At 41.6% G+C, this 118133-nt stretch overlaps 4 protein-coding genes across 8 annotated transcripts; 1 reads left to right on the top strand and 3 right to left on the bottom strand.

Annotated features, from left to right (window-relative positions):
* Positions 1-4650: 4650 nt before the first annotated feature.
* Positions 4651-13484, bottom strand: ACYP1 (acylphosphatase 1). Of its 5 annotated transcripts, XM_055435561.2 has the most exons (5): positions 13150-13484; positions 8225-8322; positions 7620-7672; positions 7367-7502; positions 4939-5076 (listed from the first exon to the last, which is right to left on the bottom strand). In XM_055435561.2, exons 1-4 carry the CDS (start codon positions 13313-13315, stop codon positions 7391-7393), a joined length of 429 nt encoding a protein of 142 aa, XP_055291536.1. In that variant the 5' UTR covers positions 13316-13484; the 3' UTR covers positions 4939-5076; positions 7367-7390. The 5 variants fall into 5 exon arrangements, with proteins under 5 accessions (XP_088695558.1, XP_055291534.1, XP_088695557.1 ...); XM_088839432.1 differs by lacking the exons at positions 7367-7502; positions 7620-7672 and adding an exon at positions 11163-11244 and having other exon boundaries at positions 4651-5076; positions 13150-13287; XM_055435559.2 differs by lacking the exons at positions 7367-7502; positions 7620-7672 and having other exon boundaries at positions 4651-5076; positions 13150-13459.
* A 70-nt stretch (positions 13485-13554) lies between these two features.
* Positions 13555-26746, top strand: ZC2HC1C (zinc finger C2HC-type containing 1C). Its single transcript, XM_055435558.2, has 3 exons — positions 13555-13694; positions 14759-16106; positions 23491-26746. Exons 2-3 carry the CDS (start codon positions 14778-14780, stop codon positions 23752-23754), a joined length of 1593 nt encoding a protein of 530 aa, XP_055291533.2. The 5' UTR covers positions 13555-13694; positions 14759-14777; the 3' UTR covers positions 23755-26746.
* A 103-nt stretch (positions 26747-26849) lies between these two features.
* On the bottom strand, positions 26850-66403 carry NEK9 (NIMA related kinase 9). Its single transcript, XM_055435557.2, has 22 exons — positions 66046-66403; positions 63471-63648; positions 61505-61560; positions 60889-60959; positions 59240-59345; positions 57454-57585; positions 55944-56054; positions 54777-54841; positions 51464-51514; positions 50810-51002; positions 48891-49035; positions 48050-48250; positions 47818-47864; positions 46492-46647; positions 44444-44552; positions 43432-43593; positions 39718-39888; positions 37700-37759; positions 34999-35204; positions 33597-33758; positions 30921-31130; positions 26850-29470 (listed from the first exon to the last, which is right to left on the bottom strand). The coding sequence occupies exons 1-22, from the start codon at positions 66262-66264 to the stop codon at positions 29348-29350; spliced, it is 2934 nt and encodes a 977-aa protein (XP_055291532.1). The 5' UTR covers positions 66265-66403; the 3' UTR covers positions 26850-29347.
* A 9242-nt stretch (positions 66404-75645) lies between these two features.
* On the bottom strand, positions 75646-112417 carry TMED10 (transmembrane p24 trafficking protein 10). The gene is made up of 5 exons (XM_055435825.2): positions 112134-112417; positions 92152-92263; positions 87648-87721; positions 80082-80208; positions 75646-79652 (listed from the first exon to the last, which is right to left on the bottom strand). The coding sequence occupies exons 1-5, from the start codon at positions 112356-112358 to the stop codon at positions 79531-79533; spliced, it is 660 nt and encodes a 219-aa protein (XP_055291800.2). The 5' UTR covers positions 112359-112417; the 3' UTR covers positions 75646-79530.
* Between the last annotated feature and the right edge of the window lie 5716 nt (positions 112418-118133).

Below are 118133 nucleotides of genomic sequence, written 5' to 3'. Positions count from 1 at the left end.
CGTTTAATTCAACAGAGGCTTCCTAGGAGCTGCAGTAATAAACAATTCGTCTGCCAATGCAGGAGATGAGGGTTTGATCCCTGGGTAAGGAAGAGCCCCTGGAGGAGGGCATGGCAACCTACTCCAGTATCCTTGCCTAGAAAATCCCATAGACAGAGGAGCGTGAGGGGCTGCAGTCCACGGAGTTGCAAAGAGGCACGACTAAGCACGATATTTTATTTGCTTATCCTCTGTCTACTCACTAGAATGTGGATGTTTGTCTATTTTTATTTACTGCTGTATCCCTATGGCAAGAACAGTGCCTGGCTTATGTTCAGTTCAGTCGCTCAGTTGTAACCGACTCTTTGCGACCTCACAGCACGCCAGGCCTCCCTGTCCATCACCAAAGCCCGGAGTTCACTCAAACTCATGTCCATCGAGTCGGTGATGCCATCCAGCCATCTCATTCTCTGTCGTCCCCTTCTCCTCCCGCCCCCAATCCTTCCCAGCGTCAGACTCTTTTCCAGTGAGTCAACTTGTCGCATGAGGTGGCCAAAGTATTGGAGTTTCAGCTTTAGCATCAGTCCCTCCAATGAACACCCAGGATGGACCTCCTTTAGAATGGACTGGTTGGATCTCCTTGCAGTCCAAGGGACTCTCAAGAGTCTTCTCCAGCACCACAGTTCAAAAGCATCAATTATTCGGCGCTCAGCTTTCTTCACAGTCCAACTCTCACATCCATACATGACCACTGGAAAAACCCATAGCCTTGACTAGACAGACCTTGGTTTGCAAAGTAATGTCTCTGCTTTTTAATATGCTATCTAGGTTGGTCATAACTTTCCTTCCAAGGAGTAAGCATCTTTTAATTTCATGGCTGCAATCAGCATCCACAGTGATTTTAGAGCCCCCCAAAATAAAGTCTGACACTGTTTCCACTGTTTCCCCATCTATTTCCCATGAAGTGATGGGACCAGATGCCATGATCTTAGTTTTCTGAATGTTGAGCTTCAAGCCAACCTTTTCACTCTCCTCTTTCACTTTCATCAAGAGGCTTTTGAGTTCCTCTTCACTTTCTGCCATAAGGGTGGCGTCATCTGCATATCTGAGGTTATGGAGATTTCTCCCGGCAATCTTGATTCCAGCCTGTGCTTCTTCCAGCCCAGCGTTCCTCATGATGTACTCTGCATATAAGTTAAATAAGCAGGGTGACAATATACAACCGTGACGTGCTCCTTTTCCTATTTGGAACCAGTTTGTTGTCCCACATCCAGTTCTAACTGTTGCTTCCCAACCTGCATACAGGTTTCTCAGGAGGCAGGTCAGGTGGTCTGGTATTCCCATCTCTTTCAGAATGTTCCACAGTTTATTGTGATCCACACAGTCAAAGGCCTTGGCATAGTCAATGAAGCAGAAATAGATGTTTTCCTGGAACTCTCTTACTTTTTCAATGATCCAACGGATGTTGGCAATTTGATCTTTGGTTCCTCTGCCTTTTCTAAATCCAGCTTGAACATCTGGAAGGTCACTGTTCACGTATTACTGAAGCCTGGCTTGGAGAATTTTGAGCATGACTTTACTAGAGTGTGAGATGAGTGCAATTGTACTGTAGTTTGAGCATTCTTTGGCATTGCCTTCTTGTGATCAGAATGAAGACTGACCTTTTCCAGTCCTGTGGCCACTGCTGAGTTTTCCAAATTCGCTGGCATATTGAGTGCAGCACTTTCACAGCATCATCTTTCAGGATTTGAAATAGCTCAACTGGAATTCCATCACCTCCACTAGCTGTGTTCGTAGTGATGCTTCCTAAGGCCCATTTGACTTCATATTCCAGGATGTCTGGCTGTAGGTGAGTGATCACACCATCATGATTATCTGGGTCGTGAAGATCCTTTTTGTATAGTTCTTCTGTGTATTCTTGCCACCTCTTCTTAATATCTTCTGCTTCTACTAGGTCCATACCATTTCTGTCCTTTATTGAGCCCATCTTTGCATGAAAATTTCCCTTGGTATCTCCAGTTTTCTTGACGAGATCTCTAGTCTTTCACATTCTTTTGTTTTTTCTATTTCTTTGCATTGATCACTGAGGAAGGCTTTCTTACCTCTCCTTGCTATTCTTTGGAACTCTGCATTCAAATGAATATATCTTTCCTTTTCTCCTTTGCTTTTCGCTTCTCTTCTTTTCACAGCTATTTTTAAGGCCTCCTCAGACAGCCATTTTGCTTTTTTGCATTTCTTTTTCTTGTTGATGGTCTTGATCCCTGTCTCCTGTACAATATCACGAACCTCCGTCCATAGTTCTTTAGGCACTCTATCAGATCTAGTCCCTTGAATCTATTTGTCCCTGCCACTGTATAATTGTAAGGGATTTGATTTAGGTCATACCTGAATGGGCTAGTAGTTTTCCCCACTTTCTTCAATTTAAGTCTGAATTTGGCAGTAAGGAGTTCATGATCTGAGCCATAGTCAGCTCTTGGTCTTGTTTTGGCTGACTGTATAGAGCTTCTCCATCTTTGGCTGCAAAGAATATAATCAGTCTGATTTTGGTGTTGACCATCTGGTGATGTCCATGTGTAGAGTCTTCTTTTATGTTGTTGGAAGAGGGTGTTTGCTATGACCAGTGCGTTCTCTTGGCAAAACTCTATTAGCCTTTGCCCTGCTTCATTTCGTGCTCCAAGGCCAAATTTGCCTGTTACTCCAGGTATTTCTTGACTTCCTATTTTTGCATTCCAGTCCCCTATAATGAAAAGGACATCTTTTTTGGGTATTAGTTCTAAAAGGTTTTGTAGGTCTTCATAGACCCATTCAACTGCAGCTTCTTCAGCGTTACTGGTCGTTTACACAGCATTACTGTGAGATTAGGTGTTTTGGAAATTGCCGACCAACCTTCAGTTATTTCTTTGTCTTATTTTCATTGAGTATTTTTATTTAAAAATATTTTTATTTTTTGCTGTGCTGGCTTTCTCTAGTTGTGGTGAGTTGGGGCTACTCTCTAGTTTGAGGTGCACGGGCTTCTCATTGTGGTGGCTTCTCTTGGTGTGGAGCACAGGCTCTAGAGGGCTCAGTAGTTGGGCTGTGGGAGGTGAGATCTTCCTGGAGCAGGGATCAAACCTGTGTCCCCTGCACTAGCAAGTGGCCTCCCAACCTCTCACTCACCAGGGTAGTCCAAAATGTTGTATTTTTAAAGATTGGAATTTATGACCAATGTGTCAAACCCAGTAAGCATTTGATATACACTTTTTTAATGGCTGACAAAACCAAATCAGGAGATAGATAATCTAAGTCTGATGAGGGAAAATGCTTAGTGCTTGAATTAGTTTGTTAAGGCTGCCATAACAAAATACCAGACTGGGCAGCTTCAACAACAGAAACGTATCTTGTCCCAGGTCTGGAGGCTAGAAACTTGAAGGTCAAAGTATTGAAATGATGAATGATGATAAGGCCTCTCTCCTTGACTGGTAAATTGCTATCTTCTTCTTCTGTCTTCACAAGTTCTTTCCTCTGTGCACATACACCTGTGTCAAAATTTCCTCATATAAGGACACTAGGGTGTATTGGCGGAGCAGGCAATGGCAACCCACACCAGTACTCTTGCCTGGAAAATCCCATGGACAGAGGAGCCTGGTAGGCTGCAGTCCACGGAGTCGCAAAGACTCGGACACGACTGAGGACTTGACTTTCACTTTTCACTTTCATGCATTGGAGAAGGAAATGGCAACCCATTGCAGTGTTCTTGCCTGGAGAATCCCAGGGATGGGGGAGCCTGATGGGCTGCCGTCTATGGGGTTGCACAGAGTCGGACATGACTGAAGTGACTTAGCAGCAGCAGCAGCGTGTATTGGATTAGGGCCCACCCTAATGACCCCACTTAACCTTAATTACCTCTATGAAGGCCCTCTCTCCAAATGTAGTCGCATACTGAGGTATTGAGAGGACTTCAACATGTGATTTGGAAGGGGTGGGGGGTGGGTAAATTTAACACATAGCATCAGTTTATGTGAATTCCTTACCTGGAGGACAGAAATGACAGCAGAAACTCCAGAAAACGTAAAACAATTAGTCCAAGATATCATTTATGTATGTGCTGTGCTCAGTCGTGTCTCTTTGTGACCCCATGGACTGTAATAGCCCGCCAGGCTCCTCTGTCCATGAGATTCTCCAGGCAAGAATACTGGAGTGGGTTGCCTTTTCCCCCTCCAGGGGATCTTCCTGACCCAGGGATTGAACCTGGGGTTTCCTGCATTGGTAGGCGGGTTCTTTACTATCGAGCCAACAGGGAAACCCAGATATCATATGAATAGCTAACAAATTGAACTTTAGGATTTTTGTTCTTTTTTAAAAAATATTTATTTTTATTTATTTATTTGGCTGCACAAGGTCTTAGTTGTGGCATGTGGGATCTAGTTCCCCAACCAGGTATCAAACCCAGGGCCCCAGCATTGAGAGCTCACTGTCTTAGCCACTGGACCACCAGGGGAGTCCCAGGATTTTTGTTCTTATTAGGTACAATTTCCTGAAGAAAATTTCATGGAAACTATTAAAAAGAAATGATTAAAAGTAACTGCTTTTTCTTTCAGACTTAAGTTACCTCAAAATTCTCTTCCCAAAGATGTTCACAGAGTAAATGCCTCTTATTTTGCCCAACATGAAGTTCATCAAAAAGAAAATAAGTTATCTTACACAGAAGGTTCTGTTTTTATTGATTAGAATTGGGTATAGTTATAATTATTTCATCACACATACAATACACAGTAACCATCAAGTAACTGATGCTAAAATAACTTACTGACAAATTCTAATATCGAACACAGAATAGTTTTATCTCTATTAACAATAAAAAACAAAACTGCTAAGTATCTTGGAAAATTTAAATGCTGACCATTATTTCACAATTTGGAAATCTGCGTAGTCCAGCTTTACGATGACCTTCTCATTGTGGAAGCTTGCTCTGTCGATGTGTGATTTGGGACTTCCTTTTTTCTCAAGCCATTCCTGCATATGACGAACTTTGGAGGTGGGCCCTTGCAATTGTCCTTGCACTGTGCCCTGGTCAGTGTTCTGCACCCAGCCTACCAATCCAAGCTTTTTACCCTCAGCCTAAGGGAAAGAAAAAGACAAGAAAGAGAAATCCAGTGAGACTGAACAAAACAAAGCGAGACTACAATCTCTTGCCAGAACCTTGGCCTACAATCAAGCCACTGAAACTAATTTGATATTGTCCAGAACAGTCAAAACAACTACAGCAAGGAGAATCTCATTGCTGATCTTAACATGAAGTGTTGACCACTTGACTCCATTTCCTTCTTCCACCCTATAAAACCCAGGCACCAGAATTTTTCACTCTGTAGTCAATCTGATTAAGTACTAAAGATTTAAGACCAAATCAGATGTTTTCAAAATGATTCTCTAAGGCTGACTACTAGACTATATCTTGTTCATTTTCTTTCTCCTAATCAAGAATCTAATAGATATATTAAATAGAAAAAAGCATAGTTATCTGATCCTTCTGTTTCTCTTTAGCCAAGACCATACCAAAACAAACCCAGATGATCAAGTGTCCATTATATCTTTAAAGATCATTAGAAAGTATTTCGCAATTTCCTGGGCAAACCATTCCATTGTTCTCACTGCAGAGAAACTGTCTAATCCAAGGTCTTTACCTTGCATTCAAAGCCGACTTCCTCTCATCCTCTGAGAGAAGGAAAATGTTGCTTGTGATCAGCCTCTGAATACCTACATTTCATAAGACCACATTAACTATTGTTTTCACTTGACTTTCTTCTGTCTAAATAATCACAAGGACTTTAATGTTGAATAAGCTTAGGAAAAACATCTAATCATTGTAACTGCTCTTTTCTTAGGCTTTTTATTGTTCTTTCCTATAAAGCATTAACTGTGAAATAACTGAAAATTGGGGGAAAGTAGCAATGTTTCAGAGGCAATTTTATTTTTGTAAAATTTCCAACTAGGGATTTATAAAAGTTATTGCTTGTTACATTCTATCTAAATAGAAGGAGTTGGATTACAAAAGAAAATGGGAGTTAACATGACTGCATGTCCAAATGCTGGACTAGTGATCTAGTAAATATGGGAAACTGCTGGAGTTGGCCAAAGAAAATGTTATGCAGAGCAAAAGTATGTTTGATGAGGAACTGAAGTATTCATCAAATCAGTTATGTTCAAAGCAAAGACATGTTTGCATAATGAACAAAAGAGACTTCGGTCAAATAACAGTTTGAAGGATATGGAGGAAATTAAGGAATGAAGAAAAATAAGAGATATCTACAGCATGATTAAGGGTTGTAGACTGAAGCATTAAAAACGAATACAGAGAATGGATTTGAATAAGACTAATTTCCTACATGCCCCAGAGCTACTAAGACACACGACCCCCCCCAACCCCAACTAGGGAGTCCTTGCTCAACTACAAAAGATCTGCAGGACTCAATGAAGATCCTGTGAGCCACAACTAAAAGACCCACCACAGCCAAATAAAGATTTAAAAATTGTTTTTCTGTATTCTTTTATTCTCTCTACACTGAGGGGTGGGAGGTGCTATAAAGATGGGCTCTCCTGCCATCTGCTCCTTTTCCCTCAACAACTTTAATTAATCTTCATTAATTTTTAATCCATTCATTAAGCCACAGGAACTTACCCTACATGAAAGTGAAAGTTGCTCAGTTGTGTCTGACTCTTTGTGACCCCATGGACTATACAGTCCATGGAATTCTCCAGGCCAGAATATTGGAGTGGGTAGCCTTTCCCTTCTCCAGGGGATCTTCCCAACCCAGGGATCGAACCCAGGTCTCCCGCATTGCAGGCGGATTCTTTACTAACTGAGACACAAGGGAAGCCCTAAAATACTGGACTGGGTAGCCTATCCCTTCTCCAGGGGGTCTTCCCGACCCAGGAATCGAAACGGGGTCTCCTGCATTGCAGGTGGATTCTTTACCAACCGAGCTATCAGGGAAGCCTACCCTACATAACTGGAGGCAAAGCTATCTGGAACACAGCTCTTGCTATGACTTTCAGTAATTCTTTTCTTCCAACAGGCACTTCATATATGAGCAGGGAACAGGAGGAACTGATTTGCAGATCATTGGAAAAAGAGGTAGTGACACTTAACATTCACATTTCAAAGATTCAGGTTTGAACTGTTAAGTGGCTTTGGCAAGTTCTGCAGTCTTAACTCATTATCTTTGGGGTTGGAGATACACTGGGAAGGCAATAGCCTGATACTCTCCTATGGAAGACAGAAAGCAAATTAAGATTTCATCTCTGTCATTAGGGAAGATTAGTGAAGTTAAGGCAGAGGCTGTCAATAGTCTGTTCATCCCCTCAATTACTAATATGTCATAGTAATACCAGAAGTGTTACTATTACTTACCCTGGAATGAATAAAGTATTTTCATTAGGAAAGCTTCACCTGGAAAAGGTATTGTTGCTTAGTCGCCAAGTCGTTTCCAATTCTTTGTGACACCTTGGACTGTAGCCCTCCAGGCTCCTCTGTCCATGGGATTTCCCTGACAAGAATATTGGAGTGGGTTGCCATTTCCTTCTCCAAGGGATCCCCAAGGGATCTTTCTGACCTAGGGATAGATAGAACTCAAGTCTCCTGCATTGGCAGGCAGATTCTTTACCACTGAGCCACCTGGGAAGTCCTCCCCTGGAAAAGGTACTTGTTCTTTAAAACCTAAAATGAGCAGAATTAAGGAATTAAGTAGGGGAATGGGAGAGGGATGAAGAGAAAAAAGGTCTGAAGAAAATGCAACAGCTACAGAGAAAGCAGTTACATAAATTACATAGTCATTTAAATGTCATCTCTTTGATCAGTGTCAACTTTCCTATAAGAATTGTGATTTGTTTTGATGATGCTCCAGTAGGGATTCCCAGGTGGTAAAAGAATCCACCTGCCAATGCAAAAGACCTGGGTGGAGAAGATTCCCTGGAGGAGGAAATGGCAACCCACTCTAGTATTCCCACTGGGAAAATCCCATGGACAGAAGAGCCTGGCAGGCTATATAGTCCGTGGAGCTGCAGAGTCGTACACGACTGAGCATGCACGCACACAGAGAGAAAAGCTTCCATTTGCGTTGTAGTTTACCCATTGCAAAGCATTTTCATATCTATTCTTCCACAAACCACCTCGTTGCCATTCAGCTACCAAAGAGCCAGCTTCTCCAAAGCATATTTTTCAGCAACATGTCTCTTGTTCCCATGCTGATAACGTAGGTAGGCCACATACCTGAGTGTACTTGCGGAAAAACACTCCTTGCACCTTTCCAAAAATTTCATAATCCACTGATATCAGGGTATCCCCTTCTGCCATGCTCATGCTCAAATCTGTCAGAGACCAGGATAGCAGAAAAGTAAAGGACTCATTATCCTACTCCAGGGCCCCCAATCCTTAGGCAGAAAGGGTCATCACATCCATACCACTACATCCTTAACCACTGCGACCTCTCCCTGACCTTAAGGTGCCGTACTTCGGATACGTGTAAACGCGGGTGTCTGAAGTAACAGGAAGACACCTGCAAGGGAGCTTCGGGTCGCGATTGCCCACAGAGGCCTCTTTTGGGGCAATTACCTGTTTATCCAATTACCTCCCTACACCCACCCGCGGTCCCGCTCCCTCTCCATCCTTCCCTCTTCCCACAGACCTGCCTTCCACGCTGCCGCCAGTACCTCCTCCTATTAAATTTTAGAGCTAATCGAACTCACGGGCACGCCCCGGATCCCTGTCCCAGGCTCACCCTCCTTGTTGTCCTCTAAAGCGTTAGGGACTACCCGGCAGACCACCAGGCCAACAGTCACCCCTCAGCCGCGTAACCGCCGCGCCCGGAAGCTTAGAAGGCGGCTCCCCCTTCGCCTCCTCTCCTGTCCATCACCTCCACCAGCCAATCAGGCACAGCGCGCGCAGCCCAGAGCCCGCCTAGAGGGTGGGACTTCGGGAGACGCGTGTCTAGGAGCGTCCGAGCCTCGGGTTGGGGAGGATCTGTCCAGGGTCTCGGCCACGACTCTACAGACCGAGTCCTCATCCTACCTTGGTCACTAAGCGCACCTCTTTTTTTTGTTTTTTTAAAGTTTCTCCTGGGGAGAAGGACGAAGACCAAGAAACACTTGAAATAAATCCAATCATTCTGTAAATAGTTACTGAGAGCCTCTGTGTGCCAGGCACAGTTCTGGGTGCTTGACACACATTAACGAAAAGAAAGGATCCCTGGATTGGAGGAGCTTACATTCTGGAGACAGAGACGGACGACAAACACTAAACATCATAAACAAAAAAATTAAATAGAAGACATAAAAATTTTCTGCCCTTTTCCTCAGTTCTCCTCCAATTCTGGGTCATGCCTAAGTTTGGAATTGGTAGCAGCAGCGACAAGAGTATAGGAGGTCGCACGCAAGGTTATTTCTCCCACTGTGATTCTGGAAGCTGCCCACCAGAGTCTACCTTACTAAGAAAACTAAACAATGCTTATCTAAAGCAACCAATCACAAGCACAAACAAAACAACCTAGAGCTCCAGAATCACAACGGAATCAGTCAACCTAAGTCAAGTGACCAAGCTGCATGAATTTCTTCAGGGAGAAGGGAATTGTCAAGGGCAGTTGTGGGTGATGATTGTTAAAAGTAGGGTCATCTCGTGTGTATCAGTCACTCAGTCGTGTCTGACTCTTTGTGACCCCATGGACTGTAGCCCACCAGGATCCTCTGTTCATGGAATTCTCCAGGGAAGAATACTGGAGTAGGTTGTCATTTCCTTCTCCAGGGGATCTTCTCCACCCAGGATTGAACCCAGGTCTCCTGCATTGGAGGCAGACTTTTTACTGTCTGAGCCACAAGGGAAACCCAAACGTCACCTTGCAGGCATTTATATCCAGATATCCTATGATTAAGAATGCATATGGGGCTTCCTTGGTGGCGCAGTGGATAAGAATCTGCCTGCTAGCGCAGGGGACTTGGGTTTGATCCCTGGTCCAGGAAGATCTCACGTGCCACAGAGCAACCAACTCCATATGCCACAACTACTGAGCCTGGGCTCTAGAGCCTGAGAGCCACAACTACTGAGCCTACATGCTGTAACTGCTGAAGGTCAAGTGCCTAGAGCCTGTGCTCTGCAACAAGGGAGGCCACCTCAATGAGAAGCCCTTGCACTGCAACAGACAGTAGCCCTCACTTGCCATAACTAGAGAAAGCCTGAGCACAACAGTGAAGACCTAGCACAGTCAAAAATAAACAAACAAAATTATATATATATATATATATATGTAAAGAATGTGAATGAAAGTAAACTGTGGTGCTTACTGTTGCCCTTTGGAGTGCGGTGTACCTTACATCCCTCCATAAGACTCCATATGTATGCCAGGTTGACAGACTTGGCAAGGTGAGATGGATTTGCAGGCCATGGAGATTCATTATTCCATTAGTTCCCCACTACAAAGTGAGGGTCCAGATCCTGGAGAGTCATATGACCTCAGTGCTGGTGTGGGGGTGGCAGTGGACTTGGAAACTGGATTGAATTGCCATGCTAGGCAATATTTGAAAATAATGCTGAACAGAGTGGTTGATGTTATTTCTTTAAAATTTATTTTTAAAAAACCTAGCTTCTCTGTAGCATTAAACTATTCAGTACCTACCTGTATACACACTGTAGGATATACAAAGATGGATGGTATGTAATCTTTGTCCTTAAGGAGCTTTTTTATTTCGCTTAAGGGACAAATATGCATGCAAATGATGACAATGCAATGCACAACATGAAAATTCAGTTCCATGAACAGCCATTGAGAGCTCATCACGAGCCAGCCCCATGACAAAAAATATTATGAGAACACAAAGGAGCAGACAGATTCCTTCTGGCTGGCAAGACTGGGAAAGCGTTCTTGGAGGAAACAGCATATTACCCAAGGTTACACAACCACAAAGAGTAGGTGATGGAGCTGGAATTTAGTTCCAAGCAGTCTGAGTACACAGCCTACTCTGTACTGAATGCTATGTTCTACTACCTTCCAGCACATGGAGTTGGAGTAAGGCCACTGAGGTAAGAGAGTATGCGTAATCAGATGGGGCTGGACCCTGAGTGTGTATTACCGAGTATATACTACTGGGTATATAACAATCCTGGCTGTACATTAGGACTTTGGGGGCAAGTTTACAAAAGACTGATACCCAAGCCTTACCTCCAGAAAAACTGCTTTCCAGGTAGCCCTAAAACACAGCTAGGGTTGACTCTGGGGAGGCAAGACATGTTTCACCTTTATCCTGTAGGTAAAGAAGAAGCCATTGGGTAGCAGAATGACAGGGTCAGATGTATTTAAGATTTAGGATAGGGACTTTCCTGGGAGGTCCACTGGTTAACCTTTCAGTGCACATTCGATCACCAGTCAGGAAACTAAAACCCACACATCATAACTAGAGAAGCTCCTACACACCACAATGAAGACTCAGAACAGCCAAAAGAAGCAGACGTATAGCAGTTAGGAGAGTGGTGCCGTCCCAGTGAGAAGGAAAGAAGAAACTCACCTAGGATAGGAGAAATGAAAAGGAAGGGACATATATAAGAGACACTGCAGAATAAATTCAACAGAGCCTGCTGACCAGTGAGAGCGAAGGGGTGACACATAGCAGGGAGTGGAAGAAGACTGATGTTTCAGCATGAGAGGGAACACTGGAGAAGTGGCTTGGGAAATAGGTAATCACAAATTTGTTTTCTGTCATATTGACTTTGAGCTATCTGAGGAACATTCATGTCCATGTGCTACGTGGGCATTTGGAAACTTGAGTCTGTAACTAAGGGACAGAACTAAGCTAGATGCCATTGAAACACAGGTGAGAACTGAAATTCCAGCATTTGGTTGAAATCATTAAGGAAGAGAATGTCTGAAACTGCATTTATACGAGAAATAAGCGGGCTTTGGAGAACAACTACATTTGGGAGGCAGGTGAGGAAAAGATATAAATGCAAGAATATGAAAGAAGATGGAACAAGGACATGAAAAAAAGACACCAAGAAGGCACAGAGAAGCAAGTGAGAAGAGAGTTCCAACGGAGAGAAAAAATCAATAATGTCAAATGAGTAGGCTGAAGAAATAGCAGCTTTTGTCTTTAGGGTCATTGGAAGGTCACTGGTAGCCTGGCCAGTTCAAAGCAGAGACAGAGAAACCAGACCACAATGGACCGGACAATGAGGGAGAGTCACAGAAGTGGGGGCAACAAATGTAAAGCTTTTTATTAAGAAGTCTTGTGGACAAGAGGAGAAAGGACTGGGACCCTAAGGTGAGAGGTGAGGTCAAGGGAAAGGAAGCTTTCCCTAAAGCTAAGCATATTTTAAAACCAAAGAAGAGTGTGTGGATGGATACAACTTGAAGTTAGCAAGATGGATGGGTATGGTGAGTCAATTCCTGGAAGGTACTGAAAGGAACTAAGTCAAGAGAACTCAAGGAAAGACAAAGATTTTTCTTCCTCAGAAACAAGATGGAAAGAAGTCAAGATGGAAGGAGGCACCCTGGGAAATTCTGCCAGGCTAGAGGCGAGCTTTGGGAGCTGATGACAGGCAAGCCCCATGCTGAGATAATTGGGACCTTGAAAAGAGTGAGAAACCTCTGGAAATGCATACACAGAGAAGACAGTTGAGAGAAAACTAGAAGAGAAAACAGGGCATCAAAAGACTGCTTTGGAGCACCACCAAGGCATTGCTTTATGACATGTAAAAGCTGCAATATGACATGTTGAAGTAGTAACACCAACCACCGCTGTCTATATTATTTGCCATGTGCATGAATCTTTTTAAGTAGTTACAAGGGAAAAAGAGTAAGCTGCCTGTTTCAAACAGCTTGCACAAATGAACTGAAGTATGAAGACAAATAAACTCTCTTCTGATGTTAACAAGTTATGGAATATCTTTAGGGTTGAAACCAGGTTATACTGAGTATTTTGGATCTGGTGGTTAACTTCATTATCATTACACTTGTCTGAGTCATTCTCGGGCCCTAAGAAGACAGGGCCTGAGTTACCACATAAGAGAAAAACATTATATCAAAATAATGAGTTTGGCTACAAAAACTTGCCCGGAAAGAGTGCGTAGCAAAACCTAGCGGAGTTGCTAAAAGCTGACGCAAGCTCCAAACTATGTGCGAGAAAAAGCATGGAGAGAGTCGACAGCCGTACCTGGGGCCCGTACCAAGCAGCCGAGCGTGCCAAGAAAGGCGATCAGCATGCCCACTCCCGCTAAGAGGAGGGCCGACACCGGAATCTTGCTGCAGAATGACCTGAAGGCGCATCTAGGCGCTCCGTCTTTTGCCAGAGAAGGGCACACCCCAGGATCGGAGAGCATCGCTCTGAGAAAAATACAAGCTCTTTGATGGAGCCCCAGAAGAGCCTCTCCCACCCCCTACCCACGTTCCCCAAGGGCAGGGCTGGACGGAGCTGAAGAGTTGGCGGGACACCCAGTCTAGTGACCCTGCTGGACCGCGCCCGCGGCCCCGGCGGCCCCGGGTGCGCGGATTGCGCTTGCGTACGCCACCCTCCTCCGGGGGGGAAGTCGCGGCGGGGCGGGGCTGGGCGCGGGCACGTGACCCCGTCTCCAGGCAACGGGAATAACAGCCGCCCTCTGAGAGCGCCTGCGCGGCCGGCGGCTGCTGGAGGGCGTGTGGTCAGGAAGCCTGAGTCCTGCGGCTTCCCCTGAGCGGGAGCCGCCTCCAAAAGAGCTTCAGGTACGCGGAAGGGCGGGAAGGCATGGGGTCCGCGCATCGATCTCCCAAAGGCCCAACGGATTGAAGAGCCGGGGGCTTGTCCCCGAAGCGGTCACAAGTCGGGGACGATCCTGGTGACCCTCCAGGACAGAACGCAACTTCCGCGTTCCGATCTAAACCCGCGGTGGCCGGATCGTGTGGTCCTTGGGTGAGGGTTTGGCAGCCAGGCACCTGCTGCATGCTCTGAACCGGCTCTGTGCTCTTTAGGATCAAGCACGGTTCTAGCAGGAGGGAAGCCCTGAGAGTTTTTGTGCCGGTCACTTACCAGTGGGCTGCAGTTTTCTCGTCTATAAAATGATGGGGCTGGACTCAGAGTCCTACGGCCCCTAAATTCCAGTCCTGTAACTCTGGGCGAACCCCCAGCGAGGAGAAGCTGCTTGTCCTGTGTCACAGGCCTAAAAACTGACTTTCAATCCAATAGCTCTTTCCATGTGTTGTGGAGTGTATTATTGTGTATGCGGGAGCATCACTTTGTATGGCAGAGGCTGGTAGTGATATAAAGGAAAGGTAGAAGGCAATGGCAAGCCACTCCAGTACTATTGCCTAGAAAATCCCATGGATGGAGGAGCCTGGTTGGCTGTAGTCTGTGGGGTCGCTAAGGGTCGGACATGACTGAGCGAATTCACTTTCACTTTTCACTTTCACACATTGGAGAAGGAAATGGCAACCCACTCCAGTGTTCTTGCCTGGAGAATCCCAGGGACGGGGGAGCCTGGTGGGCTGCCGTCTATGGGGTCACACAGAGTTGGACACGACTGAAGTGACTTAGCAGCAGCAGCAGCAGGTGGCAGGAACGCCTATATCACACTCCTTTTTCTATCCTCAGGACCTAATAAGCACCCACAGAACACAGTAAGCATTCACCAAATGCTTATTGAATGAAAACTCTGGTGGACCCAGCACCAGTGTCCCTAAAAAGTCTAAGGGAAAATGTGGGTAGGCAGATGTAGAAACGGGTATACTTTAGCAGTGGATGTGAACCTCAGACATACTTCTCACATATGTCTGGTTTAAATCTCCCCTAGGCTTCAGTCCAGGCCCTGAATGGCTGGTCTCCAGTTGGTGTTGCCTCTGCCTATGGGCGTTATGCTCCCACATAATAAAAGGGATACTCCCGAGCTCCATTCAGCTAAGCAAGACCCCTATAGAAAAGGTGACTCTTGCCAGCGGTCCTCTACAGGGCACCCGAGGAACAATTTCCAGCAGAAGCTTTTGAGTAACCAAGAACTGATGCTGGATAATCTCTACACTCATCCCAAGTGGAACATCTGCACTAAAGCCCAGAGCTGTTCGTATCCCCACTGTGCTGGAATGAGCCAACACGATTCAAGGAGCAATCCCCAGGGCCAAGCCAAGGGTTTGTTTTACACATCAGACCCTCAGTCCCGGTATCCCAAAACAAATGACCAGGAATTCATCCCCTTGACAAAGAAGCGAGTGGGGGTGGACCGAGCATATCCTCTGAAACCTGTGTTTCATCGGAAGTCCCATTGTACAGGTGAGGCTGGCACTGATGGGGACCAGAACGCCTCTCCAAGAACCCCTGAGCCAAGAGAGTATTTGTACAGTAGCTTTGGTTCGAGGAACTGGGTGAATTCATCGATGGTTGGTTCAGTTGCTGCCACTCAGGAGCAAAGGGTCATGGCAAATGCCAACAGGACGGAGTGGATACAAATCCAAAGATTAGAAGCTGCAGGGGAGAGCTTAGGGGAGGAAATCCGCAGAAAAGAGACTCTTCTGAGGGAAAAGCTGAAGAAGACGGAGGAGGAACTCAGAAGGATCCAGAAGGGAAAGGAACAGGCTGAGGAAAATGAAGAAAGAGAGCTACAGAGAATGGTGCTCTCTCGGAGGAGAGTTAAAGATAATAGCATCGCCACGTACAAACCTATCTTCTCTCCAGCATTTGGGTCTGAAGAGGTCTTCAACAGACACACAGGAGAAGACGAAACGTGGGGACAATCTCAAGAGAATTCTAGTCCATTCCAGTTCTCTAATTATAGAATTCAGAAGCTCAAAAGGGAAAGACTGGTGGCAAGCAATAACAAAATCCGAGACCGAGTCTCAGGGCCACTGAAGGAGAAGTTTTCTCAAGCTACAGAAGCACCGCTCAGCACTTTGCAGAGATACAGCAGCAATTCTAGCTCACCCAGGGCACCAGACTCTTCAGGCTCCAGCTTTTCCACTGAAGAGCCAGAACTGGGCGAGTGCGGTCACTGCGGCCGAAAGTTTCTCTTGCTCAGGCTGGAAAGACACTCCAGCATCTGCTGCAGGATGCAGGGTTCCAAGAGGAAAGTGTTTGACTCCTCCAGGGCCCGGGCCAAGGGCACAGAACTAGAGCAGTACTTGAACTGGAAGGGTCCAGCTTCAGTCAAGGTAACAAGGGCCTTATGGATTTGCCTTTGAGTGGGAATCATTTTTAAGAGCCTGTTATGTCCTCATCCATTTTCTTTAGAAAGATTTCATGTGTCTTATAGGGAAAAAGAATTCACATTTGATTTATTGATTACTACTGTGTGCCAGTCACAGTGATGGGAGGTTTTCATATGTTCCTCACTACAGCCCTGTGAAGATTTCATTATTTTATCAGTTCAATAATCAAGTCTCAGGTTAACTTGCTTTAAGATCACAAACAGCTTTAAATGGCAGCATATAAATCTGGGTCAGAATGACTCCAAAATGTAGACTTAAAAAAATATGTCGTTTTGATTATATAAGTAATAAACACTTATTGTAGAAAATTTAAGAGAATGAAAAATAAAAAAAAAATTATGAAGCATTTCACTACCCTGACAAAATTCCTCATTCTTTATACTATATTCTGCCATCACCCCAAATTAGGACTTGTTACCACTCCTGGAACTCTTATCTACTTTTTCAAGTTTGGCTAATTCTGATATACCTTCTTAGTAAATACATGAAACACACGATTAAGTTTGGAATTTTTTTCCTCCCCGTTTAGAGTGTAAACAACTTAAAGGTGGAGGACTTTATTTTTTAAATAATTTTTATTGGAGTATAGTTGATTTACAATGTTGTGTTAGTTTCAGGTGTATAGCTAAGTGAATCAGTCATATATAGGTATAGATATCTCTATACATATATAACTCTTTTTTAGATTCTTTCCCCATATAGGTCATTGCAGAGTACTGAGTTCCCAGTGCTATACAGCAGGTCCTTATTAGTTATCTATTTTATATACAGCAGTGTGTATATCTCAATCTCCCAATTTATACCCGCCCCAACTCCTCCTTGGCAACCACAAGTCTGTTCCCTACATCCGTGACTCTTATTTCTGTTCTGCAAACAAGCTCATTTGTACCATTAAAAACATATAAGTGGTATCATATGATATTTGGCTTTCTTGTCATTCAGTGTGACAGTCTCTAGGTCCATCCATATTGCCACAGATGGCATTATTTCATTCTTCTTTTATGGCTGAGCAATATTCCATTGTGTATATGTGCCGCAGCTTTATCTGCTCCTCTGTTGGACATTTAGGTTGCTTCCATGTCTTCACTATTCTAAGTAGTACCACTGTGAACATTGCGGTGTGTGTATCTTTTTGAATTATGGTTTTCTTCAGATATATGCCTAAGAGTGATTTTTTTTTCTGGGATAGAGGACTTTATTTTTGGTGAACATTCCTAGCTGCAGAAAAACCAGTTTGTAAAAAGTGACTTCAAGACACTTCCATACGTTTGGGAGAACTTCATAAGCACATTTGGACAGTCAGATCGGGAGAGGATTGTCTGGTTATACCTTGTCAAGGTTTTACCACCGGGATTGTAAATAAGTGTTTCTCAAAATATGGCATGCTGACAAACACTTTTTATTTTAGTAATTTTAATGTGTATTAGGAAAGTAAACCATAACAAACCCTTGATTTCTAGGAATACTGACTTTAAAGAAAAATAGTAAGGAGGATAAAGTGAAAGTGGTATGCAAATGACCAAAATGTGGGAAAGCCTAGACCACATGATCTCAAAACCCTGTCTCTAAACTATGAAAGCAGTATTCCTCCCCACTGCTGCGCTAGCATTTCTTGTCCATTAGCACTTTGTAGTTAATGTGTGTATTTGTGGGGCCTTTAAAAACTCACATTTCTGTGATGGCTATTAAGAGATGTTTTTTGCAGTTAGAGTTATTTCTTTTAGTATGGGAATGATTACAAGAAAGTTGTTTCTCTGTTTATCGATGATCTTCCTGAAATCCTGTTGCCAATGAGAAGTTAACATTTTGCTCTTGCAGATAATGATATGATCACAGGTTCCTGTTCTTTCCTGTTTTCTTTCTGGTCAACCCAATAATCCACTGGGGAATTCTCTGTCCCACTACAGTGATTCATTTCTGGCCAGAGCCAAAAAGAATCTTGTATTTCTTAAATTCCCAAATACCATAGCAATGAAGCAAAACAATTGGATTTCTGAGTTCAGATGCCCTGGCTTTGTGGAAACTTGTTTGAGGAAACATGTTGTGTTGAGGATACGAAGGCAGAAAGTATCTGGATTGAGATGCACTCCCCTCCTCGGACTGTCCTGAGTCTTATTCCAAAGCTTTGTGCCTTTGCAAGCTGAGTGGTTTGTGTCTGTCATTCCTTCTGTGTACTCACAAGAATGGATGATTTTTCTTCTCTCCATTAATGTTCACATAATTTCCGATAGACTCATACTTCTGGTCTCTCTACTGTACATCGTGCATTTGAGCGTAAGAGACTACATCTTCGTGCTTTGTGATTCATAAGTGTTAATTGAATGAACTTCAATACAATGAAGAATTAAAGTGTTAAGTATCATATGGTTGAGGAACTTTCCCCTAATTCAATTCTAAAGGCTGCTGGATACCATCTCTAAGACCGATTCTCTTACCTGTCTTTTAGTAAGACTCTCCTGATGGATCCTTCCTTTCCCTTTGATAGCATCTCTTCCCATATTCATCACCAAGTAGCTACTTACCTTTGTTCCCCTTCTTTTTAATTTTATTTTCATCTAATGGTTGGATACCTTTAAAAAATCATGTTACTAAGTGACCTGTAGTGCAGATCAGCAGTCTTGCCTCATCCCTCTCTTGCTTTCAGCTCTCCCCCACAGGCGGTTCTGATAGATGACTCTTCTGGTATGTGTATTTCTAAATATACTTATTTTCTTGATTTATCAGTTTGGCACATGATCTGTTCACCTCCACTTATGGACACTGTGGGTTCATATCCCCTCTCCTCCCACTTCTGTCTTTACATTGTAGTGAAATCACAGTTTTGGGTTAAACCAGCAGTCAGCTATTTATATAATAATAATCACATAAACTTTTGTTCACTGCTCAGGGAATAGGATCTGCCCCTGCCCACATGTACCCAGGGTTAATAATTGACTCATTTTAATTTGCTTGGTTTCCTACATACCTGTCTCAAATGTTTTTCCCCCCTAAATGATCCTCCTAGCATCAGACACCTGTTAATGTTTTTGTAACTGCTGAAACACTTCTCATAGTCTATCCATTTGACTTTTTTATTCTGAAACCTCCCTCCCATTTTTTTCTTCCTGCTCCAGGCGAGACTGGTTCTTCTCCAGGCCTGGTGCAGACCTGTTGTCTTGGATCTTCTCTTTGCTTCTCTTCTGTTCCTAGCATCTTGTGTCTTCCTTTTTCTTGCTTGACTCCTTGCTTTGGAGAAGCTTATTAAAAAAGGTGAATGGAGGCATATTTTTTTGTCATGGGATGAATGAAAATAACTATCTAATAGTCTTATTTTTGACTGATGAATTGGCCAGGTAGAGAATTCTAGGTGGAAAATTATTTTGTTAGAACTTTTATGATAGTTTCCCACTAGCTTTTAGCATCTAGTGTTACTGTTGAGAAATCTGATGCCATTTTGTTTCTTTCTCCATTATATGAAATCTATATATTTTTTATTTTTATTAAAGTTTATAGGATTCTCTCTTTAATCTGAAATTCTACAGTGATTGTGTTGGGTAGTGCATAGGCCATTTCAATCTCAAGGGTTCAGTTCAGTTGCTCAGTCGTGTCCGACTCTTTGTGACCCCATGAATCACAGCACGCCAGGCCTCCCTGTCCATCACCAACTCCCGGAGTTCACTCAAACTCATGTCCATCGAGTTGGTGATGCCATCCAGCCATCTCATTCTCTGTTGTCCCCTTCTCCTCCTGTCCCCAATCCCTCCCAGCATCAGAGTCTTTTCCCGTGAGTCAACTTGTCGCATGAGGTGGCCAAAGTATTGGAGTTTCAGCTTTAGCATCAGTCCTTCCAGTGAACACCCAGGAATGATCTCCTTTAGAATGGACTGGTTGGATCTTCTTGCAGTCCAAGGGACTCTCAAGAGTCTTCTCCAGCTCCATAGTTCAAAAGCATCAATTCTTCAGCGCTCAGCTTTCTTCACAGTCCAACTCTCACATCCATACATGACCACTGGAAAAACCATAGCCTTGACTAGACGGACCTTTGTTGGCAAAGTAATGTCTCTGCTTTTTAATATACTGTCTAGGTTGGTCATCACTTTCCTTCCAAGGAGTAATTTAATGGCTGCAATCAGCATCCACAGTGATTTCGGGGCCCAAAAAAATAAAGTCTGACACTGTTTCCACTGTTTTTCCATCTATTTCCCATGAAGTGATGGGATCAGATGCCATGATCTTTGTTTTCTGAATGTTGAGCTTCAAGCCAACCTTTTCACTCTCCTCTTTCACTTTCATCAAGAGGCTTTTGAGTTCCTCTTCACTTTCTGCCATAAGGGTGGTGTCATCTGCATATCTGAGGTTGTTGATATTTCTCCCGGCAATCTTGATTCCAGCTTGTGCTTCTTCCAGCCCAGCGTTCCTCATGATGTACTCTGCATATAAGTTAAATAAGCAGGGTGACAATATACAACCTTGATGTACTCCTTTTCCTATTTGGAACCAGTCTGTTGTTCAATCTCAAGGGTAGGGACCTTTACTTCTAGGAATGTTTAGTGTCTTATTTAATAATTTCCACCTTGTCCTGTTTTTTGGAACGCCTATTGGTTGGTGTTGGATTTTCTAGATTGGCTTTTTAATTTTCTGATGTTTTCTACTTTCCATCTTAATTGTTTTTTCCCATTCTAATTTTTCTGACATTATTTACAACAGTTCTGTTTTTTAGTTATCACAGTATTAATTTATAATAGTTACTTCTGGTTTTCTCATTACTTTTTCATAATATATATATTCTCATTTCATAGACAAAATCTCTAATACTCGTTTGCTGATATTATGATTTTAAATAAAATGTTTTTAATTGGAGGATCACTGCTTTACGGTGTTGTGGTGGTTCCTGCCATGCGTCAACATGAATTGGTCACAGCCTACCTCTTGAACCTTCCTCACACCTCCCACCTCATCCCACCCCCGCCAGGTTGTCACGGAGCACCTGGCTGAGCTCCCTGCATCCTACAGCAGATTCCCACTGGCTCTGTTTTACATATGGTAACGTGTATGTTTCAGTGCTACTCTCTCATTTGTCCCACCCTCTCCTTCCCCCGCTGTGTCCACAGGTCTGTTCATTATGTCTGTGTCTCTACTGCTGTACTACAAATAGGTTCATCAGTACCATGTTTCTAGATTCCATATATATGCGTTAATATGCAATATTTGTTTTTCTGAGTTACTTCATTCTGTATAACAGGCTCTGGTTCATCCACCTCACTATAACTGACTCAAAATTTGTTCCTTTTTATGGAAGAGAAATATTCCATTGCATATATGTACCACAATTTCTTTATCCATTCATCTGTTGATGGACATCTAGGTTGCTTCCTGCCTAGATGTCTGGCCATTGTAAATAGTGCTGCAATGAACACTAGGACACATGTGTCTTTTAGAATTGTGGTTTTCTCAGGATATATGCCCAGTAGTGGGATTGCTGGGTCATATGGTAATTTTATTCCTAGTTTTTAAAGAAATCTCCATACTGTTCTCCATAGTGGCTGTATCAATTTACATTCCCACCAACAGTACAAGAGGATTCCCTTTTCTGCACACCTCCTCTAGCATTTATTGTTTGTAGACTTTTTTTTGATGATGGCCATTCTGGCTTTCCAGGCAGCTCAGTGGTAAAGAATATGCCTGTCAATGCAGGAGACGTGCGTTCAATCTGTGGGTTGGAAAGATCCCCTGGAGGAAATGGCAATCCACTTCAGTATTCTTTCCTGGAAAATCCCATGGACAGAGGAGCCTGGTAGGCTACAGTTAATGGGGTTGCAGAGTTGGATATGACTGAACAGAGAAGAGATAGAGTGTTCTGACCAGTGTGAAGTGATATATTATAGTTTTGATTTGCATTTCTCTAATAATAAGCAATGTTGAGCAAATTTTTCATGTGTTTATTAGCCATCTGTTATGTCTTCTTTGGAGAAATGTCTGTTTAGGTCTTCTACCCATTTTTTGATTGAGTTGTTTATTTTTCTAATATTAAGCTGCCTCAGCTGCTTGTATATTTTAGAGATTAATCCTTTGTCAGTTGCTTCATTTATAACTATTTTTTTTCCATCCTGAGGGATTATCTTTTCATCTTGTTTATAGTTTCCTTTGCTGTGCAAAAGCTTTTAAGTTTAATTAGATCTCCTTTGTTTATTTCCATTACTCCAGGTGGGTCATAGAGGATCTTGCTGTGATTTATGTCAGTGTATTCTGCTTATTTTTTCTCTGAGTTTTATAGTTTCTGGTCTTACATTTAGACCTTTAATCCATTTTATCTTTGTGTATGGTGGAAGTATTCTAATTTCATTTTTTTACATGTAGCTGTCTTGTTTTCCCAGCACCACTTACCGACAAGACTGTCTTTTCTCATTGTATATTCTTGCGTCCTTTGTCAAAAATAAGGTGCCCATAGGTGCATGGGTTTATCTCTGGGCTTTCTATCTTGTACCATTGGTCTAAATTTGTTTTTCTGAGTACCATACTGTCTTGATGACTGTAGCTTTGTAGTGTAGTCTGAAGTCAGGAAAGTTTAAAGTCAGAGCTTTACTCAAATGTCTAGTGATCCTTGTCTGTCCATTCATATTTAAGCTTAAGTAGGGCAGGAGTTAGTGATGGACAGGGAGGCCTGGCGTGCTGTGATTCATGGGGTCGCAAAGAGTCGGACACGACTGAGCGACTGAACTGAACTGAACTGAGGGCTTTCATATTAGGATTATCAAACAGTGAGCCTTTTAAGTGGGGTTGCTCAGAGTCAGCATTTCAACTTCTCTCTCAACTGCTTGATGCATCCAGAGAACTCTTGTCTCCTATGAGGGTGCCAGTGTGCCTGGTACTCTGGAGGATGGTGGGGGACACCATACATCATGTACAACTTGCCCTTAATCCCGTTTCAGCTCCTAGACTAACGTTGTTCTCCATTATGCCTGGATATCCTGAGTCTGAAACCTGTCTGGGTTCAGTTTCTCCAGAGAGGGTGTTGGAAGTACTGGGCACTTGGATGTGCAAGGTGGACAGGAGCCCTGGAGCCAGCCTATTCTCAGCCCTGTACCTCCCCCTTTCCACTACCTGTATTTCCAAGCAGTAAGCCTCTCAGGGAAAACCGGCTTGCCTCTCAGTGATAGCTGCCTTTGCAGGCCCTTGGGTTTAAGTGTCTCCACTCTGGCAAGTCAGTTATCATTGTTGCTCCTTTTCTGTTCTCTTTGACCTTGTGTATTAACACCCTTTTAACTTCCTTACTATCATTCTAACGGAGACTCAGGAAGGGGATGACCTAGATACCAAGTTAAATGATCAGTCTTTCTTCAACTTATAGGCTGAATCTCCTCGGAAGAGCAACTGGAGACAGAAGCATGAATCCTTCATCCGTACCCTCCGTCAGGCTCGAGAGTTCCAGCAGGTGATTGCCAAAGGTGGAAACCCCTCAGACCTGCCTCCCATCCTGCCTGTAGAAAATCCAGATTATATTCAATGCCCTCACTGTAGCCGCCACTTTGCTCCCAAGGTGGCAGAGCGGCACATCCCCAAGTGTAAGACCATCAAGAACCGTCCTCCACCTCCAAGAAAGCACTACAGTTGAGCAGACAACAGTGGAAACCTCCTCGATGGTCCAGAAGGTTTCTGCTTCTCTTGAACAGTAAGAAGGAGTAACTTGATGCAGAGCAGAAAGAACTAAAACTTTTACATATCCCAGATCTGCCTGCAGAGCTGAGATCAGTGAAGAGAGACCCACTGCTAAGCAGCAAGATGCAAAAGGAAGCCTTAGCTTCCCACTAGATCACCACCTCCGTCTGATGTGCCTGATGTAATTGCTCTGAGAACTGATGGGTGGAGAAACTTAAGAGCAGTGAGCAAGCTACATTAAAGCTCTCTTCTCACAAGCCTGATTGTGGTTTGTGCTAGATAAGTGCCTGCATTTGTTGTGCCTTCTTGCCACTGCCTCTGCATGTATGTCTGTGGTTCCGGTTAACTCTTCTCGTTCTTGTAAGTTGGCTCACTGGTGTCACAGGATCATGCATGGTATCTCTTATAAAAAATACACTTCTGCTGTAAGGCAAATGACCTCCCTGGTACACTATCCTGGCAGAAAGTCAATACAAGTATGTAAGGTTGGGGCCCCAGTATGTCCTAAACCCTCCCCATGTTGTACTGTGTAATAAAGGGAACCTCATCTTTATGTACTTTACAGGGTCGGGATGGGAGAAAGCACACTGTGTCTCTGTAGTTGTTCTTTTCTAATGGATTTCATATGTCAAAAAAAAAAAAAAAGGAAGGATGGAAGGAACTTTAATTTCAGCTGTTGCTAGCACTCTTTCAAATCAGTTTGGTTTGATGACTTTTAAAATGACGCAGCAAAATGTACCCTCAAAGCAAGCTGGGACATTTCAGTGTCACATGTCCATACTGATTATATCACAGCAAACTTCTCTTCTAGAAAGTAAACTTTGAAGGAAAAGATGCCAGATCTAAAATTTTCTCAGCAGAATCGTGCCTACTGCAAGTAACCTTCATAATTAGGCACTGAAAAAATAGGTTTGGGGAATTTAAAATTAAATCATAAAATGAGTGAGTCCTAGACTTGTCAATGGAGAGGGAAATGGCAACCCACTCCAGTATTCTTGCCTGGAAAATTCCATGGACGGAGAAGCCTGGTAGACTATAGTCCATGGGGTCACAAAGAGTTGGACATGACTGAGTGACTTCACTTTCAGACTTGTCAAACAGGAGAAGTGATAAGGCAGTGTCTGATGGGGGAAATATCACTTCAGGTAGAATGAAGTGAGCACAACAGATCTGAAATACTAATAAGATTATTGTCCTGAGAGCATTACTCAAACCGTTAGTTTAAAATACTGGAGAAAAGTCAACAAAGCTGACCCGGGCAAAGGGGAATGTGCAGACCACAAAGCCATATTTACTAACTACAGATGGCCACTCACTCTTGTTCCATTTCCTCTGCAGCTTCCGCCGAGTGGTTGGGCCAACAGATCAGATATGCCCGTCTTTAAGGCTTTAGCTGTGAAGCTGCTGGACACTAGGCTGAAAACAAAATCATATATATATTAAAAAAGAGCATATACTGCTTTATGCTTTTCCTGTTACAGATAAAAAGAGGTATAACATAATGGCGCCTCTGGTTGGTCATTTAAAGAAACCTCACAGAGAAACACCAGATATTTAACCCAATATATACAGTTCCCTGGCAAGTTTTACGAGGTACCCACTTTTAAGTTTCACACTTGACGGTAAAAGCAATAGATGATGAGAATGAGTGGTGGCCAAGGTCACAAAGTGGCAGCCTGTGGACTGCTTTGCTTCACAGGTGTGTTTTATCTGACATTTAAAAATGGTGGTATGGAGCATCTTTTGAAAAACTGGAGGTTCTGGAAACCCTGGGCCTGCAGCTCTACTCAGCACCGAGTGGGGTTCGGAACCAGCTGCTCCTTCCAGACAGGGAGGAGCACACAGAGCACCACCACCCGCCTGGCGTGCTTATTTGCCTTGTCTGTCTGGTCAGAAACCCTGGATGATGTTATAAGGTCACAGGCCAGGGGCCTCCAGGGAGAACAAATGTGTGTGTGGGGAGCGCTTGCTTATGCTGCTAGAGAAATAAACAATAGTCAATGCCCCAGTGTTCCCTTCGATCTCAACATGTTTAGGCCTTGATTACAACAGGAATATCCATTAGCCTTTTAAATTTAGCTTGATTGGATCTTTGGGAAGAAGAATCCTTTTTCTAAGTCTCTTCCTGGATAGCAGAGGATGACAGAGGATAAATAAATGCTGCTTGTTAATGTCTCTGTGTTATACTACTGTATCCAAGAAACTTTAGTAAGTAGACACTATAAATTTTTAAAGTTCAAAAGGTTAAGCAATGGGAAAAAAATCTCAACAGTTAAAACTCACTTCGTTGAAAAGTATATGCAGACATGCTGAGACAGTATTAACAGCAGTCTGTTGAATGCAACACAGCACCTTTGGCCAACATTTGCTGTAGGTCATCAATCTGTCACTTTTCACAGCTACACAGGAGGTAGCAGAGAAATGATACAGTGTTTTCCTCCTTAATGTTCATGATTCTGTGAGATTTAATGATCATCATGAACCACTAAATTATCTCCATGGTTTAATCACTGCAGCGATAAGTGATTTTTTGCTTTGTGGCTGGAAGGAACATGTTTTGCCGTCCTGAGTACAGCCACTCTGCCCTGACACTATCATGAATAATACTACTTTGGAGGCCCAGGGATGCTCATTTGAAATAATTTATTTACAATATATCCTTGTACCAGAGTTGTTCTATTATGAATGTTTCCAAATATATGGCAAAATCAAATGAAATGTGAGTTTAGGTCTGTTCTTGCTTTTAACTTTAGTGAAATGTTCAGCCAAGAGAAGATATAACTTGGCTGTGCTATGTCAGGGAGACCAAATACAGTTCAGCCTTTTTGAGGGAAAACAGTTTTATAAACATAAACTGGCAGTATCACTTGAAAAAGCCCACTGTGACTGAGGAGCTAAGTACAAGACATCACCCTTCCTCTTTTAATGGCTCGTTTTTTTCCTTCTGCACTTTAAGCACTATACTTTAGAAGTTTTGGGGTAGGGGGAAGAAAGTTGTAGCAGCAAAAATGATTCTATTAGCAAGAAAAACAAATTAGAAAGAAGCAAAGATTATTTCTTTGCAAATGCCCCTTGCATTTATTTATTTATATAAAGACTCACTGAATCAAAGATTCACAAAGGCCTGGAGTCTGTGTGTTTGATCCCCAGTGACTAAGGTCCATGTGCAGGCTCACTGAGGCATAGCACTGATTGAGAATTGAAATGTTTATTTAAAACAGAAATGCCAAACCACTCCACCCTCAACCTTTCAAACATCTGGCTAACAATAAGCTAATTAATTCTTCAGCAACAATGTCAGAGCAAAGGAGTAACTCAGGTTATACTATACTGCAAAAGCAATACTACTGGAAAACTTAAAACACTACATAAAGAAGAAAAATAGGACACAATTTAAAATTACCTACAGAAAACCAGTTAAAGGCATTTCGGCTGCCTCACCTTTCACTTCTTATCTGATGTGTGGCTGCCACCTATGAACTGGTTTCTGTTTGCATAGCTTTCTGGTGGGAAAAATCATATGGCTGTCCCAGGCACAATTTGGGAAAGTGCAAATTGTCTCTAAGGCACAGAACTTAGATTCTCAGCCAGACTGACAGCAAACCAAGACTTCCCAAGGGAACATGCTAGAGCAAACAACCCCAGCGTTCCACTGCTGGAGAGTGACTCCCCCTCTGGGGCCAGGGCTCCCACCCTCCCGTCAGTGCTCCTTCACCCCATGGTCTCAGCAACGTGCCCATGTCCCTCGGTTCCATGGCACAAGCAATACTCATGATTAACACCCAAACTGACCCTGCCTCTCAGGCCTGCTGAGATGGTGAGCATAAGGGATACAGGAACATGAAAGGCCAGTCAGTCCTTTAAAAAAAAAAAAAATCAAAGTTGCATTTACATGATGAACCAAAACCCATTGTTAGGGTTTGTTGCAAACCCCCCAAGCCCCAGAACTTGTAACTTTAATCCAGGGTTGGCCCCTTCCCTTATTTTAAGAAAAGGCTTTGGTGATTACATTAGTACCATTGTACTAGGCTTCCCAGAATTGAGAAAACAATGGGAATATCAAACCAAAGAAGATCCCATTGAGTAGAGTTGCCCATCCCCAGCTGTGGGGTTTTCCTGGAGCAGCAGCCTTCACACCACCAATTTTAGGGAAATGGCAAAATTTCCATTGCACAGGCCCTTCCAAAATATTAAATAGATATCAAACATTTACTTGCTGGTTGGAGAAAACGAAACATCATTTTAGCTCTTTCTAAGGAGGTAGGATGCGACAGTCATCAAGGCAGCCCATGTAAAGGCGAGCTGGAAACACAGAGCTAACCTCCTTAAGTAAAACCATCAAACGTTTCTAGGACATTTGCTCTCTTTGGAAGAGCTGGTTTGCTCCTGTCTACAAGGACATGAAGACAAGGGGATTAGAAGGGAGCTCTCAGACAAATTACTCTCAAAATTGGCAGGCTCCTCCTGTTCTGTCAGGCTTCAGGGACTACCAGGTTTTGCTGCTGGCTCTGGGCCACTCAAGTAGGAAAGATGATACAGATTCACTGATATGGCTTCATAAAACACCAAAAGGGGAAAAATACTGACTAGACATACAGAAAGGGAGTGGCTGGGGCTGCTGATGTCAAGATTAGAACCCTAAGAGCCACGAAGGCAGAGGCACAAGTAGCCTTCTCAGGGGAGAAGACTCAAGTCACTCTAGGTCCTCTCGAAGATGCCAAGCAGAGGCAGCTAAGGAGGACCTCCCCTCGTGGTTTCCTCTGAAGTCCATTCCCTCTGCCCCATGGACTCAATTCTCTACAAGACGCCTCATCCCTCAAAAGGCTTTTCCAAAGCTAGGAAATCCCAACATGACACTCCTGCTGTGTGACGAGGAGGGACCTGCCCTTCTTTCTCTACTCCTCACTGAAAAAGTTCCACTCAACTCTCAGAGGAAAAGCAACCTAAACCCATTGTTCCTCCTAAAGCATTTAGCTGCACAGGTGATTCAACTGTCTGAAAACAAGCTGGAAATTGACTCCACCAGACATACTTTCCTGGACTAAGGCTCCTGAGAGGGCTTAGAACACTTCACCACTCTCCAGATGACCCTGGATGGGCCACACCTGGTTGCAGCCCTCTCCAGCTTTACACTTTAACCTCCTCCACCCAGAGGTGCAATGCCTGGCATTGAATTCCCAAGGCAGCTTCCAATTAACGGTGAAAAGTGATAAGTGGGATATAAGCTGCTAGCAGCAAAATGAACGTGAGCATCGTGTCTCCTCTTCAAAGGTGGGATCACCAGATGAGGTACAGAGCTGCTGTTGCTATGGCAGTCACTGAGCACAAAGCCAGGGCCATGGGGCCCTCCGTTCTCCAACACAAAACCACTCCTAGATCCTAACAGGAAGTGCTACTCTCCAAGTGTACATGGAAAGTGCTTCAGAACCTCCGCCTCGCGCTCCTTGTCTGCAAGTGAACGAAGCCAGGAAAGCGCTCTCTGCGTTCAGTAAGTGTGCTGTGAAGGTCTTTGGATCCCAGTTTCCTGGAGGTTAGACAGGCTCAGGAGACTAGAGGCTGGGTCTACAGGAGTCTGTTCCCAGGAGACACCAGGAATCTGAATCTAAGTCAGGCTTTGGATCCATTTCCATCTCTTCCTTTGCTGTCTGAGTTCCTTTGGAATGCATCCCCACCTGTCCAGATAAAACACAGTTCCAGGTTAACTGCCACCTGGTTACGGCAGTTCAGGACTACATTTTCAATACCAACCCCTAAGAATGTGTAGCCACAGTTTTGTGAGCCCATACTATTACCTGAGTAATAGGACTTTATGTAAAGTCCACTCCCATACACTTGTTGCAGGTAGGGTGACCAAGTGTTGCAATTTGCCTAGGGCTGCAGGATTTTCTGGGATGCACAATTTTCGGTTTTTAAAACTGCAACAGCCCTAGGTAAAACGGTCCTCCTGCCTGCTACCGCTGTCAATCACTCCATGCTTACCTCAAGTGTGTATATTACTTTCCAAAATACCTGCACAGACCTTATTTCATTTAATCCTCAAAACAACCATACAGGATAGGTGGTATTTTCTTCTTTCAGGTGAAAACAAGGGCTCAGAGAAACAAACTAATTTGTGCAAACATGTAAAGCTGGTAAAGGAAAAAGCCAACGGTTCACAGTATTTCCCTATCCTAGTTCACTCCATACAGAGCAATACTATGACCCTTTAAAAATGATGTAAGCGGCAACACCAGTGAAGTATTTTTTACCAAAATGCTTAGCTTGAATCTAATCAAGCCTTAAGTCTAGCTTACAGTTTACAGAAATGACAAGGTGACAAAAGAACAAGTGAAGCAACATCTCAAGAAAATAAGACAAAGCCAGAATGTAGCACATTCTGTTAAATGACTGACCCTGTTTCTTCAACAAACCAATGCCATGAAAAATGTTTTTAAAAAGGGGGTAGGAGTGGTAATGCAGGTAATTGTTCTACATAAAAGAAACAAGAAACATAATGTAAAAGGAGGGTCTTTTTTTTTTTTTGGTGGGAAACCTGGGAAATTTTGAGTGTCAACTGAGTACTAGATGAGAATTAAGAATACAAGTGTTATTTTTGTTAGGTGTGAGAACAGTACTATGGTTCTCCAGGAGAATGAATGTCTGTTTTTGGATGTATGTAATAAAGTATTTAGGGCAGCTATGTCATGACTTTCATAATTTATTCTGAAAATGGTTTAGCTAAAGAAAAAGATATACACACATGCACACAATCCTATTTCAAATACACACAGATAAATACCAATACATACTTAAACATATACATATTTGAAACAATCACAGCAACATATTAACGACTGTTGAATCTAGATGGTGGATATACAGGAGTCCACTGAGCTGCAATGTTTAAGATTTTTCATAATAAGTAAAAGAAAAAGGTAACAAAAAAATAATGGAAGTTAGGTGATGAGATGATTCAATCCAGGTGCCTAAAGATAGAACAAGCTTCTGGGGTTAATTATAAAAGTTACACCATCAAAAAATAAGTACTTGCAAAGAAGTAAGTCTATTTCAGTGACTGGTGTTTTGTTTCTGTGATTCTTCAAAACAAAATTAGAAACTGAATTATTCTTTTAATGCTCTCACCTGCTGCCCTCCTTCTAATTTCTTGTTCAGCTTCTGTAGTTGGGTAAAAATCTGAAGGTTTTCTTGTTGTAGCTTCTGTTGTTCAGCCAGACACTTCAACACCAGACCTTGCAATCTCTCAACCTCCACCTGCAGAGTACTGCATGCACAGGTAGGAGCCAAGGGTGTTCCCTTCCCAGCGCATGTTCCTGCAGGATTCAGCCGAGGTGGCTAGAGAGACAAGAGAAAAGGGGTCATAGGAGGTTCTGCCTGGATGCTGCTGCTGCTGCTAAGTCACTTCAGTCGTGTCTGACTCTGTGTGACCCCACAGACGGAAGCCCACCAGGCTCTCCCATCCCTGGGATTCTCCAGGCAAGAACACTGGAGGGGGTTGCCATTTCCTTCTCCAGCTCCCTAATCCAATAATGTCCCTTCTATGTGCTACCAGATTTTACTTTAAAGTAACAAGAAAAAACACACATACACATGAAGTCAATGTAAGAGAAACAGAAAACGTCTGGGATTACTGTAGAAGCTGGCTCTAACATCACAGAGCAAGGGATTTCTCAGTGCCTCAGTTGCATTACGGTAAGGTAAAAGAAAAATCATCTATTTTGGAGGATTCTGTGAAATAATTTAAAGTCATTGATATCTTCTCAATTTAAAGTTGTGGAAGAATACACAATTTGGTTTGGAACAAGTATGAGCACAGTGAGGACACCGTGATTCAAAGGGTCAATATTCATGAAGTACAGTGGATCACACTTTAGAAGAGATTTAAGAGGTGTTCAATAAACTGCATCGCCAAAACAATTCAAGACTGCTGACAGAGGAATAAATACGTTTACCTTGAAATTTCAAAGGCTTTATTTCCTCTTCTGGGAAGCTTTTCAATTATGCTAGCCTGGATTTTTCTCCCTTCTTCTACTGTACTTTATAAAAAGGGTCAGTAAATGATAGCCATCAGCCAAATCCAGCCTACCGCCTATTTTTGTAAAATAAAGTTTTATTGGAACATAAACATGCTCATTCATTAGGCATTACTTTTGGCTGCTTTTGTGCTACAATGTCAGTGTTGAGTGGTTACAGGAGACTGTATGGTCTGCAGAGCCTAAAATAATTACTATGCAGTCCTTTAGAAAAAGTTTGATGATCTCCAGTTTACAGTTTTATTGAGATATTTACCACAATTTGATTTCTACCAAAGTTGAGAATAAATGCGTTGTTCTCCCAATAGACTACAAGTATTATTTCTTACATATACTTAAAACTTCAACCTACCCTCACAGTGTCATGAAAAACTGGACTTGAATTTTGGAATTTCAATTTTGGTACTTCTAAGGCAGAGAGAAAAACATCTACTTTATTGACTATGCCAAAGCCTTTTACTGTGTGGATCACAACAAACTGTGGAAAATTCTTAAAAAGATGGGAATACCAGACCACCTGACCTGCCTCCTGAGAAATCTGTATGCAGGTCAAGAAGCAACAGTTAGAACTGGACATGGAATAACAGACTGGTTCCAAATCGGGAAAGGAGCATTTCAAGGCTATATATTGTCACTCTGCTTATTTAACTTATATGCAGAGTACATCATGAGAAATCCTGGGCTGGAGGAAGCACAAGCTGGAATCAAGACTGCTGGGAGAAATATCAATAACCTCAGATATGCATATGATACAACCGTTACGGCAGAAAGCAAAGAAGAACTAAAGAGCCTCTTGATGAAATTGAAAGAGGAGAGTGAAAAAGTTGGCTTAAAACTCAACATTCAGAAAACTAAGATCATGGCATCTGGTCCCATCACTTCATGACAAATAGATGGGGAAACAATGGAAAAAGTGACAGACTTTATTTTCTTAGGCTCCTAAATCACTGTAGATGGTGACTGCAGCCATGAAATTAAAAGACCCTTACTCCTTGGAAGGAAAGTTATGACCAACCTAGACAGATATTAAAAAGCAGAGACATTACTTTGCCAACAAAGGTCCGTCTAGTCAAGGCTATGGTTTTTCCAGTAGTCATGTACGGATGTGAGAGTTGGACTATAAAGAAAGCAGAGCACCGAACAATCGATGTTTTTGAACTGTGGTGTTGGAGAAGACTCTTAAGAGTCCCTTGGACTGCAAGGAGATCCAACCAGGCTATCCTAAAGGAGATCAGTCCTGAATTTTCACTGGAAGGACTGATTTTGAAGCTGAAATATTTGGCCAATACTTTGGCTACCTGATGAGAAAAACTGACTCATTTGAAAAGACCCTGATACTGGGAAAGATTGAAGGCAGGAGAAGAAGGGGACAACAGAGGATGAGATGGTTGGATGGCATCACCGACTCTATGGACATGAGTTTAAGCAAGTTCCGGGAGTTGGTGATGGATAGGGAAGCCTGGCATGCTGCAGTCTGTGGGGTTGCAAAGAGTTGGACACAACTGAGCGACTGAACTGAACTGAACTGAAGGCAGAGAGAAAAGAAAGGTGTGGGCCTGTCAGAAATATGAAAGGGTAAATACCTTCCGCAGAAGTCAGTTTAGCCTTGCATAGCGGCATTAAGCACTATTGAACAGGAGGTGTGAGTTGATGCTGGGCAGCTGGGAAACAATGAAGCTAGAAGGGGAGACAGGGAGGCCAGGAGAATGGGGCGGAGCTTACAGCCACTGTTTACCTAGTCTTGATTTAAAGGCAAAAGCTCACTTACCCAGGCTCCTGCTGGGGGCTTGTGTTCCAAAGGCACTTCGGAAGCCATCTTGAGTCCCTGTAGCTCATCATACGGCAGAGTATCTTTCTCAGATTCTGAAAAAGCTGCACTTAGGGGAGATGGGCTGTCAGGCATAGGGATGAATTCTGCATTTTCCAGCTCCTGTGTATGAGAGAAAGAACCTCATCAGTTCCGTCTGAACCATTCACTTTCGTCCCAATTCCTTCCCTGCTATAGCTTTCACTCTGACGTGTCATCGGCACCCTCTAGTGGAGCAAGACAGTTGTGGTTACAACACAGCTTGCCCTGTCAGTCAACGTCCCTCTGAGGAGCTGACAGTGAAGGGAATTCAAACTCATATTCAAGAACACTTTTTGATACCCAGTGTGATGCCTCAACATACTCAGTCAACAAAGGCTATTCAGTAAGTTGGGAAGCTCTAAGGTGATGGCCATGAGGCTAACTGCCAGGCTGCTAAAGGCTGCAGCTTTAGACAGAACTGTGTGCCGCTTCTTTCATTCACATTCCTAACTGGCTATCAAGTTTAATATTATTACAGAGGGAGCCTTACATCTACGGGTTCCCTCTTTTTTGTTGGGTGGGGGGGGATTTAAAACTTCTCTTAACTATAATTTTAAGAAGATTTTCTTTTTTAATGTGAATCATTTGTAAAGTCTTTTTATTGAATTTGTTACAACATTGTTTCTGTTTCATGTTTTGGTTTTTCTGGCCACTAGGCATGTGGGCGGAGAAGGCAATGGCAAGCCACTCCAGTGTTCTTGCCTGGAGAATCCCAGGGACGGTGGAGCCTGGTTGGCTGCCGTCTATGGGGTCGCACAGAGTCGGACACGACTGAAGCGACTCAGCAGCAGCAGCAGCAGGCAGGTGGGATCTTAACTCCCCAATCAGGGATCGAACTTGCATCCCCTGCTTGGAAGGCAAAGTCTCAACCACTGGACTGCCAGGGAAGTCCCTAACTATAAATATTGACTGTAGAAAATGTGCAAATATAGATAGGCAAAGGGACATGATAAAAATCACCAGTAATTCCATCACGCACAGCTAACCACTGTTAAGGCATTTTTCTACTGTAAGGCATTCCAACTACCTTGATATTCTACTTCTACGAACCACAGTACAAAATCTATAAGTTTAATCTTTGCACACATGCATTACAAACACTTCTTTCAAGGAAGGTTATGTTAATTTCCATTCACTTAAGCAATATAGATACAAGACCACCTTATCTTTTCTTGTCAGGAAGAAAAAGGATTAGAGATTTGATGATTTCGGCTCAGGTAGAAATCAGAAACCTAGATGCCTGCTGCAAAGCACTTGAGCAGGACATGGGAAACAGAGATCCTACCAGTCCCTACAGAGTTCCTGTCACCAAAGGAACTACCTTTCGAAGCCAGCCAGGACAGGAGCTGCTGGCCCCACTGCTGGCCCGCACGGCCTCGGTGGGGCTGACGAGCCCCTCCACACCTCGGTCTGCTTCCATTGTTCCTCGGAAGCCTCCACTTGGATCAGGAGTTTCAGATTCCTGCTGACTGTCCTCTTCATCTCTTCCGCCACCGCTGCCACCTCCTGGGCTTGAGCTCTGAACCACTGACAGATACACAGCACAGAAATAGAGGGCTTTGCTATGCAGCAATATTTACCAGCTGACAGCCCCACCAACCCCTGGAGAGTTTCTGAGAGTTGTGTGAAGTGGAACAGCAACAGTGTAAGTCAGATACCTGGGACTAAATTTCTAGTTTTCTACACAAGGTATTGTGCATCAGGATCTTTATGACAGTATTCTCTTCTACTTTCCAAAATTGCTTGTACTTATGTTTAGCAGATTATCAATGTTCTACAGGATTACTGAATACTGACCCCAACCACTGCATCCACACCTTAAATATTCAGACTCTAACATCCTCCATAGAGATTCATCTTATATACTGAATACAAAAGATTTTTCACATTTGAGCCAAACACCTCTTAAAGTTGTCAGATAAACTCACATTAATTCCCTTTCTGGGAAAACAAATGAATAGAGAAGTCCTCAACCACTAAATTCATCAAATTCTTTAATGACTATCTGTAAGAACTGAAAAAATATGAGGGCTTCCGAGGTGGCTCAGTAGTAAAGAATGCGTCAGGAAGATCCCCTAGAGAAGGAAATGGCAGCCCACTCTAGTATTCTTGCCTGGGAAATCCCAAGGATAGAGGATCCTGGCGGGTTATAGTCCCTGAGATTGCAAAAGAGTTGGACACAACTTAGCAACTAAGCACAGTAACAACAAAAACAAAAAATGTTGATGGCTGGTTCTTTAATGTCACGCAGCAGATTCCAAGTTACCTTTAATGAATATGAGCTGATGCATAGTCAGGAAATGAAACAATTTTCAAATGGGCCAAAGAAAAATATAACTAAGAAATCTGCCAAAAAACAACAAAAAGAATTGCATGGTATCTTCTAAAGTTAAATGTAAAGGACCGCCAGCTAACTTGGTTTGAGGACTGCACTGTGCCACGCTGCGCTCATATTGAAGCAGCACAACGGTAGATGCCAAAATAATCTCTGAAGCTTGCTTTTGTGTCTTAAATGGCTTTAAAAAAAGTATATTACAAAAAAAATAAAGTTATATTACCACGGACATATACATAAGACTACTTATAACATGTGTAAGTTCTGATGCCTAACAAAATAACATGAATCTACTATGTGAAAGTACAATTACTTTCCAATATGGTAGCTATTAGCCATATTTTGCTATTTAAATTTAAACAGGATTAAAAATTCAGTTCTTCAGTCACAAGAGCCACTTTTTAAGCGTTTGGCAGCCACATGTGATTGGCGGCTATTACACTGGACAGCATAGATACAGAACATTCTGACTTGCAGAAAGAGTTACAGATCAGGACTGAACAAGGATATTGCTCTGTTTACCTTGTGAATTCCTTCCTTCTCTGGCATCCTACGTAGATATAACCACTCTGATTAATTTTGTATTTTTCATTTCTTCTTGGGAAAAAAATAACTTTATCACACACTTATGTATCCTTATACAATATATTATTTATTCTGGTTGCTTTTGAACTTTATGGATGTTGTTCATTTGAACACATATAATATTCCACTGGATGGTTGTAACACATTCAATCAACAAATACTTACTGACTAATTATAATACCATTTGCAGGGTACTCTTCTAGGCAATGTGGATAAAATTATTGAAGAGAAAAGACAAAAATCCCTGCTCTTACAGAGTTTACATCTTCCAGATAACGGACATGTGCTTTTAATCTTATGTTTTTCCTTTAAACACTGTTCCAGTAAAATAAAGCTCTAATAGAACAGCTGTGTTTAGCAAAAAGATACTTTATCATTTGTAACAGATATTAATATGTACAAACAGATGCTGAGCAATGAGTTACTAAAGAAAACTAATAATAGGTAGGATGCGTGTTTGTGTCAACTAGAGTTTAACAAGTCTGGATCACATTTTCAGCTGTCTTTCTGGAGGATTAATCTGCTTTCATTCTGGGTCTTTAACTGTTTTGATTCCACAAAATATCCAGTTTTGAGACATCAAGGACTATAGGTACTCTAGCAAATGGAAAACCAAAAGGAACACAGATTCAGTTCCCTAGCAAGGCCCTCAACAAGGGAACCATGAAGAAAGCAGCCAAAGGAAAAGTATTAGAGATCCTCGGGCTGATTTTCCTGACCACACTGAAAGTTAAGCCAACTTTTAATTCTGAAGGCCTGTTTTGAAGGACTGTTTCTATAGATTAGAACACATGGGTGGACAGAACACATGGCCCCTAGCATTCTAAGGAAAGGAACAGTACATAAGTCACATTACAGTGTTGGGCTAGCCACGTAATTACTCCCACATGTGTGGTGGCAAAGATGTACTCTCCCCCTGACCACAAAGTAAAAGTCATCATCTGTTGTGAAATCTACCAAAATATGCTCTTTCCTCTTGATCACTGTGCTCCTCATTTCCCAAAGATATTTCCTATTTCCTTTTTTGGGGGAGACTGCATGGAATTCAACCCAAAGACTCGCATCTGAGAAAACCACTGGTACCTGAAATACTGCTACTTACCAGTTCCGATGGATAAGCCACTGCTATTGGAACGGATGGTCTTAGAATTCAATACTTTCTCTGAGGAAAGATATTCAGTAGGTAAGCATTGTTTACAGCCAGAGGCAGGAAAAGTGACAAGACTTGGATAGGAACTTAATCTAGGAGATAACTGCTATCTCTCACACCAGACAACTGATTACTATTTTAGATATAAATATTAGAAGCCAAGCACCACTAGCAGCTCTAACTATAATCACTATGTGAAGTAGCAATTCTCCACCTTAACATTCTTTGGAATTAGCTGGGAAGCTTTAGAAAGTAGCAATGCCGAGGTCCCAGCCCAGAGGTTCCAATCTAATTGGTCAGGACAATGGGACTTCTAAAAACTCAAGGGATTCTAATGTGCAGCCAATGTTGAGAACCACTGACCTAAAACAATGAACTTGTAGACCTTTACACAGGCCTTAATAATTTAGTTCATAACAAAGGAATCTTTATGCAGAAAACAGTTATGATTTAGTTTCTTTTTAAAGGTGTATTGAGGGTCACACAGAGTCGGACACGACTGAAGTGACGCCAGCAGCAGCAGCAGCAGCAATGTCCTTAAACCATGGCAACAGTCTGCTTCTAAATTAGAAAATTAAAAACAATAGCTGGAAATCAGAGTCAGGGCTATGGGAAATCCAAGATGGCTGCTTGGCTTTTCCCAGCTCCCTGACAAACCTCATTTTTTATTGGATGGGTTAAAGCCTCCCTGGCTACAGGGCCTCCATAATGAAAAATCACGGAATATTAAGTTTTGTAAATTGTTAAATTAAGTTTCTAGTTTTGTTAATGTCTAGTGTTTACTAAGACTCACTGCTGAGACAGTTCCTTGTTACGTGATACTGCTAAAAGATTTAATTAAGTTATTAAAAAGGACACTCTAGGTTAGTTTCTAAGGCTTATCTCAGTAACCAATCTTCAGATAAAGGTCGGATGCTCCATAATGTACAACCAGGAGATTAACACCAGACTATAATCATTTAACGAATGAAGTCAGGTGACTTGGGGTATACCAGGCTTTATCTAATGAAAGTTCTTGACTTATAATTCTTATTTTACTAATAACTGCAAGCTATGGCTATATTATTTTCTATGTCACTTGTTTCACTGAGCCTGTGATATAATGCTGAACTGACAGTTCCATATGAGATCAATAATTCTAATAATGTGACTCTGGGTATGGGAAAAAGCAACAAGAGGAAATATTTTCCTGGACCAGGAGGCTAGTAAGACAGTGGTCCAGAGACTTTTGCTACTTGCAAGGCCTGGTCCAATTTTAGCACACTGAGTGGCCCATCACTTCCCTACACCTGGGAATGAGCCCTCCCAGCACCGTGGGACACAATGGCCATGAAATGGTGTCACATGGTCAGATATGTGGCTATGAAGGGACCCTGCTGACTGGAAGTTGGTACTTGCCAGCTGCCTCTACAAAGATTACATCATGACCACTGCAAGCTGCTGACCTTCAACACCCCCTGAAAGAAGTTCAGGGTGAAAATCAGGAATGAGGCACTCTGCTCTGAAAAAAAAAAACTGGCAGAACAGGCCTTCAGATAGTTAGATCTTTTCAGAAAAAGGTTTTATTAGTTCCAATTCTTGCATCTTCTCATACCTAGAAAAATACTGAACGTCATTAATGGTGAAATCTGCTTTGGCTATTAAAAAAGTCAAAATGTAAAAAAAAATAAATAAATAAAGGTGTATTGAATGTTTCTCACAAAAGCATGATTACAGATAAACTAATTAGTGGATAACCAGAAGTAACAAATTCTATGTTAAGGGGGCAGAGCCCAAAGTTTTCATGAGATAGCAAGTGACAAAGCTCAGGAAATAACAATATTCTGTTCCTACCACCTGATCACTGTTAGATTACGGAAGTGGCTTCTTTTCTTTAGGACACTTTTGTTTGCAAGAGTGTGACCCTCAGTAACTTAGGTGTGGGTCTATCCTCTGTCAAAGCTATTCTAACCAACACATGGAACCCTTACCAACAATGAGAATGGTGTGCCAGCCTCGGCAAGACAGGTCTGGGACGTGATGCAAAGATCCAAAGATGGGCCGAGGCCATGAAGTACAGATATCTGAGCCATGGGGTCTCTCTGTGGGAGTCATTGCCAAGCGACCGTTACCACCATTGCCCCAGGCAAAAATGTGATTATCTGTAAGAAATAAAAAGATAGCAGAAAATTGAACAGAACACTGGCTTCCAAACTCTTTTGGATTCCCCACCTTTATGTTCCAGAGCTAAAAAGATTTTTCGCCCATGTTTATTCCCTTGTATAAAGCCTAAATAATTTCTGATGCCACCCAGGTAGAAATGACCATCGCTTCTATACACTGCCATCCATTCATTCACTCATTCAACATTTCTGGTCATCCATGCAAGTATTTACTGGGCATCTAGTTCATGACAGGCACTGCTTGAGGTGCTGGGAAGACAGCAGTGAACAAAACAAAGTCTCTGCCCTTGTAGAACTGACCTTCTAGTGGGGTGAGACTGATTAATTACTTTAGGTGGTATTAAGTGCTTTGAAGGAAGATCAACAATAAGGAAAAATGGAAATAAACTATAACGGTGGAGTATCATTTCTTTAGATAGTGTAGTCAGAGAAGTGCTTGCTGATACCTGAGCAGACCTACTGAAGTGAGAGGGAACCAGGTCTATCCAGAGGAAGAGCTTTCCAGGAGAGAAAATAGCTAAGTACAAGGCTCCATGTAGGTAAGGTGAGTATCACAAACATAGAGCAAGAAGTCCTCTGCAGCTGGAGCAAAGTAAAGGAGTGGACGGTGGCTCCAGAAGAGATCAGGAGGTGACTGAAGTCTGGGTCATGTGGGACACTGCAATGACTTTATTTTTTATTGTCTGAGATAGGAGACCAGTAAAGATACTTAGCAGTAGGTATTTAAAAGTATCCCCCAGGCTACCATGAGGAGAACGGACTGCAGGGGCCCAAGGGTGGAAGTAGAGAGATCAGCTGTAGTCATGAACTGATGTAGTAGTGAAGTGGTTGGATATATTCAAAGATAATCTACAGAATTTGCTAATGGATGGAATATAAGATGTGGGACAGAGGTGCTATTTTCCGAAACAGGAAGGCTGCAGGAAGAACTGATTTGAACAAAAAATCAGAAATTTGTTTTGGAATACGGTAAGTTTGTTTGAGATGCTCATTACCTCTTATCCAAATCAGGACACTTTTTAATGAAAAGGGGATGCTATTAACGATTACGCTCAGACAATAAGCATGAATCAGGACCAATCTGGGAGGACTGGGCTATAAAGCCACCTTATCTTTAGACATTCTAAGTCAAGAGGCTGTTGAATTAGTGAGTCTGGGAGTCAGGGATGGTAATATAAAGCTATCAGTGTACAAGGGAAGATTTAAGGTAATGACCTCACTCAGAAAATGAAGGGAGAGAAGGATTGAGCCCTGGACACTTTAAGCTTTAGAGCCGGACACTGCAATCACAGCAGTGAAACTACCTGACTGCACTCATCTGTTTATATGTACATCTCCCCTACCCTGCTAGACTATGAATTCCCTGAGGAGAGCAGCTAAGACTTTTTTTTTAAAGTATAGTTGATTCATAATATTTTATTAGTTTCAGATGTACAACATAGTGACTAAATAAGTTTTACAGATTATATTCCACTTAAATTTACTATAAAATAATAGCTATGTTCCCATGCTATGCAATATATCCTTGGTGCTTATATTTTATACACAGCAGTTTGCATTTCTCCCATCCAAGTACTAACCAGGCCTGACCCTGCTTAGCTTCCGAGCTCAGACGAGACCGGGTGCGTTCAGGGTGGCATGGCCGTAGACTGCAGTTTGCCTTTCTTAACCCCCTGCCCCTCACTGCACTTCCCCACTTCTTTGTCCCCACGGGTAACCACTAGTTTGTCCTCACTCTCTCTGTGAGTTTGCTTGTGTTATGTTACACTCATCCATTTGTTTCATTTTTGAATTCCACATGTAAGTGCTAAAATAGAGTGTCTTCCTCTGACTTTTTTCACTAAACATAATACCTTCGAGGTTCATATACATTGTTATAAATGGCAGTATTTCATTCTTTTTAATGGCTGAGTAACATCCCATTCATTGTATATGTATATCTTATCTTCTTTATCCAGTCATCTTTTGGAGGACACTTATGTTGCTTCCATGTCTTGGCTATTGTAAATAGTGTTGCTATGAACACTGGGGTGCACGTATACTTTTGAATTATTCTTTTCCTTTTATTTGGAGATAAGCCCAGGCATGGAATTGCTGGATCACAGTTCTATTTTTACTGAAACTCACTTCCATATTCCCAGAGTCTAAAAGAGGATCTGCAGCATAGTAGGCACACAGCTGATGTCTGCCATGTGACTGAGATGATCAAGTACAGTTCGGAGAAGTAGAGGAACATACATCAACAGGTAATATGCCCAGTCACAGAATCTAATTCTAAACTCATCATTCTGAAGTTTAACTTGAGAAGTACACAGATTGACTGAAGAAACATTCCCTCTCCAAGGCCCTGTCAGAAAGTGCTACTGAATTTGCTACAGTATTTTTAATTCTCAATGACACCCTGATTCTATTTCTAACATTTCCAGTTATCTAGCATGAACTAACCAGTCTGTCCCCTAAAACCCCTTGTTTTGAGACAAACAACTCTGAAGGCTGGTTCACTTCCTTAAGTAGGGTAACAGATCACTTATCTGACACTATTGCTGTATCTCTCCTGTATAAATACCAGGCACAGACTTAAAGAAAACAAAGACATCTCTGAGCATGATCAATAACAACAAAAAAAGAGTCAAAAGATAAGAAAATGAAACGTGTTTTGCTGTTCGCCATTTACCAGAAAGAAGTGGCTACAAAAATCAAGGTGATACAGGAAGAGAGAAAAAAAGAAAGCAGAAGAAAGAGGAAATGGAGTAAAGGGTAGCAGAAGTAACAGCAAGAAGATGCTGAGGAGAAGAAATAGCTGAAAGGAAAGAGAAGAAAATCCCATTAGACCAATTCAGAAAGCTGAGAGACACACGGTATACAGCCTTTCAAGTTTTAGCAATCCCTAAGGACATCACTGCAGTGCAGTGACCCCAACCTAGCAGCCAGGTCAAATCATGATGTTCTCTCTAGCCAGGTGGCACCAGTGGTGAAGAATCTGCCTGCCAATGCAGGAGACACAAGAGACAGGTTCGACTCCTGGGTCAGGAAGATCCCTGGAGTCAGGAAATGGCAACCCACTCCAGTAATCTTGCCTGGAGAATCCCATGGACAGAGAAGCCTGGTAGGCTACAGTCTGGTGGGTCACAAAGAGTTGGACAAGACTGAGCACACAGGCACACACACACATTCATCTCTCTAGCTACTCAGCCAACATTTACTGGAACCAACATGGCGCTGGGCAAGGTATAAGTATTTGATAATTCTTAAAACATTGTGCCAAAAAAGTTAAAAAAGTAGGAATTTAAGAGTACTACCTTGCTATTTCCTAGAAATCTAACCTTTTTACAACAAACACTATGTTGGACACATGAAAAGTTAATGAGATTCCACAAGCATAAAAACATGACCACCAATTTAACACAAACAAAAAAGTAAACATATGACCCAGCTATACATAACCAGTTCACCTCTTTCACACCTGAAAATTAAAATATACCCATCTGTCCAGCAAGCTTGAAATAGTGTGAACAGACTCACCATCAGTAGCAGCAATGGTAAACTCATCACCACAGGAGACTCTGATCACTTGCTTTCCACCTAAGGGTCCCCCCAGCAGGTTGATTCCTAGACGCTTCTTATAATTTCCAACACCCAGTTGTCCACACTTGTTGCAGCCAAAAGTCAGCAGCCGGCCTCGCTCTGAGACAGAAGCAAAAATAAACAACCAGGTACAAATGGGTCATGAAACAAAGAAAAGGCAGATAATGCAGAGTCCCACAGACTAGCTTCTGGTTGCTAAGAGTATACAAGTATAAACTGCCACACAATCTCGGACCTAGGGCAGTTAGGGGAACTATGACAAATTAGAGAGAGGGAATGACTCAATGTTATATATTCTTTTTTAAAAAAATAATCGTATTTATTTTTGGCTGGCTGGATCTTCATTGCTGCAATGGTTTTTTCTCTAGCTGTAGTGAGTAGGGGCTACTCTCTAGTTGCAGTGTGCGGGCTTCTCATGGCCATGGCTTCTCCTGTGCAGCACAGGCTCTAGGGCGTGTAGGCTTCAACACCTACAGCACAGTAGTTGCAGATCCCAGGCTCTAGAGCACAGGCTCAGTAGCTGTGGTGCACGGGCTTAGCTGCTCCGTGGTATGTGGGATCTTCCTAAACCAGGTATGGAACCTGGGTCTCCTGCATTGGCAGGCAGATTCTTTACCACTGAGCCACTAGGGAAGCCCTATATACTCTACTTTAAAGGTGGAAAATGGGTACTATTTAACTTAGAAAACTCACAGATGGTCCTAATTAGAGACAGGAGTTGCCAGAAATTATAGGTATGGCATTTTCCTTAAGAAATGTATTGATTATACATTTGTAATGATTACCAACAAAACATTTACTTGAACGCCCAAGTTGTTAATAAGATAATATTTGATGATGGGGGAAATAAGGAGAATATATTAACATTTAGTTACGAAGAGCTACTACTTGATAGAATAAAAGAAGCTGAAATTCTAAGGCTTGTGCACACAGCTGTAAATCAACTCACCATCAATAGCAGCAGTGTGAGTCTTGCCTGGGGCGACTGTACGGATCTTATAAAAGGACAACTGTTTGGCCAAGGTAAAGGAGGTGGTGTAGGGAACTTCGTGGTACGCCTGGAACAAGATAAGCAAAGACTCATTAGGTAAAAAATGGAGGGAAAATAGGCTGAAAATAGTGTCAGGGTGACCAAAAGGACTTTCAAGCAAATCATGTTAAGAACGTACCAGGTAACTTTTCATCTCCAACAGAATAAAAAAATAAATAAGTTCAATATGTAATCAGAGAATTTAGCATGAGACTGGAATTTCTGACAACAAAAGTTTTAAATTCCTAAAATAAGGTATGCAAAACATGACCTCTCCATCCCAGAAGGCATCCATATAAGGACAGAATCATTGACATTTGTCTTGGTTACACACTGTGCATAGCTAACAGAAGCAGGGCAAGGAATTAAAGAATCTGGAAGACTCTCTCTAGCCTATTAAGCTATTCAGTTTACTGTGACCTAATTTTACCTACAAAGTTCTCAACCTGTTAAAACCCACATCCCCTTAGATTAGCATAAAAATAAATCTCATCATGTAAGTTTAAAATTTCACAATACAATGCAATAACAAAACCCAAATCAAGTAATGTTAATTCTAATATGTCTTTTCAAACTACATAGACCTCCCAAGACCTGCTCCAAATTTGTACTCTCCCATTTCACAATCACTACTTTAAAACAGAGATTGTTTAAAATTAATCCATTGTTTTCCACTGAGTCAGCAAACTTGTCTCTTAATACGATTCTTTAGAAAAGGACAAAAACTCATACCACCACAAAGAGGGTACTAGGGCTTAATATCAGAGGTGTATTTTATGACATGCTTGAAGGAGGTAATAGTAACTAACATTCAATAAGCCTGTATAGGATCAGTGATTTGAGAGTAATCTTAAAAACTCTCCTGGGAGGTGATACATGGAAAAATGTTTCTTTTCATAATGTTAATTTTCTTATGTTTATATTTCAGGGACAAGGTAGAATCTGAATTCCATCACTTGATTGTTTATAATCAACTAATTTATTGAGGTATAATGTACTGTACAATACTGTACAGCTTGATATATTTTTCTATAGGTATATAAACATAAAAACTACCCAGATCAAGATACAGACCACTGCCACCATCTGAGGTTCTCTCCTACCTTTTCTGTTAATGCCTATACCCCTCCTCCCAGAAGTAACCACTATTTTGACTTCTGCCATAGTAAGTTAATTTTGCCTTTAAACTTCAAACAATGGGCATCAGTGGGCTTTCCAGGTGGCACTAGTGGTAAAGAACCTGCCTGCCAATGCAGGAGATGTCAGAGATGTGGGTTTGATCCCTGAGTCAGGAAGATACCCTGGGGGAAGGCATGGCAATCCATTCCAGTATTCTTGCCTGAAGAACCTCATGGACAGAGAAACCTACAGTCCATGGGGTCGCAAAGAGTCGGACACGATTAAAGAGATTTAGCACACACAAACTTCAAATAACGGGCATCAAATAGTATGCACTCTTTTGTGGCTGGCTACCTCACTGGAAAAGACTCTGATGCTGGGAAAGGTTGGGGGCGGGAGGAGAAGGGGACGACGGAGAATGAGATGGCTGGATGGCATCACCGACTCTGTGGACATGAGTTTGAGTGTACTCCGGGAGTTGGTGATGGACAGGGAGGCCTGGCGTGCTGTGATTCATGGGGTCGCGGAGAGTCGGACACGACTGAGCGACTGAACTGAACTGAACTGAACTGAACCTTTGTTGGACATAGCACCTGTGGAGATCCTCACTTTATTCTTAAGTGGTCCGTTCCGTTCAGTCGCTCAGTCGTGTCCGACTCTTTGCGACCCCGTGGACTGTAGCCTACCAGGCTTCTCCGTCCAGGGGATTCTCCAGGCAAGAATACTGGAGTGGGTTACCATTTCCTTCTCCATCTTAAGTGGTCACAAACCAATAATGGCATTTCCAAAGACATTTCAACCTAAAGAGGTTCTGATGGTTTATTCAGGACACCAAATGGGGTACTCACTTCATGGTTGATGATTCCAGACATGCACTGATTCAGACCCAGCTTGTTGAACTCATTGAGTCCACAGGCTAACACTTTGCCTGACTGGGTCAGCAGAAAAGTCCCATCACAGCCACATTGAACCGCGACTATAATTAAGGCCTTAGGAACATCCACCTGCAAGAAAAAAACAAATTAGAAAAAAAAAAATTTCCCCAACATAACTTGTATTAGGAAAAAAATCCTCAAATTCTTTCAAAACTGTGATGCCCTGTATTTAGCAGAATGACTACAGGGAAGTAAGGTTGCTTTATTCTCTTCAGATTTGCCCAGCAGCTTAGAGGCTACTGTTTTCAATAAGGAGCTTAAGTTTTATAATAAAGAGGCAACTGCAGGTTGGCTAAACAGATAGCTCCTGTCAAAGTTTTAGCAACAGGTACTTAGTTACTACTTAGGAACACTTCTCAGAAAACACTGAGGAAGGAGAAGCTTCAATCTATTACTGATTTAGTCCTCTGAGATACAACATCCCATGATGGTTACAGAAGAACTCAGCCCTGTGGAGTCCCAGTCATACAATAAGTGAGGTGACCAAGGATTGAGGCAGCAGCCAAGATGTCTGAAGGCTCATATCCCTCTGTGAAACCTGAAAACTCAAACCTTCTAACAATACTAGAACCTTTTCAGGTGAAGAGGAACAGCTGCGAATTCTACTCAGAATGGTCCCACAGATATATCAGTTAATATTAAAAATGTAAATAAACATCTTTAATGGTGAATGGTATAGCCGATTACAGTCAGCCTTCCAGTGGGTGAGCCTGTGTCCTAGGGTGGGAATGTGACCGTGCTCTCCCTCAGCTGTTTTCCGCTCCCACGCCAGCTCTGGCAGTGCCTGCTTCCACAGTGCTGAGGAATTAGGTATTATGCTTCACACAATATGACCCCTAAATACAAACAACTACTTCATCTGGTGTCCAGTTGTGGAAGGAGGAAGGGAAATGGCTGTACCAGGTGAAAGGATAGCATATTGCTTTCAAGCATCTTTCCACGCAGGGTGTGTTTAGCTTGATGTGACTTTTACACTGTACATGCTAATTTCAGTGCTCACTGATGAGCAAGCTGTGACTCCAGAGTGTCCACAGTGGCTACATTATTTCTCAACTTTTCATGATTCAGTCAGATGACAAGACCACAGAGTGCTAACTTAGGAATCCTGGATTGTCAGTCTCCCAAATCGGTAATATTTCAGAAATAAACACCGTGATATGAGGTGGCAGGGAAGGGGACTTATTACTGGAGTCTGTGTGACCTAGACGGGCTCCGAGGAGAAGCTGCCTCTGATCTTACCTTTTGTGGTGTATAGTAATCCTCCTCCGAATCCAAACCCAGTCGTCCTGAGACACGCATGAGAGAGAACATCATTAATGTGAGGGCTCCCGTCCCAATGAAAATGTTCTGTAAGACTCTCTTTTATAAGTTAACACTTAAATAGAGGCTGCATAACATGTTTAGAGGTGCACAAGCTTGAAGTCAGGCTGTGCCCCTGGGAATAAGTGGAGAGAGTCAAAGCAATACCTACCATATTCACCACAGCCCCAAGAGTAGACTTCTTTGTTTCGTGTCAAAACCACCACATGATTATCTCCACAGGAGACCTGCTCCACTGGATTGCTCAGGAAGAAGTCCAGCTGCATGGGTTCTAAGACTTCAGCACCAGCAACCTTGTCTACCCCCATGCAGCCATAATAATCAGATCCAAAGGCATAGAGCTGACCTTCATCTGTGAGAGGAAGGAAAGCAGAACCCACCAAATGAATTACTTGTTTTGTCTAATGAGAAAGCTGGACAGGACTGGAACGAAGACGACCTCAGACAATGAGCTCATATCAGATGACTGCAGCAGAGAAATCTGACAGACTGTCTATGAAGCCTAGAGTTCTTTGTATTTAGAGGGTCATCATACTGTTATGTAACAGTTTTTAAAAAAATGGTGGGATGATCGTGTTAAAAAGGCTTAAAATTTTAAGGCTATTTTACATCTCTGTTTTACAGAGAAAAAAGGAAGCACCAAGCAATCATAAAGTGAGTACTGGTAAGACCAAAACTAAATTTTAGCTCCTGATTCCTGATTCAGTGTTATCTACACCTGACTAGGTGGTGAGGTTATTCCTCTCCAGCCCCCCAAATGGGACAGACAATATATTTCTCCTAGTCCCGCCTCTTCTGTTACCCACCTGCTTTCTCCTTGCTCATCACTCCCGTAATGCTATATCAAGTTGGGCATGTTGCTATTAAAGTGTATATTTGCTCACTGTCTTTGGTTCTTTGGAATCTTGTGTAAAATCCCAGCTAAAACTGCATAGAATTAAATACAACACTCCACCTGAAATGCACCTGGGTGCTTTCTGCTGCTGGCTTACCTGTTACACAGACAGTGAAATCATCACCACATGACACCTGACGGATAGCTTTGCCTTGCAACTTTTCTACATGCTTTGGCTGTCGGTAGGAGGCTTTGTCGCCATGGCCCAGCTGGCCATGGAGTTTAGTACCCCCTTGCATGTTCTGTGAAATAAACAGGTCTTGGTAAGTTTTAAACTTTTCATGCAAAAACAAATCTTTAACATCACTGCTTATCAAGAAAAACAGTAGGAAAAAAATCAGCTGATAATTAAGAAACGAAAACAAAACAAAAAGTTAAGGGCATTAAATCTTTTAATGACAGATGGTAAAAATCCCCTGCCAACAGATAAAGATTTTTTAAATATCTTATCAGGACTTAAAAGGACACATTCCTAATTCTGTCTTTTTTCTCCAAGTCTAAGGTAAACTAATTATGGATGATGATGAAAACAATGTCTTCATATAGTTTAGATTGATTTTTTTCTATAGAAGGACACTCTTGGAAATCCTTACAAAAGTTTTTACAAATTTTGGTCACAGGGGGGTTTCCCTTGTTGCTCAACTGGTAAAGAATCTGCCTGCAATGTGGGAGACCTGGGTTCGATCCCTGGGTTGGGAAGATCCTCTGGAGAAGGGAAAAACTACCCACTCCAGTATTCTGGCCTAGAGAATTTCATGGACTATATAGTCCACGGGGTCGCAAAGAGTGGGACACAACAGCGTCTTTCACTCCCTGAAACATGCAAGTCATAAGGAATCTGGCTACATCAAAGAGGCTGCTAGAAGGCACTGACAACAGTCGTGAATGACTTCCCAGCAGTTTTAGAGAGGTGAGTCTTAAAAAACGTTTATAGAACTGTAAGACCTTCTATAAATGTTTTTTAAGGCACTAATTTCACTCTACCTCTAGAAGTACCCCCAGAAGCTAGTCTTCAAGTGAGAGGATTTTTGGAAATAACAGCAAGTTAAAACTCTGTAACAGAGGTCAAATCACTCATTCCTTCTCTCAACCAATAGTTGAGTGTCTTCTCTGTCACACGCTGGGGATAAAGCCTGCCCTCTTGGAGAACTTATCTGAAACTACTGGAAAAAATGAGCGCCCTCCAGAAGGAGGAAAAGTGGGAAGAACTGAGGTTCTAAGACAGGTTGGGTAATGAAAAAGCAGCATCAAGTGAGCCTAAGAAGACACAGTTGAAGAGACAGGAGGAAAGCCAAGAGAACATGCTCCCGTGGAAGCCAAGGGAGGACAAGGCTTCCTGCAAGAAAGAAAAGTGACCAATATGTTAATAGTAGAGGTCAAGCAAGGACTCAAGGGCACCTATCTGTTATGTTTTCATAATTTAGAGGTCATTTTGTCAAGAGTAGTTTCAATTGACTGGCAGGTGAATGAGGAATGAGTGGGAGATAAGGAAAGAGACAGCAAAAATATGCAGTATGTTCAAGGTGAGAGAGAAGGTAGAATCTAGAGGGGAACAAAGGAAAATTCTACTCAAGATACACCATCTCCAATCACTGATGCAGGTCTTAGAATTTTCCTGACATGGTACACTACTTCCTTGTTTACAAAGCTACTTCACAGATATAAGTTGCTCTGAAATGCATGGTAATAGAACAGAGTAAACAAATGACTTTCTGAAGTCACCCATCTGTCAATGAGAATCCAGTCTCCTGAGTCTGAGCCTTTTAATTCTTTCTCTCCTTCTCTCACTCTCTCATTCATCCATTCAAAAAACACTTAAAAGTGATATAACATGTACCAAGCACTTGGGATACATCAGTGAACTAAACAGAAAAAAATCCCTCCTCTCAAAAGAGCTTATATTCCATCATCTCATGCTGCCACTTCTGCAGCACATACTCAACCAATGAAATTCTTATACATCCTGGGCCCAGTGAGATGCACATCATTGTTCTAAAGTATGTAGCTTTCACTTACCACCCAAGTGTATAGCTCCTTCTCCACTGTGACCACAGCAAAGTGGGTATTCCCTGCACACACCTGCCGGGCACTACAGCCACTCTTGATGACATCCAGTTTCTGGGGAGTGGATTTCCCACCACCCCAGACATAGACTTCACTTGTTCGGGATGTTACCACAGCAATGGGTGCTTCAGTCACAGTGCTTGACCTGCCAACAACCCCCAGAACAAAGGCACATTTAACATAAAAATTATATCAAACAAAAACGCTTTCAGTCTGTTCCCTGAGTAGAACTGCCAATTATGGTATGAGAAAGTATGTTCTTTCTCGACAACTTACTCCAACCCTCTATCATGGCAGGCTTTGCAATTCTTGCCTCAGGGCTTCATCACAGCCCAGCCAGATCAGATACTAGTTTGATCCATAACACCTACACTTTTGAACTTTTCAACATTCATCATGATAATGATGTCCACTTTGGCAAGAGGGTGAAATTACAGCTTTCTTTTCCTCTGAAATGACTATTTGATATTTAAATGGATGCTGGGATTCTGAAAGGATGCCAAAGGCTTCTTACTGGGATCAAACAATGTCCAGACCCAAGAAAGAAAGACTCCCTGGTGGTAATTTAAGATATATTACTTTTTTAAAGAGTCTCCTGAGCATTACCTTGGTCTCTTTGTAGGTGCATTAAGCAGTGTGACTTTTTCCTCCATCTCTCTACCAAAAGAAAAGCAAAGATACATGAGAGAAATAATAGGTTCTATATTGCACCAGTGTCTCTTTAAAACCTTTCACAGACTTAATCTTCTAAAATCATATGCCTCATCAGTTCAGTTCAGTCGCTCAGTCATGTCCGACTCTCCACGACCCCATGAATCACAACACGCCAGGCCTCCCTGTCCATCACCAACTCCCGGAGTTCACTCAAACTCATGTCCACAGAGTCGGTGATGCCATCCAGCCATCTCATTCTCCGTCGTCCCCTTCTCCTCCCGCCCCCAACCTTTCCCAGCATCAGAGTCTTTTCTAGTGAGTTAACTCGTCGCATGAGGTGGCCAAAGTATTGCAGTTTCAGCTTTAGCATCAGTTCTTCCAATGAACACCCAGGATTGATCTCCTTTAGAATGGACTGGTTGGATCTCCTTGCAGTTCAAGGGACTCTCAAGAGTCTTCTCCAACACCACAGTTCAAAAGCATCAATTCTTCGGCGATCAGCTTTCTTTACAGTCCAACTCTCACATCCATACATGACCACGGGAAAAACCATAGCCTTGACTAGATGGACCTTTGTTGGCAAAGTAATGTCTCTGCTTTTTAATATACTATCAAGGTTGGTCATAACTTTCTTTCCAAGGAGTAACCGTCTTTTAATTTCATATGCCTCATAAGATGCTATAATACTTTTAGCAAAGTACTTTGATACAATTCAAACAGTTACAAAGGCCTAGCATTTGACAATTCGTTAACCACAATGAGGCCAGCAGTCTGGGGTCATTTGTTTTCTATCTCTGAGGAATGTTCTAGGCTGCACCAGAGAGCCTCGAGAACTTCTTTCTGATGTACATTTTAGGAACCTGCTAACATCTCCATCTAGTCTGCCCAGTGACTCCCTAAACCCAACATCTCTAAAGCTCAGCTCATTATCTTTCTCCCCATACAGCTTTTCTTTCTGACTCTCCTGATTCTGTAACTGGCACCTTCAATCCTCCCAGTGAATTAGGCTTAAAACTTCAGCGATTTTGGATTCAGCTGTCTTCTTTTCTTCAATATTCAAATTCTACAGATTCTACTTGTACAGTGCCCTTTATCCTCACCTGTCCTTCCCAGTCTCACCACCTTAGCTCTGGGCAACTTTACTTCCCAACTAGGCTGTTCAGTTCAGTGCAGTCGTGTCCAACTCTTTGCAACCCCATGGACTACAGCACGCTAGGCTTCCCTGTCCATCAGCAACTCCCAGAGCTTGCTTAAACTCATGTCCATCGAGTCAGTGAGGCCATCCAAACCATCCTACCCTCTGTTATTTCTTTCTCCTCCTGCCTTCAATCTTTCAACCTTTCAATCCTTCAACCCCAGCATCAGGGTATTTTCCAATGAGTCAGTTCCTCACATCAGGTGGCCAAAGTATTGGAGCTTCAGCATCAGTCCTTTTAATGAATATTCAGGACTGATTTCCTTTAAGATTGACGGGTTTGATCTCCTTGCAATCCAAGGGACTCTCAAGAATCTTCTCTAACACCACAGTTCAAAAGCGGCAATTCTTCAGTGCTCAGATTTCTTTATGGTCCAATTCTCACAGCCATACAACTAGGATATGGTTCAACTCTTACATCCCTACAACTGTCCAACTAGGCTCCTAATTGTAGCACCTAATTGGTCTCACCAGTTTCAGTCCACTTTATTCAGTCCTGCACTGACTTAGCACTGATATTAGTACTGCTAAATAACTCTTCCTAAGGTTACACCTCTCATCACATGAACCGCCCTCTCAAATATCCAACACTTCCATACAATTCCCTGAAGACAGCACAAATTCCTTCATCTGGCATTCAAGATTCTCTACCTACTTTTCCAGGGTTCCTTCCATCAATTCCCATGTTTCAGCTCAGGGTTCCCATTCTGCCTAAACCAATTATACCTGAAGACCTGGGGCGGTGCTTAAGCACCAGAAATTTTTGAAAGTTCTAGTGGTGTTGCTACTGAGAACGCCAGGACTAAAACCTCTGGTGTAGCCAAATAGGACTTAGTGCTTCCTGAATATTTTCACAATTCTCTGTATCTGTGCTTTATCTGGAAAGCTCTGTCTTATGTTTTTCCATCAAAGAACAAAGTTCTAGGGAAGTACTATCTGTAAATCTCCAATTATCTCAATAAAAATGGCAATTAAAAATTATCAATGGAAATATTCAAATAAGAGGTTTAAACAGTGATTATACTGTTAGAAAATAAGCTAGATAAAGAATTTAAATATGCCTACCCAGCCCTAAAGGGTGACTGCCTGAATATGAATAGAACATAAATGAAAGGTTACAGTGCTGCATCTGGAATGTTATATGTAATTTCAGACACTAAACACAACAGAATAAAGGTACTGACCAAAGAACAGAGATTATGGAATTAACTATACACTTAATGCATCCAAGGGCAAGGCTGGAAAAAGAACATAGTACAGGTTTGAATGTTGGGAAGATTCACAAAGAACTGGCAGAAGAAGGAAGGGTAGTAAGGCAAAAATAGTGTAAGAGGATGAAACAGAGACTAGGACATTCAAGAAGCATAAAGAACATCTTTTCCTTTCAGCTAGGGTTTGAAGCCTCCTACAAAAAGTGAGGGATAAAGGGCCTTCCTTCTACCTGTAGAGACCTCTAATACTGAATAAATCTCAGAAAATAACCTGTCAGGAATCAATCAAACTTGACTATGGGAAATGAGCAAAAGGTATCTGAAGAGGACCCCTTCAATTACAACCTACCATCTAAACAAGTGCACTGAAAAGCTATGGCCCAGTCCAATCCTACACTCCTATCCAACAACTGTTGAACACCTTGTGCCAAGCCCGGGGCTGAGCCCTTTATATGCACTGCCTCCTTCAATCCTCAGCCTACCTCACTTCATAGAGAAGAAAACTAAGGGTCAGAGATGTTACATAACTTGACAAGACAGTGACGGAACTCAGATACAAACGTAAGGGTGACTGAGTCCAGAGCCCTCCTCTCTTAACCACTACACTCTCATGCCCAAACTCCAGAGCAGAACTCACAGAAGATGGGGGGTCTAGGGCCTCATCAGGATCGATTCAGAACAAACTAGCAGGGGCGAGGGACGTCGAAGTCGAGCGATGAAAATGGAGATGCTGGAATAAAATAGCACCAGAGTGGCCAGGTCAGGAAACATCACCCTCTCTCTGCGGTACTCTGGTCAGGCCTATATAGTCAGTTGACCATCTACAGAAAGACAATGAAGCGACTTCTTTGTTCTTTACCTTCTGCGTTTCCTGAGAAGGGGTCTATCCAGAAGTTCATCTGCAGTGGGTCTCTGCTCAGGATCCTAAAAAGTACCAATGGGTTAGTTTTAACTTAAAGGAAATGGGCAAAATGGGATCTAAAGAGGCATTTTACTTTTTCTTAGAAGGCTGTAGGTTTGCTATTTAGAGACCACTATATATCATCCTTTTTATTTCAAAAACCTATTATGTCACATTCTGTGCTTCATGATCATTACCATCAGCACTTACATGTGAGGATGAGAATGCACCTTTCTCACTGGTTTTAACTGTTAGGGTAGTGATTCTCAAATTTCAATATATATAAAACATAAGAATCTCCTGGAGTACCTGATACAAATAAAGACTTCTCAAATTTCACTGGTTTTAACTGTTACAGTGGTGGCTCTCAGATTTCAATATATATAAAACATATGAATCTCCTGGAGTACCTGTTACAAATAAAGACTTCTGGGCTTTATTTACAGAAATTCTGATCCAGAAGGTCTGGGGTAGGGCCCAGGAATCTTTATTTTCTTCTTATAAAACTTGCCCACCCCCGGGCAACTCTCATGCCTGTGGTTCCTGGACTACCTCTGACTAATACTGACCTAGAAATACACTGCAGGGCAACTGTGACATTTAGAACTATATACATTCTGTACATCGGGAATTCTAAATTACCTCTTATTTTATACAGTTTATAAAAATTAATCTTGATTATAAAAAATGGAGCACAATTTCACAAACTAATAAAGGGAGAATTTGTTGGCTGAAGCACACAACTCGCATGAATTGCCAATGCCTATTCATCTGAATGGACTTCCTTGGTGGCTCAGATGGTAAAGAATCTGCCTGCAATGCAAGAGACCCGGCTTTGCTCCCTGGGTTGGGAAGATCCTCTGGAGAAGGGAATGGCTACCCGCTCCAATATTCTGACCTGGGAAGTCCATGGACAGAGGAGCCTGGTAGGCTACAGTCCATGTGGTCGCAAAGAGGCAGACACGACTGACACTTTAACTTTTCATTCACCTGAATACAGCCACAAATACATCCTACCCTGGGGACATGGACGTGGTTTTGTGCAAGTTCCTCTGTGCCATACTCCAGACACTAAGGTTGGAAGGGAAGACAGTGAACTGAAATCAATATGCAAATCACACTTACCTGGTCAAGGCACGCATGGACCATTTGGATCAGTTCCAAAGAGTACTGGCTAGAATCAACTTCCATGGCCCGGATGCCTTGTACAATCTTCACACACAAGTTGAGTGGATTCTATGAGAAAATCATTATTGTATTGTCCTTGGTTATATAAAGATGGCATTACAATCTACCAGCAGGGGCTTTGAGATGTCTGTGATTATCATATAAAGAAAAGGCAATAGCTGTAAATTAGGTCTGACTTCTTTTTACAACTATTAGTATACTTCACTAAGAAGTGGCTGGAGATGCACTACTATTATCAGAGAGAATGAAACCAACTGGCCAACACGGAGGTATGACTACGTGACCAACAGAGTAACACGCAGAGTATATTATAATCTGACCCCTCAAATGACTCCCAAGAAAAAGGAAAGCAAAGTTAGCTATGCTTCTTGGCTTTAAGTATCTCCTTTGCCAACTAATTTGCCTCCTGATTTATATATCCTAATAATGGTCAGGTGATACTCTGCTGCAAAAGACAAGGCAATGAATAATAAGTTGATAATGATAAGAAATTATTATAACAATGCCACCACCACCTTTACTGAGAGATCACTATGTAACATAAGTTGCACGTATGTTTTTTAACTCTTGTAAACACCACACAAGGTTATCATCACCAATTCAGAGATGTAAAGTAACCTGCCCAAGACTACACAAACAGTAAAAAAAAATGGAGCCATAATTCCAACCAAAGTCTGTTTGACTCCAAAACTCATTTTCCTTCCACTATATTATTTAAGAAAATAAACTTCAGGACTTAGAAAAATAAACAGGTCTCATAAAAGGCCAAAGAACTTACAAGTGGATGTGAATCCACTTGTGGTTCATGAACGAGCATCAGAATCATCTGGGAGTCTGTCAGAAATGTAGAATACCAGGACTAGATCTAGACACACTAAAATAGAGTCTGCATTTTAACAAGATGCCCAGGTGATTTCCTATGTACATTAAAGCTTGAGAAGCACTACTTAACACTAGGCTTTACTTGAAGAAGAAAAGAGACTTAAAGGTATTTGTTGTTTATAAAACAGTAAGTTTTTAGTAAAACTAAGAGTCAGTGTGTAATCTTTCGCAAAAAAGACCAAACACTTTAATGGGTATTAAATAATTTGCCTTAGCTTTTATAAAACAATGTAGTTGAAGTATAAGAAATGAAATGGCTTATCCAAACTGCTGCATCACACAGTTGATCCTAGAGTCAGTTTTAAAATTATAGTCAGTGGATTCAAGGACTATGCTCAAACTACTTGACTATGATTATTTTTCAATGGGGAATTCAAGTTGGAAATAAATCTTATCTGTGGTACTTTACAATACACTACTAAGCCAGTGCCTGAACATTGGTTATTATTTTGCCTACAGTTGATTTCTGTTCAAGAAGTCAGAAGCTCAGGGATAAATGAAGTTGATTCTCTCAACCAAGTTGTACCATTTGCAAGGACAATGTAGGGATAATACATCAACTTACTGTAGCATCGAATGTTCTCTTCAGTGTAAGTAATTCAAAAATGACACAGCCTACTGCCCAGATATCAGACTTGAAATTGTATTTTACTCCTTGGCAGAGCTCTGGAGACATATAATATGGCGTTCCCACAAGCTGAACAACAAAGAAAACAATCAAAAATTAACTTCTTTTCTGAGGTAACTATATTAATATTTTGACAACTAAATTAAATTTCCCAGGAGTTAGTGATAACTACAGAACATTCATCACCATATCCCAAAACATTCCCATCAAACAGCATATCCCAGCATCATTCTGAGCTGATGCCACTCTGGGGAGAAATCTTATTCATATCAAATGTCCTGGGCCAGTTATAAAGAGACAATCTCTGTGGTGAAGACCTGTGGTATCTTGGGAGGCAGAATAGCTCTGTGATTCCTAGATCACAGAAGATTTAGGCATTCAAGGACTGCTGAAAACTTCACAGACTTGGAAAAAGCACACTTGGTAAAAGTTCACCAATGGAAAAAAAAAATGGTAGCAGGAGATGGTAATTGAATAAAGGGGTTTAAAAGTTCTAACTGAAACACACAGTAGTGAAACTGTGAACAACTCAATTTAACATCTGTAATACTAACATAGTGAATTTCTTCCAAATTCAAAAATATTTTTTGAGTTCAAGAATGTGTTGGAAGGAAATAAATGTCCTGAATGGAGGTCATGTCTCTCCCAAGATGAGAGACAATGAGTACCCAAGAAATTCTAATAACACTGATAGCCATCTTTAATAAGGAAAGGAAAGCAATTTTTCAGACAGCTTACATGGCATTTATTTTATTGGATTATTCTTGATGAGAAAAATCCATGCAAGGGTATGACTACTTCCTCAGAAACTCAATACAGCAACATCATACAAGCAGACTGAGTCCCTGAAGCAGACTCCCAACCCTGGCTATCAGTATCCTTGGATGTTTCTAGATTGCTTGCAGAGATATCTCAATATTATAAAAAAAAAGCATCAGGACAAAATTGATTTTAGTAACTTAAAACATTTTCAAGTTCTTTTAAAGACAGAGCACAGTGAAACCAGAAGAGTAATAATTGGGTTTTATAAGTCCTAAAAGGATCAGATCACTATTGTCAGAGATCAATTTATGTCTACTCTTTACCAATGCTGTTTCATAGGATCAGGTGAGAAGGGAGCCCTATGGGGCAGACTGTGTATCATATTCAGGATGAGACTGTTTTCTGGGCATCAGCCTTTATTTGTAATATAGAGTTTCTGAACCAGAAAAAATTCAAAGGAAGCACAACAAGAGACGTCTAACATTCAAAGCTCAAAACATTACATGAGAGATAAAGTGAGATCTACTAAAGATCCTAAGCTGGAAAAAATGGTAAAGCATTTTATTGCTTTTAGAAAAATCTTTAGTTAGGGTTGGAAAAGGCAATGATGTCTGAGCTGTTATGTGGACAATGGCTCTTAAAAAAACACCCGAGCAGGTAATACCTGTTAGTGGGTCTAGAAAAAAGACTCCTTTTATAAGTATGACTTATAAAAGACTTGCTTTATAAGTATGAAGAACTTGCAAAAACATTGAGAAAAAGCATGCAAGATTTAGGGGGTATAGTTATATCTCAAGGTGCAAGGAAGGAAAAGAAAAAAAAAAGTCAAGGGGGAATTCCCTGGTGGTCAGTGGTTTTTAGGACTTCACTTAAGGTCCTTCATGCTGTGTGGCACCACCAAATTAAAAAAAAAGTAAAAAATAAAGAAAGTCCAACTAAGTTAATGATAACACATACTTACCGTCTCAGCCATGGAATACTCAGAATTCAGTTTCTTTGCGAGGCCATAATCTCCAAGTTTTATCAGGTTTGCCTTGGTCAGAAAAATATTTAATGTCTTTATATCCCTGGAAAACAAATGCTATATATTAAACCCACATACTAAACTGTTTTATCTCATCTACCTTCCCGCCCAAAATTAGTACAATATAAGAGTCCCTTGGACTGCAGGGAGATCCAACCAGTCCATTCTAAAGGAGATCAATCCTGGGTGTTCATTGGAAGGACTAATGCTAAAGCTGAAACTCCAATACTTTGGCCACCTCATGTGACGAGTTGACTCACTGGAAAAGACTCTGATGCTGGGAGGGATTTGGGGCAGGAGGAGAAGGGGACGACAGAGAAGGAGATGGCTGGATGGAATCACCAACTCGATGGACATGAGTTTGAGTGAACTCCGGGAGTTGGTGATGGACAGGGAGGCCTGGCGTGCTGTGATTCATGGGGTCGCAAAGAGTCGGACACGACTGAGCAACTGAACTGAACTGAAAGAGTGTGTTATCACTGTTCAGGCTGTTACGGGATCCAAAAGAATGTTTATTACTTTCTCATACATTTTAACACTGAGAAGGGAACTTGGGGGAGTAGAGGCAGAGAATTACTTCAACCTCCAGGGATTCACACAGCATAGGCATATCCCCCCAAACACTGAAGCCATTAGGAAAAATTGAAAGGTCAGATTAAAAAAAAAAAAGTGCCCGAGGTAATTCCTATAAGGTGCACTGCCTCTTCAATTACCACTGGGGCCTTGAATTAAGTGATATCCAGGCAATTTTAACACTTAGTTGTGTCAAAGTTTCAAATCTGTTAAGGCAAGAGAAGCACATCCCAGCAGCAAAATGATTAGGCCATACAGATCACCTAAATAAAATTACCAGCTATCTTTCTTAAGATGAACTGACCATTTATAACACAAATAAACTGTGCCTGGTTCACACTGTGCCTTCCTTTATTGAAAGATGTGAAAAAATAAGAACAATATTTTTGATAATTTTCAAAAATGAAACAATATACAACTGCAGCCACTCAACAACTATCAAGAACTATATGTTAAATGGACAAACTAATAAAAAAGAAAACTAGTGTATTAATATTAATCTCCAGCAGTAGTCCATGACTCATTTAAGGGTATAATGAAGTGGAAATGTTCTTATAAAGGTTCTCTCCTATAGCTAGAAGTGAATAGAAAGCTGTTTCCCCCTGGTAAAACAGCATAATTAATTGTAAAACAATAAATAAGTTTTTTACTTAAATTAAAAACAAATGCCAATTTTATTGCTCAGAGAAAACATTTACTGTAAATTCCAACCAGTCTAACACGACTTTTATAGTGGCCTTCTAGGCTGTACTGATGAATTAATGAACTCACCTCTAAAATAGAGATGACTGAGCAGTACTAAGCTACTGAGGAGACTCTTCCTAGATCACAAACAGTTTAACTTCAGGAAGTGAAGATAACGCCCCTCATTACTCACTCCTTCCTTCCTAAATCATTATCAACGGAAAAGCCTTGACTGTTTAATCAAGAAAATAATAGTGCTGATGGGAGGTACCCAAGGTGGGGGTTGGATTGGTAGAAAAGAATCCATCCCATATTCTTTCACTCATTACCTATGAAGGATCCCAGCTTTATGGATACAGCTCACAGCTGAAACAATCTGAAATAGGTACCATACCACCATCTGCAGAGAAAAAAAAAATTATACTTGGACTGGAAACAAACAAAAAAATACCATTTAAATAAACACACGCAAACACGCACTCAACAAAGAAAACTGCAACTAGAGGTTATGATTCAACATGACTTGACATTTCTTGCTTGTAGGTTGAGTAGGCAAAGAAAAGTGGTGGGGTAAAAAAAACAAAACAGCAGATTATCATAAAATAGTTCGAACGTTGTTATAAAATATAGTATGGTGAAGCATACTTGTGGAAAGAAATCCAGGAAGAATGCAAAGGTAGAGAAAACTGGGCATACCAGTATGCAGTAATAGAACCGGGAAAGAAAGCCCATAGAGAATCATGATGTGGAGGTAAACCGTTTAGGAAGCAGCTATAGACAGCTTCCTTGTTAGAGGTTTCCTTTCTCATGAATATCAATCAGAGCCTGGAAGGAGTATGAACAAAAGGAAAAAAAACACTCTTCATTGTTGGAAGAGTAAATAGAGAACTAGAATGCAAGAATCACAATACAATTCTAGCTTCCTTTCACAGAAATATAAATTACCTCTTCCTCAAACAACTTGTCCTTCTGACGAAGGATTTTATCATACAGGTTCCCTCCTGCAATTAAATAAGAAACAGGTTTGAATTGCTTAACAGAGATCAAAGCTACTAGGATTTTAACAGGTGGCACATCAAGTAAAATATTCTGCATGAGTGTGTGCATGCTCAGTCATGTCTGACTCTGAGACCCCACGGACTGTATCCCGCCAGGCTCCTCTGTTCATGGGCTTCTCCAGGCAAGAATACTGGAGAAGGTTGGATTTCCCCCTCCAAGGGATCTTCCTGACCCAGGGATCAAACCCACATCTCCCGCATTGGCAGGCAGATTCTTTACCACCAAGCCACCTCGTTCTGCTTCCTTTTAAAAGATATCCCCTCTTCCTTCCAGCTCTTCACATGGGTACAAAACTTCCCATCTGTCAAGGACTATATCTGAAATATTCTCCAAAGATTTCCTTCCCTAATAGAAGAGACTCAGTATGAAAATGGGAAGTACAACATTTTTAGAAAAGATAAAAAGACCAAAAGAGAAAAAGACCATTTCTCTAGTACCCTAATTTATGAAAGTACCTTGAAAGTCTTCAAAATCAGATGACTTTCTTTCCCAAAACTCCTATTAAAGGAATCTGCAATATTTTGGTAACAACTTCCTCAGTCTATTAGAAGATTTGGGTTATACCTGTGAGGCGATGTTTTATAAAAATAGGTATATTATCACCATCAACTTCTTTTTCTTTCCACTTCACACTGAAAAGGTTTCCCAAAATTTACAGTAGACTCTAGATTGCTTCCAATTATTATTATTATTCCCTTTACTAACTCATTCCTTCAGAGTAGGTCTGAATTTGCTTCTCCTCTTTATTATAAATGATGATGGTTCATTTTATTTCCTATCTGCAGCTATAACTTACACTGTAGTCCTAGTTAAGTTTCACAACTTCTTCACAATTTAGTAACTCAAAAGTTTCAATAAATGTACCATCCGTTCTAGTTCCTCCTAACCACAAAGGAAGTTAAGAGGCCTCTGCAACTTCAAAAATCTCTAATATAATTTCATACATTTAGGGTTGAAAACAATCATGATACACAAGAATCTAGCAAATAAATGACAAATCTAGGAGCTTTCTCTTAGAGATTTAAATGAAGAATATGTTTGGATCATTTTAGCATTCAGATCAAGAATGGGCTTTGGGCGTTCTCTTAGGTAACAATGATAATAGTTATTACAAAATCTATCAAAAATTTGATACATTTATCAAGAAGTACTGTAAAATAGTACACTTTCCTGTAAAATAAAAATGTTAAAGTTGCTGGGGCTTTATATATTCACTTACTACAATAACCCTAGGAGGTAACTACTGATTATTAGCAAACTTACTTAAGATGAGGAGACCGAGGCACAGAGAAGCAGTCTGTGCAAGACTGTAGAGATTAAAAAGTAGTGAAGCTTAGGATATGGGTTCAGGGTCTATTTTTTAACAAATAGGCTATACTGCTTTTTTTTTTTTAAACAAGAAAAAGGGTTCAAAGAAATCATTTTCAGTCAGCTATGGTCTTTAGACCACTTTTCAGTAGGACAGCTTTAGCTAAAATCATTATAAATAAATATCACCTATAAGATTTCACTATCATGTGTCAAACCATGCTATGCTTTTAATGCCTGACTAATGTCATTTCATAAGGGAAAAAACCTTGAAAAATGAGTGTAAAATTCAACTGAACAAATAATTTGAAGATGGAATTATCATCATAAAGCAAAATTTGAATATGCAGGGGGAAAATCCCTCCCCTCATCTTGTACATCACTTCAAAACTCTTCAGGGCCCGAACTGTTTCTCTTAAACGCTAGGAGTCCATTTAAAGTTCTTATGCTTTGTCAATATGGATCTTATTTTTCTCTCTCCCTCAAGGTGAGTATAAGCAAAGGAATGTCTTGCTGGAGGAAGTCCCACGGAATTCTACCTTACCATTACAGTATTCCAGCTCAATCAGCAGGGTGGTATTGTCCATGAAGTGATTGTAGTAGGCAATAATGTTGTCATGCTGCAGCAGAGCCAGAATAACAATCTCATTCAAGGCATCACGACGTTCCTTCTCAGAGAGTCGGGTCAAATCAACTTCCTTCCACACGACCAATGAGTCATCCTATAACACAGCAACAGAGGTATCGTGCTTTCCTCGAGCCTGGCAGAGAATGAATCCACACCCGGATCTCTGAGCCTAGAAAGAAAACTTCCTAGATGGGCAGAAACTGACTCCTTTTTCTCCTTTAAATAAAACATGAAAATTCTGCATACAATTGAGCATCAAAATTTACTGCAGGTCTAGGAAAAGCATTAAAATGTTACGTTGTTTATACACTTAATTTACATAATGTCAATTCCAGGTAAAAAATATGGGATGGAGGTAGATCTCAGGGTTTCTATTGAGGGACATTATGAAAGACTGCTAGTCATGATGAAGACTGTAGTATGGTTAGACTATTGGAAAAACAGAGAACTGGAGAGTGGTTATCTATGGCTGACATTTCCTGTAAAATAGACATGTTAAAATTGCCTCTAACTTTGTATAGATTTCTCTAGTGATTTTCATTTCTTTTCAGATAAGAATAAGTCATGTCTAACCAGTCCATTCTAAAGGAGATCAATCCTGGGTGTTCATTGGAAGGACTGACGCTGAAGCTGAAACTCCAATACTTTGGCCACCTCACGCGATGAGTTGACTCACTGGAAAAGAGTCTGATTGGGGGTAGGAGGAGACGGGGACGACAGAGAATGAGATGGCTGGATGGCATCACCGACTCTGTGGACATGAGTTTGAGTGAACTCCGGGAGTTGGTGATGGACAGGGAGGCCTGGCGTGCTGTGGTTCATGGGGTCACAGAGAGTCAGACACGACTGAGCGACTGAACTGAACTGAACTGAAGGGCTCTGAGTTCACTTCCCTTACTCTGTCACGTTCTGTGACTCTTTCTCCTGCAATTTTATGTTATCACATGTTTTCCCTCTATTCATGAAGACTGACCTGCAGCTCCGAATATTCACTCCATTTTATAACACCTCTAATTTACTGATGTTGTTTCCCAGCTCAGAAGCATCCCCACCTAAATAACCCTCCCTGTCCTTTAGAATGGCTGTGCTGGGCCTTTGAAACTTCAGCAAAAGATCAATGAACCTTCTACTGTGCATTTCCTTAATTCCCTTCCACTGAAACATTTGTCCATTCTTTTACACTTATATACACATACAACTTAAATGCTATTTGTTACTAACAAGACTAACATGTCTTCCCACTGAAATATATGCTTCTTGAGGGAAAAATCTGCTTCTAATTAAACCCTTGTAAACTCACAAAAGTAATAAACATTTGATGTTATGGATGCTGCTATGCAATTTTGGGGAAAGTGTAATCAAACTTAACTTAAAACAACTTTGGTAATCAAGTTCAATGCAATAATCGTGGAAAGGCATGGACAAGCAGATGTGACCCTCCATTCCAGCCCAGGATTGCTTCTAATTTAAGTGAGCGAGTCACTTAAATATACTACCTTAGTTTCTTCAACTATAAAAATGGAATACCAAAGCTCATCTCCTCATTCTCATGAGAATACTAAGAGTAACTCATCATACATTAATCTTGCAACCACTTCTCTCCTCATCCATCTTTCAGCCTTAAAAGTACTTGGAACACACACCAGACCTGCAGACAGTTCACTGATAGAATCTCATCTTCAGCAACCCCACACTGATGCTTAACTATTCTGAAACTAGAGTTTTAAGACTTTAGTGATCAAAGTTTATGATCAATTTTGGAAGTAGACTCCTCACTCTAGGGTTTTAATCAGTATACATTCTGAACTGGGGATCAGCTATCCAAGAATCTCTTCAAAGGATTTGTATGTGTGCAATAATGGATAGGAGGGACAGTACCTTTACATTAAATTCTCAAAGAAGTCCTTTATCCCTCCTGAATTTAAGAACGAATGGTTTAAAATATACCAAAAAAAAGTATTTCCCAGGCATATACACTGCTGGATCATCACTGATGAAGAAGCCTATACGCTACAATCTTACCAATGACCTTCAAGAAAAATCCCCGAGTGTTCATATCTGAGCTTAAAGATTTGGCAAAGCCGGTGGAGCTGCAGCGAATGTGGGAATTTTGAAGCTGTCCCTACGTCTCCACCTCGGCCTTGGAGTCATGTACGGCATCAACGGAAGGAAGTTTTGACAATACTCCCCATTCATATACTACTTTAACTCACAGTCTCCAAAGTATCCTCCTTCGATGCTTAAAATAATCTTAAAAAATATTACTTTTAAGGTACGTTGCTAGTCCTAACTCCAATTTACAGACGGGAAAACTAAGGCTCAGAAAAGGTTCAATGCCTTGCTCAGTCCCCATGGTAAACAAAAACGACCGGTTAGAAAAATCAGTGCTGTTACGAACTCCTAGTACAGGAGCGGTGAGGACCCCAAGACAGACACCCCTGCGGGACCCGATCGCTGAGAGGACGAGGCGGGGGAGAGGCAGGGCCGCTACCTCGGTGCGGCGGTACAGCGTGGCCTCCCCGAAGGCGCCGCGGCCCAGCACACGGATGGGGATGTAGTGCAGCTCCTCCTGCTCCGCCGCTCCGCCGCCGGCTCGCGGCACCGGACCGGCGCTGGGCCCCGGGCCCGAGTCCCCGCCACCCCCGGACTCGCTCCCAAAGTCCGAATTGAGGGAGTCGCAGTGTCGCTCGTACTCGCCCAGAACCGACATAGCGGCGGCGGCGGCGGGGACAGGACCGGCCTGAGTGTCCCCGATGGCGCTGGCGGCGCTGCGCCTCTCCCGCTTCAGACGCCGGCCCGCGGCCCCGTCCGCCCCGCCACCCCGCGAGGCTCCATGGCGGCTCCTTCCCCCCTTGACCCGGAAGCAGTTCTGGGTGCTTCCGGCCCGACGGGGTTTCCTCCTCTGCCGGGCGTTCCATTAAACCCTGGGGCGAGATTTCTATGCCTCCAGGCGGGCCGGGAAAACGAGGCCTCCGGCAGGGGTTGGCGGCGCCCGGTGGAGACCGAATGGGAGTAGATGGCTCCCGCAGGGGCAAGGGAGCCCTCCTCGGGTCTATAGACCCCGCCCCTGACTCCTAGCCCGGTGCCCAGACAGTTTTGAGGTCCAGAGATCGTCCAGTCTCATCTTGGCGCCAGGCCTATCTCAAGGGCAGTGACTGGGGGAAGCAGCCCTTCCTAGCGTGGCACAGCGCCCTTTGTTTTAGAGAATTGTTACAGCAAAGACATCTTTGTGTGCGTGCTAAGTTGCAGTGGTGTCCAATTCTTTGTGACCCCATGGACAGTAGCCCACCTGGCTCCTCTGTCCATGGGATTCTCCAGGCGAGAATACTGGAGTGGGTATCTTCCCAAACCCAGGGACTGAACTGTGTCTCTTAGGTCTCCCATTTACCTCACCTCCCTTCCCTCTCCCAGCGGAAAATTCTTGCCTCCTGTCATCTCAGTTAGTGGGCCCAGTTATTTCTTCCAGAACTACCCTGGGTCCCTCTGTCTTCCATACATCTTAGAAAATATTTTAAGTCAATTGTCCTGACACTCACTCTTGTCTTTCCAGATTTCACATTCTTCTTGCAAGTGTATTTCCAAATCTTTGACCACCTGATGATCTCATGCAACATTCTTCATGCCGTAAGTGCCAGATACTGTAATCGGAGGTGGGGAATCTGCAGAGCCCTCAAGTCACTAAGAGAATTGCAATACAGTGGAAAAGCGTGTTCCATCAGTTATGTGCCTTGAGCAATTTTGCATCGCTAACGTAACTTTTTTAGTCGTAAAGTTATGGGAATTATTGACCTACAGAGATAACAGCTAACATTCATTATATTTATTATGTTCCTGGCACTATGCTAAAGATTTTCTTTCCAGGTGTCATTCCATTTAATCCTCATAGTATTCCCATTCTGCAAAAGGAACTGAGATAGAGGGTTAAGTAACCTACTGTATGTTACATAGCTACTGAGGGGAGCTGAGAGTCAAAGCCAGCAACAAGGCCCAGGATCTCTTTCAGAGAGTAGGATATTTGAGGGCTAAGAGAAGATCATGTGGATGGAGATCATGGTACTTGTGGGATAGAAGCAGAAGACAAGGCCTCAAATATTTATTTATATAGAATTTGACATTTCCTGTGGGCAATGGAAAATATTGGACATTTTTAAGCAGAGGAGTACATGATCTGTGTGTCTGTATGTCCTGATTTGCTGGGGGGAGTCCCAATTAATACTTTTCCCCACAGCATAATTAATGAGTCTTCTTTGTTCATGTGCATAGCACAGATAATAAATAATAACGTCACCTTGCATAAGACCAAAGCTATACTTTACAAAGAACTGATGACAACATGGAAGATAAAGACACGAGGTCTAGAGATAGGCACTCAGGTGCTATCAGTGTGAATGGAGAGGGGTGCCAGATTTAAGAACATTTCAGTTCAGATTTAAGAACATTTCAGTTCAGTTCAGTCCAGTCGCTCAGTCGTGTCCGACTCTTTGCGACCCCATGAATCACAGCATGCCAGGCCTCCCTGTCCATCACCAACTCCCGGAGTTCACTCAAACTCATGTCCATCGAGTCGGTGATGCCATCCAGCCATCTCATTCTCTGTCGTCCCCTTCTCCTCCTGCCCCCAGTCCCTCCCAGCATCAGAGTCTTTTCCAGTCAGTCAACTCGTCGCATGAGGTGGCCAAAGTATTGGAGCTTCAGCTTTAGCATCAGTCCTTCCAATGAACACCCAGGATTGATCTCCTTTAGAATGGACTGGTTGGATCATTTAGAACTTTGTAATCAGTTGGGATATGGTTGGTGAAGCAAATCTGAGTCCAGGAGACTTGCATCTAGGTTTTTAAGTAGGTGGATAGTGACAGCAAAACATAGGAGGAAGAGAATGGGTAGAATGGGGTGGGGGGTATGAGAGCTAATGAGCTCACGTTCCTCTGACCTCTCTAGAGTTCATCAGTGTTCCTTTTAAAGTATGATCTCCTACACTCTGCGTAACATTCCACATTGTGTCTGAATAGGAGGGACTTTTGTCTTTCTTGATCTGGATCCATTTTTTCTATTAGTGTACCAGACTTAATGATGGTCTGCTTATACTGTGCTTGTATTTAAGCAAACCTCTTTTTCACATCTAACCTGATCCAATGTAACACAGTTCTCCCTCCATATCACATCACTTCTTATTTTGTTCAAAGTGTTTATCTTTAAAATTGATCTTATTGTTTACTTTGACTACCTCCGTTCATTAGAACATAAGCTCCACGAGAGCCTGGATTTTGCCCTCTTGTTCACAACTATGTATCATCAGTGCCTAGAAAAGTACTTGATATAACAAGCCTAAAATTTTTTTGTTGAAAGAATATCAGGTCATTGTTATCGCATATGTACATCTCTTAAACCAAAATGCCTGACTAACACCCTGTTAGATTTTTTATTGGTTTCATTCCAGGGTTCTAGACTGTACAAATAGTTTTCAATTTTCAATTCATTCATCCAACACACACTAAGTACCAACTTGTGCCAGGTGCTGGGTTACAACAGAGGACACAATAAACATGGTTCTTCTCCTGGAGCTTACAGTCCATATAAACAGATGAATAACCAGGCAATTACAACGGGGTCTAAGTGCTATTATAAAGTACAATCTTCTAGAAAGGTGTTTAGGAGGGGCATCTTTCCAAGACAAACTAGCTGGGTTAGTGAAAGCTTCCTTAACATCCACAACGTTAAGTCAGTGGTGTGGCTAAAGCAAGCATGGAGATCATGCTGGACAGAAGCCATCCCATCTACTTCCTCCTATGAATTAGAAAGCACTTTGAGGACAGGTATTGCTTCTTTTTTATCTGGGTCTACTCCAGAATTTAGTTCAGCACATTAAACAGATGATCAATAAACTTTTGAGTTGCATGGAAAAAACAATTGCTTATAGCTAGAAGTGCTGACTTGCATTCAGAGAAGCTGAATAGGTTTCAGCCAAAGCTTAAAAATTCACTTTTCTTTGTGTGGAAACTAAAAGTTTGCAATGTGTAAATAGTTTTCTATAACTTAGTTAGCCTGATATTGTGAATTATTCTGGTTATAATACATAGATAAAAGCTTAACAGATGTCCTTTTCCATCTTAGACAATACAAAACAGAAACTCAAGCTCAGCACTTCATTACATCAGATATAAATGAAACTAAGTACCTGACTTTTGAATACTCATAAGCCCAGAAATACTCAACATTTTAAAGGTATAACTGATTTTAAAACACTTTTGGTAAAAAATGGTATTTCCTTTTTCTTTTCCATTCTCACTGGCGTGAAATGGTACCTCATTGTGGTTTTAATTTGCATTTCTCTGAGTGATGTTGAACATCTTTTCATGTGTTTGATAGCCATCTGTATGTCTTCTTTGGAGAAATGTCTGTTTAGTTTTTTGGCCCATTTTTTTTATTGGGTCGTTTATTTTTCTGGAATTGAGCTGCAGGAGTTGCTTGTATATTTTTGAGATTAATCCTTTATCAGTTGCTTCATTTGCTATTATTTTCTCCCATTCTGAAGGCTGTCTTTTCACCTTTCTTATAGTTTCCTTTGCTGTGCAGAAGCTTTTAATTAGGTCCCATTTGTTTATTTTTGCTCTTATTTCCAATATTCTGGGAGGTGGGTCATGGAGGATCCTGCTGTGATTTATGTTGGAGAGTGTTTTGCCTATGTTCTCCTCTAGGAGTTTTATAGTTTCTGGTCTTACATTTAGATCTTTAATCCATTTTGAGTTAATTCTTGTGTATGGTGTTAGGGAGTGTTCTAGTTTCATTCTTTAACAAGTGGTTGACCAGTTTTCCCAGCACCATTTGTTAAAGAGATAGTCTTTTCTCCATTGAATATTCTTGCCTCCCTTGTCAAAGATAAGGTGTTCATAGGTGCATGGATTTATCTCTGGGCTTTCTATTTTGTTTCATTGATCTATATTTCTGTCTTTATGCCAGTACCATACTGTCTTGATGACTGTGGCTTTGTAGTAGAGCCTGAAGTCCTGCAGGTTGATTCCCCCAGTTCCATTCTTCTTTCTCAAGATTGCTCTGGCTATGCGAGGTTTTTTGTATTTCCATACAAATTGTGAAATTATTTGTTCTAGCTCTGCGAAAAACACCATTGGTAGCTTGATAGGGATTGCATTGAACTTATAAATTACTTTGGGTAATATATTCATTTTCACAATATTTATTCTTCCAATCCATGAACATGGTATATTTCTCCATCTATTAGTGTCCTCTCTGATTTCTTTCACCAATGTTTTATAGTTTTCTATATATAGGTCTTTTGTTTCTTTAAGTAGATATATTCCTAAGTATTTTATTCTTTTCGTGCAACAGTGAATGGAATTGTTTCCTTAATTTCTCTATTTTCTCATTATTAGTGTATAGGAATGCAAGGGATTTCTTTTTTTTTTTCCAATTTTATTTATTTTTTTCAAGTTGAACAGACTAAATTTCTTTAAACAAACTTACTTATACTCCAGAGTCCTTTAAAAACTTAATAGCATTTATACATTGAAGGTATTTGATTTTCTTGTAACTAGCACTTCAAATGCAACAAGCATTTGAAGCAACAAGCATTTGACCCAACAAGTAAAACTTTCTACAGTTCATAACTTTTATAAATAAAATAAATTAAATGTACAGTGAATAAGTTCTCTGAAATATTTCAATATTTCTGCAGGTTTAGTAACATCATAAAATACATTTCAACTAAAATTCACAAATCTAAAAACCTGTTAGGCATTTTAAGTTGGAAATGAAGACCAATGTTACATCGTAATATGCCAATTACAAATAGTACTTCAAATAGCAAATACTACAGTTTGTCCCAAACTTTAAAAACTATTCATGAACTCAACACTGAACTATTGATGGCTATGAGAATTGTTTCCTAGCCTTTTTGAAAATTTCAACCCATTTACGTTTAAGGTAATTATTGATAAGTACGATCCCATAGCCATTTTCTTTATTGCTTTGGGTTCAAGTTTATACACTCTTTCTGTGTTTCCTGTCTATAGAAGATCCTTTAGCATTTGTTGGAGAGCTGGTTTGGTGATGCTGAATTCCCTCAGCTTTTGCTTGTCTGTAAAGCTTTTGATTTCTCCTTCATATTTGAATGAGATCCTTGCTGGGTATAGTAATCTGGGCTGTAGGGTATTTTCTTTCATCACTTTAAGTATGTCTTGCCACTCCCTTCTGGCCTGAAGAGTTTCTGTTGAAAGATCAGCTGTCATCCTTATGGGAATCCCCTTATGTGTTATTTGCTGCTTTTCCCTTGCTGCTTTTAATATTTGTTCTTTGTGTTTGATCTTTGTTAATTTGATTAATATGTGTCTTGGAGTATTTCGCCTTGGATTTATCCTGTTGGGGACTCTCTGGGTTTCTTGGACTTGGGTGATTACTTCTTTCCCTATTTTAGGGAAGTTTTCAACTATTATCTCCTCAAGTATTCTCTCATGGTCTTTCTTTTTGTCTTCTTCTGGGACTCCTATGATTCGAATGTTGGAGCGTTTAACATTGTCCCAGAGGTCTCTAATATTGTCCTCATTTCTTTTAATTTGTTTTTCTTTTTTCCTCTCTGTTTCATTTATTTCTACAATTCTATCTTCTAGTTCGCTTATCCTGTCTTCTGCCTCTGTTATTCTACTGTTTGTTCCCTCCAGAGTGTTTCTGATCTCATCTATGGCATTATTCATTGTATATTGACTCTTTTTTATTTCTTCTAAGTCCTTATTAAATCTTTCTTCCATCTTCTCAATCCTTTTCTCCAGGTTATTTATCTGTAACTCCATTTTGCTTTCAAGATTTTGAATCATTTTCACCATCAAAATTTGAAATTCTTTATCAGGTAAATTCCCTATATCTTCTTCTTTTGTTTGTGTTGGTGGGCAATTATCTTGTTCCTTTACTTGCTGGGTATTTCTCTGCCTCTTCATCTTGCTTATATTGCTTTGCTTGGGGTGGCCTTTCCCTCTTCTTGCAGTTTTTGGAGTTCTCTTTATTACGTAGTTTCTTCGCTGTGTGTGGGGTTGGACGGGTGACTTGTCCGGGTTCCCTGGTTAGGGAAGCATGTGTCGGTGTTCTGGTGGGTGGAGCTGGATTTCTTCTCTCTCCTTTAGAAGACAATGGGCTGCTTTTCTGGGAGCCTGATGTCCTCTGCCAGTATTCAGAAGTTGTTTTGTGGACTTTACTCCGCGTTCAAATGTTCTTTTGATGAATTTGTGGGGGAGAAAGTGGTCTTGCCATCTTATCCCTCCGCCATCTGTTCCTTCCTCCCCAGAACACTGGATTCTTATATTCCACTTGGTCGTGGAGTATCTCTTCCCAGCTGCTCCAGCAAGGCGCAGCCGCTGTACCTTACCTTGGAGGAGGGGTATCTCCTCAAGGCCATGCCTCCTGCTTTGAATGTAGATCAGCTCCTCTCGGCCCTCCGGTGCCCAAGCAGCCACCGTCTCCTGAACATGGTACAGCTCCTCTCGGCCACAGCCCTAACCCTGGGCGCAGGGTAGCTCATCTCAGCCACGATTCCGCACGTGGTCGGTTGCACCGGAGCCGGGTGTCTCCCACGTCTGCGCCGCCGGAGCCGGGCGTCTCCCGCGTCTGCGCCTGCGCCGCCGGAGCCGGGCGTCTCCCGCGTCTCTGCAAGTGATTTCTGTGTGTTGATTTTATATCCTGCAACTTTACTATATTCATTGATTAGCTCTAGTAATTTTCTGGTAGAGTCTTCAGGGTTTTCTGTGTAGAGGATCATGTCATCTGCAAACAGTGAGAGTTTTACTTCTTTTCCAATTTGAATTCCTTTTATGTCTTTTTCTGCTCTGATTGCTGTGGCCAAAACTTCCAAAACTATGTTGAATAGTAGTGGTGAGAGTGGGCACCCTTGTCTTGTTCCTGACTTTAGGGGAAACGCTTTCAGTTTTTCACCATTGAGGATAATGTTTGCTGTGGGTTGTCATATATAGGTTTTATTATGTTGAGGAATGTTCCTTCTATTCCCGCCTTCTGGAGGGTTTTGATCATAAATGGATGTTGAATTTTGTCAAAGGCTTTCTCTGCATCTATTGAAATAATCATATGGTTTTTATTTTTCAATTTGTTAATGTGGTGTATTACATTGATTTGATTTGCGAATATTGAAGAATCCTTGCATCCCTGGGATAAAGCCCACTTGGTCATGATGTATGATCTTTTGGTATGATGTATGCTCTTTCATGATGTATTTCCATTTTATATCTTAACAAGTGAATAGTTAAAATTGCCAAAGTACTTAGCAAAGTCTATAGCTTCATTGTTCAATATGGTCACCATTAGCAACCACTTGAATTATGGCTAGTCTGAACGAAGACATGCTGTAAAATGCACACCAGATTTCAAAGACTGTAAGGAAAAAAAGAATGTTAGACATCTCAGTAATTTTTACATTTCTATATTGAATTTTATGTTGAAATTCTATTTTGGATCTATTAGACAATATTAGACACTATTTATAATAGCCAGGACATGAAAACAACCTAAATACTCAGTAACAGATGAATGGATAAAGAAAATGTGGTACACATATACCACAAGGGAATATTACAATATACAATGGAAATTCAGCCATCAAAGAACAAAATAATGTCATTTGCAGTGACTTGGATGGCCTAGAGATTGTCATACTAAGTGAAGTAAGTCAAAGACAAATATGCTATTGCTTATAGGTGGAATCCAAAATATGTGGTACAAGCAAACCTATTCACAAAACAAATATTCACAGATGCAGAAAACAAACTTATGGTTATCAAGGGTGAAAGCAGGGGAAGGATAAATTGGGAGATTGGGATCGAAATATACACACTGCTGCTGCTGCTGCTACTAAGTCACTTCAGTCGTCCGACTCTGTGTGACCCCATAGACGGCCTCCCATCAGGCTCTCCCGTCCCTGGGATTCTCCAGGCAAGAACACTGGAGTGGGTTGCCATTTCCTTCTCCAGTGTGTGAAAGTGAAAAGTGAAAGTGAAGTCGCTCATGTATAAAATAGATAACTAAGAAGAACCTATTGTATAGCACAGGGAACTCAATATACCATAGTGACCTATTTGGGAAAAGAAGCTAAAAAAGGGTGGATTTATGTAAGTGTATAACTGATTCACCTTGCTGTACAGCAGAAAAGCACAATACTGCAAATCAACTATACTTCAATAAAAATTATAAAATAAAAAATTTCATGTTTCTTTATACTTTCTAAATGCAGTACTAGAAAAATTTATATTATTCATGGGGCTTATGCTATAGGAGATTGTAGCAGACTGAATAGATAATCATTTGCAGAACATGCACAACCATTTAACAAATATGACACTGCTGAGACAATTACATTTAAATTTAAATAACATTATATTTAAATTTATTTTTAATTCACACTTAAACATTTTGCTGCCTTCACTATTTATGTTCTCTAAAGTATCAGGGAGAAATGAGACATTTTCTAAAGTATTTCAAATGTTGAGAACCACTACTTTATAAACTATTTACTGACTTATTAACTTTTTATGAGGATTAGAGAAAGAGGCTAAATAGGAGGCTAGCTAGTCAATATGTAAAGCACTTCACGTTGACTCTTAATAAGCAGCTTTATGGAAAATACTCAACTGCAAGTAAAAGGAAAGATGAACTTGCCTTTACCTGCTGGAGTAGGGTTTTACATAGATGTCATGGTCCAAAAAAATAAGTCCTAGAGGTTCTAAATTAGGAGGGGTATTTTAAGAATGGAAGGAAAGGGAGAAGACTCTGTAGGAATAACTTCAACAGCAGTTTCCAAAACAGAAGCTACAGAGAATTCCTGGCTTACAGAACCCTATTTAGTCTTTCCAAATTAAGAATATTATTTTAATATACATATTATATAGTTATACATTTACAAATTAAGTATAATGAACTTTTGTTAGCTCACATAAATTTTATCCATCTGGAATACATTACAAATACTTTTCTTCTAATTTGTCACATATAATTTGCCATACTTTTAATACTGAGGAATATGGAGGAATTATTGCCAATCCAGACAGAGATACTCATGAGTAACAGAAAAATACACCTAAAATGGTTTCTGCTAGCCTTTATTTGAGAAAATTTACACAAAAATTCCAATCCAACACTTACAAGTGAATCTGTATAAATCCCACATGCCTCTTTCCATTAAACAGAAAAACAGCTTATGACAGGGGCTTATGACAATGATATAACAAAGTTTACTTAAAACTATCACTCTGATCAGTAATTTAGACTGTGTTGAACAACAGATCCCCAAATGGAGGAAAACAGACAACATCCTTGTTTTTAAAGCTGATTTGCTCTTGTACTAGTCTATTATCAAAAGCAAATAATTTTACTTTTCAGATAAAATCAAAGTGTAATATCAATGAACTTTAAACCCAAAGCACAAATGTCCAACTTGGCAGTCTTGACATGAGTAAAGGAAAGGATGTGAAAGAATTTCAGTTTCACATTCATGTTTGGGAACAAAACATTAGCAAAATAAAATATTTTCCTCTCATATCTTCTTCTTTGACACTCTGTCAGAAGACTATAACCAACAGAGCAGCTTTCATTGCTCCTAAAAAGGGGAAAGGCACCAGTTGGAAAAGAGGATCTTGTTTGGCTAATGGTACAAAACAGAATTTCACCTTTAAATGTATGAAGATGGAGCTTAACTCACAAGTTGGGTTATTTTTGCCCCTGTTTGGATGTATCCTCTGTTGTTTAGTATAAATAATACCACAGACTTTCTCAATATCTCTTGCTCTTACGGGGTGTCCCTGATGGCTCAGATGGTAAAGAATCCGCCTGCAATGCAGGAGACCTGGGTTCGATCCCTGGGTTGGGAAGAACCCCTGGAGAAGGGAATGGCTACCCACTCCAGTATTCTGGCCTGGATAATTCCATAGACTGTATAGTCTATAGGGTCACAAATAGTCGGACACGACTGAGCGACTGTCACTGAAACTAAACACTGTTGCCCTTACGGTGAGATTTGGCTGTCAGGTTCTCAGAAGCAGTACCTATTTTTCAACAGCAGATGGCAGTGTTACACAAACTGATGAAAGAACCACTTCATGGCACATGGGAGGAATTCCTTGAGTGTGTGCTCAGTTGCTGGGTCGTGTCGGACTCTTTGAGACTCCATGGACTGTCGCCCACCAGGCTCAGACTTTATCCATGGGATTTCCTAGGCAAGAACACTGCACTGGGTTGCCATTTCCTTCTCCAAGGGATCTTCCTGACCCAGGGATGGAACCCATGTCTCCTGCATTAGTAGGTGTATGCTTTACCACTGAGCCACCAGGGAAGTCCAGGAAGAATTCATACAGGGAGTCAAAAGAGGGTGAAAAGCCTTGTGTGTTTACAGTAGCTGGAACATTAACAGAACAGGCTGAGATTTTAGCAACATAATTTGCCCCCCTTCCCCCTTGGTACTTTATCCAGGTCATCAGAACAGTGTTCTGTTAATTCTAATATGCTGCTTCTTAACTGCAAGCTGCACAGCCCTAAGTCCTGTAATTTTTGTCATTGCAATGGGACAAGCCCTGTAAGTCAGTAGATTTAAAAAAAAAAAAAAGGTTACAGAAAGGACAAACTCCCACCCACTTTACTGGGAGAAGTGGGGAAAATGTCAAGTGATATTATATGTCACTAACTGTCAATGAACATAGTCATTTGTGCCCACATTCTCTTATTCATGTTAGTATTGGCCTTTAGGCAGACACATGTCCCAAAGCGATTCTTGGCTTTGCTTTTACAACAAATATTTTCAAGTATTTACTCAATTCATGATCCTTCTAGGTGTGTTTACTTCATATATCTTAATCTCTTCATGAACACATAAGAACACAAATTAAGTCAGTGACTTACCATGTAAGAATACTCGGAAAATTTTACTTTTTTTTTCCTCTGTAGAAGTTATGTTAAAATTTAAGCAACCACAAAACTGACAAAGGACTTGTATCTCGGATATATAAGGAATTCTCAAACTCAATAGCATAAATCAACTATACTTCAATTAAAAAAAACCCTCAGTAGTGAAAAGAAGATATACAGATAGCAAATAAACACATGAAAAGATGTTCAATACCATTTGCTAATGCTTCCCTGGTGGCTCAGAGGTTAACGCGTCTGCCTCCAATGCGGGAGACCAGGGTTCGATCCCTGGATCGGGAAGATCCCCTGGAGAAGGAAATGGTAACCCACTCCAGTATTCTTGCCTGGAGAATTCCATGGATGGAGAAGCCTGGTAGGCTACAGTCCATGGGGTCGCAAAGAGTCGGACACGACTGAGTGACTGAACAGAACAGAACAGAATGCTGCTGCTGCTGCTGCTAAGTCACTTCAGTCGTGTCCGACTCTGTGTGACCCCATAGACGGAAGCCCACCAGGCTCCCCCGTCCCTGGGATTCTCCAGGCAAGAACACTGGAGTGGGTTGCCATTTCCTTCTCCAACGTGTGAAAGTGAAAAGTGAAAGCGAAGTCGCTCAGTCGTGTTTGACCCCCAGCGACCCCACGGACTGCAGCCTACCAGGCTCCTCCATCCATGGGATTTTCTAGGCAATAGTACTGGAGTGGCTTGCCATTGCCTTCTCCGACCATTTGCTAATAGGAAAATACAAATTAAAACCACATGCCTCTCAGAATGACTAAAAACACTTTTTAAAAAATAATAGCAAATACTGCTGAGGATGTTGAGAAACTGGATTGGTCGGACATCGCTAGTGGGGACGTAAAATGACACAGTAACCCTGGATAAAGAGCAGGACGGTTTCTTACAAAAATAAATGTGTGTTAACCATACAACCCAGCAACTGCTCTTTTGGGCACTTATCCCAGAGAAATGAAATTTGTGTTCACATAAAAACCTGTACATGAATGTTCACAGCAGTTTTATTAGTAATGGCCCAAAACTGAAAACAACACTGATGTCCTTCAATAGGTGACCATGAAAGACTACTAAGCAATAAAGAGACACAAACTACTGACATATGCAACAACTTGGATAAATTTCAAGGACGTTATTCTGAGTGAAAAAAGTCAATGTCAAGAGGTTTTATACATATACTGTACGATTCCATTTATATAACATTCTTGAAAAGACAAAATTAGAGAGATAGAGAACAGCTTAGTGGCTGCCAGAGGCTGGGGCTTGGGGTTACAGAAGGAGGTGACTGCGGCTATAGAAGGGAGCCACTAGGGATCCATGTGATGAAACGGTTCTGTATCTCATCGTGGAGGTCACACAAATCCATACATGTGATAAAACTGCATGGAACTAAACATACATAAATACACAAAAAGAGAAAAGTTCAAGCAGCTGAGCACAAACGTTTTAATTCTCTAAAGTGAAATTTTCTTTAAGAGCTATCTACAGTTCAGAGCTCATTTCTGTGAGGTGTTATAGCCATCACCCTTTTAAAAGACATAAAATTATGAAAGGGTATCACCAGAAGCTAACTAAACATTTCAGCTAAGGGTCAAGAGAAAGTTAAGGGTGTTGTCACACAGAAATCCAAAGAGGACAATCAGAGAGAAACAAGTTCAACATGGTCATACAAATGTTGGTAAAACAAGTAGAATGGAAGCCCAAGCTGGTGAGCAAGTGGGAAAAGGAAAGAAAACATGGTTCAAACAGGTCATAAGAGGAAACCCAGTACAAATGCTAGCTTTGGCATTATCCAGGTAACCCCTATTTTTTGTCATAGGTGACTCTAATAATAGTCTTGTTGCAAAACCAGTCCAAATCCTACCAGGTTAAAAAGAAGTCCCTCTTTGACTTCTTGGGTGAAGGTGGTAACCCACGTCCTCCCACATCAAAGAGATCAGTTCTGGCAAGAAAGCTCCAAGGTGCCTTGATGGTGCTGTTGGTAGGATGCCTTTTGCCAGGCATGTCCCAGCGATGTTCTGCTGGCCAAGATTCAAGGTAGGAGGGAACTGGGCTTTATTACTCAATCAATTTCTTGGCTTTGAAGAAGCGACGCAGGTAGAAGACCTGCCAGGTGGCCAGACCAATGAGGCAGAACATTGAAAAGATGCTGAAGTACAGGACCCGAGTGTTCGTGGACTCTAAAAAAACAAAACAAAAAGCAGTGTAAATATAATGAAGTGAGGCTCAGCAGGCTAAATGACCAGGGGAAAAGGCAATTAATTAGCTTCACTCTGCCCCTAAACCTTACAGTAGGACTCCAGATAATTTTTTCTTTAATTTTCATTATCCTATATGTAAATGTTAAAAATACAAAGATTAGTGCTATTAATTTGTTACACTAAGCTGACTGATAGGATCAATTGCTTATTACAGAAAAAAATGCTATTCCCTTGAAAATCAAATAAGGCTCATTTACCTGTAACAGCAACAGCACCAAAGTGAGCAATCACCCTTTCATAAAACGCCCTTTGGTAAAACTGAGAAAAGGGTACACCAGAATTTAAAGTATGGGGCCCTATCTCCTTTATGGTGCACTCACTGAGAAATAAGAGTCGCCCTCCCCTCACCATTGGTATCGCGCATCTCTTCTTCTCGCTTCTTCATGTAGGCAAAATCATTAACTATAGACTCTGAAAGGTCTTCTAGGCGTCGTAGCTCCACCTCCAAAGGTTTGAGCTTCTCAACTTTTGCAATCTGGAAAAGAAAGGAATTATGAACCCATTCCCTAAAAAAAGTGCTCTGGTCAAGAACACTATGTAACAGAGAAGTCTTTTTAAAAGTTTCACCAATCTTAAAATCTGTCATCATTCTAACACATTTTAAAATTTGGACTTCTTCCCTTCCCTACTGTCTAGATGTTTCCATCTCAGACTTTTTATATACTTTAATTTTGATTAAAACGTCCTGAGAAATACCAGTAATATGGTAGGCTATATTTCCCAAGATTTCTGACTTTAATAAAGCATTTTACTTGCCATTGCACTTTTGTCTAAGAAATAAGCAATATTATTAGACGTAAGTGTAAGCATCATAGCATTAGTCAAATCTGATTTTAAGAAGAAAACATATCAAATTCCCAGTAGGGAATGCACAGGAATGAGAGAGTACAGATAACTAAAGCATTAAGATAATAACTCAAACTACAGTGCCAGTTATCAAAATAAATCCCCAAGGATAGCCCGTGTACTAAGGAATATAGGGGCTTCCCTGGTGGCTCAGAGGTTAAAGCGTCTGCCTCCAATGAGGGAGACCCGGATTCGATCCCTGAGTCGCAAAGATCCCCTGGAGAAGGAAACGGTAACCCACTCCAGTATTCTTGCCTGGAGAATCCCATGGACGGAGAAGCCTGGTAGGCTACAGTCCACAGGGTCGCATAGAGTCGGACACGACTGAGCAACGGAACGGAACGGAAGGAATATAGAGTGAGAAGTAAACTTGCTAATTTTTTCAACCCAGACCACTGTAAAACCTCTAAGAGCATCTAGTAACTGAAGGCACACATGATCAGAGCAAGGATTTCATTATTCTATTTGTTTTTTCTTATCAATCTTAGATTATGATTTGCTTTAAAAATAGGGATATAGTATCAGAGCTTTCCAGATCTTAAAACTCATGTACCAGTTGCTCTTAATTTTCTACCACAGAGAATTCTTCAAAAAATATTTCTGCATCTGCTTCTTTATTCCCTATACATTCTCTACATAACTCCCTACTTTTTCTTCTCTTTTGTTCAATGAAACTTTCTTGTACTTTCTCTGTTAAATGTTGACAGCACTTAACATGGAGTGAATGGGAACAGTTTGAGGGTGTTCACATGTTCTATTTACTGAAGAACAAGACAGTTATTTAAAAAAAAGAAAACTAGAAACTGTTAAGATAGGGATATAAAAGTTGACTTTATATTTAAGGTACCTAAAAATATGGTGATGGGTTTGTAATGATGCACCTAAGTTTTCCTTCACTGGATGTACATTTTCTCATAATTATAAAAGGTTGGGTAGAGTTAATGGCACGACTGACAGCTGCAGAACAGAATAAAGCTAACTGGGTATGAGATTTACACAACAGTCAATACACTGAGCTAACACTCCTAACTGAACACACAAATGTCAGGTTTTACCATTAACCTACAATACGTATCTATTAATTGATCTCACATAGAGATGGACAGCAAAGAACCGCCCCCCCCCCCCCCGGAAAAGGATACATGACACATAATTAAATAAGCTGAACCTTAGCCTGTTTAACATTTTCCATCCTGGTATATGCTTTCCCCTCCAAAGCTTCTTGAATGTGATGGTATAAAGGCAACAGCATGATGTGTCTTTATAGAGGTAAATGATTTAAGGCGCCCTAGATAGAAACTTGGGCTTCCTCAGTAGCTCAGCTTCCCACGGTAGCTCCCTGCTGCCTGAGAGACCTGGCTTTGATCCCTGGGTTGGGAAGATCCCCTGGAGGAGGGCCCGGCAGTCCACTCCAGTATTCTTGCCTGGAGAATCCCCATAGACAGAGAAGCCTGGAAAGGGCTACAGTCCATGGGGTTGCAAAGAGTCGGACACAACTGGACAGCCAAGCACAAGCACAAGCAGACAGAAACTTATAAAAGGAACTGGAAGTGAAACTGTGGCTGTACCTTTCTCTGCCAGCTGAAAATGATATTCTTAAAAATCACTTTGAACTACTTCTAACTCCCCATCCTTTTTTTGGGTTGAGAGACAATAGCCCAAAGGCCTAAGATCCAAAACAGGAGTACAGAATGAAAATAAATTTGGTACTGAGAACAGCCTTAGTAGATAGTCTCCTAAACCTGTTCCCAATCCTATTCCTTTCTGGTGCTTCCTGAATTTTTCAGTTGCATAAGAAACACATTCCTCCTACTAAAGAATTTAAATTATTCATAAGTAAAGAAAATAAAAACAAAAGGCCCATCTTCACAGCTCCTCAATCCCTACTTCCACCCATTCCTCCCTAAAGGTAACTTTGGTTATAAATTTAGTGTGTATCTTTCAAGACCTTGACAGACAATAACACACTATTTATGCCTTTGTGTGTATACAAATGTACAAAGGAAAATATAATTAAAAACGTATCTATAAATGTGACCATCATGTACATGTTGTTCTACAGCTTCCTTTGTTTCATTTAATAAAATCTTTCTAAAAACTTCAGTGCTTGTAGATTTACCCCATTCTTCTTAACTGCTGCACAGTATTCCATATGGTACACAGGCCACTGTCTAATCAATTTCCTAACCCCTTTCCTGGTATAGATCCTACTCTAGACTCTATACTTCTGTTCATAACATATCATCCAAGTTGAATCTCACTTCCCCAATGAAATCCCTACTCGATCCTGTCTTTAATTCAGTAAATTATCTCCAGACTTCTGAGTGGGATGAACATCAGTACGAAGAGCTAACAAGAAAACCTCTATCAATATCCCTCCTTACTGTTCTGCTACTCTAAACATCTGATTTAATGTTCAGAGAGTCTTTAAGAATGTGAAATTAAACCTGTTTCATGAAGGCAGGCCATTATTATTCTAGTCTACTTTTCTCTTCCACGATTAGAAGGATGACGTGTGTTTTGCCAACAGTTTGATTAAAGCAAAATCCTATTTCACAGGTTCTCCACTAGGAGGTAGCATTCCCCTTTTAGGCCGCATTTAACCATTAAATACATACATACCAGGGCTAAAAGAGACTTCATTCTACAAATGAGGAAACGGACAATTTCATAGTTACTCAGTCCTCTGCGTGCAAGACCAAGACCACCAGTACCATAGTCTCATGACTCCTTATTCAGGGTCACAGAGCATTTATTTAGCATCAAAACTGCAAAGCTCTGCTATAAAATGTAAGCAAAAACGAATCCCTGACTTCCAAAAGCATACACGTTCAGTGTATCCAAATCCCAGCTATCTTTCCAGCCTTAACCAGGAAGCCTCCTTTAACCACTCCTGTCCACACTGATTCCCTCTTCTCTAAAACCCCACAACACTTAGACTGCCACACAATTAACACTCAGTCATACACTGTCACATCCACGTTGTTTTGCTTTTTATCCTTTTCCCCCACACTAGTTTGGATCTTGAATGCAACAGCATCAGAATGATATATACTTTGTGTAGTCCCACATACCTGATATATGGTACATACTTGCAGCTGACCCATTATGTCCATTCTATGCCTTCTTTAAGGAGTCAACTTCCTATAGCAGATATTAAGTGCTGCTGGTACCCTGAAGCAAGTGCTTCTTGAATGTTAAGAGCATCAACTGTCACTCAGCATTCATTTTCTCCAGGCCCACTGCCTAGGAGAAAGTTTTCTCTACCACAATAGCTATCACTGTCATCTGTAGTGGGAGGTACCGTTTGATAAAGCTTTCCCTGCACATCTACAATACCTCCCAAATAACTGTAAAGTTACCCTTAAACTATACCCAAATCTTCCATTCCTCTAATGATGATTTGAATTCTGAAGAGTCAAGAGTTCTATGTAATTATACCAAGGGAAGGTGGTAAATCTGAAAGACTGCTTCTTGAAACACACATGTGGAACCAGCCTCTAGGGAATCACTGGATTCTTTCCCTTGGTGGAACTTTGAGAAACTCAAGACAGAAGCTTCATGAGGAAAGCCAGATTCAGGCAAATGACTGTTATCTCCATACCCGCATCAATAGCCCCTGCATATTTTAGAAGCAGAGCAATAAAAGAGGAAACCACCCAGTCTTAACACAATCAAGATAGACCTACACCCAAAGCCAAGTCTACTTTTGCACGAGGGCACATGGATCACAGGCTTCTTCAATGAAGGTCAGGTCAACAACATGCCAAAATCAGTCCAGAAAAGACTGCCAATCTTAGGACTAAACGAATGAAATTTAGAAAGATCCTATTCACTCTGTCATAGCCATGTGGCAGCTTCTAGGCAGGGTAGGAGAAGAGAGCTAAAATCTACTGAACTGATCGCCTATGTGTCAAGTAGCTTTCCCATGTTATTTCACTTAAGCTATGTCAGGAAAGGGCTTTTGGATCTAGTATGTAGAACCAGAGTTACTCCTTCATGAGGGCATTCAGAGATACAGAGTTTTTGAAAAGGCTTCGGCTGATGCTCATAAAGTGCAACTGCGTTTTTGGTGTATCTGTCGGTAGCAAATGGCATACTAATAGAACCTCTAGGCAAAACATGATTTTAGTTGTGCTGAAAATACTGTCATCTAAGCAAGAAGGGACATAGCCCAGCAAGTTAGATGATATGTCAGACAACTCCTTCCTGGTGGGATAACTGCCTTCATTCCCACAACTGTAAGATTAGATAATAAGTCCCTGCAAACAGCTGTTCTAGTTCACAGACCACAAACTAAAAAGAAATGGCTCAATTCACATACTGATTCTACCAAAATGGGACCCTCTTAGGGGCAAAAGATAGTGGTGAGAGATCCTTAAAATTTATTGGAGGGAATTAAAAATGTTTTATTTCTGAGGAAATATGCATTCTTTCTATTTAAAGATTTCAAACTACAAAACTATATTTCTTTACAAAATGTCAACCATTCTGCCTTCAAATAATGTCACCTTACATTTGTAATTTGTAAAGAAATCACATTTGTTTACATAGCAATTCACATGCATTAACTAAACCTCCATAACCATTTGGTAGGTAGTGTGGTACTCAGTCCAGTTGTTTAGACAATGATTACTACTTAATTGTACAGAACCATGTGGGATTTCAGAATTATGAAGTCCACAAATGTGAGGGAGAGATATGTTCGATATGAAAAAACATTAAAAGAAACATACCACCTTCCTGAATCTAAATACTGATGCCAAAGGGCCCCAGTCCTCTGGAGATAAAGCCTTTCCCATGCCCCAAGGGCCTGAAATTAAATACCTCAAAACCTCTACATTGGCTCAGTGCTATCTGGTAATAAACTACACAGCAAGTGCTTTCATTATCCACGTTCCTGTCACAGGCATTGGACCAGCGACAACTAAACAGCTATTTCTGAGCAAGGTTCAAGGGAGCCAGCCCAGCTCTGGCCTGAGAAAAGGGCTAGTCTTTGGCCTGTGTCATAATCACATGTCATCATCGTCTGTCTCAGTTTGATCTGCTTTTTGATTGAGGAGTAGGGGAGTGGGGAGGTAGGTCACCGAAGAAAGTAGTGGGAGGAGTTTCTCGGTTAAGAGAATTCTGAGCTGTGTTGTAACCATGTGCGTAAAGAAAGGCTTAGGACGTGCCAGACGGCTGAAGCAGGAAGCAGCAAAGGAAGCACCGTGGTTTCCTTTCTGCTAGGGATTCCCCTCTTGGGTTAAGTAAAAGGTCAGGAAAGATAAAGTCCTTTTCCTAGTGTCAACAAAGTCCAAGGATGATGGAAATTCCAGGAGGTATAGAGGTATGGGGGTTCTAAAATGCTATACAGTGGTGATGTCCACATTACTGTATTTGTAAACTCAGAATAATACTGTCTGTTTTAGAAAAGCAGCAGCTATGTCTAGCATCTAATCTGAGGGTGAGAATATAGCAGCAGTATTCAAAAACTGAAAATTCTTTTACCTATTCTTCAATCTCATAATGATACATTTTTCTTAGTGTTTTATATCATACAACAGAGCTTTAACTTACTAATAAATACAATTAGGATTCCTCTGACTCATAAAAGTTTAAAAGGATTTTTCAATTTACTCTTAAGTTGATTGAACAAAAAAGCTCTTGGCTTTATTTCTTTTAATTAAACTAGCCTGGAGACAGAAACAAGCCAACCAAAGTCTCTACCAGGAATTGCCTTCCATTCACAACTGCATCACTTGTTCTGATTTACTGCCTACAAATAATTCAGTCTAGTTTTGTTCAATTGAAAAAAGAGGAAAGACCTGGAGAGCCACAATTATTGTACTACTACTTCCTGTTGCAGAGCCAGTCATTGGCTTCCAATCTTCTTCCATTTTAGGATATTTCCCTTCCAAATTCTGACCAAAGATAGAATAACCTCTCCTGTTCTACCATTCTGAGAAAATTCTCTTAAATCACTTAAAACAACTTTCCTTTGTTTATTCAGTTTACATTCTTCAAAATCCATTTACATTTCCTGTAGCCCATCTCTTCTACATGCCTTCAGGTACTTTATAAAAAGACTGACCTCGGTAAAAACACTCTTATCTTTCTGTAAAGATCAATCCTCCAGTCTTAGATAGGTCTTGTGGTTTTCACAGGTGCTCTTCTTTTAAAGAAGCTGTGCTGCCCCCAGAGTCTCTCACAATAGATTGAAAGAGCCCAATTCCCCTCCCCTAATTCTAAGCACATTCCAGCTCCCTGCCACCGAAATAAACGCCTATTTTTATTCTCTACAATACATGCTGTCAGCAAAACTCTAAGTCTCTTGTAGTTTTTTTCTTCCATCTTGCTCTCTTTTTAGAAAAATTTGAAATTATTTTAATTAAAAGCTGCTAAGTCATGTCCCACTCTGTGTGACCCCATAGACAGCAGCCCACCAGACTCCCGTCCCTGGCAAAAATAAGTGAAAAGTGAAAGTGAAGTCGCTCAGTCGTGTCCGACTCGGGACCCCATGCGTTGTAGCCTACCAGGCTCCACCATCCATGGGATATCCCAGGCAAGAGTACTGGAGTGGGGTGCCATTGCCTTCTCCGTTATTAAAAGCTACTTTTGATTATTGTGTTTCTCAAAGACAACACAATTGTTCAAGTCTAAACAGCACTGAATCTATGCTCTAGCTATATATATATACACATAGCTGTCAGTCTGGGAATAAAAACCATAGGAATAAAAAAAAAAATCACTGTTCTTAACCTTAAGCATTAACATTAGTGAATTCTAGCTTTTAGAAATTCTAATATGTATCTGGTTTCTGTCTCGAGAGCACTACTGACATGTGCTTGAGTGTTTATCACACTGACATTTCTGTGGGACACTTGGTCTAGGCATCTGGCTGACAGCACAGCCAGAGTTATTGTTCAAGGCTGTTAACACAACTTTTTTATATCAAGCTGGCTGTCACATGACTGCTGAGAAAACCACAGCCTTCTGGGCAAAGCACAGCCTGTTGGCCTGACTAGGTCACAGAAACCTCATAGAACGGCAAGCCACTGCCTCCACTGGCTATTAAGCAGGACGTACCTCTTCGTAATTTTTCGCTTCCACTCCATGCTTCATGTCTAGGATCACGAGTTGGTCAGGTATCCGCCCTGTTCCTGAGAAAGAAATCAAAGGGTTCATTGTGAGGAATATTTAAAATTCCGGGAAATCACCCACCCGCCCTCCCTCTCTCTAACCCCTACCCTCTCAATAGAGGGAAACAGTCGCAACTCCTCCCCCTACTCAGCTGCAGAAAATTCCTGGCTCTGGTTAAAAATCACAAGCATTCCAGACAAAGCCTCTATGTGTGTGGGGTGCCGGAAAGCAACAAGAACATGCTGCTGGCAAACATCTCTGAGGGAGCAGGACACACGACACTGCAGCTGGTAGAAGAGAGGAACAGAACGGGAGAAGAGAACACACCAGGCTCACTGGATTAGGAAACCAAAGTCAAAACAGTACACCACAGCGGCATATAGACCAGCAGGGAGTGGGCACCCACGCAGGCTGAAGAGGCACATTTCCACATCTGAAAAAAGTCAACCTGCGAAATTCTGAGAGAAGGATTACTAGGTATATGCTAAGCTTGGATTTACTTAACACAAATATGAGTACTGAAAAGTACACAGGATTTGGCTACTATTCCACTTATTTCAAAGGTTTTGGTCACTGTAAGGCCATTTCAATAGGTAAATAAAATGGTACAGGACTATCCCCACAAAGCCCTTAGAGAGGAGCCCAAGAAGAAACTTAATAGTAAGAATACAATTCTCAGGGATACTTCTTACAAACAGAAAAGTCCATCTGGGATATAGTAGGACCAACAGAGCAACGTTCCCATGAGAAATGGTAATCTGATCAAAAAGAATTCTATTCTTATCAAGTAGGAGAAAGGGAAAGATTGCAAAGAGCCCCAGAAAACTGCCCAGTACTCATCCTGTGGAATTCACCTGATTACTTATAAAACTAACAACTACTTGCATGAAATCAGGAGTTCTGGGAAACAGTGCCACTTAAGCACTGTGGTTTCTGAGACCATAAGCCATAGAGAATGGTACTGTACCCTGAGAAACATTGGAGATTTTCTGAAACATCAATTCAAAAAACAACTCATTGAGAACTCACAAGGTGCTAGGACCGTGGTGGTGACTACAATTTTTGCCTTCAAATAATCTGATGGGCATCTAAGACACAAATATGCATAATAGCACAGTGAAATACAAAGCAGTCTAAAACTTAAAAAAAAAAACCACAAACCAAAAACAGTTCAGATAATCCTGGCTATTGAGCAAAGGTTAGAAGAGGGAAGAGATGAGCTGTGGACAGACGTCAACACCTGAAGGCAGATAAAGAAAGTATCTAGGCAGAAGGGAACACATGGGCAAAGGCTCCACTACTGAAAGGAATGGAGGACTTCCCTGGTGGTACAGTGGATAAGAAGCTGCCCGCCACAACTAAAAAGTAGCCCTCACTTGCCTCAACTAGAGAAAGCCTGCGAGTAGCAACAAAGACCCAGCACAACCAAAAATAAATAACCAGGAAGGAAGAAAAGAGTGTACTATGTAAAGACGTTCTTTTGGATAAACCAGACAGATCAAGTTGAAAGCAATAAAGACAGAATAGGTAGGATCAAGAAACTAAGCCCTGGTGGTCCAGAGACTAAGGCTCTGCACTCCTAACGCAGGGGCCCCGGATTTGATCCCTGATCAGGGAGCTAGACCCTGTATGCTACCACTGAGAGTTCACATGCCACCACTAAAAAGTCCACACGCTGCAGCAAGGGTCGAAGATTCCAAATCTAAGGCCCGGTCAAATGAATAAATAAATACTAGGGGGAAAAAAAAAAAAGAAACTAAACCAAATCACAGATCCCTTCTGAGCATTAAACCAATCAGGTTTCCAAGAACAAAAGAAAGCAAAACAAAAAAGGGACCCTCAGAGAGGTCTCCTCCCAAATCCAAATTTTTTGCTTCTTTTTCCTCATTTAAAAGTGAAATCCAAGCAGCTCATAGCTCCATCTGCTCCAAATGTCAAGATACTCTCCTAACAGACTTCTCCCACAATCTCTCTGTCACAGCACAGCTTTAGCATTATTCAAACAAGAGTAAAACCATAAAACCACAGACCATCGGGGTCCAGACCATACAGTTTCTTGCACAGAATAGCCAGCCTAAACCCTTAGCTGACATCATGGCTCTAAAGGGTCTCCTTTGTAAAACCACCCGTTAGTAATTTCTCTTTGCATTTGCCTGGCAAATGGACAATCTTTTAAAAGGTGCTCCAAAGACCACGGGATATCAGTCTTCATATCAGAATAAACAAACGGATAAACACAAATAAAACTAGAAAGTGAGTGTTGACTATAATATGTGTGTGTATACACATGTTATATATATATATATATATACACACACACACAGAGTTTAAGACTAGTTCCTAGGCATTTACATGCACGGCATCAGCATATAACAAATTTAAAACAAAAGATCTCTGCTTCAAAGAACTCAAAATTAGGAGTGTAAAATATACATGAGACATTTAAACAACACAAGGCTGTGTGTGTGAGGCATGTGTGTCTCCAGTAGTCAGTGACGCGCTATTCGGAGGAAGCCACAGTTACCCCCCGTTGCTATCCTGAGACATGCTCAGCATCTCAAGGTGTTTGCTTTTTCCCCCGAAGCCCTCATGACCATCTGACTTGTATTTGCCTATTGTCTATTTGCTCCAATGAAAATGTAAGCTCCATTGAGAGCAGAGACTTCTACTGTATTCATTGCTATCTCCCCAACACCTAGAACAGCAATGGATAAATCAGTTAATTGAGATATTAAGCAGACTAGAATGGCTGAGGGATGTATTCTAAAAGATGTATTCTAAAGGAAAACTTACGTTAATATAGGGAGAGAGCATTCCAGCAAATGAATAAATGTGACAAGTTTAGAGGGAAAAATGAGCAAGAATGGCTGGAGCCTGATGGGCAGAGGGAGATAAGGCTGGATGGAGGAAGAGTATAAAGGCTATTAAAAGCCACGGTGCCTAAAATCTTGTCTAGCTTGAAAATTTCATGATTCTGGGGTTCATTCTACAGAACAGGATCATTACTGCCACTATAAAGTAGCAAAAGCTTTCAAAGAAGGACTGATATAATGAAAGTTTTAGGAGATAAATCTGGTGGCAGTATTTGGATATATGAAAAGCAGGGATACTAGTTAGAAGGCTACTGATATAATCAACAATTTTATAGTTGAGAGTTCAGAGTAGTGTGGTGGCAGATATAGGAGGTATTTTGAAAGAAGTATCAGCACAACTAGATGACAGACCAGAAAAGACCTAAGTATGTAATTTCAAAAATGTGAGCCCAGATAACTGGAAGGACAGTGGTAATACTGATGAATAAAGGGAACCAGTCTGAAAGAGGTGGTCATGAATATAGTCTTAGATGTCTGAGTTTTGAGGTAAGAACAGTATAGCCATCTAGAATACTACTGAGACATCCTGGAACTGGCAGGGAAGAGGCAGGGAGAAGGGTATCAATCATGAAGTCATTATTACAATCTTTTAATGTTCCATTCTATTATTCCATTTACTTTGGGAGAACTCCTTTAGCTTTCAGACTAAATTGACCCATTTGAGGTCAAGGGGTCAGTTTTTGATTAACTGTTAAAAGCTGCTAGTTCTTTTGCACCAGGGAATCCACTGGTGCTGTTGGTAAAGGTGCTTGCTCTTCTTCTAGGATCACCATGTTCTGAACACTGTATAAATGTAAAATTGCCAGAAGTCCTTTAGCTATCCTATGGAGAAAGCCTGAGAATAAAGTCAAATGGAGGCAAAAAGCACTAAAAATGAGGTAGAATGCCCATGATGCTGTTAAAACCCCAAGAGACTGTCGTGCCTGAAGTCAGCACCTCATTGCCGACTCCCCTGTTCACAGTCACACGGTCTTTCTTTAAGCCAGTTTGAGTTTCGTTCCTTTTGTCCTGCAGCCCCAAAGGGTCCCAAGTAATATGACAGGTATAAATGTATACAGTTTTAGAGTCTGGTGTCCTTGAAGCTGAAGAACAGGGAGTGAAGAAGTATCTGCTTTTTCACCAACCACCATGTGCAGAAGCCATCAGATAATCAGCCTAAAAGTTTCTAAGGGCTGTTGGCCTTAATAGGCACAGAACAAGCCATAGCAAGACACCAGGCTGGGAAACAGCAAGTGCCCTGGAGATCAAAAGTGTTTCTGACGAGATGTGATTTGTCATACAGACCCTACTTCAAACCTCTAAGAAAACATGTCACTAGCATATAAATGCATTATTTTCTAGCATCTATACAAAATCTAACTCTGTTATTCAAGCCAAGTACAGCATTCAAGAAATGCTACTCCTGCACATGCAGAACTCTACCCACTTGCCGACTCTGACTTACATGTGTATGCACCCCAGCAAATGTAGTTTTCATTTCCTCTTCCCGCCAGGAGAGGCCAGGAGAGAAAAAGCTCATGCTCTAACTGACTTGAAAGATGCTGCTTAATTCAGGGAAAACACTCTGATTTACTTACCCTTGCTCTCAAAACACACTTCAAACATGTCATAATCTTCAGTGGTAAAGGCAAACTTCCCCTTGGTTGCATCCTCCTTGGAGTATAGAATATGGCCAGCAGAATCTGTGATCTAAAAGTAAAAAGTAAGTAAGAACAGGTAGCAAATAATACTTGGGAAGAGAACTTATAGAAATTGGAGAAATGGAAGAAAACACTGTCTATAAAGACAGTCTATGAGGACGATATGGTCTAAACATTCCCAAAGAATTAGATTAGAAGGTGAAACCCAAACACAGTACATTTCGAATATTCTAACAGTTGATACAGTTGATACAAGTGACTTTATTAGCAAAAGCTCACTGTAGGCCAGTATCATTTCTGAGAGAGAGATGTGTCACAAAAATACAAGTGGACAATTCCATCTGTCCGTCCGTTCCGTCCCATCGCTCAGTCGTGTCCGACTCTTTGCGACCCCGTGGACTGTAGCCTACCGGGCTTCTCCGTCCATGGGATTCTCCAGGCAAGAATACTGGAGTGGGTTACCGTTTTTACCAAAAGAATATACTACAAAAGGAGAAAGATATATGAGGACACATTTCTTGTATAACACAAATCTTGATGTGGTGCAAGTAGAGAGTGGAAATGGGGCCCCTGATACAAGGAGAGACAGAAAAGAAGGCTTGCTGAAGGACAAGTCTGGGAGAGCTACTCCTGCAAATTTCACATTAATTATGCCAAGGGCTACAGGAGGTGTGGGAAGATGGGCGTGGGGATAAGAAGTTACTCCTAAAAAAAGACATCTTTGCTTTCCACAAATAACAATCCCTGTCTTCTAAGTTGCTGGCTCTTCAAAGTTTTCCAAACTTAAACTGCTCCTTTCCTAGAGAAAGGCCTGTAACAGAAGAAGCGGCATACATTGCTAAGTGAATGGTCGCAAATAAAGCAAGGGTTTGACACAGTATTATGACAGATTGGGTCTAGGCTTCTTTTCTAGAGCACATGACTGTCTGGGCAGAAGGCACATTTCATTACCTAAGACAGGAAGCTACTTGCGATGTGGAACACAAAAGGAGTGGATTCCTTATAATAAACTGGATGTTCTAATGCTGTTTGTAAATCAAAATTCAATTATAGGTGAGATTTTAAATACAAAAATTGAGTAGCACATATAAACATATTTAATTAAAAGCACTTTAATAACATAGAGACTCAAGAGGGAAGAATACCAGAGATAAGAAGATGGGTTAGGACACTAACCCAGTCATCCAGGTTAGAAATGATAAAGGCTTTGGGTATGGAGAGACGGGCCAGATTTGAGAAATTTTAAAAACAGAGAGCCCACAGAACAAGAGCAAAAAACGTATGCACAGAAGGATTAAGTAAGCAGCATAAACTGAGTTTAATGAGCCAGTACAAGTCCACAAGGTGGCAAACAGCAAGCTCGTAAAGGATTCCCTCTTAAACAATAAAAGAACATTTAAAATTTACTGTGAAGTTCTTAATTAAACAAAGGTAATATCAAGCCATAAAATCTGTCCATATGACATCAAGGAATAGGAAGTTAATATAGGTTTGTTTCTAGACAACACTTTCTGAAGAAAAAAGGCAAGGCAAAGTTCACAACTTATAAAGTAGGAAAGTGTTAATTGTACATGCACAGTAGCTGATGTCAAGAATATGTGAATACTCACATCATAAAGTAAGTGAGAATACAGGTCCACTGGGAATACAGACTCATTTAGAACTGGATTTTCTTGGACCATTCTAGGTAGTGGACAGAGAAAACAGGTTCTTGGGCAGGTCCTGCTCCAGAAGCCTGACCCTCTTCCTTTGCCACACATTCAAGATAATACCCTACCTGCTTCAAAAGGATCAAGTAGCTTAGGCCCAAACACCAGGCAAATAAAGCAATTAAGAACTTAAGAAACAGAGTTCACCTGGAAGAAGAAACAAATAGGTACTATCAAAAAGAATGAAGGTACTAACAATTAGAACTAAGCAATGGTATCTGCACAGTAAATTTGGCTTAGTTTTCCGGAAACCAAGATTAAGAAAAAAACAAGTTGGGTTACACATCATTCGTTTACTGATGAAAGCTCACAAATTTATCTTCAGAGATAATTTTCCTGGAACTAAATGAGAAGAACAATTTATCAGGAAGGTCCTTGTGAAAGGACTGTGACCAATATTAGACTCTCCACTTTCAAACATGGCCTGGCTAAAGATACAAATATTAATAAAAGTGAGACAGATCCTTTTAGTGACCTGCCATAACATCTGCCAGATCTAATGCAGAGGTGGGACTTGACGGAACTGGGTGAAAGCCCCTGAGCCCCAGGCCTCCGCCCTTTAGCACCATCCTAGCTCCTCTGGCTGCCCTGTGAACTCTTAGCCTTACGAAAAGTTGCAATAAGGCTGGGACTACTTTTGGCCACTTACTGCTACTACAAGTGTGTGTGTCTTTAAATGTCAGGAAAAGATACCTTAAAATAATACTACCCATCCAGATCTTGGGTTCTAATTACCATTCTTCAATAAAAGGCCCCCATGGAGAAACGGCTGAACCCAGGACTGGGGCAAGAAACACACAAGATGAGCCTGGGGCATCTTGTAGCGCCAGAAAGTAGAGAAGTGCTCAAAAACAAACCAAGACAAAAAACGACAACGGGGTATGTCAAAGGGACACATGAAGCGAACGAAAGGACACCCAAAAGCCAAAGCTGAAACAATCTGAGCAACAAAATAAAGTAGTACTGGACTGTAATGCAGAGTATAAAATAAACAGCCATGAATCCATACTGATATAAATGATCAGACAAACAAGCAGGGGAGAAGAGAAAAATCTCCCATGAAGAACACTCTCAAATAATTTATGTAGAAACAACACCCTCAAGGAGGTCGAGCATAACTCCCCACTCAAGTGTGGGCCATACACAGTGACTTCCTTCCAAAGAGTGCAGTACAGAAGGGGAGTAACTTGAGAAGCCTGACAGACATGCCCTCTGCCATATGATCCAGGTCAATACAGCAGTGATAATTCACGCTGACAGTATGCTCCCGTATGTTCCATACGATATGATGAAAATGACACTTTACTTCTGTGTTCTTCCTTCCGCAAATCCGTAATTCCAGGCTTTATCACAGGGAAAACATCAGATGAACTCTAAAAGAGGGGTCCCTTATAACATACTTGACTAGTATGCCTCAATATACAACCTTGACGTACTCCTTTTCCTATTTGGAACCAGTCTGTTGTTCCATGGCCAGTTCTAACTGTTGCTTCCTGACCTGCATACAGGTTTCTCAAGAGGCAGGTCAGGTGGTCTGGTATTCCCATCTCTTGCAGAATGTTCCACAGTTTATTGTGATCCACACAGTCAAAGGCTTTGGCATAGTCAATGAAGCAGAAATAGATGTTTTTCTGGAACTCTCTTGCTTTCTCCATGATCCAGCAGATGTTGGCAATTTGATCTCTGGTGCCTCTGCCTTTTCTAAAACCTGATTGAACATCTGGAAGTTCACAGTTCACATATTGCTGAAGCCTGGCTTGGAGAATTTTGAGCATGACTTTACTAGCGTGTGAGATGAGTGCAATTGTGCGGTAGTTTGAGCATTCTTTGGCATTCCCTTTCTTTGGGATTGGAATGAAGACTGACCTTTTCCAGTCGTGTGGCCACTGCTGAGTTTTCCAAATTTGCTGGCGTATTGAGTGCAGCACTTTCACAGCATCATCTTTCAGGATTTGAAATAGCTCAATTGGAATTCCATCACTTCCACTAGCTTTGTTCGTAGTGATGCTCTCTAAGGCCCACTTGACTTCACATTCCAAGATGTCTGGCTCCAGCTGAGTGATCATGTCATCATGATTACCTTGGTCGTGAAGATCTTTTTTGTACAGTTCTTCTGTGTATTCTTGCCACCTCTTCTTAATATCTTCTGCTTCTGTTAGGTCCATACCATTTCTGTCCTTTATCGAGTCCATCTTTGCATGAAATGTTCCCTTGATATCTCTAATTTTCTTGAAAAGATCTCTTGCTTTTCTTATTCTTTTGTTTTCCTCTATTTCTTTGCACTGATCACTGAGGAAGGCTTTCTTATCTCTCCTTGCTGGAAGAAGCACAAGCTGGAATCAAGACTGCCGGGAGAAATATCAATAACCTCAGATATGCAGATGACACCACCCTTATGGCAGAAAGTGAAGAGGAACTAAAAAGCCTCTTGATGAAAGTGAAAGAGGAGAGTGAAAAGTTTGGCTTGAAGCTCAACATTCAGAAAACGAAGATCATGGCATCTGGTTCCTTCACTTCATGGGAAATAGATGGGTAAACAGTGGAAACAGTGTCAGACTTTATTTTTTTGGGCTCCAAAATCACTGCAGATGCTGATTGCAGCCAGGAAATTAAAAGACGCTTACCTGTTGGAAGGAAAGTTATGACCAACCTAGATAGCATATTAAAAAGCAGAGACATTACTTTGCCAACAAAGGTCCGTCTAGTCAAGGCTATGGTTTTTCCAGTGGTCATGTATGGATGTGAGAGTTGGACTGTGAAGAAAGCTGAGCACCGAAGAATTGATGCTTTTGAACTGTGGTGCTGGAGAAGACTCTTGAGAGTCCCTTGGACTGCAAGGAGATCCAACCAGTCCATTCCAAAGGAGATCAGTCCTGGGTGTTCATTGGAAGGACTGATGCTAAAGCTGAAACTCCAATACTTTGGCCACCTCATGCGACAAGTTGACTCACTGGAAAAGAGTCTGATGCTAGGAGGGATTGGGGGTGGGAAAAGACAGGGACGACAAAGAATGAGATGGCTGGATGGCATCACCGACTCGATGGACATGAGTTTGAGTAAACTCCGGGAGTTGGTGATGGACAGGGAGGCCTGGCGTGCTGTGATTCATGGGGTCGCAAAGAGTCGGGACACGACTAAGCGACTGAACTGAACTGAACTGGACTGAGTATGCCTCAAAACTCAAATGGCTGTCAGCAACAAGGAAAATCTGAGAAACCGTCATAATCTAGAGGAGCCCAAAGAAATATGACTAAACGTTACATATCAAGGATGGGATCAAGGAACAGAAAACAAAACATTAGGTTAAAAACTAAAGAAATCTGAATAAAGCACAGACTTCAGTTAACAATGATGTATAAATACTTGTTCACTCCTGTGACAAATGTACCATACAACAGGGGGAACTGGGTGTGGGGTACCTGGGAACTCCATTATCTTCACTGTTTTTCTGGAAATCTAAAACTGTTCTAAGATAAAAAGCTTATTTTAAAAATACTATTCAGAAGGATGAAGTCAAACACATATATACACATACACCTCCAGAGTCTGAATTTATAATCAAAGTCAAGCAAGCAAACAAACATTTTCATATACTTATGTTGTGTGTTAGTTGCTCAGTCGTGTCTGACTCTTTGAGACCCCACGGGCTGTACCTGCCAGGTTCCTTTGCCCATGGAATTCTCCAGGCAAGAATACTGGAGTGGGTTGCCATTCCCTTCTTCAGGGATCTTCCTGACCCAGGGATCGAACCCAGGTCTCCTGCCTTGCAGGCAAATTTGCCACTGTCTGAGCCACCAGGATGTATTTAAACACAAACAGGTTAATTCAGACAAGTCTATACCTACTCTTGTAAGGTGACATATTGTCTGTGGGGAAGGTGGCAAGGCTGTGTGTTTCTACTGGCACAGTTCACAAACTGCCTTCATTTGCTGAATCAGCTTCATACCCCAGCAGTCCAGCTCCATACACCACTCAGGCCAATCAACTTGCAGAGGTCAGTCAACTTGCAGCTTGAGTGTAGTTGGTGAAATTCTGAAAATGTAATTTCCTTCGTACAGGTTCATACCCTGCACTGTCTTCCTTAGGTTTATGATCAGTCTGTGGTATAACACTGAGTACACAAAGTGTACATGTCATTTTAAGGATAAACATCAACACTGTAGCTTCTGAACAACTAAGGAATTCAGAAACAACCAAGTCCCTATACACTGAACAAAATAAATCAAATGTTTAGAACCAAATGAACCCTATATAATGAACCAAATGAACCCTATACAATGTATAGAGAAGCACTATACACTACACAAAAATGAACCAAAACAGAAACACCTATCCTTCTCTCCCTCTGAGAGACAGTAGAGCATAGTAGCTAGACTGAAGGTTCCAGAGTCAAACTTCAAGCTGGTGTTCAAGTCATTGCTGTGCCACTTACTAGTTGTAAAGTCTTGGGTATGTTCCTTGACCTGTCTGTGCCTCACATGTAAAATAAGGACAAGAGTAAGTACTTCATGAGGTTATTGTGAGAATTAAACATTTAGGTAACTAACCATACTTCCAACCTAAAAGTGCTAATGGAAGGCAAACTAGATAAAGTAGTCTACATTGACTAAACCGAGGGATGACTATGGCCGACATGGTTGTTACATGAAAAAGGAAAAGACAGGTAAACCCAAAGGAAGCTGGAGAAAGATTTAGAAACTGAAGGGATACAAAGTACCTGACAAAGCAGGTACTTGGTTTGTTAAGGCAGCACTTTAACAACACATGCTAAAGGTATTCAAGGGATCAGCTCTGATAGAGTGCCAGAAGAACTATGAATGGAGGTTCGTGACATTGTACAGGAGGCAGGGATCAAGACCATCCCCATGGAAAAGAAAGGCAAAAAGGCAAAATGGTTGTCTGAAGAGGCCTTACAAATAGCTGAGAAAAGAAGAGAAGCTAAAGGCAAAGGAGAAAAGGAAAGATACTCCCATCTGAATGCAGAGTTCCAAAGAATATCAAGGAGAGATGAGAAAGCCTTCTTCAGTGATCAATGCAAAGAAATAAAGGAAAACAAAAGAATGGGAAAGACCAGAGATCTCTTCAAGAAAATTACTGATACCAAGGGAACAATTCATGCAAAAATGGGCTCAATAAAGGAGAGAAACGGTATGGACCTAACAGAAGCAGAAGATATTAAGAAGAGGTGGCAAGAATACACAGAATTATACAAAAAAGATCTTCATGACCCAGATAACCACAATTGTGTGATCACTCACCTAGAGCCAGACATCCTGGAATGCAAAGTTAAGTGGGCCTTAGGAAGCATCACTACGAACAAAGCTAATGGAGGTGAAGGAATTCCAGTTGAGCTATTTCAAATCCTAAAAGATGATACTATAAAAGTGCTGCACTGTCAGCAAATTTGGAAAACTCAGCAGTGGCCACAGGACTGGAAAAGGTCAGTTTTCATTCCAATCCCAAAGAAAGGCAGTGACAAAGAATGTTCAAACTACCACACAATTGCACTCATCTCACATGCTAGTCAAGTCATGCTCAAAATTCTCCAAGCCAGGCTTCAACAGTACGTGAACCATGAACTTCCAGGTGTTCAAGGTGGATTTATAAAAGGCAAAGGAACCAGAGATCAAACTGCCAGCATCCACTGGATCACAGAAAAAGCAAGAGAGTTCCAGAAAAACATCTACTTCTGCTTTACTGACTACACCAAGGCCTCTGACTGTGTGGATCACAACAAACTGTGGAAAATTCTTCAAGAGATGGGAATACCAGACCACCTTACCTGTCTCCTGAGAAATTGGTATGCAGGTCAAGAAGCAACAATTAGAACCAGACATGGAAAAAGGGACTGGTTCCAAATTGGGAAAGGAGTACGTCAAGACTGTCTACTGTCACCCTGCTTATTTAACTTATATGCAGAGTACATCGTGAGAAATGCCAGGCTGGATGAAGCACAAGCTGGAATCAAGATTGCTGGGAGAAATACCAATAACCTCAGATATGCAGAAGACACTACCCTTATGGCAGAAAGTGAAGAGGAACTCAAAAGCCTCTTGATGAAAGTGAAAGAGGAGAGTGAAAAAGTTGGCTTAAAATTCAACAGTCAGAAAACTAAGATCATGGCATCTGGTCCCATCACTTCATGGCAAATAGATGAAGAAACAATGGAAACAATGTTTTGTTTTATTTTATTTTCTTGGGTTCCAAAATCAATGCAGGTGGTGACTGCAGCCATAAAATGAAAAGACACTTGCTCCTTGGGGAAGAAAAGCTATGACCAACCTAGACAGCATGTTAAAAAGCGGACATGTTAGTTTGCTGACAAAGGTCCTTCTAGTCAAAGCTATGGTATTTCCAGTGGTCATGTATGGAAGTGAGAGCTGGACTACAAAGAAAGCTGAGAGCCAAAGAATTGATGTTTTTGAACTGTGGTGTTGGAGAAGACTCTTGAGAGTCCCTTGGACTGCAAGGATATCAAACCAGTCCATCCTAAAGGTGATGAGCCTGAATTTTCATTGGAAGGACTGATGCTGAAGCCAAAACTCCAATACTTTGGCCAGCTGATGACTCATTGGAAAAACCCAGATGCCGGCAAAGACTGAGGGCAGGAGGAGAAGGGGACAACAGAGGATGAGACGGTTGGATGGCATCACCGACTCAATGGACATTAGTTTGAGCAAACTCCGGGAGTTGGTGATGGACAGGGAAGCCTGGTGTGATGAAGTCCATGGGGTCACAAAAAGTCGGACACGACTGAGAGACTGAACTGAACAAAGCAGGTATTCAATGAATTGTTTTAGTTGCTACCAGACCACAGTAAGTAGTATCAGACAACTTCAGCAATTCCTGCATGTGTTTTACTGATAAGTAATAAACACGAAGGACTCAACAACATTAAGTTTGGAGGAGGAGAAGAGAGGACTGTGGATGCATATATAATGATCAGAGGTTGCAGGTCTATACGTTTCATTTTGTAAGAGTTCACGCTGAATCTAAAGCTGTAGAGTCTATTACTCTAATGGGAGAGAACACCAAATCACCGAAGATGCTGTAGTTTTACACTAGAAAAGTAGTATCAGAAATACTTCCAAGAGGCTGTAAAGAATATGGATGACTTTGATAGCGTAGCAGCTGTATTTAATGGTCATAAAACAAATTTACTCTGATCTTTCAAACAAGATTAAGTATCAAGTCTACCAACAGCATCCCTGAAATCAAAGGATCTAGATTTTACCCAGAACAAAATCAAACTTAGAAGGCCATAAGCAGCATCGAGCAACACTAAATTCTTTCAAATTTCTAACACAATTCAGCAATGGCATAGCATAGCACTAGAAGTGATGTTTAAAGAGGCTTCTGAAGTACTGAAAACTAGACATGGAAAATTTCCAGGCAGTGGTATGATAATGGATAGATGCTCTCTTCCTGATTCCATCAGCATTTACTGTATTAACTCAACACAGGCAATACGTCATTATTGACTGGGGGGTGGGGGGAGTGAGGGGGCGTGCAGGGGAGGCGGGGGAGAAAGAGAGGGGAATGAGAAGGAAAGACGAGTTGCTGCCCTAACAATACTGCTGCGGGGGTGAAGCCAGATCAAATGTTTTTTTTCATACTGTTCCAAAGTTATTTACGGTAAAAACCTCCAGCGTGACCCTTTCAGGCACAAACAAAGCCTTGTTCTTTCTTAACAACTAGTCCCTTGATTTCCCACAAGTTGTCGAACAATGAGGTTGGGGGCACAGGATAAAGCAGATGACATCAACCTCCCTCAAGTCGGAGGCTTGTTTGGGAGCCCAAATTCTGGTCTGTGGCCAGCTGGCTGATGTCACAGAAGGCTCCACTGTCCAGGCTGCGAGGCTGCATATGCATATGGGGGCCACAGCTGAGGATCAACCACCAGTCAGCAACTCACACAAGAAACAGTAAAGAAGCCACTGCACCCCACTAGATTACCTTTAGAAATCAGTTCCCCTGATTTTGAGAGAGGGATAACTTAGGTATGGTATTGGGTTTTTTTTTCTTTTTGCAGCTTGAGGCAGTTGTAAAATAACGTAGCTTTTGACAACTGTGTATTCTATAGTATTTTTTCATTTGGTGAACTTTTAACTGTTAATGTTTTTGGCATTGTGCTTTGTACCATTTATTAAATAAAAATTTTAAAAAATAAATAAAAATAAAAAATAATAGTTAAAAAAAAAATCAGTTCCCCTTTCCTAGAAACACAAGCAGTCATCATAAAGATATGATACAGCAATTTCAAATTCTAAGCAGCCCCCTTCTCTAGATCACTTGAAAAGAGAGAAGGCTGTGGACAAAAGTCAAACGAGAGAGGTTTAAATGAAGTAATGTTGTTTACCTTTTATGGAGACGGAAACACACAATCAGGTTTTAATTTAAATCTAGAAATCAGTATATAATTCAAAAAATAAACTAGATTTTAATATCATTACATTTTAATGTACCAATCAGCCTTCTGTACTAAACCATTTATTTATTGATCTGTTTCTAATCCACTGGACAACAGTCACATCAAATGTAAATTTGAGAAAGATGTATTTTTCTTAAGAGAAAAAGATCAGCCCTCAGCATAGACAACAGTAATCATAAGCTGAAGCATAACTACTCCAAATAAAATCAATTAAATGTGTAGCGCACATGTGTGCACACACATGCACACACACACAATCTTTTCATACAGCTTTTAGTGATGAAAAAAATTATAGGCCAATGGTTCCCCAACGGCCAAGGTTCTTCTTGATCATTTTTAGGCTTAAATTGTGATAAGCCTATGACTCAAGGCTGAACTTTCCAAATGATCTTGTTTGGCTTTCTCATCTGTAAGCTAGCTGGGAAACACTGGGACCATATCTGAGTGTAATAGCCAAATAAAAAACAATCTCATTTGGCAAAATGAATTATTAATAGCAACAGCACTCTTGAAGAATGACAATGAGGAAAAAATTAGACCAACTGGATTATTTGGAAGAAGCTAAAAATGTATCAGTTCAGTTCAGTCGCTCAGTCGTGTCCGACTCTTTGCGACCCCACGAATCACAGCACGCCAGGCCTCCCTGTCCATCACCAATTCCCGGAGTTAAGTGACCTAAATTATTACCATTAGGTTTTTCTTTTCTGGTGATGATTATGATACCTCCTCACAACTGCTTTCTCTTTTTCTGTAATGTATTTCCAAAGCATAAATCACCCTTAGGCAATAACTCATCTCATCCCCTAAAATTAATTCATCCTCCAATTTTCACTAGTAACACGAATTCCAAAGAACAACTGATACTGGAATCTATATCATTTAGTCTTTATGAAAATATGGCTTGTAACTCACAGATTCTGAGTCCCTACAATAGGCTTTTATTATGGACCTGAAATAATGAGAAAACTTCTACATTCACTATGTATGATGAGTTCCTGCTTCAATTCTGTGCAATCTTTAAATCTGAAACTATTTAGCCTGATTTAGCCTCATTTTATGAAACGAGTAGAGAAGGGTAACCTCAACTGGAAATCTCAACAGAAAACACATCCCAATAATATGGGCCTGAAGGAGAAATCTTTGCAACATAGTCCCACCCATCATTTCAATCCACTTCTCTCTCTGTTCAGAAAGGTCTTGGCTAGGGCTTCCCTGGTGGATCAGTGGTAAAGACTCTGTCTGCCAACTGAGGAGACACAGGTTTGATGCCTGATCTGGGAAGATTCCCGCATGCTACCAAGCAACTTAAGCCCATGGGCCACAACTATTGAGCCTGTGCTCTAGAGCCCGGGAGCCATAACTACTGAAGCCCATGTGTCCTACAGTTGGTGAAGCCACTGCAAACTAGAAGCCTGCTCACCGTAACCACAGAGTAACCCCCACTCCTGCAACTGGAGAAAAACCAATGCACAGCAGTGAAGATCCAGAACAATCGAAAATTAATTAACTAAATTATTTTTTAAAAAAGAAAGGCCTTGGCTGGCCACTCAAATACATTTTACCCTATTAACCACTCCTTATCACCTATTGCTTGATTTTTCATTATAATACTTATTACTACCTGAGATTTGTCTGTACCTTTTTAAACTTGTATTTTGTCTTTGTTCTCACCAGAGGTCAAGGACCTTGTCTGCTATTCATGCCTATAACCCCAGCTCTGTCTGGCATTTGTACTAAGTATTAAATAAATATTTATTGAATGAATGGGAAAATCACAAAACCTCAGAATTACTCTCATTAAAATGCTCTTTATCTGTCACTGCAATGACACAGGGAGAGGAAGTCAGATAAGCAATTCAATTTTCATTTACTAGAGAGAAAAGCAAAGTACTAATATCTATGGCCCACTGCAATAAGCCCTGCACAATAAAGAGCTCATCTCCATTAGCCCTTCTAATAATTCTATGAACACTATCATCCCATCTTACATATAAGAGACTCAAAGAGAAAGGTTAAGTAATTCCCCTAGGACCATACCCCCTTTAAATGGTGGAGCTGATGGGATCTGAACCCAAATCTGTCTGACTCCAGACCCAAGTTCAATAAGAGTGAAATATTTAACTCAGTTGTACAATAATGCCTACACAGTAGGCATGACATTACTTTCCATTACTGGGGACGCAACACAAGAGAGGTGTACAGGCAAAGACTGGTCCTGGTTAAGACAACACTGTGTTCAAAGAACTGCAAGATATTCAGAATGGCTACAGTGAGGAGTAGGAGGAGACAAGTGAAGAGGAAAAGATCAGAGATAAGATTCAGTTCAGTTCGGTCGCTCAGTCGTGTCCAACTCTTTGCGACCTCATGAATCACAGCACACCAGGCCTCCCTGTCCATCACCAACTCCCGGAGTTCACTCAAACTCATGTCCATCAAGTCGGTGATGCCATCCAGCCATCTCATTCTCTGTCGTCCCCTTCTCCTCCCGCCCTCAATCCCTCCCAGCATCAGAGTCTTTTCCAGTGAGTTAACTCGTCACATGAGGTGGCCAAAATATTGCAGTTTCAGCTTTAGCATCAGTCCTTCCAATGAACACCCAGGATTGATCTCCCTTAGAATGGACTAGTTGGATCTCCTTGCAGTCCAAGGGACTCTCAAGAGTCTTCTCCAGCACCACAGTTCAAAAGCATCAATTCTTCGGCGATCAGCTTTCTTCACAGTCCAACTCTCACATCCATACATGACCATGGGAAAAACCATAGCCTTGACTAGATGGACCTTGGTTGGCAAAGTAATGTCTCTGCTTTTTAATATACTATCAAGGTTGGTCATAACTTTCCTTCCAAGGAGTAAGCGTCTTTTAATTTCATGGCTGCAATCAGCATCCACAGTGACTTTGGAGCCCAAAAAAATAAAGTCTGACACTGTTTCCACTGTTTCCCCATCTATTTCCCATGAAGTGATGGGACCAGATGCCATGATCTTAGTTTTCTGAATGTTGAGCTTCAAGAGATAAGATTAGGACAGTGCCAATTCATTTGTTCACTCATTCCTTAGGCTGAAGTCCTACTATGTACCAGCCACTGTATTCAGTTCAGTTCAATTACTCAGTCGTGTCCGACTCTCCATGACCCCACGAATTGCAGCACACCAGGCCTCCCTGTCCATCACCAACTCCCGGAGTTCATCCAAACTCATGTGCATCAAGTCAGTGATGCCATCCGTCCATCTCATTCTCTGTTGTCCCCGTCTCCTCCCGCCCCCAAACCCTCCCAGCATCAGGGTCTTTTCCAATGAGTCCACACTTCGCATCAGGTGGCCAAAGTATTGGAGTTTCAGCCTCAGCATCAGTCCTTCCAATGAACACCCAGGACTGGTCTCCTTTAGGATGGACTGGTTGGATCGCCTTGAAGTCCAAGGGACTCTCAAGAGTCTTCTCCAACACCACAGTTCAAAAGCATCAATTCTTCAGCGCTCAGCTTTCTTCACAGTCCAACTCTCACATCCATACATGACCACTGGAAAAACCATAGCCTTGACTAGATGGACCTTTGTTGGCAAAGTAACGTCTCTGCTTTTTAATATACTATCAAGGTTGGTCATAACTTCCCTTCCAAGGAGTAAGTGTCTTTTAATTTCATGGCTGCAATCACCATCTGCAGTGAGTTTGGAGCCCAAAAAATAGTCTGACATCGTTTCCACTGTTTCCCCATCTATTTCCCATGAAGTAATGGGACCAGATGCCATGATCTTCGTTTTCTGAATGCTGAGCTTTAAGCCAACTTTTTCACTCTCCTATTTCACTTTCATCAAGAGGCTTTCACTTTCTGCCATAAGGGTGGTGTCATCTGCATATCTGAGGTTACTGATATTTCTCCTGGCAATCTTGATTCCAGCTTGTGCTTCTTCCAGCCTAGCATTTCTCATGATGTACTCTGCATAGAAGTTAAATAAGCAGGCTGACAATATATAGCCTTGACGTACTCCTTTTCCTATTTGGAACCAGTCTGTTGTTCCATGTTCAGTTTTAACTGTTGCTTCCAGATCTGCATACAGGTTTCTCAAGAGGCAGGTCAGGTGGTCTGGTATTCCCACCTCTTTCAGAATTTTCCACAGTTGGTTGTGATCCGCATAGTCAATAAAGCAGAAGTAGATGTTTTTCTGGAACTCTCTTGCTTTTTCCATGATCCAGCAGATGTTGGCAATTTGATCTGGTTCCTCTGCCTTTTCTAAAACCAGCTTGAACATATGTAAGTTCACAGTTCACATATTGCTGAAGCCTGGCTTGGAGAATTTTGAATATTACTTTACTAGCGTGTGAGATGAGTGCAATTGTGCAGTAGTTTGAGCATTCTTTGGCACTGGCTTTCTTTGGGATTGGAATGAAAACTGACCTTTTCCAGTCCTGTGGCCACTGCTAGTTTTCCAAATTTGCTGGCATATTGAGTGTAGCACTTTCACAGCATTATCTTTCAGGATTTGAAATAGCTCAACTGGAATTCCTTCACCTCCACTAGCTTTGTTCATAGTGAGGCTTTCTAAAGCCCACCTGACTTCACATTCCAGGATGTCTGTATTAGACATAGGCATTTCAATGATGATTCACACAGGCTCTGCTCAAGCTTAAAGTCTACCTGAGGAGATGGGTAAACACTGAACTACAAGGCAGAGTGATATATGGTAACACTCATGTATTCATTGGACATTAAGGTGCTCCTTGACAAGAGGATGATGAATGAGACAGTTTTATCAAGACACTACATTCACAAAGATCCTTCTAAGAGAGAAGGCCTCAATCAGGGCAATAGCTAAATGCCAAGCCCAGGTGACCAACTTTTGCAGAAGGTATCCATTTCTCCAAACTGTGGCTGCTTAAACCAGGGGTGGATATATGACCAAAAGGAAGATAATTAACAGGTTGTTTGGAGACCTAGAATGTGGCCTGGGATATAAAAAGAAGCTGAACCACTCAGATCCTTGCACACTGGAGTTGCACCTCAGAAGGTGAAATGATGCATAGAGAGAATTCTTGAGGCACAGACTGGGCCGTGAATGGTCAAACTTTATGAAAAAGGTTGCAAATTGTGCTAAGGAGTGTGATCAAGCGCAAAGATAGGTTCCACAGCCTGTACAATATATTAAACTTTTAAAATGACACCTAACTTATGGTCTCTAAAATACCATGCCTCACAAAAAGGAACCACAACTTCTTGGAGAACAGCTGCATCCAGGTCAGGGGTTCGACAGACAAAAGATGAGCCAAGGGTACCACCTAACTATTCCACAAAACAGGGAAGCCATCAAAGTCCAACAGGATTGGATCAAAAGGATATAGGAGCCAAAGGGACAAGTGAGCATAAAGAATGACTGCAACTGTTTAAAACAATCACTCCAAAAATGGAAGTAAACAACAATAAAAAATGATCTCAGTATAATACTTAAAACAACAACCTTCTTCAGACTACAGTGGAAATGACAAGGGCAACAACTGCTTGCTCTGAAAACCAACAATAAAAAGTAATGAACTCTGCACTGAACCCAACTTTCCTTCCTGAATTATAAATTTTAGAGTAACCAAATGGCCTTAAGTGATGAATTTCTTAAAAATAATTCCAGCTAGTAAATATGAAGTGAACAATTAGAAAATCATCATTTTACAATCTTAATGAAACAATATTACCACATAAGTCATCAACAGCTTCACAAGTTAAAGATTAATTGGCAGCTTTACATTAGAGGCTCTAGGCTGTTACCAACTTCGTAGGCAGGATAATGTCCCCAACCCCCAAGAGATGTCCATATCCTTATTTCCAGAACTTGTGAATATGTGATTCTATGTGGCAAAAGTGGGCTTGCAGATGTGGATTAAATTAAGGGTCTTATAAGGGAAAGAAGGAAGTAGGAGAGTCAGAGGAGATGAGATGATAGAAGCTGAGAAGGGAGACAGGTTTGGGTGGGAGAAAGGAAGAGAAAGTTTGGGAGATACTATGCTTCTGGCTTTGAAGATGGAGGAAGGGGTCACCATCAAAGAGTGCAGGTGGTCTCTAGAAGTTGGAAATGGCAAGTAAATGGATTCTCCCCTAGAGCCTGCAGAAGGAACACAGTCCTGTTGACACCTTGATTTTAGGATTTCTGACCTCTAGAACTGGAAGATAAATGTATGCTGTGAGCCACTAGTGAAAGTTGCTCAGTTGTGTCCGACTCTTTGTGACCCCATGGACTATATATATAGTCCATGGAATTCTCCAGGCCAGAATACTGGAGTGGGTAGCCTTTCCGTTCTCCAGGGGATCTTCCCAACCAAGGGATCAAACCCAAGTCTCCCACATTGCAGGTGGATTCTTTACCAGCTGAGCCACAAGGGAAGCCCAAGAATACTGGAGTGAGTAGCCTGTCCCTTTCTCCAGTGGATCTTCCCAATCCAGGAATAGAACTGGGATCTCCTCCATTGCAGGCGGATTCTTTTACCAGCTGAGCTACCAGTGAGCCTCTAAGTTCAAGATAATCTGTTATAGCAGCAGTGGGACTTTAATACACACAACTGAATCCACTGATCTGCCTTAGCAGCACCAAGGGGCACAAAAGTACTATGTGCAGTGCCATGACGTCACATGAAGAGCACAATACCCCCCGTGAAGTAACCTCACGTAAACCCGAGTCTAGGTACCTCTCTATTGTTGATTACTTTCACAAGAACATGGGGGACAGACTCGTCAAATGACACCTCAAGGAAGCAGAGACAAACCGATAATGTAGGACATGATTTAAGGACTACTGACTCCAACAATTTCAAGCATATAAAAAAAAAGGGAGCTGGGGAAGAGTGAAACTATTGTAGATTAAAGAGACTTGAGAGATACAACAAATTAATTTTAAATAGCTATTTTGGAGACAAGTGGAGAAATTTGAGTACGAAGTAGGTAGGTGGCTCAGTGGTACAGAATCTGCCTGCCAATGCAGGAGATGTGTGTTTGATCCCTGGCTTGGGAAGATCCCCTGGAGGAAGAAATGGCAACCTACTCCAGAATTCTTGCCTGGGAAATCCCATGGACATAGAAGCCCAGAGGGCTACAATACATGGTGTCACAAAAGTGTCAGATACAACTTAGTGACTAAACATCCATCAATTATTAGATAGCATTAAGGAATTATTGTTAACTTTGCAAGGCATGAAAATAGCCACATAACACTGTGACTCAGTTCGCATTTTTAAAGAGATCCATCCTGAAGTAGGAAAGACTGAAATACCATGATATTTAGACTTTAGTGTAAAACGATTCAGCATAAAATGAGAAGGGAGAAGCGGTTAAGATGAAACAAGTGTGACACAATTCCGATAATCTGGGTAATGTGTACACGGTGGACAGACTGTACTCTTCTCTACAAAAAATAAACAAATGCCAAGACCAACTTGAATTAGTTGGTGATATTTTAAAATCAAGAGCTTTCGCTTCAAAATCTGGATTTCTAACTTCACTTGAAAAACCAGACGTGGCAACAGGTCCGCATCAAGAGACGAGTACTGAGTTTCCACTACTCCCAGTTATCCCCCATTTATCATCATGGCTGCTGTTTTTCTTAGAGCTGGCCCAATTCATTCATTTATGTTACCTACTTGGCATCTAGGAGAAGGACCTCAGAAGTAGTCTGAGTAAGTTGGCCAGTAGCAAAAGAACAGAGCAGAGAGAGGATGAGATGGTTGGATGGCATCACCGACTCAATGGACACGAGTCTGAGAAAACTCTGGGGGATGGTGAAGGATGCCAGGGAGGCCTGGTGTGCTGCAGTTCATGGGTTGCAGAGTCGGGCACGACTTAGAAATAAACAATCACAAAGCAAGAGAACAGAGCAGACATGGGGAGAGCAAGTGTGTGACAGTATGCTAGCGTGTAGATACACAGATTCCTGCTGCTGAGGTCCCTTCAGCAGCCTTGGATATAAATGCAATTCCTGTAAGAACTGGCTATATTATATGCTTCCTGTATTAAGTGCTTACTAGAAGCAAGGCAGTATGCTTGACATTCAGAAAAAATGAACATGAAAATAATTATTGCCCTCACGATGCTAACAGTCTAATGAGGAAGACAAGATATAAATACAAGTAGTTACACTGTAAGATGAAAATACATTGAGTTTAGGGTACTGTTCAGGGTGGCTCATATATAAAATGCAAAGGGGAGTGATGACAAAGTACATAACGCTTCAGGAATAGATCATGAAGAGTGCTACAGAGTATGTTGGAAATTTAAACTTTACCAGGTAAACAGCAGTTAAGGTTTTAAATCATAAGTACAAATCAGAGGGGCAACACTAGAGATGAGAGTAAACTCTCTTTCATTGCTCAAATTCTTTGATTCTATGCACTACACCCTTTGAAGAGCCAGAAGCAGGATCCCCAAAATACTGTATCTAAGCCGATAAAATTATACCATCATTCCTTTATTGGCCAGAGAGAAGTCTGGGGCCTGAAAAGAATAACGAAAGTCTGGGTCATGGTGCTGCTGCTGCTAAGTCACTTCGTGTCCGAGTCTGTGTGACCCCATAGACGGCAGCCCACCAGGCTCCCCCGTCCCTGGGATTCTCCAGGCAAGAATACTGTAGTGAGTTGCCATGCCCTTCTCCAGAGAATCTTTCTGACCCAGAGATCCAACCCTCATCTCCAGAGTCTCCTACACTGCAGGTGGATTCTCTACCCTCTGAACCACCCGGGAGGCCATCTGTTACCACTTTTGGGTTCCAATACCTTAAAGATAAACTATGGTCTTAGTACACCCAAAGCCCTAATAAAGTGTAAAAATGTTTCTTCCTGTCTGGGTTCAAGACCCTTTCTGTTAAAAACAAAAACCAGGTGCTTATAGTGAATGAATAAAATTACCTAAAATACAATCAAATATTGACAGATATCAAACACATTAACGCTTCAAAGATCAGATCTGGTCATCATCCCAAATCAATATGGGACTAAACTGGCACTACAGTAAGAATTGTCACCATCCAAGAGTATCACTGAAATTTACAGAAAACTTGGCCAAGCCCAGACTCTGGGGAACCAGAAAGGAAAGGACTAAAGACTGAGGCCGTTTTGTCACCAAAAATCGACTTTAATCAATCACAGGAATGACAAAAGACACGGTGAGAATAAGACTGCAGCAGTTTTCTGTCACCTTACTTAACTCCCAACATAAAAATCCACTTCAGCTCAGACACCAGCTCTATTACCTTTCTGAGCCTCAGTTTTATCATGTGTAAAATGAAGGTAAACAGTACTTACTGCATAGGGTAGTGTACGAACTAAATGCTAATATGTGTACAGCAGCACTGGACCTGAACACAGCTGATGCTCAAGAATTAACAGCTGTTTATTATTCACAGTAAATTTGAGTGATTCCATTATTTTCCTGCAGGTATCAATGTCTTATGATGCTCACCCCCACAAATAATCAGTCTCCAAAGACGTCTTTGAAGGCCCCTAGTTACCAGTTCAAGGTACCTAAAACCAAAACAGGGACAGGACCAGTCAAGGCCGCGGCCGCTCAGCGGTCACCACATCCGCCAAGGCCCTGGCGGGCCCTCTAAAGGGTTCCCGGCTTCGGTGCGCGGTTCCCAGTCCCGCCCGGCGACGGCCAACGAGCGGGGTGAGGGGGCGGTCTCCAAGGCGCGCCCTTCACGCTCCACGCGGCCAGGCCGGCCCTCCAGGCCTCCGCCCGCCCGACTCCCCGACCCTCGGCCACCTCGCCGGCGCCTGCGGGCTCCCCTCCCCGCCCCGCCCCGCGCCGCACCTTGAGATGGGTGCGCAGGCCGCCGGCGCCCCCAGACTGGTCGGTGATCTCGTACGCGCCCGTCACCAGCAGGTCCTTGTGGATCTCCTCGCGGAGGCACTTGCGGGAGTTAACGGGCAGGTGGAAGGAGATGGCGAGGACCGAGCTGGGGCCGAGCAGGAGTAACAGCAGCAACGCGAACGGGCAAGGGCCACGCTGAGCTTGTGGGCCTGAAGAGCCAGACATGGTGCCGGAGACTGTTCGCCGCCCTGGGCCTCGATCGCGCCGGAACCGGGAGGATCCACGGAACTCACCTCTGACCTTCGCAAAGTCGCCGGCGCCATTTTGGAGACTGGCAAATAAATAGGGCGGCGAGGGGGAATGCATTATTAAACTTTTATAAAGTGAAGAAGGGATATGATACTACGTCATGCCCACAAGTTAAAGTGGTTAAATGAGATTTTTCCAGGAGTTTCCAGGAAAAGTTTCATTTTTATTAAGCTCAGTGCCTGCTCAGTCGGCCATAGCAAGTACGGGCAGCTCAGGAAGTAATTTTCTTTTAACTTCCGGAAGTAGCGCCCGCGAGGTTTAAGGTCGGTGATACCATAGCAACCAAGCCCCAATAGGGAACAGCCACACTGCCCTATCCCTGGTCCCGCCCACCAACCACCCCCCACCGGCTGCGGGGCGGCCCTAGCACCGGGGTGACAGTTGGGACGTAGAGCAGCTAAAAGTAAGACTTCGAGAAGCTGAGGAGAGATTCTGATTTTGCTATTAGGCAAATGGGGGCCAGAACTTCAGAGAAGTGGTAGAAGTCACCTGGTGAACGTGAGCTGGAGGTGTCCAGTTCGTGCGCCTGAGCGGGGGTTATTTGGGCTGTAGTGACACGACTGAGCGACTGAACTGAACTGAACTGAACTAATTTCTGAATGTGCATCTTATTTAGCACCTACTCTGTCAGGTAGTAGTCAAGCTGAATTTGGATTGATATTTAAATTGAATGAACACTGTAGATGGACCTAATGTGGTTTACCAGATATGAGTTGTACATGGAGGGCAAGTATTGGTGTATTTTAAACGTTTAAAATACCGTCTTACTAGTCACAGCAAGAAAATTTACGTAGTAATCACTCATGCTTTCCTGTGAGAAATATTTATTGACTACCTGCTGTGTACCAGACTCTACCATTCGTACATACTGACATGTTTATTGATTTAACCATTATGGGGATGCTGTGAAATATTCAAGGCTGAAAAAAATAGTAAGATGAAAAAAAGAGTACTTCGTTTGAAATTATCTTACTTTGATTCATGTTTATTGAACATCTACAGAAATACCCAGAAGGTGGGCTGTCTGCACTTAGCAAATTAAATAACTGTTCCGTATTTATAATTTCTTTCAGTCTACCTAGTTGTTTTCCTGGAACTGAAGTCGTACAAACAAAACAAGAACAAACATAAAGGAGCTGTAAAGCATTTTCAGTTCAGTTCAGTCGCTCAGTCGTGTCTGACTCTTCGCAACCCCATGAACCGCAGCACGCCAGCCCTCCCTGTCCATTACCAACTCCCGGAGTCCACCCAAACCCATGTCCATTGAGTTGGTGATGCCATCCAACCATCTCATCCTCTGTCGTCCCCTTCTCCTCCTGCCCTCAATCTTTCCCAGCATCACGGTCTTTTCAAATGAGTCAGCTCTTCGTAAAGCATTTTAAAATTTGACAAAAGGCATATAATAATTATTTTATGAAGTGTCTACTTAGGAACACTTAGTTTGATTATTTTGTCCCTCTTCAAAGAGATATGATTGCTAATCTACTCATTGGTGGTTTAATCGCTAAGTTGTGTCTGACTCTTGTGGCCCCATGGAATGTAGGGCACCAGGCTCTTCTGTCTGTGGGATTCTCCAGACAGGAATACTGGAGTGGATTGACATGCCCTCCTCAAGGGGATCTTTCCAACCCAGGGATCAAACCCAGGTCTCCTGCATTGCAGGCAGTCTCCTGCATTGCCGGCAACTCTTTAGCGACTGAGCCACCGGGGACACTCTCAGTTTGCGTGTGTCCAAAGTTGCTTCAGTCATGTCCAGCTGTTTGTGACCCTGTGGACTGTAACCCACCAGGCTCCTCTGTCTGTGGGATTTCCCAGTACATCCTGATAATTTGCATCGGCCTTTTCCTTGCCAGTACATGGACTCAGTACCAAGTCATTATCTAATTGATTTGCAAACCATAAAAAAAAACCTATGTGTATGTTTTCTTTAGATTGCTTACATTTAAATAATAGCTTATATGTTTTAAAGTATTTTCACACATGTTAATTATCTTGGTTGGCACTTTCAAAAACCAGTGTGACAGGCTGAGCAAATCTTTTGATTTTATAGATGAGGAAACTGAGGTTCTGAGACCCCAAAGAATTCTTGTACCCAAAGTCCCATAGGTTAAAAGCAACAAAGTCAGTCTGAGGGCCTGAACTATCTTTAGAAAGGTGCTATTAATATTATTTATGTTTTACAGGTGAAGAAATTGAGACTTAGAGAAACTGACTTACTTTCCTCGGTCACAGCTCTCAAGTCCTTTCCTGTCTCAGTTATCCTGGCCCCCAGCTCTTTCCTGTCCCCCGTCCCCTCTGCCCCCCCTTCCCTCCTTTATATTTTTCTCCTTAGTACTCATCACTATCTAATGCTGCATACATTTTACTTATTAATCATTAATAATTTAAAGATAAATCTGTCTTAATATTAATCTGTCTCCTTAATTGGGATATCTATTTTGTTAGGCGCAGGGATTTTTGTCTATTTTGTTCACTACTTTATTTTCTGAATCTCAAATAGTGCCTGGCACTTAGAAGGCACAATAAATAATGATTCAATGAAGGCAATATTAATTCCTTAGCTCCTAGCAGGAGGTCTAACAGCAAATCTATTTCATTATTCCTTAGCTGTTTTCACACAAATTTATTTAATCCATAATGTATTCAAAGTGTAAGATACCACTTCCGTTTCAGCAACAACATGTATTTTTTTTTTAATTGAAAAATGTGCTCTTGTTTCCTACAGGGTTACAGGGGAAAAAACAAAAACTCCCCTCTCTGCTATGTAACTAGAGGGCGGAGTAGATACTCCAGGGAACGAGAACTTTTCAACTCTGCCTCTGTGTTAAATAAGGATTTCCCTGGTGGCTGAGATGGTAAGGAATCTTCCTGCAGTGCAGGAGACATAAAAGATGTGGATTCGATCCCTGGGTTGGGAAGATTCCCTGGAGAAGGGTATGGCAAATAAGGTACCATTTCACATCTGTTTGGGGAAAAGGCCTCATTCTGAATTGGAGAGCAAATGGAAAGTGTCCCACGACTAGAGAAAATGTTTTGTTTTTTTACCCCCTGGCCTCACAGTGCTCTGCTATCTCATCATCCTGAAGCTTCCCCAGCAAGCCTCACCTAAGATTCCTAAAAACCCCACTCCCTCACCCCAGCCTCTGGAGGTGAAGAGATGTCACCAGGATGAACCCTCCACCCAGTCTGTCCGTAAGCCACAGATTTCACAAACTTTCGTTTGTATGAGAAGGAGTTTGTTTAACACACACCTCACTCCAGACAGTGAATCAGAAGCTCTTATTAAAAATCTGCATTTGTAATAAGCTTGCTGGGGAGTTCTGTGGTTGGGAGTCTCTGGACGAGCTACGGCCCCTTGATGCCTCCTTCAAGCAGCCTAATCCTCTGGTGTGGCTTGAGGCTCCCTGGCTCCCACGCAAAAGCAGTTAAGGATGCCTAACTCTGGCGTCACTGCCTATTTGTGTGTACAGTGCCACTCACAAAGCTGTATTTGAATAGCTAAAACAAGATGGGTTCTGTGAAGAGACAAGAGAGCCTTTTGGAAAGCAGTTTGTCATGTGTCATACTCTTTGACCCAAAGAGTGACTCCAAGGATCTTTTCTGTGGGCCCTCTAAGTTCTAGAGTCCCCTGGGGAGCTGGTCCTGGAAACTCTATGCTGCCCTGTGGGTGATCTCATCCCCTCCAGGACTTGAAATGCATTCATAGAGGATAACTCCCAGGTGTGAATCTCCGGCCCTGCCCTCTCCCTTAAACTTCAGAGTCTGTATCAGGCTCCTGACTTGACATCTCCACTTGGATGACTGATAGGCAGTTCACACTTAACTCTTGATTTGCCCTCTTCCCCTACTCCCAAATCTGCTTCTTTCCCCATCTCAGTAAATGACACCACTTTCTACTTCTTCACTGAGGCCATCCTTGTTTCCTCTTTCTCTTACCCCCCAACCCACACAGAGCCAGTTCATCAGCAAGTCCTACGAGTTCTGTGTCCTAAATATACGTCTATCAGTTTCTACTTCTCTCTGAGCTAAGGATTGGTCAAGTACTGCCCAGCTAGGCAGGCCACATCCATCTGGCAGCCGCCTGCTTTTATATTGCCCGGGAGCTAAGAATGGTTTCCACACTTGCAGAAGGTTGTTACAAATGAAGGAGAAGGGTCAGGAGAGAGAGAGGGAGAGGCAGAATGTGTGCAAGAGAGCTTATGTGGCTCACAAAACCTATTTACTATCTGACCCTTTACAGAAAAGTTTTCTTCTCTCACCAAGGTAAGACTTCAGCCTCTCTCCTGTCGTTTCTGCTTCCATTCTTGCGCCACTGTAGCCACACTCCTTAATACACCTGATTTTCCTGAAAAGATGTAAATCAGACTGATCAGAATAAAGCCCAAATACTTGAGCACGTCCCACTGATTGCCACTGCGATCAGTCTCCTGCTTACCTCTCTAATCTCACCTTACTTGATGATCACTTCCTCCTACCACCCACCCAGTCACTCTCCTACAGTCACCTGTCCTTCCAAAGGCCCTGCATCAGGGCCTTTGCACTGAACACCTACCTGGAACTCTCTTCTCCACACCTTGTCCCATGGGCCCTGGACTCTGCAGGCTCCTCCTGCTGTTCAGGTCCCAATTCCAATGTCACCTCCCAGGGACCCACCTTACATAAGCAACCCTGTCCCCAGGTTCCTTTTTATCATGTGATCTGGTTTTATCATCTATACAGGAGGCATGTGCATGGTAAGTCGCTCCAGTCGTGTCCAACTCTTTGTGACCCTCTTGGACTCTAGCCCGCCAGGCCCCTCTGTCCATGGGGTTCTTGAGGCAAGAATAACTGGAGTCGGTTGCCATGCCCTCTGCCAGGGGATCGTCTGGACCCATGGATGGAACCTGAATCTCTTACATCCCCTGCATTGGCAGTCAGGTTCTTTACCACAAGCACCACCTGGGAAGCCCTTGCCATTATTTGACAGTATTTTGTTCTTTCATTTTTGTTTGTTAATTATCACCCAACCCAACTGGAACTTAAGCTCTAATAAAGCAATCTTTGCTGTGTGCCTGCTGTGTCTCTGAGGCCAGGCACGGTATTCTGTGCACACTGGGTGGTCAGATATTTGCTGAATGAAATACTACAGCATAATGTAAAGCACTTAGCACATCAGCATAGACCTATTGCTCCATAAATACTAGTTCCTCTATCTAGTATTTTAATTGCCATTTTTATATGGAGAAGCTGAGGTTGTTTAGTGACTTGCTTCAAGCCATACGATGAGTCAGTGTTAGAGCTGAGAATAGAAATGGGAGCAGACCAGTTTTCAGACATAACTGTCATTACATTTGATAAAACATGGTATATATTATTTAGTCCCCACTCTACTAAGAAGTTTTTGATTCTTCTGGGTTCTCTTTTTCTACTCTCACTTATATTCAAAATACAACTTTTGTGGGTTTAAGTAAATGTAAGTCTTTCAGAACATTCTTAAAGATGTTGATAGTTGATGTGAAACTTGTAGAATCAATTAACATCTCCCTTTAATTCATTTTGCTTAAAAAACAAGATTTATCTTCTCTCCAGATTCTCATGATGCTGAATTTTTATCTCCCTAGTAGGAAGCATGACCTCCTCCCTAACCCTCCATCACAATTAATGCCCTTCATTAGTGTTGTCTCTAGAACATTGTCAAGGTAAGCCTGTCAG

This window comes from Moschus berezovskii, chromosome 9 (assembly GCF_049115385.1).
Source record: "Moschus berezovskii isolate FMDL1 chromosome 9, NW_MosBer_1.0, whole genome shotgun sequence".
Lineage (NCBI taxonomy): Eukaryota > Metazoa > Chordata > Mammalia > Artiodactyla > Moschidae > Moschus > Moschus berezovskii.
The sequence above is the reverse complement of the archived record's forward strand: the minus strand, read 5'-3'. Positions and strand labels throughout refer to the sequence as shown.

Coding starts and splice junctions, on each gene's coding strand:
- TMED10 (XM_055435825.2), bottom strand. CDS start 112,358: ATGTCTGGCTCTTCAGGCCCACAAGCTCAGCGTGGCCCTTGCCCGTTC. Junction 92,264..112,133: donor GCCTGCGCACCCATCTCAAG/GTGCGGCGCGGG, acceptor TTTTACTTTTAG/ATCACAGATTCTGCTGGCCA. Junction 87,722..92,151: donor AGTGTGTTTTGAGAGCAAGG/GTAAGTAAATCA, acceptor TTTCTTTCTCAG/GAACAGGGCGGATACCTGAC.
- ZC2HC1C (XM_055435558.2), top strand. CDS start 14,778: ATGGCTGGTCTCCAGTTGGTGTTGCCTCTGCCTATGGGCGTTATGCTC. Junction 16,107..23,490: donor AGGGTCCAGCTTCAGTCAAG/GTAACAAGGGCC, acceptor TTCAACTTATAG/GCTGAATCTCCTCGGAAGAG.
- ACYP1 (XM_055435559.2), bottom strand. CDS start 13,315: ATGCTCTCCGATCCTGGGGTGTGCCCTTCTCTGGCAAAAGACGGAGCG. Junction 8,323..13,149: donor CTGCTTGGTACGGGCCCCAG/GTACGGCTGTCG, acceptor GGTCTCTGACAG/ATTTGAGCATGAGCATGGCA. Junction 5,077..8,224: donor TTTTCCGCAAGTACACTCAG/GTATGTGGCCTA, acceptor TCTTTCCCTTAG/GCTGAGGGTAAAAAGCTTGG.
- NEK9 (XM_055435557.2), bottom strand. CDS start 66,264: ATGTCGGTTCTGGGCGAGTACGAGCGACACTGCGACTCCCTCAATTCG. Junction 54,842..55,943: donor TCCATGCGTGCCTTGACCAG/GTAAGTGTGATT, acceptor GGTACTTTTTAG/GATCCTGAGCAGAGACCCAC. Junction 49,036..50,809: donor AGGAGCTATACACTTGGGTG/GTAAGTGAAAGC, acceptor TTTATTTCACAG/AACATGCAAGGGGGTACTAA.